Source organism: Ciconia boyciana, chromosome 9 (assembly GCF_034638445.1).
Source record: "Ciconia boyciana chromosome 9, ASM3463844v1, whole genome shotgun sequence".
NCBI lineage: Eukaryota > Metazoa > Chordata > Aves > Ciconiiformes > Ciconiidae > Ciconia > Ciconia boyciana.
In genome coordinates, this window is record NC_132942.1 from 10071728 (window position 1) to 10215906 (window position 144179).

Below are 144179 nucleotides of genomic sequence, written 5' to 3' on the forward strand. Positions count from 1 at the left end.
TATGTTAAAGAATTCCCAGTTGCCTGTAGCACTCACTTTCTCCACACCGCCTGGGTCTGGTCTCTGGACCAACGCCACCGCACTCCACCGACTGCAGCAGAGCTGCTCCTGCATGCATACCGGTGTCATGCCGGTTATGAGGCCGGAGCGTGTTCATGTGGAAAGCTGAGTTTGTCCTTAGCATGGCAAACTGAGCTGGAGGACACTCCACAGCCTGCCACAGGGGAGTCCTCGGTGGGCTGGCCGGCACTCGGTGCTTAACTGTTTTGCTGCAGAGGGAAACTCAGACACATTGCAGCAAGGCTTCTCTGCAAGCCCGAGTTGAATGCTCTCAAACGTACAATGTAGAATAAAACACACACAGACTTGCAGGCTGCGATTTGCTCCCAGGGGTGAGTAAACGCTTTGCTCCCAAAGCGAGAGACACACGCAAGGTTGAGCTGTGGATTTTACCACAGCAACGCAAACCCCTAAGCTGCAACTTTGCAGCGCAGGCAAGAGCGGCTTACAAAGAGGACCGGGACCTGGTCGCAGTGTCCCCAGTCATGACGGATATCAGGGATGGGGCAATGCTTGGATCCAAATGCCAGTGGAAGGGAAAGGAAGAGGAAAGGGCTGGTCCTAGCTTGCTTGTCCTATATAGGAGAAAACAGGGCTCCTGGGGAACAATTGGTTTTGAGGCTTTTGAACAAGGGGGCCATGGAAGGAGGCTTCACTCCAGAGGACAAACACAAGCCCTACGAGGCTGGAGACAGAGGTCCCGGAGCGCAGGAGTCTCCTGCATGGCGAAAGGCCCTTCCCTGAGGCGGTTTCCAAGTGGGCCCAAGGCCCCTCTCACCTCTGACCTGGAGTTTTTCCAGGACAACTCCCTCCTCCTGCCTCCAGTCCCCGCTCCCTCTGCCCCGGCTCCCAGCACAGGGGGCACAGTCAGACCCCGCTTCCCTCTGCCCAGACCCTGAGGGAGGGAAGAAGTGGTTGGAAATGGGAATTTCTGAGAGAAAAGCCTTCTGCTCCCTCCTCCCTGACCTTTGCAGCTGGATGAGGCACCCCCAAAGGGACCGTGGTCCTTCCTGCCCTTCTCAGAAGAAGGCAGATGAACAACGGACTTGTGCTGATGGGGGGAAAGGGAAAAGCAGCCTCTCCTCAAGGTGGGACTGAAAGCAGAGCACTCGGGGTCTGAACACATACCTGCACTTTCTGCTGATGCAGAGGTGGAAGGGGCTTGAGGGTTTGGGAACAGTTCACTCATACCCTCCCCAGCAAAGACACTTTTCATAAGTATTTTCCTTATGGCCAACAGGCTCCTGTTTTGATCCAAAGACTTTCCATCCACAGATAAATCCAACCTCTGCCCTGGCAGGTGATGACACTGTTCAGCTACTTGGGGTGTTTTATTCCTCCTACCTGGCTTGCTCCTGGGGAGAAGAAGAAGAGGATAAAAAGACTCAGAGGACTGAGGACTGGAAGATGATGCTCTGCTTGCCCTGTTCAGGAGGAAGGAGCCTCTGGGACCAGAGGGTCTGTCCACAGCACAGTAATGACAGGACCCCATTTTTACCCAACAGCCATGAAGAAGCAGCAGCAGGCGACGTTTCATCCAGGGGCTTTCCTCCTCCTGTCTTCCCTGCCCCTTGGGGACTGGGGACCCCCGGGCTGTCCTCCGACGGGACGGGGCAGTGGGGCTGTCCCTCCTGGGCAGGGGGAGGCTGCTGGCCCTGGGGCAGGGTTAACCCCTGCGGTTCGGAAGCAGCAGGGCATTGAGGGAAACATTTGGAAAATGCCTGGCCTGCAAGGGGCGGGGGGGAAGGGGAGGACACACCTCGGGGTGCCTGGGGGCGGGGGGGTGCGGGACCCCGGGACAGGGGGGCTTGTCAGGCGGCAGCGAGAGTCCGGCAGAGCGGACCCTCTCCCGGCGGCTCGTCGGAAGGAGAAGGACAGGACGGAGGGATACGGGGCGTCCCCCCCCGAGCTCAGCTCCCCCCGCTGCCGCGCTCACCCCGTTACCGCCCGGGGCAGGAGCCCCCGCCGGCGGCTCTCCGGCGGGGGGGGGCGAGCAGAACTGTGGAATTACGTCGGGGCGAGCCCCGCACGGTGCTGCACGGCGGGGGAGAGGGGGAGACACCCCCACCTCCGCTCTCATGGGCCGGGGGAGGCGAGCCCCGCCCCGGTGTCCCCCCCGGCGGAGCCGAGCGCTGCCGGTGCCGCCGCGGGGGAGGGGGGCGGTGCCGGGGGCCGCCGCGCCGCGTGGCCACGGCGCCACCTGGCGGCCGCGCGGGGGAGCCGCTCCCGCCGGCACCGCGGCTGCGGGGACGCGCAGCACGGGGCGGGGGGGGGGGGGCAGCAGCCGTGGGGTGTGGGGGGGCAGCTGCCACCGCCCTCCCGACACCCCAACACCCGCCTGCCCCGTGGGGTTCCCGGGGGACCCGCGTGCCCACATATGACAGCAGATGGAATTCTGAGCACGCACGGTGCAGAGCAGAGTCACTCGCCTGGGTTTGGGGGGCTGGGTGCTGTGGGTCACCCCAAGTATCCGGGGTGCTCGCACAGCCTGTAGCACCTTCGTTCACGGGCAAGGGCACGGGGTCTTGTCCAGCCGTGAATTCAGCCGTCGGAGTGTTACTGCTATCCCGCGGTAAATACGGCTGCAGGTGTAGCTGCACCGCAGCTCTGCCTAGACCAGGGCTGTGATGGCTCTGTCCAGAGAACCTCCCAGCTCTAACGCAGCGTGGGACCCTCCTGGCAGCCCTACTCATGCCAAAAGGGCAAACCGTCCCTACAAAGGGCAAACACCCTCCGCTTTCACTGGTAAGAGCAGATGAAATCTGTTTCTCCAGTACATCAGTGGAAATGGCACTGTGTTATAGGCAGCTGCAGACTTTCATTCCCTACAGTACTTGCACAAGCTTGCAATACGTTTAAGGTTAGCTTGTATTTATTTGTTTATTTTGGCAGCCACCGGACAGATTATGGTTATTTTATCACACAAAATCTTGCTATGATTTTTACATTGTCAGTTCAGCACAGCATGTAAACATATAATCAATTGCTGTTGGCTTCAGGGAGATGTACATGTCTCCCATTTAAGAGGGAAGGGAGAAACCCAGAGGCATACGCTCCCTCCCTCTGAGAGGATGAGTTTAAGCATATTACACAGAATGGATTTAAACATCTACTAAAGTTGTCACATGCTTTGCTGAATCAAGACTGAATATTATCGGAAGTATTTAAGTGACTCAGGAATATATATCTCTGTTTAAACACTTACATAAACTCTGAGGACTTTGCATCTTGGGATTTTGACTTTAAAGGTGCACAAGCTCTTTTGAAGGGTGTACCCCAAAATCTCAGGCTCTTCCTTCAAACAAGGGAGTGATGAGAGACACACATAACTTGCTGGCTCAGCAAGCGTTAAATTCTCTATGTCTAGGACCTGATTGCTCAGGATTTGGCTGCTCTTTTTGTGCTGACCATTTTGAAACCTATTTTCTCTGGCATTCATGTTAACATCAGAAGGTCTTACGATTTCAGCAGAAGCAGAACTAAGTTCATCATATGGGCTCAGACATTTTGCCTGGAGCCAGAGGCATACCTTTGACCAGTGAGATTTTGCCAGAGCATAGCACAGAAGTGTTATGGTTGCAAGGAAGCTTAAGATATGAAGGGATACTCACTTTTATATGTACTTTCCAGAGCTTTGGATGACTCAAAGTTCAAGTCCCTGCTTTGTGTGATCCAGAACAGGGGATTTCTTTGTTTTTATCTTCATCCAGGATCTCTGCAACTTGAGGGAGACCAAGAACATCCACCTGGACTTCTCACATCCCTTCTTAGGACCTTTTCTCAAAAATATTCAACCTGTGAGAATAAGTTATAAAAGTTCTGGTAAAGAGACAACTGGGCAGTTGCCATTACATGGGAAGGAGGCATCACCCTCATTAGGAACTCTGGGTTATCCCATGTTAGCTATAAAGTCTGTACCTGTTTTAAAGTCTGCATTTCAGCAGAGCTAAAGTGTGCTTAAACACTCTCCTGAATAGAAATATTTTGGAAGGTGCTGTTCACTGCTTAGCATTTGTGCAGGGAACAAGAAATCTTGGTCCTTACTCAAGCACAGCTCCCACTAACTTCCATAGGAAAAGGGTAGCCTGTCTGAGCAGGCATCTGTGCTTGTTCCATATGCACACACATTCATTATGGATGATATACAAATGCTGCTCATGCTTCCTGAGCAGATTGTTATGGTAAGGCTCACATCCCACTGATCTCACTGCAGGGCTTAGGAAGCTTTCAGAAGTCTCCCAGAATGCGTTACAAACGATATATGGAGAAATTTCTTCCTCCAGCGCTGAAACAGAGTCATTGTCATGGTGTGATGAAGGAACTGTTAAACAGACACAGCAACAGCACCAGAGCTGGATTCTAGCCAGGGTATTTCAAGCAACTTGTAAAAAGTTCACTGATTCTTTAATGACTCCACCTGGTTAGAGCAGGACCTCTGTTTTATGTGCCTTCCAGAAGATATGTTGCAAGAGAAGTGTGTCTTAGATGATATGAATCAACCCGGTTCCTCTAACATCATGTTGGTCTGGAATAGCTGTTGACCTGATGGAGTGTTAATGGGAACATTTATTTGTTTCTTTATCACTACAAAGATGTCATATATACTTACTCTGCTGCTGCCACTGTTCCCAAAGGGCTGTCAGCACAAGAGCCATTATAACATGACTGCCGGAGGTAATTTTTTTTCCCCTCACACATTATTTCTTCAAATGATTCTGTAAAGGGAGAAAGAACTTGGATACAAAAATTGCTGGTAAAAGAACAGTGCAGTGTGACGTGAGCCAAAGAAGCTTTTCTAAACGCCTGTCACTCTCCGCTGTTACTGCTTACAGAGAGCAACACACACAGCCTGGATCCGTCTTGGCACGGGGTGCGTGTGCTGCACCTGGCACGGTGAGGATGGGATTTGCCTCCGGGACTCTCCAGCACTCTCCCCGTTCACAGAAACAAACGGGCGAAGTTTGCGTGGCACTGCCGGACCACGCGACTGCCGTGTGCGGAGGGGCTGCATTTGGGTGATATACCCTATCTTTGTGTTTCTTCATATTTCTGGCTTACATGAGAGCACAAAGACTTTAACACAGAGTGTTTTGGTAATACAGTCATTAGTAAATAAAAATTAGGCAGAAATCCACTGCCTTTATCTGTGGGAAAAAAAAAAATCCCATCGCATTTCATTTGTGTTGTGCACCAACTTGACAGTTTAAGGAAATTGCTAATGGGACCTTTTACTGCTAGGTCACTAGTTCAAACCTGGCTCTGTCAGTAATGACCAAGAGTATCTGATGAATGTTTGATGACGTGAGATTAAAATATGGGTCTCAATCCATTTATCAGTAGAAAAACCCTTCAACAACTTGAGCCCCTTAAAGCTAATCCTGATAGAAAAGCCTGCAAGGCTGGAGCGTGAACAAGCCCTCCACAGCCCTACAGTAGATCAAGGTCAGGATGGGGGCAAACAGATGGAAAAGCTTACGGTACCGATGTCTGGGCAGAACCTTTCTGTGCATAAACAAATCTACTAGTTAATGCACTAAAATACTCTAGTAACAGTACAGTACGAGAGTGCCAAATCCGGTATTGTTCTCAAAGGGAAAATGATCCTGGTGTAGGGGGGAAGATGCAAACATTAGGAAATCCAGGATCACGAACTGATTTATACTGGTGCCAAAACTGAGAAATTCACAATTTTGCAAGCTGAAAAGTTCTGTTTGAATTTCTCAATATTATAACACTACCATAAAGTGGAAACTCAGATGTCAAGGTAAGGGGTAAGGAGTTAGTAAATGTCCTTTCTTATTTTTTTTGAGATCAACAGGAAAATAAGTTATTGCCTAATTCAGAAATTCCCAAATCGTCCTTTGCTCGCAAAAAGTGTAAAGCATTGCTGGCAGAATTTGGCAGCTGCTGACAGGCAGAGACCAAGGGCTGATGTCTGAGCAAGAAACAGCCGCTTGCCCTTCGGAGCCCAGCCTGCCTCCAAATTAGCGCCAGGGCCAGGTGCACATGCTAGACATGGTCTGTAACACACATGTGCATAGGTCCAGTTTAGCAACGTTTCCAGGACCTGCTCTGCACCCTCCTGAAGTCCCTCAGTGCTTCACCTTCAGGACTCGACCTACAGACCCAGGAAAACAGGGGGACCACCGAGAAAGGTGTGAGGGGGTCTGCCATGGGTGTTGGCACCATTCAGGAGTCCATGCTGCACGGTCCCAAAATAAAGTGACAGGAAAGACTTGCATCCCTTGTAAATTCACCAAGTGCTTGCAGAGCGTTTACCAGCCGTTTAGAGTAAAATTAAAAAAGCGTGAGGGCCATCTGGCGGGAGCGGGGAGGGGGTTTGACTTTACACCTCATTGTTCTCCGCATTTTTGCTGTGGGCTAAATCCAGCTGCGGAGACCGCTGGCCGGATGCTGAGAAATTGGGGAACGCCGGAGGGGCCATGCTGGCATTGCTTACCTCAGTAACACGCCTTGCGCCTCAAAACATCCTTTTTAAGGGAATTACGTCTATGACAACTATGTCACCGCCAAAACTCAACATGCTTCTGCCAAGTGCTTCCGTGTAAACGATGGAGGCAGCTGCTGGGGCCAGGGGCTGGTGCGCAGGGGTGCACCGTACCTGCAAACACACATGAGCACTGACTGCAGCACGAACCAGGGATGGAAAGTCTGGTGCTGCAGCCAGGGAAAGGCTCCTCTGCACAATTTACAGGGCAGGAGCAGGGCTTTTTCTCCCCAGTAAAGCTCAGCATGGACTCACTGAAATCAGCAGCATTTACCCGACCACTGGAAATCCTGAAGAACTGGGACTCAGCCTACCTCTGCCCATCATTTCAGCAGGTACAGTGTGTGCTAGATGGGAGTGCCAGAGTTACGGATCCCAAACTGCAGCCTGCAAACACTGCCCCAACAAGCGTGTTCTCTGACAAATGAAAACAGAACTGACAGTCACCTTTTTCAGGGTGCGCAGAAGTGATATGCCCCTCTTGCTTGCATTTAGTTTTGATATCTGGAAATTAAAATTTTATTCATCACACTTAAGTATCATTTCTCAGAGAAAACAAACTTACTGCCTCAGAGGAATCCGGAGCATTAACCACCACCTGACATCAACTTGCAAAGTAAAAAGTATCAGTGCCCCCCAGGAATAATGTGAACTGCTACCAGTAGCCCTGATCCTGCTCCGTGTGTGCTAGTGCTCACTTCATGCACTGTGCAGTCTTCTCGGGCCTCGGACTCTGCAAACAGTGAAGCCTGTGCTTCACTCCATGCCAGAACAAGGGTTCATACTTTAATATTTGGAGTAGTCACTTTTTTTAACTCAATACCTTCCAGGTGGAAAAATTAAAAATTAAGGCAAAACCATTTTTTTCATTATTCCAGGATTCTCAGACATGCTAGGAAAGTGCTGGACAAACAGCCACTAGCCATGCAAAAGGCAGCGGGGTGCTGTACAGCATCTGGCAGACCTACAGCATCTGTATTGCACAAATAGCTAGCACACACGCAGAAAACATCTTATCGTATACAATACTCCTGTTGAGCTCTGCAAGGTGCACTCACCCAAACCCCATCCCACCAGTTTCCCAGTTACAGCTTCAGAAAGAATCGAAACCCAGAGTTAAAAAGGCTGTTATGACCCTCCAACTACACCACTTTGCTTCAGCAGTCTCCAAGGCTTTGGAGTTGCAAGTATAGAGCATTATATTCTAATTTTAATTTAACATTTTCCCCCAGCTACATAACGTTTTATACAGAAGACTCTGTTCCTGTGCATCTTTACACTTTCTGGGATTTGATCCATATTGATCCGCACGCGCTTCTTCTAGGATCTTTTAAGGCTGCAGAAATGACAATTTCCACACTAGTTACAAAATAATTACCCATAATAATTTAATAATGAGCTTTCCCTTTAAATTATTAACATAGGTAGCCAAGAAAATTGTCAGTTTTAACAAGTTTAAATTCAAATGATAAATGCCAAATCTGTGTTAAATGAGACCAGCAAATTAGCAATTAAAATATTTATGCAAGAAGGCAAAAGATATTGTACTCCAGGAGCCGAAGAGCAGTCTCCCATTGGAGTGTTTGACAATGGCCTGTGTTTGCACATCTCAGCTTTAAAACCCTGTGCAAAGGGAAGAGGAAAAAATACCTGAACCCATAATTGAAGCTGGACAGTGTTGACGGGCACCCAGTGGGATTTCACCAGAATCCAAGCCATTCTCAGGATACCCTTGGGTTATATTGAGCAGAAATCCTGACCCCAATCAAATTATTTGTATCATAAATTCATCTGTGGGAAGCCCCCCAAAAAGGAATTGTTTCGTGGCACCCAATGGCTTTGTCGCTGAGAACGGAGTCGACTACGCTGTCTGGTTTTGAAGAAAGGGGGGGGGGAAACGTCTTCCAAGCTGAAAGAAAAACACCGGTGTCAGAGCAGATCTCTGATGCCCTGTAAGTGTAAATCCCGTTTTTCCCAGCAAACTTTGCAGACATGAACCGTTAGCAGAGCATCGGCATCGCGCAGAACGCGCTAGAGCACAGCTTCACTCGGGCTTTAGTTGGTGAATTCAAACGTGGAATGTTTTTATTATTTGTTCCCTGTAAGACTCCCCGGGTACTGTTTAAATTTGCAAAACCCCAACGACAGGCAGCCCCCGGTGCCTTGCCCCCCCCCCCCCGCCGGCTCCGGTCCGCGGAGCGGCACTGCCCCGCCGTGGCCACCGCGGGGGCTGCCCGCGCCTGCCGGCACCCGACCGCTGCTTCTCCCCGGGCTTTCACCCCCTTCCCAACCTCCTCCTGCCTCCATCCTCTTCATCTGTAATGGCAAAGGAGAAAAGTGAACCCTCTGGAAAGCAACCCCGAGCTTTTGGGAAGTTTGGAGTCCCGTTGCACGGGACCCTGAGGGGCGAAGTCTAAGCACGGGGCTTAATTTCATCCAGATGTTTATGCAAGGGTCTGAACGTCTTTAGGACATGTGTTAAAGGGTTGGATTCTCAGGAGTGAAGCACAGGTTTAGTGCCAGTTTTCTGCTCAGGGAAAAGTTTGATCCCACAGTCTGAGAGCGCAGCATCAGAGGAGCATGAATCTACCACAGCCATCACTGCCTGCTCCCCCATAAAAACACAGCACAAATAGATACAGAGCCCACTTGTGTCTGAAACCAAAGGGGACAATTCAGGACCCATCAGTGCACAGACAGACCCAGATAATAAAACCCCACGAGGGTAAGACCTGTATTTTCTGTTGCAAACAAGCCTATGGAGAAAATTACGGCAGCTCACCAGCAGCGCATCACCCCAGAGCTAACGCCTGCCTCCAGGGTCAGGCAGTTTTCAGAACTCAGCTTATATTCCTCATCCACACAAAGGGAAAAGGTGACCCTGCAGCTTCCTTTAATTATTCTCTCCAGCTCCACACCTTTAGAAAAAAATGGGGACCTGGAAGTTACCAGATCCACCTTACATGCAACTGTAACTCTGGTGAGAAATGGCTGCCCGGGCCTAGTTTTTGTGAAAATGCCTCTACCCAGTTCAGCCAATCCTCACTGCCATGTATCACAGCTGGACACAGGAACCCGCATAGACCAGAACCCCCCAACTGCACCCATCAAGCTCAACAAGGAGCTGACACACTTGGTTGCATCTTCTGCAGTACTTAAGATTAATACTTAAGCACATCAAAGTACAATGAAGAATTCTAGTAATATGCAACAGTTGGGTTTGAGTTTCTCCCACTGATTGTTTCCTACCACCTGTGCAGATGACGATCATTACCAGCCTTTTTTCCAGCAAGATGACCAGATCAGCTATACCCAAAACCCAACCACATGCATGCAAAGATTTTTATCTTGAAAACTAGAGGTATCTTAGCAGGTTACAATTTTTCATTTTTCTTTACTTATTAACACACACTTTCTAACATGGAGGGCTTTTGAGAAATTAATTTCCATCTGAAAACAAACAAGGGCTGAAACAGTTTACAAAGGAACCCATCTTTCAAGGACACTTCCTTTTAAATTGCACAATGTGGCTCTTAGCAAGGAAAATAAATAAAACTTAATCCCTCTGCATTCCAGCTGGCATTTTTTCCCCAAGCTAGAAGCAAACAATCAATTTAAAGAAAACTCAGACTATGGTCAATTAAGGAACTGTATATCATTTCATTTATAAATACCAGATACCTATTCAATTGATTATTTTTATCCAATTAAGTCAGTCTTACATTTTAAATTCCTAAGAATTAAGTCATTTATCCACATCGCAGTCCTGGGCTTTTCACATCTGTTGCTGCAAAATTCTGCAGATTGTCTGGTCTTTGGCTGTTGTATTAGCCGAGAGAGTTTCAGCTACCAGATTTATTTAAGGATGTGGATTATAAACCTCCAGGAAATGGCAACCACTGGGAAAATTTGTGTCTAATTACTTGTAACACATAGAAATCTTTTGTCTTTTTTTTTTAATTTGAGTTGGTTTCTTATGCATATAAATTGTGTTTCTTTTACATCTTATCTCTTTAACCAGGACAGTCATCTTTAGGTTTATGTGTGTGCCAGATATGCTCTCTCAGCATTGTTTACTACACTCCAAGTTGCAGAGAGCTCACCAAGTTTTGCAGGCCACCTTTCTCTCTAAAAGACAGTGTTTGTTTTCAAGAGAATAATCAATAACTTAGAGCCACAGAATACATTTGCTGAGTGGTTTATCAGCTGAATCATAATTCCTCTATGAAAACAGATGGAATTTCCCTGGCCAGAGTCTCCACCTCTGCTCTAGGCGTTCCCAGGCACAGCTGTCCAGTGCTGCAGGGCTAAACTGCACCAAGGAGAGAAGTCACCACACCTCTAGCCTTGGACTCTAGCAGGGCGCTAACAAGTAAAATAGCCATAGTTAAAAGAAATAGGCATTGTCAAAAAGAAAACTGATCTCTTCAAGGTGTGGAGAAGTGAACTGTGATCTTCAATGTGACTGAACATACCTATCACAAAAATGGGGACCAATTCATTTCTAAACTCAGTATTGTAACCCTAAGAAAAATTGAGTTTAAAGTTGCATTTACTGACACCTTTATAAGTGCGAGCAAAGCCAAAGAGATTAGTAGGGCAATGTATTTGTCAATCTTTCCCACAAATGTTTTTGTGGGGTGACATCACAGGCAAGACTTAGAATAAGCAATCCTTACAGGACAGACTTAGCTAATATGCAACAGCTCCAGACACTGCAGAGACCGAAAAGTAGTGCTGGAAAATTATTTAAAGGTCTTTTCATACAAATTTAACATGCAGGAGGAAAAAAGACAGCACCAATCCACTAGTTGCCTTCACAGCCCTCCTCAGAGCAGCAGAAAACAGCAGTGGTCCATGGACCGTTCCCTCTTGAGAACCTCCAACCCAGCGATTACCGCGCCAAGCTGTGACAGACTGCCTGCTTCAAACCAAGCGGGCTTCCTGCCGTTTGCTCTCCTGACCCAAACAAAATCCAGCAACATCAGTTTCACTCTAATTTGGTTACTTTCATTCAGATGCAGCTGGCTTCCCAACAACACAACATGCTTCGAGCAGCCAGTTCTCCTTCCCAAGCATGGGGTTTGTTTTTTTTTTTTTTAGACATTGATATCAACTTTCTTGTATTTTATATCTTATTTGCTAGAGATAATTTGAATTTTGAACCAACTGAAATCAAACTCCTCAACTGTCCCTGCCAGTTAGGAAAAATGTTACAAGTTTGTTCTCAAACATTCAGATAGTTTAAGCCCAAACTCTGGTCTATTTTAGGAAAAGAATTGAGGTAACTTAGAAATTGAATTTAAAATAATCAGGAAAGAAGGGGGCTCAGAATGAAGAGGTTTTCCCACGCTGGAAAACCTTGTGCATTTACAGAACTCTCTGCCTTGGCATGAAATGAAGTGCTTCACTAGGAACAAGGAAGGAAATAGACTCTGCTGCTGCAAAACAGCCAAAAGCCAAGGGAGCTGAGAGCAATGCAATTCAAACTAAGGCTTTCAAATCAAATTCCTAGCCACAGACTTGTTTGCTCTTCTCATGGAGTCATCTCACCTTGTGTAAATACATTTCCCTATGCCCAGAGCAATGGACTCCATAAATCAGCATCACTGGGATACTCGATAGGACTGACTAGACACACACCATCACACCATGTGATCAGTGCTCCCATTTCCAACAAAAAACCAACCAGCCATAAAATTCCCAACTGTTCCCATTATATCACCTAGCTGGAAGCATCTTTTTGAGTCCAAATGTTCGTCAATCACACCACCATCAGGAGTCCACATGAAAATGATTTCAAGCCTCAGCTTACAGTTATACCCTGATCATAAACACTCAAAAAGCATTTTTCTCCCATTTACTCATGCACAGCTGCAGAGAAAAGGAAAATCAACTCAAAGCAAGCAGTGTCCAAGAGGGAGTTCTGCACCAGACAAAGCTCAGAGGTCAGAGGCATTCACCCAGATGGTCTACAGAGCATAGAGACAGAAGGTTCATTTCATTCCTTACCTCCCTCTGCTCCCCCATAGCAGCCTTCCCCCTTTTTCTCCTGTTCCCCTTCAAGTTACGGCTTATTTCTTCTGCAAGATCTAACTTGGCATGAGTTTTGGCAGTTCTCACTTCATCCCTGAACTTCCTGGCCCATAAGATACAGCCTGCTTGGCTTATCAGTATTTATTTCCCACCCACCCCCATTCCTTGCAGGCTTATTTTTAAGTTCCTTCTAGAGCTAGCTGTCCCTAGTTTTTCAGAAAATGGTGTCAGCATTTTTAAGTTGGAAAAAACAAAACCAAAAATGAACACACACAGATCCCTCCTTGAACCTTCTAGTCCAGCAGATTTTACTAACCAGTTAGCTCTGCCTCATGAACCCTGCAGTAATGTACACACTCCACCTTGGCTTGCTCTTACAAACAACTCTTTGTAATGGTGTTGGCACCTAACGAAGGTAACTTCCATCTTTCAAGGAAAGCCCTGTTCCTATGAACTCTCCAAGCTAGCAGCCTCCCCCTCCTTTCTCTCCTCTCCCTCTTGAAAATACCCTTCTTACAGTTAAAAACAGTGCATCAGAGATGTTTTCATCTCATCATGCCCCTCTTGCCAGGATGCAGGACTCTAAGATTGCCTGAGCCCCCACATCTTTAAGCACCTTCTCCAGCACAGAACAGCTGCTTTTGGTTCACTCCAGTGGGAGCCTTGCAGCATCATTTCTCCTAAAAGACAGCACGTACCTTCCTCGTCCTTCAGGCTTCCTTCCAGTGCCACATCCACATTTCTGATCCGCAGTCTTGGCAGACAGTGCATTTGTTGAATGTGCTGTGGGCCTGTTGATTCTTAATTGAGCAGTCTCCAGGCACACTTACCTCTTACCGATGCTGGTGTAAATCCATAGTCCTTTCCTCTAGCTTTTGCATTACCAATTAGCTATGAATAGTTTAGGGTAGAAATTAAAAGGTTCATTGCCAAAAGATCACTCAGGCTGAGAAAGTTTCTCAGCATAAACAGTGAAGGCAAACTTTTTTTTTTTTGTTAATTTTTCAACACCACTTCCTAAATTTATGAAAGTGATGATGTGACATACTGTGTGGGATAGCAACGAACTAGAGTTGATGATCCCCGTGATTCCCTTCTGCCCTACTGACCTCACGTGAATACTGTAGATGAGCACAAGTTCCTCTCCTCCCTTCCTTGCATTCACCCTGAGGTATCTGTATAGCAGCCACAACCCCTCCAGCCTCCACTTCACAAGACTGACCAAGCCTTGCTCTTCTCATCTCCTGTTCCCAATCACTCGGGGTACCACTTGCTCCCTAACATGGAAGTGAGGTGATCTTACACAAAGGGGAAACTTCCCGTCACTGGTGTGAGGAACTTCGGGGGTCATCTTTCCGCACCCAGGGACAGCAAGCAGGGTTTAAGAGAGTATGCTTCAAGAACATACTCTCTGAATTGAGGGAAAGTCTTTGTTTCACAATACTAAAGAGTATCCCATAACAGTGCTGCCCAGAAATTCACCATTTCCTGCCTCCACAGACTTTTAAGTTTGGCTAGAATGGGAACAGTCTAAATTATGTAGGTTAAAAGCTTGAAAACATACAAAATGACTTTTTGAGAAAGATTCAATTCCACAGAAATGCAGGCATGGGAGAGCAGGACCCAGACCACTGATTAACAGGAGTGAAAAAGAAAAGTTCAAGAAAAAAATTCTCACAATTTTTTTTTCCCCCCAAACACACCCAGCTGTTAATAAAAGCTTTGCAATGATCAGTAAAGCACATGGTAAACCTACATTTCTGATCAACATGCAAGAAACAAAACTGAGATACAGAATCAAAGGATGGTGCAACTGATATTCCCATCCTGTCAGGTGAGAAGGGAACAGGTTTGGGTTTTGCTTGGGGCTCAGTAGCAGCAAGCAGCCCGCGCAGCCTCCAGGAGCAAACATTTTCTGCTATTGTTCTGTCTGTATCAGCAAAGATCAGGTGGCAAGGACCAGAGGAGGCGAGGAGGTACCACCACGACACACAGCACTGAAATGGAAATGGGGGAGAGCCGTGCATCAGAAGTTCCACTGATCTCCAAGGGGAACAGAGAGCTACTACTACAGAACAGCCTCTCAACACATACTTAATTAGTGGAATTTCAGTACAAGAATCACATAACGAGGTGTAAAAATCTTCAAATGTAATTTATTAAGACATTCAGCTATGTCTGTCAGTCTACATCCAAATTTACTACTAAAAATAAAATAGTATCACATTTCACATTAGGAATACCAACTTTGAAAAACACTTGAGTCAAGCCTATCGTATAAATAAGTGACTAATTTCTCTTCATATCAAAATTCACATAAAAAAATTGCCTGCCCCCTACTCCCACCTATTTCCCCACCCCAGTCCCTAGTTCTACTTGAAGCCATGATGCATGTAAAAATTTAAGTATGGACATGTCCTTGTCAAAGAAAAAAGGTGCAAACCTATTAACAGCTTTAAAAGTGGCATTTGCGGAGTCTGATCATACACAATAATGTACTCATTCCCAAAGTGCAAATATCGCCAGAGTTTAATACTGTTTTAATTCAGCTGCAAGAATTAAACATTACACAGCACAGTACTGCAAGGCCTCTATCTGTGCCCTAAAACTCATCCCACTTCCCTTCTGCACATGGTAGCAGAGGTCAAAGTGTTCATTAGAGCTTTAGTTTACTTCATGCAGCCCAGACTGTGCCCATTATTAGCAAAAGTTTCATATACATCAAAATATTGAAGACTCCATCATAAAAGTCAAGAGTCACTATAGATTACATGAATTCAAATGCAATTGCCCCACCAAGAACACCCAAAGCATACACATGACGTATTAAGAGTGCTTCCATCTTCTAGTACAATCACTGCTGTTGTATCTTTGATTTTTGCCTACGTGCCATAAAAAATTTGTCAGCAACCAAAGCTGCACCTCAATCAGAGACTAGCAACTCACTGCGTTTAATGCCCCTCAGGTACCCTGGGACATGGCTGTATGCGATACCCTCTTCCTGACCAAAACAAAAGCTAGCATTCTGTCCGTCTGTCTACAGCCTCTCACAGACCTCGTTCCTCTTATCCCTCATCTACGTCTTGAAAACACTCTTTCACTGCAATTTATTTCCAGACATCTTTCCTATGCCCACAGTTCAGAGAGCTTCTGGAGTCATTTCTACTACATCTCACTGGAGTTACCACTACCAAGCAGCCCACAAAAATCAGCATGGGAGATTACATTTTGACCAGCATTAATAGCTGAACTTCTTTCACAGCTGTGGAAGGATAGGTTTTCTTCTGAGTCAAACTTGGATCTCTGAAATGTGTTTGTTCCCGCGTCACCCTTTGTCACCTTAGAGCTGGACACAAACCCCCGGGTCTTGAGCGGGGCACCCCTCTGGGGCTGCAATTAGTTCTGCAGCACAAGCTGCTCCCTGGCTGGCTTCGCATGGGCTTGTGTCACTGTCCATGCTCTGAGATCCCTCCATCTCAGCAGAGGCCTCCAGGCTGTCCTGTCCATCAGCAACCTGTCCATCGCTCTTGCTAGGGCTGTCTTTCATATTTGGCCCATTGTCATGTTCAGCACCAGGGGGCTCAGCTGCATCTCCAGGTCTGGTATTTTGCTCTGCACTAGGATTTGGCTGTTGAACTGGCTCTGGTCCCAGTCCCGGTAGCTGCGAAGGGCTCTTAAGCTGGCAGTGGCACAGAGGGCAGGTTTCTTGCACATACAGCCATTTCTTAAGACAACCCGCATGAAAAAAATGGCTACATGGCGTGATTACAGCCGTTTTCATATCCTGAAAGACACAAAAAAAGAAAGATCATATTATTTGTAATCCCATTCTTCTCCTTTCCCCTCATACATCTAATGGGTCCAGTAGCCACAGAGGAGACAGAAGCAGTCCATGGGCAAGTAAGAAAATGTTCCTTCCTTCATACCAACAAGCCTCCGCATTCAAATACACACACAATTCAAACACAGGCCAGGTCTGGCTTTTTATATTACAGGGATTAGAAATTTGGCAAAAAGCTTTGTTTATAAGGTATTATTACACTTAATAAAAGCTTTTGTAGGATGAGAGTCACAGGATTAGTTGGCTTAAGAAACAATTGTGCAAGTCAAGAACAGCACACTTACAGATACAACATATAACAACAACAAACCAGAAATGAAGTAACACCCTAACTCTGTCAGCTAAGACCCACATATTACTAGGCTGATGTTTCAAACACTGCCATTCAACCTGGCACCAGTAGTTTTACTCTTCAGAGAATTTATATCAAGTTTGCAGTCAATCCAATCGCACTCGGAACTGCACACCACTAATCTTAGGGTGGTTCTTTCACTGTCATACATTACAATTTCTATCCAAGAGAAAGAGACTTTGGAGCTAGAGGTGTGATAAAGATACTACTTTTAGCATTAATTTCTAAGGTCCTTACATCTGCTGGCTTACATTAGAAAGACTCTTAACCTTGTGATAATTAGGTTTCTGTTACAAAACTGACATTGCACATGAAGTGGAAGTAGCGATGTCTGTAGAAACTGAGCTGCTTCTATGGAATAATAACAAATCAGCTACTGAGTACACATTGCCTTTCCGCAACAGAATCTTCCACTAATGAAGAAAGGGCACATTTGCTGTTACTATTGCAACCAGCTCAACCCAAACACAAAAGGCTTCAAAGAAGCTCAAGGACACAGTTTGTTGTGTAACTGGAGAAAAAAGAATGAAAGGTTAAACACATCCAAACTATCTCTTTATTCACTGGGGGGGGACACCACCAACCAAAACCACAAACACCTATCTCAGTGGCAGCACTCCAAATCAATTTACACAAAGCAAAAAAATGGGTAATTCAAGTAACTTATTGAGTCCAATATTACTCATTAAACATAATCAAGTAACTTATTTTACTAGTTGCAGACTGAACTTGACAGTCTAGAGGTATTTCAATTCAAGTCAATCTTTTGACACTTCCATTCTTACCTGGTAGCAGATGGCACAGATATCATTGTGTTGTTCCAACTGCTCTTTTGTGGCAACGGGCAGCGATTTTATCTTATTCACAGCGTCTCTGCGAAGAAGGAAACTTTTCCACCCCAGTTGGGCCCGCAACCACACATTGTAATAGGAGTGAATGAAGATGATCACAGAACCCATCACAGTCCATTCACCAAAGATCGTTTCCGAGACACCATATGCCACCACACAGAGAGCAACGAGGAATTCCAGCAGTCGGTACGTGCCATTTACATAATAAATCACATCATCCATATTTTCTACTGGTTCTTTCCTGAACTCCTCCACCATAAACAAAACATAAATGAAGAGTGTCCCAAGCACCTGTAACACAGTGCAAGACCATGAGCTCAGCATTCAATTCTGAACTGGAGCTCGAGTCATTCAGCATTGTTCATCGAGCTCCGTACACACCACGCTCCCAAATCAGATCGAGGGCAGGCAAGCCCCAAAGCAGTAAAATTGTTGCTGAACTTCAAGTCAAATAAAAGTCACTCCTTCCTGAAAAGCATTTAAGCTTGTTCCCAAGTACTTCCCCTTCTGTACTTTTAGAAACACACTTTTCTGTTCTGTCCAGAACATAGCCAAGTTGATTAAACAAAAGTGTTGAGCATCATGAGGGGCAATTTTATAAATTTAATAATAAAAAAAACAAGTTATAACAAATAGTACAAAACATTTCCTGTATTTACACTACTGTGTTCTGAACATCAAATGGCTTTCAAAGAACCACAGCTAAGTAACAATACATAAATGAGTACTCGAGGGGGGGGGGAAACACACCAACAAAAAACCCCCTTTTTACTATGATAGTTATGCCCTCAAAAGCCTGCTGGCTTTACAATTTGAAATAGACTTCCATTCACCTATGTTCTCAGCCCGCCCCTAGGAGCTCCTTAGCCTCAGATACAGGATAAAGAAAGAGATTTTATATATCTTGTACTTCTGCCCTTCTATCATCCCTGTTCTTTTCTCATCATGTATTTCCCCCCCAGAGTAATAGGATCACAGTCAATGCAGGGCTTCACAGTTACTACGGGGCTAACATTCTTACCTGAAGAGAGGTTAGAATACTGCTGGAGATAATGATCAGCAGCCAGAAATCCATGTGGAAAAATTGACAAATCATGTAGGCCATGTACGCGGGGAACACGAGTAAGAACAAACAGAGGCTGACTGCTCGGAAGTGCTTCCACAGACTCCTGCAAACAACATAATAGGTTTGTTTTTTTTTTAAAGTCAGATTTGAGTGTCAGAATAAGAATAGGCTGACTGCTGCATGTAGGCACGTTAGATGTTTGCTCAAGGCTTTAACTTGTTGAAAGGAGTTTCTATTTTACTCGGGCACAGACTCATTCCCAGCACGCATGCCTACAACACATACAATATGAAAAGTTCCTTCTCATCTGACCTTTGCTGTTTTCAATACAAAGACAAAGATTATGGGCAAAAATTCACCCACAGTAATTGTCATAATGGGTCAAGCTAGTGGTTAGACAAATTAAGTACCTGAATGTTTCAGATGAAAGTCCATTAAAATAAAGAAAAATATTAAATATGCATGTAACTGTTTGTACACTTTCCTATATAAACAGAGTTCTCCCAGATTATATACTTATTACAACTCTTGTATGTCTTTTTGCTAATATGCATGGGGCAAAGGTATTTCCTTTCATCACCAGATTTAACCCTGCTGCCTTTAGAAGTACATTCCCCAGTTCAGGGGTCACAAAAGAAGAAAGTTAGTGGGACTTAACATTCACCTCTGCCAGTCCTTACTCTGCTCCTATCATTTACTTCTTCCTAGTCTCCTCTCCAGCCTAAACACACCATCAATCTTTTTACACCTACTCATTTGTGAAGGCTTTCAGAGTATCTCCAGTTATTTACTATACTACCTCTGCATGTTCCTCAAGTTGTATTTTAATCTCATTTAGCTCTGGAAATGAGGTACAGAAAAAGTGAAAGTATTGGGGGGACAGGACAGCAGCAGAAACTATCTAATTTAATACAGTCTGAAGAAACATCAGAACGCTACTGTAAGGTCTGCAATTCTCTGTCTGTAGGTGAGGGAGAAAGGGAGAGCTGAAGTGGAATTTATCCTGATCCTAGTTGATTTAGAACTGCCTGGGAGATTTGGCAGAAGAGAGTTAAAACCTGCTATCACCACAGGCTGCTTGTTTAAGCTGGGCAGATGCTCGTATCCTGGCTCTACTCCCTTTCCCTCTGTTACTATATTTGAAGTTAACATTGCTGCAGGCAGAACACACTGGCTACAAGTAGCCTCTAAGCTAAACAAACTCTCTACACATAAATAAACCTTCTCTTATTTCTTCACTTACTGGTTACAGAAAGGGAAAAGACACAAGCAATTAACAAAGATACAAACAGATTAATACAAGAACACCAGACACCAATACAGCTCTTAAAAACACAAATTAAACTTAAGAACAATCCCACATGATCAGGACATCTGGTACACTAAGACAAGCCTTCCACCTTTTATTTTCTGCCAGTAAACCCTATCATTTTGTGATCACAGCCTCGCAAAAAAATAGGTTTTACAATATCTAACACAAGGTCACTCCTAGAAACTTCCCATCTTCAATAGCTGCCTGGGACCCCTGCATTAAAGGGAAACATACCCAACTGCAGAGGAGGTTAAGCAAAACCATTCTCCAAATCCACACAATAGAGTGTGGGTGGGGAAAGCACAGGCACTGGAGTCCTGGATTTGCTTAACTGAGACCACAGTGCACTGACACTCTTGCTAGGGAGAATAATCACTGAACAGTGTAATACTTGAAAGTGGGCAGCCAGCAGCTGCAGAACACCACAGTCTTGCACAGGTTGGATGGACACAGTCCTGAGCAGGAGCAGGTGACCAAAGTCACCCCTGTTTACCAGCATACAGCATGGTGAAAAGTATTACTGTGTGCTCTTGGGGGAGTAGAATAGAGAAGGAAAAATGAGATAATTTAGACTAGAAAAGAAATCTGCATACAGAAAAGACAGGGTAACTTTACAAGACACTAAAAATCCGAATCAGGCCATCAATTACTAGTTTATCACCTCCTAAAACAGCATAGAGTAACTTTCAGTTTAGGAAACCAGTCTCTTACTTGTCCCTTGAGGCTCCCAATGCCAAGACAATGGGATCAGCAATTTCCAGCATGGACTGAAGTATGGATGCCACCACAATGAAAAGAATAATACTGAGCAGGAATGCCCGATGCACAACTTGGAGCTCAATCAAGCCTGTCTGCACAGCCAGGATCAGGAGTGTGACTCCTTCAGTCATTCCCCTGCAGATCAACACAGTCAAAAGAACAAACAATCACATCTTTCTGTGTGTCAATGTTGGTTCAAAAATACATCTAGAAATACCAGGAAATAAGCTGTCTGTTTCTGCCACCACCCTTCAAACGTCACTGGTTTTAGCTTTTACTGATGCCCCTGCTAAGGCTTTAACCAGAGAGGAATGTTTTCAGAAATGCTGAAATATTGGGGGTTAGGAACTAGCACATTTCAGAACCCTGCTACTGACTAGCAGCTACATCCAGCCCAGCAGACACCACCCAATGACAGAGTCCCCCCCAGCACAAAGCATTTTAAGGACTGTGTTATTAACCTTAATGCATTTTAAGCATTTAAGGTTGTGTCTTAAGAGGAGGAACCCACCAGCCTCAGTGTTGCCTACACTGCACTACACAGCATTGCTATGTCTACACCTGGGCACCAGTCAGCCTCATTCCGAGATCACCATGAAGACCCTCTCCACCTGTTATGTTTCCCCATCACCACCGTCCTGTCTGTCCTTTGGCCCTGGGGAAACATCCTTGACTCAACACCCCACCCAGTGCTCAGTTTAGGCAAATCAGCAATTTAGCCATTTTTCAGTTTATTCTCTCTGTACCTATACCAAATACAGCTGTCGACTTCTTTTTGGCCTGGAACCTCAGACTGAATTTAATACCACAATTTAGTATCACTATTTGACACAGTTAAAGTACAGCTCACCCAGAACTGCATGCTCCCCCAAAAGATGCTTTCATGTAGACTACTCCTAAGCAACCCCAATTTACACCATTTTTGCTTCCACATCTCGGAATCCAAAATGTGAAACATTCTTTTGCATATGGTCTGAACTTTCTATAGAGTTAAGGACTGGAATAACTGAGAAAGGTAGTGTCACACCTAGGATCCCAATTTCATATTAGACAAGTTGGGACAAGCATTAAGAAAAGGCAGTTTCTATATTTTGGCTATTTCCCATAGTAATTTACAGGCAATTCATGTAATGCTGTGTTTTAAGCCTCATAGATTAGTAATGTTTCACACATAACTACAGGGTAAATGAGGAAATGGAAATATGAAGTGTTTATATTATCCAAGCATGTGAAAATTTTCCAGTGACTCATGAAAATGAAAGCACTAAGACAATCAAACTGTGCAATTATAAATCCCAACGAACAGCCCTGAATTTGTTACAGAAATGAACCATCTCCCAAGAAGACTGTGACAAGCTGTATTTTCACCTCAAATCCTTCCAATACACACATAATAGACCGGTACACAAAAAGCCTGTCAAGGACACCCAAGAGTTCGTAAGTTAAAAAACTGCAATGCAGCCCGTGTATTTCTACATAAACCCCTTTTTGTCTGCTTCTTTTTAGAGCCTAGGCACAACGAGGCACTTACCTGTTCATAGCAGGATCATTCATGAATGCTCGGTAACCCTGCAAGTAAAACTTGCAGAGAGTCAGAACTCCCAAAGCAACAAAAGAGACTGTGAAGACCAAGCCCAGCAGTGAGTATGGAGTGCTACAGCATTCGGCAATACTGGGAGGAGAGAGGGGAAAAGAAACAAAAAGAAAAGGTCCATCAATTAAAAGCAATGTGATGAGCTCTACCCTTGCCCTGTTAACTGTGCAAGCTGGTTTTAAAGCAAAACTGGATCGGTTTAATGAAAATATTAAAAGCTCTACACTACCATGAAATCCTCCTATAAAAAGAAAAAGATGAGAGGTATTCTATTACTTCTTTCCAAGACGCAACTTCACCTCAGCTCCCTAGCTAATGCTGCCGTCAGGCTGGAGCTAGGGCTGTGCTATGGTATTTCTCCAGTCCCTCCCCAGCGCTGTGCCACACGGTGGCACTGTCCTGCTGGCGTAGGGTTTTCATAGCCAAAAGTCAGTTTGACAGCCACAATGCACCCAGGTTACTTGCTGAAATTTCAGCCAGAAACACAGTTAAAGCAGATGGATTCACTAAGGCACTTTCCACTCAGATCCACAATAGTGCAAATAAACATCAAACTGATAAATACTATTGGGAGACTGGGGGCTTTTTGGTAGTGTTCACATCAGGTTCAGGTAGGCAACACCTCTTTCAAACGGCTGAGCCAGAAGCAGCAAAATAAGACGGTGAAGAATATTTTCCCTCAGCAGGCTTCCTCCTCTGTTTTGCTACAGCAGTGAAGTCCCAAAGACTGACACCCCAGAATACATTCGATGATGCTGAGACCAGCTGCGTTACTTCAGCTCCTTCACGTTAAGGCTGCTCTTGTGCTGATCCTGGCACTGCAATATTTGGAGCAGCCTAAGCCTCAGAGCACACTTTGGCTTCTGAGACACGATGCTGCCAGAGCAAGGGGAGTACAGTGCAGTGCACCGCATGCCCCAAAACTAGGTAAAGAACCAGCTGTCAGCCAGGGATTACACATCTGGAAATCCTCACATACATAATCCAAGGTAATACCTTGACACCCCCATTCATTTAAAAAAAAGAAAAAAAAAATCTTCACTTGTTCACCAGGATAGTAGTCTTGTGAGAAACTATGGTGGTCAAAAACATGCATGCTCATTAACTGACTGAAGAATGAACTAGTCCAGTGCTTTGACAAGACAAAAGAGTTTTGAGGAAGCATATGCTTCAAAGATAAACAAAGCTTGTCCAAGAGACATTTACTTTGTCTCTTTTAACGACTACTTTAACCAGAAATCTCCTTTGAAAGCAATTCACAGCAGAAAATGCTGATGTGTTTACATATACTATTTGCAGTGCTTCTGGTAAGCCTTCAAATTCTGCCTGTTTACGAAGCCAAGCAGGGCAGAAAAGGCTTTTACATGTTCATGCCGGTCAAGGTAGTGAGAAACACAGTATTTAAAGCAGCTATTTCTGTATGATATTTGAGGAACTCCAAGTTTTGCTTCAAAATAAACTACCAGAAATCAAGAACCCTGGCTTTTCTGCCTGATGCCCAACCCTTTTCTGTCAGAATAATTTTAGTACCGTTCTTAAACTTATTTCCAGATGATCTGCTATGCAAGGGTCCCAGGGGAGCTTAAGAGCTCAAAGAGAAGCCTCGGGAGCTTTCAGTGTTATGTTTACGTGTCAAGCACAAGTCTATAAATTGTCCCAAAGAGCTGAACTCTTCAAGGCTTCTCAAAATTACATATCCATGGAAAAGATTCTGAGTAACAAGGACAATGAAAGGTACAGAACAGCTTTTAAACAGCAAACATGCAAGCAAGAGCTTTCCAGTCTGGGAAGAACAGACCTCTGCTACTCTCAATTTTAAAGAAAGAACTGTTTCGTCTCCCCTCCCCCCACCCCACCCCCATTAATTGAGGGGCACTGAATGAAACTATATGGATTTGAACACTCAAAATGGATTCTTCACCATACAGACCAAGTTGAGCTGTGAAACTCCTTGCCTCAGGATCCTTCAAATGACACAAGTGTACATGGGTTCAAGGGCAGAAAGTGCAAACTGATGGAAGAGAAGTCTTTTCAGGGTTACTGAATACATATTAACCATTATCCATAACCAATGCAGCCTGACAGCTGAAGTTGGATGCGGGACTGGAAGAGTACTAGGAAGCGTCCTGTTTGTCATATTATGGGTGGGTGTCTTTCCAGGTACCCATGTACAGCCACTTCTGGAAACTGGATCTTAGGCTAGATCAGTACTCGGTCTGACCCAATACAGTCACTCTGACATTCTTATTAAAATCGGACACAGCTGTTCTGCACACCCCAATTGCTCTCACCTGAATTCCAGCTACACTATTTTAAGTGATCATTACACTGAAAGGGCGCAGATGCAGAATTCACTCACTTTCATGGAAGAGCACATCTGTTCTTCCATTTTGTTAAACAGCCAGCACTACATTATTAACTGGCCTGACAAGGTATTTCAGCTCCCTCCTAAGAGGTAAGAGGCTGTTAGTGGTACTACCTGAGTTTGTGTTTCTAAGATGAATAAGCGTTTATAATTTTTCTACTGTGACAGAAATGAGAACACTGAGACCATTTGCATAGTTTTTCTGTATTCTTCCAATTGCAGGGAGAACTTCACAGAGATCAACTGGTATTCATTCACACATAGATCATGCCAATGCAAGTCTGCAATGTAAGTTCCCTGTTTTACCATGAATAGAAGTCTAACAATTTGGTGTAGGAATAAACTCAACTTATCTACAAGGAAAAGGATCGCTTCTCCCACCTCTGCTAACTGCTAAATGCAGTACTCTATTGTAACAAAACTAAAATTGCAGCAGAGATGAACAGGAGGAAAAACTTCAGACACCAATGGTTTAGTTAACAACCAGGTAACACAGTCAGTGCTTTTACATAATGCAGTGTGACACCGTAAGCAATTTTAATACTACATGCAATAAAATCCCTGGCGTTTCTCCTTAATGATAATGAATTTTGACAGCTTACATTATGGCACCATAGATAGATACACATACACACAGAGGCAAGAAAAAGCTAAGTAATTGGAAAGTCTGATTGGAAAACTGTAGTGATGAGCAAGTTCATCAAACAAGTTGCTACCCAAACAGCAGAACTAATGATGTATGGTCTCTGAAGAATGTGGCCTATGTTACCTGTGTGTTTGGACAACTATTCTCTTTTCTCCCCATCCCAGTATTAATTAGGCAAATAATCTAATTTGCCTAACCCATCTTCTGCAACACACCCAGTTCCTCTCTGCCCTACACTCCTGCTCCTTTTTGTATGTTGTGATTTCTAGTTAAACAGTAGCCAGCAAAGGCACATAGGTTCCAGTCAGAAGAATACCTGAAATGCTGCCTTTCTCTCAGTAACAGCACTAACACAGGCCTCTCTCCTTTATCTTACAAGCAGTTTTTACAAAGCTTTTAGGAATTTGGTATCTTTAAGATCTTTACACCTCTGCCAAACTAACCACTGAGCTCAAAAGTTACTTTGGGAGTTGGGTACTTCGGCTGCTTGGATGAACTCAAGAATGTGTCCCACACCAGAATGAGGAAACAAGACATACAGGGCTCAGAAAGCAACACCATCACAAATAAGGTATCAGCTGGACTGAACTTCAGCTGAAATATCTCAGACTTGAAACCAATTTGTATACTGAAAACAACATCTGGACCAAAGCTCTAATTATAGCTATTCCCTCATCAAGGAATATTTTGCTTTCTTTGGGAACTCTACCATGGTTCTACTAATGCTGTCTGTGCTGAATGGGATCCATGCCTCTGAAGGGCAAGCTTAACAGGGTTTACATACATGGTCCCTGCAATAAGGACAACTATTTGTTAGGTATCCAAATGCAATAAAGCCAATCTACATATCTAGTCTCTAAAAGAGCACAAACATTCATTTCAGAAAATAGTCAAAACCAAAAACTGACTATTTGCAGACTAGTTAATTACCTTGTCAAGAAGAGGAAAAGGAGTCTCTCTCTTGAGGCAGGCTGGTCCCGTGTACTGAAATAGGAATAGATCTGAAGAGCAAATAAGACAAGCCAAAACACCATGAAAAGAACTGGGACAACCAGCTGGTTCCAGAGAGACATCCCCAAAGCCAGGAGACCATAGACCTCTACCACCTGGGAAAGACAGAAAAATACAGTTTGTTATTGGTTCACAGCACCTGTGATTTGATAACATAAGGATAGTCAACAATAGAGCCATAAGGAAGCTAAGGATAATTCACATGGCATTAGCCATCCCAAAGGAAAAGAGGAGGTACATCAAACTACAGTTTGACAAAGGGAGAGCCCAGGTTCAGTAGTGACATATTACCACTGTGTGTCTTGAAGTAGGGAGAAGTACCTGACTATGCAGCAAACCATCAGACCAGCTGAATGCCTCTTCCTACGAATAACTTGCTCAGAGCTGCTAACTGCAGCCTGTTCATAGCCAGAGGGGCGAGGACACTTGCTTCCAGTTCATGCACAACCTCCTCAGAGCTTTTTGCCCAGCTTAAGTCACAGCAATGTTGTTTTCGCTGTAGCTACTGCCAAGTCACTGCACACACTAGATACTGAAATATGAGCCACATCACTTCAGCACAGTAAATCTGCTTTGCTGACCTGTTTTTAAGGAAAAACTTAACACCTCAGACATTTTATGTTTAAGTATCTCAAAAAATAACATGTACCAGACTTCTGACTGCTCCTAATCCACCAAGTGTTTTAAAATTCATGCTTAAGAGTTATTTCAGAAGACTCTGAAGCTCAAATTACTTCTGTTGTATTGCAAAGACAAAGTTACAATGCAGTCATTTCCAAGAGGCTGGAACTTCATGTAGCTGGACTTAATACAAAAGGTCAAAGGGAAATCACTTATAACTACTCTTTCTTTATCATCTGCTTCCCACAATGGCGTATAATCCATAATGGCTAGCAAATTTTAGCAAATGCTAAAAAAATGCTGCCTACTTAGTCTTTCATGACAAGCATGAGGGATGTTACATTCATGGGACCTGCTGCAGTACGTACTGTGGCTGATCAACAAGCAATACGCTGCTGGTGGGGACACAGTACCAAGCTCCTGCTTTTAGCTTTGCACACAGACTTGTGGAGGAAGTGCATCTGCCCTCAGGAGACTCCCTTGGCCTGGGACCAATGCAAGCAATCCTATGCAGCTCCTGGCAGAGTACTCCACCACATCGGAAAAGGGTCATGCTACGCTCATAATGTAGCTTCATAACCGTGAGGTATTTCTGGCATCTTCTGCCGCAAGTAGCCAGCCAAGGTTCTAGACCTGCTTTTGAATTATACCATTAGCCACAGTCTGAAATACACACAAAGCTGCCTCGGCCCACCTGTTAGGGTTGTCTCCCTATGGTGCTGCATTCAGGAAACACTCCTGGTGTTCAACATCCCAATATTCACCAAGTTTTGCCATTGATATCAAAACAGCAATTAAATCTACTAAAATAGTTAACTCACAAACACCAGGATGAAGGCATCATCGAAAACTAACAACTGCACAAAGTTATAGCGATGGAAATACAAGTAGGAAAATATTCAAGACAAAATGGCAATATCCTCCTCTGGAATAAGCATACTAAGCTTGATTTGTAGTGGAGTTGCAACCAGTTATACCAACATGCTATGAGCAAATGTTTTTTTCTGTTCTGTTTCAGGAACACAGGCAAAGAGCAGCAAGCTCTTTAAAAACAAAAATCCTGTTTTCTCATATTGTCAATACAATGCAAAAACCACTCACACACAACTTTTCATTCCAACCCACTCTCTACTACATGCATTTAGAAAAGCAGCATACAACACTATTATAAATCCAGCGCCACATTATAAAGTTTCTGCCATTTTCTCTGTATTCCCAAGGAAAAAAAACTTTATGCCCTCTGCATAAGAAGTCAGGAAAAAGAGTATGATCAGTGTCCAAAGGCCATGTACAAGGAGTACTTCTTCCTTCTGATTACAGCACTGTAATACAGCCTGGCATGCAAGGATTTGAAATGGGGAGGGGGGGGGCAGGGGGCGGCACAAGACAAACAATCCTAGAGATGAGGAGACCTGTGTAACAGTTATATTTAGAATACAATTCTGACCAAAAAAAAAAAAAATATCAAGAAACAACTATTTCCCCCCCTCACCCCGGAATGTATTTACAATTAAAACATTCATAAGATGAAGTGTTTTAAACATAAGTGTCTAATAAAAAAAAAGAAAGATACATGACTCTCAAATCCGAATCTGATCTGAATTTGACTTCAGGAAGCTGAACTCTGCATCTGTTCATGCACATGGAAAACGGAAACCTGTTGCAAGTCTTTGAGCTGTACGAAGACGTGCAACTGTTTTATACCAAACGTAACCACCCTAAGTAAACGGTAAGCATGATTTTCCTATTCTTACTGGAAAACAAGGATATTGAAGCTTTGCCAGTTAGCTCCTGAATTAGTTTTTAATCAGCAAATCTACAAGCTAGTTATGGATGAGATCAGACCATGCTAGGTGCTGTACAAATACAGAAGGATAATCCTGCTCCAAAGACCAATTACATACAAAATACATGATCAGACAGTAACAATCAACATGACAGGCAGAGACCTTGGCACACCAGACAGCTATAGCTGCCAAGTTTTTGTTTGTGTATGACAGATATGACAGCAAAGAGGAGCTTTAAAGAGGGCTTTGAGAGAGCTTAACATGTTAGTTTTCAGACTGCTTCTGGACTGAAAAGCAGAAGGCAGAAAACCAGTGGCTTGGTTTGAAAAAATTCCATCAAGTGGTGAGAGCTGAAATAGCAGGTCAGTCAAAAGTCAAGCAAGCATCAATCTTTTTATATTGAAATATATAGAAGGATGCATATACACATTTTATTTTTATATAAAAAACGTGAGGTGTGATGTTTCTGTACCACTAACCAAGTGCCTTTTCAACTAAATATATATCAGATGTCAAAGCATTAACAAAATGGATACAGGTCACATCAGCCTTCTCTGTTTCTACTAACTCTTTTGTTAGAGGTCTCAGCAATGCTGCTGTTCTACAGAAAATACTACAGACCTTTCAAATAGCTGTCCGCAAGTTACAAATCACCAACTGCAAGTCAGTGACTATTACAGTCAAAATCAGCTTTAGTGTTACTCCCAATTTAACGCTACTATAATCACAAATGCTTTTCATACAAGAAGGCATTTCTTGCAATGAAGACCTACTACAATTAATGCATGGGGAATACCTTGCTCACTTAATGAGGCTGTAAATAAATTCCATTCTGCCAAAATCTTGTCTTTTAGCCTGGATTTGGGAAGGACTAAGCGAAGTCCAAGCAAAATGGACATGTTCAGCTGGCCAGCAGCATAATTTGGGCTAATGTCTTAGCTGCTCACCCATACTAATTATAAGCTACCATAAATTAAAGAAAGAAGATGCTATGGATAGGAACACATTTGGTTTGATAAGAAAGCATGCGTTAACACACACACATAGTTGCACAGAAGACAGATGAAGTATTTTTTTTATTTCTTTCCTGCAAAAAAGGTTCAGGCCAAGGAAAATAAAATTGTTACGTTTGCTGTCTTACCTGGACAAGCTCTCTGTATGCAGATTTCGCCAAGTTATAGGGCACCAGAAGATTTGATGCCAGAAAGTAGAGAACTTCCAAACCAGTGAAAATCATGGCAAATTTGTTGATGACGACAATGGTTTCCAAAGGGACCAGGCAAAGTCGTGCCAGCAGAGGGAGCATGTGAGCAGAGAAAAGCCAGATCTGTTTTGTTTTCATGACGCAGGAGCAGAGCGTACATACCACCAGCTGACCTGAAAACGCGACACAGTATTTTATAATCAAGCTGATTATCCCCTTCAGGAAAAGACGTATTTTAATACGTTATCTTTCTACAACACAGTTATCTACATCCAGCATATTATGACAGTTCTAACTAGGATGCATCTGTTATGAAACCAGGCTCCTCTGTGTCTTTTGCTGGGTCACAAAAGTTACCATTGTCAAACCACGCCAAGTGCATGCTTTCACTTTACAGATTAGCGAGATGTAAACGCAAAACACATGCAGAATAATACTTAGATTAATATGAAGTCCCAGGAATAAATCATGCAGAGGATAACCCAACAAGTCATCCCTCTTTTTCCTTAACATCCCCAGCTCAACTTAAATCCCATCAATATCTGTATACACAGCAGTAGCTTTTCTGAAGCCCTGCTATACTACTATTTCATCCCAATCTATGCAAAAAGTAATCAGAGGTCACAAATGGCTTTTAGAGCAACAATATTTATACTGTCAAGAGGAATTACTGGCCAAGAACAGCAACAGGAGAACAGCCAGGTCAGCAGCTGACACTTCAATAATTTCATAAAACCCTGAGGCAGTTGCTCAAAATTATCACTGAAGCTTGCAAGTGACAGATGATTAACAACTAAATTCTCTTTAACAGTTGGCGGGGACACAAGCACGAGCACATCTCTCCCACACACCCAGAGATTTGGAGGGTGGTGTTTCTAGAGCAGACCACTCCAGTATAACTGCTCCCATTAGTCACTAGAAGTTGTACCCTTTATCTCAGAGGAAACAGAATTGGGCGAAATGCACATTGCCTGAGTAAGAACAATTCTCACTCCTCATTTTGCAGTAAGGAAAAAAATTATTGCATATTATTTAAAAGCAGAACCTTGTTCACCATCTATGTTAGCTTACATGCGAAAGCCACAATACGTGGTACTAAAGCCAAGTGCTTATGCTGTGTTTTGGAGCTACCTCCACTAATTCCTGCATTTCACAACTCCCCCCGAAAACAGGAGTTAGCTTTAGCAAAACACAGAGTAACAAAATCAAGGCAGTTAACATCTCTAGGTCAGCGCTAACTCCAGGTGTCCACATAAGCTTACTGACTTTGTAAGCCCCTCTGGATGGGTTGGGAAGGGAAGCTGCGAGAGGAAAAATAGCAGTACTAGGGTTTTGCTATCTTTCTGCCTAGCTTCCTGACCTAGGAAAGGACGTCTGCTTTCAAAATAACTGCAACTGAGTTGAAAGCAATCTGTGATCTCTACTAATTAAGCATACAAAGTTCCCTCCTCCTTCACACTGTCCTCTTTCAAGTTTAAGTCCTACTGTCAATTTGCTAGATGTATTTTTGAATTAGCAGATGTCTTTTCAGAACAAGCACCCTTGCTCTCAGCAAGACATTAACAGCATACTGGGTCTTATAGCCTCAGAGAAAGTTACTCTACTCATCGTTTTAGAAGTTCAACAGCTTCCAGCTCCGAAGCAATTCTCCCTCTGTTTTGTTGTTCTCTGCCCACACACATGTTGCTACAACCCTATTTAAGATACCACCAGCACACTGCTGTGCTGTAATATTCAGGAGCCTGGCAGTCAGCTTGCGAGGATTTCTGCAACTCATGGTAACTAAGGCAACCCAGCTTCACACACAAAGGTATACAAATACCACCATCCAATATGTTCGTCAGGATTTAGTAAGAGTGTCGTCATCTGAAATAAAATATTGTGACAACATCACGTTAAACAATCCAGTGCTCTTTGGGATGACTCTGGAGCTGTCCAATCACAAAATAGGACCTTCCGAGTCCAATCTCATCTCATCCAACAGCAAAACCTGCTTTCCTCCAACAGTGATGTGCCGAGTATGCTGCTAATCCCTGCTAAACTCTCCGGCCCTCCCACCTTTTGGATCTAAACACTGATCAAAAGCTACTTGTCATGGGAAGGAGAGCTGTACACCAAAGGAAATACATGAGGCACTTCCTCTGGAGGCCCCAATCTCCTTCCTAAAGTCTGCACCTTGTCAATTCTCAAGCTCTTCAGGAAGGGCCTGAAAATGTCTCCAATGGAGCTTTTAGTGACTGGTACTTCCCATTTTGACCTGGGGTAGCAGCACCTTAGTTCAGGACAGACAATGACTCTCTGGAGTAAATCATAGTTTATGTCCAAGTGGGGCTGTACACTGTCAGTCATCACACATAACATAGCAAGATCAGTCAGAAGAAATTAGTTTGTACCTCATATCAAATCATAAAAAGATTTTAATGATCTAGCTATCTGCTAAGACTAGCAAACCCAGATGAATGTTTGCACTCTGTAAACTTAAATGCCATGGACTGGAAACTGCCAGACACAGCTAATGAACTCGACAGCTGGAATCCTCCTGCACGACACCAGGCTCCTCTGCTAGGGAGTGAGGCCATAAGGAAGAAATCCATTGCCTTAAGTTGCTGCCCATTCTTTTCCCTTCCCCAAACCTCCACAAATGCACTAAACATTGTTGACAGGTAGCCAAAGCCTCCCAGCTCATAAGCTAATGGAAAATGTGCAACAAGAAAGCCTATGCAGTACAGCTGCTGTTGAAGCCACTTGGAGTATGGAAGTGTCTTTGTTTCATTTCCAATTTTAAAAAGCTGATGTTAACAAATTCCCTGGCTACGTCATTAACTGTTATGCGAAAAACAGGATGTCTTAAAGTTAATATATAATCCCATTATTGTGCATTAAGAAAAAGCAAGTCTTCATGGTAGCATCACTTCCCAAACCACACAGCTTTGTAACATTCACAGCTGACATGCTCACAAAGTGGCACACTCATCCAAGGGGCAGTCTTCAAAGACATCCATTTCTTCCATCCAGCATATCAGTAACCCTAGTCAACAGTCATCAGACTGAATTAGATCCAGGGGAAGAAATGACTATGAGAGCCCATTCAAAAAGCACTAATGAATAGAAGCATTAACAAAGATTAAATTTGTGAACCAGCTGGTGTACTGTACATCATCCCCTTAATTCTGCCCAGAACTTTTAGGAACCAGAGCTGTATTAGTAGCACGATTATTCCCTCATGCACCTGCCTCAGTGCCTTTGTCGACAGTGCTGCAGCACACCACTCTGGCAGAACACGCAAGAAAAAGATGGAGCAAAGCACCTGTATATTCATTTTGCTGTGAAGATGACACAGTTCAGTGCAGTACACTCCTGCGACATGGCAGATTGCACTGGATAAATACCTTTGTATGTAACAAATTTGAGAAAGTATTTCATATTTATACAAAACAGTCAAGCCTCGTAGCCCACTTTCACAGGTCTTCCCCAAAGACGACCGCTTGCCATCAAGACTAAAATTACACTTTCAAGTTGGCTTTAAAAGAACAGGGGAAATTAATAATGGGGATATTAAGTATATTAATGTACAAACATTTGCTAGTATAGTCAAGCACCCACTTCTGAAAAACAATTACAGTAAGGGGACACTTTAGTCTGACACCCAATACAACCCAAAACTGTACTGGATAAAAAAAAAAAATTATCTTTCTCTCACTTATTTTTAATCTATATTAAAACCTGGATGAAACATAATAGCTTTGACTCTAGGTTTAGCTTGTGTCTAAATGTTACTGAATGACACAATGCCTCCTGATCTCTTCCTGCCCAGGCCTGCCTGCCACTTTGTGAAGCTCTCTGAGGGATTCTGCTTTAGCATGGGACCCTGCATTGCACCTGAGAGGGATTCAAAAGACTAATTACAAACATTTTCTCATAGAAACACACTAAAGGCATTAGTTGTACTTTGGTGTCATTTGACAAGACAGCAAAATACAATATATCTAGAAATTCAGAAGAGAGAATAAATTATTATCTAAAGAGGATTTCCTTTCCTTGAAAAATACCAATGTTATTTCTATAAAAAATACTAAAAGCAAAGACAAATGCCACATATGAAAGTACGGGTGCAGACAAACAGGAGATGTATATGTTCTGGTAGACCTAACATACTGTAAAGAAGTAAACCCATTTAAATCTGCCAGGAGCAGCTGCAAGTAAACAGAAAGCAGCTGAGTTTTGCCAACAGTACATAGCTGACTAAATCTGTCGATAATCTGATGAAAACCAGAGATCTTAGTGAAAGGAATTAAGGAAGATTTTTCTTTCAAGCTTGTCTCAGGCTTAATTTTAAAATACACATAGTGTATGTGTGTATTCCGATATCCTCTCAGTAGAGCATATGGTATGGTGTAGCAACCTTAACGCTGAATTTATTCTCTTCCAGTCAAAGTTCAAAGGGTAAGGGAACAGTCTAGAAAGTCCAATTTTTCAGGATTTATTTGGGATTTTTAGGTAGAAGTCACCTCTGCCATTAATCAAACACAATTTAAATGTAGTTTTGACTTCTTACTCCTTAACTCTTTAATCAGAAATATCCCTGGGACTCCTTTAATAAAAAAGTAGCCTGTAGTCCCATGCACACACCCACAAATCTATTTCACTAGTTTTTTGTAAGAGAATGATAGTGTTCATTTATACGGCCAATGAAGAATACATACTTGTACAACACTTCCATTGACAAAAGCACAAGTACACGTTACTATTGAAATTTCTACAGTACTTTCCACCTAAAGATTATTACAGACAATCCAGTCCTTCTGAATCAGACTTGTGAGTCTGAGAAGAACACAGGGGTAGAGCATGACAAACAGACCTAGAAAATACTTCAAAGCTGCAAGTACGAGAGTATTGGTAAATCAGTGGCATAGAAAAAGCCAGGCAGGACACACTTAGCCTCCCATGCCTCTTGCATATTAATGAGAATCACAGCTACTAAAAGTGGTAAGAGAAATTTGAAACCAAGAGGTAAAACATGCATAAGTTTCAATGAAGAGAATTAGGCAGAGCTCTCTCCTGCATCACAAATATTTAAAGCACTTACCTACTAAAGCAGTCATGAAACGATTCATAGAGAGAGGTTCCAAGTACATTGGCCCTTCATATCCTGATTCCAATTCGCTCCTCACATAATCCCTAAAAAAATAAACCCACAAACTATTAAGATCCATCTGATCAGACAAGAAGCAATTTATTCATTCCACACATATGTAACTTTAGTGTATGTCACAGTCAATTAACTAAATTACAAAAAGCAATATTAACACTACTGTTACAGCAGCCTCCCTGATGTAAGGATCTAGCTGAGGCACGACTTAAGCGAGACAAGTATTATCTGTAATTAGACTCACTGGCATGGCTGTAAAAATCCTTTGGGACATCCAAGCTGTTCTTCAGAGCATGGTCTGAAACTGCTTATTGACAAAGCCTCTTAAGCACCATTCCGTTTTTAAGTATCCTTATTAAGTGTTCTTCTTCCTAATAATAATTTATTTTCCCACCAGCTCCATGTGAAATAAAATTTGCGAGCTTGACAGAGAGGTCTTCCAATTTAATGGTTATAGTATTATGCACCTAACAATCTCTGCACTGAATTTAAAAATAGGTATGAAGGAAAAGTGACGGTCATGAACTTAAGAGTCAGGAACAGAGCTGCTTCATAATCCTTTTATTCAACATAATTTAAAAGTTTAGCTCTATCCTGGGAAACTTGGGGGACCAACCACATACCCTCAAACTGACAGACTGCTATTGACAGATACAGTGAGATATAGCCTGAAAATCTGACAGGATATTTGTAATTCCTCTCAGAAAAAGTTGGCTAGGAGGGTGGGATCAGGCAACCAAAGAAAAAGGTAAGAACCTGAGAAGACTGGGCATTTTTCTGCTGCTGGTGATCATCCATCAGCTCTGCTTTCAAGCAGGCTAACATATGTAACAGCAATAGAACTGAAATATGAACTTCACACTAAAAGCAAGCATTTTGCATTTTCAGAAGGCAATCCTGGAACAGCAGAGCAGTAATTCTCCAGTGGCTCCTTAATCCCCTGCCACAAGACAGCAGGCGATACTCATGACCCGTTGCATCCAGATCTCCAGCCTCTTTTTCTGCCTTGCCCTGCAACCCTTCCTTCTCCACTCCCATGATGGCTCCTGCTCCACCCTTGTTACGACACTAACAACTCTGCCACCAGCAGCACAACTAAGCCTGTGCTCGTATCTGTGATCATACACTGTCCAGTCACTCATGTCTAGCTGCATCGCGTCCCAGGAATGCCAGACAAACACACTTGATCTGACCCCGCATGGAGCTAGCGGAGCCTGTTTGCTCGAGAGGCATGGCACTGCATTTATTATGTATTTATTTGTATCAGTGAGGCAAGCCACACTTGCTGGGAACAGATGCAGTCAAAGCAAGGCAAACAGTACCAGAAACCACAACCAATACAAGAATTGCTCTTTTTATTTCAGTGCAGAAAAATATGCAACTCAGTGCTACTGGAAGCGTTCACTTCTCCTCAGAAATGTGGAAATATACCCTTCTTCTAGTATTAGCTTGCTACCCCAAGCTAAGGTATTCACATTTTCATTTGCAAAAAATCTCTGGAATTAAAGACATAAATCTCAAAGTACTAAAACAAACACTTCAAAGCCTGTTCTTCATAGCTGACAACCCTGCCTACTCACTGCAGCTTTTCAAGTGTCATAGTATATGCGAGGTATGTTGAAATGGGTTCTTTAGACTGTAACCTACCATTAAAAACACATGAGGATTAAAAAGGCACCTAAAATGACTGATTCTAGATAGAACTTTCCCCCTTGTTATCAAGGTATAGGAAAGCACAAGGTTTTTTCCACCTTCCAACACCCATACGGATCTAATCTTTGTGACAAAGTTTGGTAATTTTTTTTATTTATTTCATATGAACCTGCAGAAAGCACTTTCTGAAAGCATTAGCAACACAAACAGGATAATCCATCAGAGTTACAAAGGGAGAAAAAAATAACACCATTTGCAACATGCTGTAGATGGCTTTTTGTATTAGCGGTATCATGCTCCATCCTCAAATTTAGGGTGAAAACACTGACTATTTCTAAACTGATATAAAGCAAGCAGTGAAGACATCAAGTTTCTTCTGTATCTGTTAGGAAACAGATTACAAAATCATCCAGGATACCAACTGTAGCAAGGTGACCTTACACAACTTACCTAAGACATACCAACAAAGCTGCACTTACAGTTGCGTCTTCAACACCAGGAACGCGCCTGGAGATGACCCAAATTCCTTCAAGCTACATTTCTTGCCATTGTCTATCTGATCCAGTCATCTGCACAGAGGTCTGTACTTGGCTTAATTCTTTAAGTAACTCTCATTAATTGAGTTTTAGGCCTACCAGCTTGGAGAAGCAATGTTTTAAGATCTCCTAATTTTTTTAAACAGTATTTGTAGATGATGTCTGAATAAGTAAAGTCAAAGCAATGATTCTCTGTTTACCAGTACAAACACAAGGATCTTTTGGCACAGACACCAATCAGAAGACGTCTCAAACAGCTGCAGTGCCATACAAGATGCTGAGAAGAGCAAGTGCCTGCACTCAATTTGATCAATTAAAGCTGTATTAAGCTGCAGCTTTTACATTTGAGAATTGTTCACTTTACTGCAGCAATGTAAGAAAACAAGAATGCTAAAATCATTATTTACTAGTTAATGAAATGACTGAAACTACATTATTACTTTAGAAAATTAGGATATAAGAATAAAGCTTAGATCAGATTGCCTACTGTTCATTCTGCAGATGCACTCCCAGCCTCATTTAATCAAACTGCTGGACTGTTAACATGTACTCACCGACAGCCGTGACTAACATTACTCTAAAAAGATAAAGAGATACAGTGCTTCCCACATGACCATTTTTTGTTCCTGAAAGTGCAGAAAGGTCTTCTGTTATTGAAAACGTGCTTTGTAATTGACTGACAAAAGGCACAGGGGTTATCTGACTGTCCTGGTTTCAGCTGCAATAGAGTTAATTTTCTTCCTAGTACCTGGTATAGTGCTGTGTTTTGGATTTTAGTATGAGAATAATACTGATAACACACTGATGTTTTAGTTGTTGCTAAGTAACATTTACACTAGTCAAGGACTTTTCAGCTTCCCATGCTCTGCCAGGCGCACAAGAAGCTGGGAGGGGGCACAGCCAAGACAGTTGATCCAAACTGGCCAAAGGGCTATTCCATACCATATGGCGTCATGCTTAGTATAGAAACTGGGGGGAGTTGGCCAGGGGGCAGCAACCGCTGCTGGGGGACTGGCTGGGCATCGGTCAGCGGGTGGTGAGCGGTTGTATCATTTTTTTTTTCCTGGGTTTTGTTCCTCTGTTGCTCTCTTGTTGTTTTCCTTCTCATTACAATTTATTACTATTATTTTGTTGTTGTTGTTCCGATTATTAAACTGTTCTTATCTAAACCCACAAGTTTTCTTACTTTTGCTCTTCCGATTCTCTCCCCATCCCACCGCGGGGGGAGGGTGAGCGAGCGGCTGTGCGGTACTTAATTGCCGACTGGGGCTAAACCACAACACTGACCTAATTGACTCATATTGCTGACATTTACCTTGGCTGATTAATCTATGCTGTCAGCATCAAACACACACCCTCATAGGTTTTAAATGTCTACAGACAACCTTAAAATTAAGTGTATTTTAAGATTATCCATAAGAAACAATTCAGTCTCTTGCTCCCCCCCTCATCTTCTCACTCTAAGCTCTGCAAGGCTCAACACCTGGAATACAATCATAACAAAACTGCAAAACATGAAATAAGATAATGATGTAGATTCATTTTTTATAGCATTAACAGTGTGTTTAATTGCATTGTTTCTTTTCTGCATAACTGCATCATTTATTTTCCCAAGTTTTATTGCTGGAAATGGGGAAAAGTAATGTGATCCTTTTAAGCAAGACATTTGTGCAGCTACATATAAAATAAAACCAGCATCCATTTTCCTTGTCAGGAGCAGCAGGACTTTGTTTCTTTAAAGCTGACTTCTCCTTTTTCCATAAACAGATGGTGTACTATCTCAACCCAAATTGCCAGGTTAACATGCTACATACAAATGTAGCATCTTCTTGGACTCTCCAAGTGTTCACAAACATTAGCTAATCGATCTTCACACAGTAAGGCAATTCTTAGTCTTGCAGATAAGGAAACAAACATTTAAGAAGTTAGGTGACTTGTCAAGGTCACATAGACCTGGAAATCTGAAGTCAGAGCTTAACTATAAAATTCAGATCTTATTCCCAGACTTGCAGCTGAACCGCAAGCTATTTCTGGGGTGGAAAAAAAGCACTGAAAGCCAAAGTCTTTCAACGGCTCAGAATTTCCAGGACACTGCAGAGTCACAAGTGCCAGCTGATTTTGGTCTTGTTCTATAATTTGCATTAACCAAACTGGCCTCAATATGAGACCTCTTCATCTGTCTTAAATAGCATCCCAACTGGTAGCGCATGCAAGCAATTCACTGGAAGTTCTCAGCTCTAAGCAAAAGTATTAACAAAAAACACTCAGGAACAGTTTGCACACGTGACTCTGTATGTCTTGTTATGATCAGTCTGCTAAATAGAAACATCAGTTGGAATTGGATAGCTTTGACAATAAAAGGAATAGCTCCACTAACATTATATTTGTGTGCTACACTTCACTATTTTCAAAATGAAAACTAATGGAATTCAAGAATTCTTTTGAAAAGCTAATGCAAGTGTCACTCCCCACATGATACAAAGGCTGCTGCTTGCACCCCTTGCACAGTGCTTTCTTCCAAACCAAGTCAGTCTTGTATCTAGGGAATGCATAAGCTCACTGAAAAGTGTTAGCAACTACATTTGCTTTGCAAAATAGCTAGGGAATACTGCTGGACTATTTGAATCCAAGACATCTTTTAATTAAATATATTTTTTTGTGCCAGTTGATGCAAGATTTAATTAAAGTCTTTATTAACTCACTCCAGAAGCATCAAATAGAGAAAGCTTAGTACGAATATGCTGAACAGTCCAAGCAATAGTTATCTAACACGTTTCAATGAAGCCTGTAAAGTTTCAAACCTCACAGAGCAACAGAAGTTACAATTCGCATTACATAGAAACACAAACAAAAAAAGTATTAAAATCAAACACAGTGCTATCCCTTAATGTATCAACCAAAATCCACACCATCTCCCTTTCTTTTAAAAAATTTAAAGATCCAGAATGGGATAAAGATCTCTAGCGGTAAATGTTCTGGACCAAGGCCCTGTATCTGATGAGTATTTGTTACTAGCTTTTTTGTTTCAATACCAGTTCTTAAATAATGTTTAGGTTGCTTTTTCTAATAAGTAAGCCTTCAACCCTATAAGAAACACCCACAAACTGTATCTATAAAAACTCAGGACTCCCCTGAGCATGATAAAAAACCCTCTTTCCTTCCTACCAAGGCAATAAGAGGCCCTAATTCCTCTCTTGCACTCCCATCCATTCAGGAAATCATTAACTGCAACTCTGACAGCCACAACGCTGACGTGTCAAATCACCACAAAACCTTCATTAACACTCCCCTGAACTGCAACATACTGAGTAAGAGATATTCCAGCAAATGCTTTACAACAACAATTTTGATGCAGAAATAACAAACCTATTACTTCACTTAAATCAATCAAAAGCACATTTTTAAATGTTTCCCATGAGCAGGCACCAAAATAAATCAGGCTGAAGTCCATATTTTCAGAATTTCCCATGTAAAGCCATTAATGTGATGGCATTCTCTTTGGTTCCAATTAAACTTCTTGTCGGTATGACAGTTTACATTGGCTTTCACCAGATTTAGCTGGAGCCAAACAAAGATTATCAACTCTGTCTTGTCCGACTCAAGAGTTCTTCAGCCTCTTGCTCTGCATTTTAGATCCAAAATGCCTTTTTGTATTCATTGTAAAATATATTACATAAACAAAGATTAATTTAAGAATAAAATCCACTGTTACTTTACTTTTACCTTCTTCTATATTTTTCCTCTCACCGTAAGTGACAGGAAACTAAAAGTAATGTCTTGTCTGCTTTGTAGAATGCTCCAGTGTTGAAAGCATGTTAGCTGAACCACTGAGTAACTCAGATTACTACATCAGAGGCCACATGTAGTCTTGTGGGAAGTGTTTGCTCCTCAGATTAATGGACATTACACTCTACAGAAATGTAGCTCAAAATTCCTTTTAAGTCAATGAAAATACACCAGAACTACCTGACTGCATACTTCATTCTGTAAACCTTTTCAAGACAAAGAACAGCAAGATATATTTAGGTGTCTGGCATAGAAAAAAAGGCCTCCACAAAACCAGACCTAACCCATTTATACAAGATATTAACAAAATATCAGTCATTCTTATAATTCACAAACCAAGCTAATGAAATTAATCCACTTATTCTTACCTGGAAATTTGGTGCCCAGCATAAAGCAGCAGTGCAGTCAAAAAGTACAGGTAAAGCTGAACCAGGTGTTGCCTTGGTAAAGTTAGGAGCACAACACTTAAGATGTAACCTGTAACAAAAGGCAGAAGTTGAAATTAAAAAAAACCACACTATCTAATCCCAAATTTCTTAATATGAACTAACACTCAAGTTATTCAGATCTCTAACCACCTTTGTTTTCATTTGGTTTTAAAATTCATGTACCTACGTTTTCCTCTCATCAAAACACCAAGCACACAACCTGCCACTTTTTTTCTTCCCCATGAACAGAAATAGCTCTACCAGCTTCCCTAAGATTACATCTAGACGTCAAGAAGTGGACTTGATCCACAGTATTTTAACAAGACTTAATTAACACAACCTATGTAACAAAGGGAAAACAGGCCTAGGTCTCCCTCTTCTTCCAAGTGAAAGCAAGTTTCAGCATCGCAGGAAAAAAAGCCTATCCATCCCACAAACTCAGTCAATTCATGTAAAAAATCATTTTCTTCAAGCAAAGGATAGACAGAACACCTTTCCACGCTGATTAGCATTACACATTTTAATTCTTCCACTATATCTTCATGGTTTAAAGACACTTTGCATGCCCATAATTTGAGATGGGGATACACAGGCTGTTCTCCATACTAGCAATATTAAAGCACATTCAAGCTATCAGTGTTGCATAAATCAAGGACAAGACTCGGCACAGCCCAGGATTTGTAAGCATATACACCAGCAGTTCCTTCACTTCTTGTTAGCATTTAGGAAGACTGTAGAAAAAGACCCAATGCAGATACAGTTTTACTCTTCAAGAACATAGCCTGGCTGCTCAGCAGCCTCTCCAACAAGCAGAACACTGATGCTTGGGAACACAGTATGTTCCAATATTTGAAAAAGGTACAATTTCAGAGTCAGTCGCTATTTATATAGAAGTATTTCAAGGTTACTTACTATCTGACACCCTCAGTAAGCTATCTCTGTAAAATTCTACCAATAGTTAGGTCTTCAAGAACGTAACTCGCAACATGCTCCTAGAAAAGTCATCAGACCCACAGTACGCCAAGCAAAGATCAATTCAGATACGATAGATGAGTGATGATAGACAACAAAGCCTATTTACATACCTTTTTAAAAATACAAATACACAATTTATGTATTTAACATTAAAGGTAATTTTTCAAGTACTTTCATAAAGTAAATGTGACAAGTTGCACATTTGTCTGAGGATGTGCCTTTTCAAAAGCTGAAATAATTGATAGTTTCTTTGATTAAAATGAAGTATCATATAGGTCACCATCACTAGTTCCTGTACAGTATCCATTTGATCATTTACAAAAGTGATCAGAGGGCTGGAACACCTCTCCTATGAGGGAAGGCTGAGAGAGTTGGGGTTCTTTAGCCTGGAGAAGAGAAGGCTCCAGGGAGAACTTATTGCTGCCTTTCAGTACTTAAAGGGGGCTTACAAGATAGGGACAGACTTTTTAGTAGGGCCGGTAGTGACAGGACAAGGGGTAATGGTTTTAAACTAAAAGAGGGTAGATTCAGACTAGATTTAAGTAAGAGATTTTTTATGATGAGGGTGATGAAACACTGGAACAGGTTGCCCAGAGAGGTGGTAGATGCCCCATCCCTGGAAACATTCAAGGTCAGGTTGGACGACTGAGCAACCTGATCTAGTTGAAGATGTCCCTGCTTATAGCAGGGGGATTGGACTAGGTGACCTTTAAAGGTCCCTTCCAACCCAAACCATTCTATTATTCTATAATTTTTATTTTGAGCTTTTTAAAGGGGTCTGAAACCCAGCACTACAACAGTTTCCTTCTAGCAACTGTTCTATACAGAATAACATGCTTCTAGTTAATACAACACAGCAGATGTTCTACATCATCAGTTTTCTTAGCAAACACCTGTACTTTATGGAATTCATCTTCTCTGTTCACCACCTTCCTTCTACCAAATACACAAATGACAAGAGCAAGAACTCCTCAGCAGAATCTCCATGAAGACATTTAACTAGTTTGCACCACAGCATCATGAGCCAGCTCCAGCAGCTCTCGCACCATCTGCAGACATTCTGAACACCTCTTCTCTGCTGTATTCACCACCTTCCCTTGATTGCTCAGTTAGGGACAAGTCTCTCTGCGGAACAACCCACATGGCGCCACCATGTATCATTCCAGCACTTGAGTAGAATCTCTCCAAACCCTTCCTTCTCACTGTAGCCCATGACTCACCTTCAGGTGGAGAACTAAATGGAGAACTAAACGGAGTTTAATATGCAGTCTTTTATTCCTCTATTACTCTATAAATAGTCTAAGAATACCTGTTTACTGTATCTGCATTTAAGCTCTGCCATCTTCTTTACCTTATTCTATCACATGAAAGTCTGCTCCTTGGCCACACGATGATGTACTTGAGCGGTGCTAGGATAATTTCTGTAAAAGGAAGACATTTTAGAGGGCAGTAACTGCGCTCCACAGCCATGTTACGTAGGAGTATTTTAGAAGCAACTGAAGTTCATTCTTCTCTACATGACCACAAATTTAACTAAAATATAGCATGATACATTGAAAGAGTGAAAAAAATGTCCAAATACAAATCAAAAGATGAGAAGATTACTATCACATCTATGCCTTTTAAACAGAGGACTTCCAAACAGCAGAGATACTTGTAACACTGCACAAGGAAGCAGCACAAGACAGCCAAGGTTACTGCAGAAGCTTGAGCTATGAACTCCACCGCTCACGAGCATGGGCTGGAATTTAAATGTTCACTTTGAAGCAGCCGTTTGCTCTAACTGTTAGATTTTGAAGAGGGAGAGAGCGAGAGTCATTTAAAATAGTTCCCTTTCACTCTTATTTACAATTCCCTCTTCTGACTTGATAGGGGAGAGATTTCAACACACTTCATACTGCAATATTTGCATTTTTGCTGCAGAGGCCCTATTCCCAAAGTGGTACCAAACCTCATTTTTATCAACAATGCCTCTGCCAAAAAAAAAAACCAAACCAAGTAAATAATTCATTACCAAACTGTCTCATTGCAGAAGAAAAGGAAGACAAGCTCAAATTCAGACATACTAGCAGCAATATTCTATTCCCTTTGTTCTCACCTGGTCAAATTATGTAATTAGCGTAAGGCATAAACAAGATTCTACTTCAAAACAAAGGACCAGGAAATGAAATTTCTCACAGCAGCTTTCTCATCTAAATCATTACATTCTGTTTTCATTTGCACCTCCTCTGTCAGAAGAAAACGTGATGCTGAGAATATACATCCCTTTGGAGAGATTCTCCACACACAAGGATTTACAGCTTCAGAAACAGTCATCTTACTGGGAAACCTTTAGACATGGGTTAACACTAACTAACGCCCACTTCCGCCCAAAGCTTTCTGAGCTCTGTGTCTGCAATGAGCGCTCCCCTCCTTGGTTTGGGCCATGCACGCTGTTGTCACTCTTGGGACTTGATGTCTTGTCCCTTTTAACTCACCAAGTACATTTCTGTTTAAGTGTAAGCAGCAGGGTCAGTGAAGCCCAATTCCTGCCCTGGTAAAAAAAAGTTCTAACACACATTAAGAAAAAAGATAAAGACGAGAGAATAAACTCTTTCCTGAACACAGTAGTAGTGCCCTAGTGCTAGGCCACCAAGCAGAATTGCACCCTTAGGCTTCCAGCTGTAAGGAGCACTGTAGAAGACGACCCACTCTGCCAACCTTACAAATACACAGACCCATCACTCAGTACCTATTCAGGAGCACAAGGAAGCAGAGAACTTCTACTGCCTCTCATGCAAGACACTACAGATTTAGGTCCCACTGGCAAAAATAAGCTGTGAAAACAATAATAAGCAGAAAAGCTAAGTTAAACATTGCTAGACATGTATTAACTAGCTTATGACCTCATTTACAACTTGTTGATTCAGCTAGATGAAAACCACTCGCTGTGCAATGCTCATTGTTACAGTAAGCAGCAGCTCACAGATTGCCTTTCAGCAATCTCTCTCTATTTGTGTACCACCAAGGTGTTTCCCAGCTTCTCTCACCCCGTATTACCTCTTTGCCAACTCAGGTGTCTGAGTTTTATTGACATGCTGCATACAATGGAGGTTTCTGGAACATGATCAAAGTTGCAACCCATCCTCTTTATGAAACATTTTAGTGCTCATTTGCATGATTACAGGTCCCTTGTGTCCACTTCACATTATTACTCAAAGTTTCCTGCAGGTTTAGTCTAAAAATGAGAACTTTGCACATGAAAAAGAGTTCATAACATTTCTTGATAAAACCACACCATCTCTTGGATACTGCTTCTGCAGAGGCTTGCCAAGGAAATGCTGCTCCTGAAAGAAAAGCAGCTGTTTATGCTAGATACTACAAAGTGAGGAATTCAAATCTTTAAGGGCCAGAAATTAATAGTGGAATTGCTTGGATTCTACCAGGAAATTAATTTGGAGGGCCCTAACTTCCCACTCCCCCATATCCTCTGAGGGTAAAGGGCTCATCTTACAATGACTTGCAAAGCAACTTGCTGTGAAGCAGCAAGTCATGGGCCACAGAATACCATCGAAACTCCTGTCTCTCCTTACACAATGTAGGATCAGTGCACTACTGAGTTAGTCATTTCATTTCAGCCTAACCCTTGACTGTCCTCATTCCGGTTTATTCAGAAGACTATCTGGCCACAACATAACAAGTACCAATACCACAGAACAGACTTCGGAAAGACTGTATTTGATATGGCAGAAGTAGCATAACAACAATTGGCACCTTTATTTTCCGTGTGTGTAATTCCCAGGATAACCAGTCACGAGACTGGTTACAGGACAATTTACATAGAGATTTAATAAACTGTCTATGTCTAAAGCATCTATCTCAAGAGTGGATGATTTTTAAGAGATATGCTTTAGAGCTCATAGTACTTAAAGGCATGATGCAGAAGTTACCAGGAGGATTCTGTGGCCTGTTCACTGGAGGCTTGCTTAAGCCCAGAAGGAACCCTAACAGCCACTTAAGTCACATAAAAGCAGAGACAAAAAGCTCTTGTACATCCTCAATTCATATTAAGCATCCTCTGAAGGGTAACTCAGCCAACTGGGGTCTTCTGAATTGACTGGGACAGCTACACTGTCCTTCCAAGAGCGAGACTAGTTCTTCATCTGCTCTGTTACAATAGGCAATGTCATACAGAACCTCTGCCACCAGGCAGAATGACCTCTCCTGCATCAGAGGTGGCTTCAACACACGGCTCATGCAAAATTCACTCCACTGAAATCAACCTAGAAGCCAAGCCATTCAGAGAGCACTTAATGCCAAAATCCCTATCAGTCTCAAGCAGCCACCGAGGCACCAGTACTAGCACCACAAAGGGTAGCTTTGATCTAGCCTGTCTCATCACTGCTAATCCAATACCTGTTCAAGGCTTCATAAGCACGGGGGGCTTTAACATGTATTGCATTTTTGGGGAGTGATGTTTTTGTATGACAATGCCAAAGCACACCTCTTCCTCACCCTCCCACTCAGACAGAGCTGCCCAAACAAATGTTACTCCAAGAAGTTTTGTACTTTGACCTAACATGGTAAATATTTTGCTCTTCGGGAAGTATGTTGAAAAATTAGTTCTAAACTGAGAAAGCACACATCTAAACATACTTGCACACAAGGAAATTAGTATTTACCCAGTCATGGCACAGTGCAACTATAAACAGAGATCAGAAATCCTGTTATCAACATCTGCACATCTCAGTGAAAATAATGCCAACAAAACAATTTACTCATTACTGTGGTACTGCCACCAGTTTCAACAGCTGTTTCTTAAATTTTTAAATGCATAACAGATTGGGCACTCTAAATATAAATAATCCAAGAACTGAGTTCCTTACAGAGATTTGCAGTATTGTCTGAACAAACCAAATGGACTTTTGATTCTAGTTCTGCTGTATGATTCAGAGGCTCTTTCTGTAATACAGCATACCTAATGATCAGAGTTCTGGGACTACTTACAATCATGGAGAACCTGAAGAGTAGTGGAAAACAACACAAAAGTGGAACTGTAAAAATATAAACAGTGACAATGTATTTAAATTATAAACACAAATTGCTATGTTGTCATGAGACTGGTACTCAGAGTCAAGCGAACCTCAAATTTTTAAGTGTCTCCTTTCAAGCAAGCTGCTATTGGCTTTTTTTTTTTCTTTAAATAAAAAGTGATTCAGGTTGCCAAAAAGAGATATCAGCTTTATACAGAAAAGTTACCTGAAAGTATTCATATGCTGACAAAGCTGCTTAGTAGAAGCCTATGATGCTATGGAAGCAGTACAGGAATCAGCAGTCTCTAGAGTTGGAATGAGAAAAAAGGGTATGCTATATTTTAAGCATGGAATACTCTGTCCTCTTCTGTGTCTACCAACTGCAGCATACACTGCATTTTATCTGAGAATATTAAAACATAGCAAGTAATTTTTTTAAGAAATAAAGATGAAGCCCAAGTCATAAAATAGCATTCAGTTAAAAATAGCTACAGTTTAAAATAGTAACACTCAGAAAATAGTTCTACTACCCATTTATCTAAATGCTGCTGGCAGGAGGGACACAGAAGACACGGGACAGCAAACCCAGAGATGCTGAATCTGAGCAGCACTTCGTCTTTGTATGCATGAAGTGCATTTACACATTTAGTCGTACATCCTCTTCTCACAATTTTGGGAAATTTGTTTCTGGAATGAACCAACTGCTCCTTTCTTCTCACACTGAAGCGTTTGTATCGGAGTACTGTGTCTTTTGTCTTAGGAGAAAAACCTCCACAAAAAAGCAATCCAAATAAAAGATCTCCTTATTAATGCACAAGAGCTTAAAGAAAAGTGAGCAGACCAAAGTAGAGTAATCAGTAAACACAGGATGACAGTAAGTTCAGAAGATTTCTCCTCCCTCAAGCCTTCTTTTTAAAGGCAGCATTCGTAACAAGTAGTTCACACCTAGCAAGTGATGTGACCAAGCGATTAAGGTAATAATTGCACAGTTCAAGAAACTGCGATTACAAATGGGGTTGTGAAAGATGACGCACCTTCCACCTATTCCAAGTATTTAAACATTTTCCTTACATTTTCCCCAATAATTTCTTTTTTTGTAATGACAAAGAATACAGTTTTAGAAAACTGTTATTGTTTTTATACTCAGGTAAGAAAACACTATGTATTTAGTGCAATTCTGTGCCTCTATTGTGACAGTGACTTAAATTCCAAGTCTGACTATGATTACAGGTTAAGCTCATGACTCTCCTCTTCCCATCTAGCTCAGAGTATTTACCAGTTAGCACGAATAGCATTGCTTTGCCCTTCATAGGAGGAAATTACGTGGTTTCAACTGTTTCCACCTTCTTCATCAAAAGAATGAAAAAAGAAGTGACTGTCTTCTCAGAGCTAGTCTAGTCTACGTAGAGGTTTGAGGTAGAAAGCCATTTTAGCTATCACAGATCTTTCCTGAAGGAGAGCTACTTTAAATTTATACAAAGCAATTGTAATGAAATCTTAATGAAGCCACATTATACCTCTAACAGTTGTGGACAAAAAAGTTGGTTTGCTTTCTAAGCTTCTTTCCCCCCAGATCCTTATACCTGGTAACAGACAGCATATCGACTGTCAGAATTATATCTGGTAATATAGCACACTGTACACAAGTTTATCACATGCTACTCTTCAGCCAGACTGTCTAGATGGGTTATAAAAAAAAAAAAAAAATTTAAATAGGATGACTTGGAGTATTTGGGAAAGAGTCCCGGGACAGTACTGCTTATTGACAAGGTACTCCTAAACACTCCAGAAAGAACTACAGAATGCACTTTCATTCACAGGCCACATTTGCAAATAAGGTTTATAATTAAGAATTTTTCAATACCCATAGAAGAAAAAAAGGAAATATATGTGTATATATATTTTATTGTATTTAAAAAGATGGCATGAAAGAGCCAGACTATAGAACCAAACCTTCCATAGGACTCCTTTCAGAGGACAAAAGAATTTTTACTATTTTTAATATAATTTCTTGTTGAATATCACTAGTACATGCATTTGAATTTGGGCTGCAACCCCATTTTATCTGATTCTTTTCTGTTTTTACAGATATCCAGTAGATATGGCAAACTAAAAAAAAATAAAAATCAAGTACACAGGTCAACTCCTTTTAATCCCAAGCATCTCTAGTAATTTTAAATTAAGTGTTGAATTAATTATCTGACAAATGTCCTGTAAGATGTACCAAAAATACTTCCAGAAAGATACTGGGTGAGATGAATCAAGTTTTAAGCTTGAGGAGATCCTGTGACGATTAAGTATGAATTTCCACACACACAGAACAAAAATTTTTCAGACAGAGACACTCCCAAATTGTTGCTTAACTAAGTTTGATGTATGTCTTTTGAAGCACACTTGACAAACCTAGGAAGTTTTCAGAAGTGAAAAACAGTTTTAGTGGTGATTCTAGAAGATAATTCATATGCAGGGAAACAGTATCATGAAATAAAGCAACATAACACAAACTTTATATACAAGAGCTAAAGTGCACGTTGAAGACTACTGCAGGCGATTCGCAGGCCTTTTACACCTGCCGAAACAGTAACCACAATGCCATTTGACAAATAAAGTTCATAAACACAATTACTTTGCAATTTTTCCTATATGAAATTAATCTGTTTACATTCAACAATTCTAACCAGAAATTTATCTCTGCTGTTTGCTTTGCTTTATACATATTCAGTTAAATTTCATGCAGTTGAACTTGCGGTTGGGTGGTTATCAGGGCTGAACATTTTCCTTCAATAAAGCAGATAAGGGCTGTTTCATGAAAAGATATGAAAGGACAAAGCTGTATCAAAGGACAAATTGCATCCTAGAGGCTTTTATTACATTCCCAGTACTGCTAACTGGAACATGAATCACACTGTAACATACATCACTTCACTTGATCAAAAACAATTGGCTTTTCAAACTTTAAGTCAAATGGATGGAAGAAAAAGAGTGCATTTAAACAGAAAAGCTATTCCTGGTAACTCCCAGTTCTGAGCAAATTTCCAACTTTGGATACTTAGTTCCAGGAAAACATTCACTATATCAAGATTGGTAAAGTTTATTGATTTTTATGGCTCTCTAATCAAATTGTTCCTTGAGCACCTGCCCAAGATAGATGCACCCAATTTCCTAAGAAGCGCTTCTAGCAGCTATGATACGGTATCTTACATGGCCTATATAAGAAATTCAGCCCATAGTTGATACTGCAAAGCTGCCACAGCATTTGCTGATACTGTGTTTCCTAACTGCAAGTACGAACAGTGGATTTTTTTTCCTAAATAAAACAGATTAGCATGTTGAAACATATCCATGGGAAGTTGTTATTTAAATTACACACTGCCAGTTAATTTCCCCCAACATATCTTCAAAGAAGCTTAATTTCCCAAACTGGTAGAAAAGTACTTTGTTTTCCTTACAAATCCAATTCATATATTTTGATATGTCATTTTAATTAAGGTTATACTGTAAACCGATGCAATTAAATCTATATAAAATCTTGTGTAGGCATGCAAATTGATTTAGCCCAGCCTCCCACTGACATAGCTTAAAAAAACCAACAACAACCAAGGAATTGAAACAAATCAACTTTATTAGCGAAGTTTTGTCACTGAAAACTGTCTGAAAATCTTTTAAAACAAGCAACTTGTTTGATGATTTATAAGCCCTTCTTGATCAGCAACTACCAGCTGGAGCAGTAAAAGTACAGACACTCAATACTGTAAAAGCAAAAAGTAAAAGAGCTGCTGAGTGCAGCCAGCTTACAAAAGCACCACTTGTATGAGGAGCACAAAGTCAGAATCCACTGCTTTAGTACTAAAATAGCATCCAGGTGAGAAATACTTTGGTAACAATACCTACCCTCTCTGTAGCACTTTTTATTGGTGTATCTCAATGTACTTAAGCAAGGACAAGGTTATCAAATGACTATAAAGAGGGCCTGTGTCACAGCTGGAAATTATCCACTGACATCTTGACAGCCTGCTGCACAACTTAGTTCTGTATTAGAAACCGATCTGATACACTAATTCCTAAAAGGTACTTGAGTGCATACAAGTGCATGAGAAAGCCAGCTGTAGTTACGTGCCACCACAGTCCTGTGTCACATTCACCAGCAACAAACAAGTACTCTCTCCCACAAATGTATGAAAAGGGCATGGAACTGTAGCACCAGCTTTTTGCACTAAAAGTACATTGCTACCCCAGCATGAGTATAGTGGAGCTGTAACAAAGAAAGCCACGTGTTTTTAATGGCAGTAAATCATTTCCAGAGAACAGACATTTAATAGATTAAAAAAGAAAAGTCACATGCCAACACTTCTGCAGTCAGGATTAAAAACCTGGACACGCTACTTAAAAAAAACCCACAGTCCTCTAACTACTTAACTAAAGGGTGTTTCCTTTAGCTGACTGCAGTACATCTTTATCCCCAAAGCCATCTACAAGGAAGAAACACTGCAGAGTGCAAAAATTACATGCTAGCCATTTCTCTCCAAGCTAGGCAGTACTCACACAGATCGTCATTGGCTATCAGCCTCAACAGCCTGGATCCAATCCCTAATTAACCCCATGTGCAGTCACTAGATGAATCACATACCCACCTGGAGAGCAGGTCCCAGAACATCAATCCTTTCACCTCCTAAAAACAGACATCTAGCATTCCAGAGCTAGACTTGCAGGCCAAGGTTCAAACCTCAGCTCCCTGAGCTGTGTTAGTAATTTTGTCCATTTATCTGCAACACAAGGACTTGTTACCTGCTCTAATCCACTCACAGTATACATATGGTTCATAAGGCTGTAAACTGAAGAGCCATATCCCTGCAGCAGTCAAAGATAACCTTCTCATGCTGTGGTCACAGTCCAAACTAGGCAACCTTTTCCCTTGTCTCTTGTTTAATGCCAATGATACAAGTTACAATACTTCTTGTCTGCACAGCATTTCACAGCAGCTTTCTCATCAGTCAGACACAGGCCAAAGTCACTGTGCTATTCTTTCAGAGCACCAATCGTGTTTCCAGACACCAGGCTTACTCTATTTACCTATCAAGGCTAAATAACAAAGTTCAGTAGAAGACCCTAGACAGGATTTCTTTACTGCCAACATAAACAGTCCCTTAAGCAGAACTGTAATGAATATATTACCATGCTATCTGTTGTAATCAATATATTATCATGCTATTACCAAATTCTTAAAATTCTTGTAGTAAGCAAAAAGGTATTAACTACAGTAGTGTTTTCTCTTGAATACATGTACACTTACCCACATAATGCATATTAAGGGCCAAGTACTTATACTGGAAGAGAGGGTTGTTGTGCAGGCTACTTCTTTGGATCTGCTGGAAGAATGAGCTGACATCCCATCTGTACAAGACATCCAACAGCATGATGCTTGGGACCCTTAGGGCCACATTTAATACTGCCTCCAACTTCTCCTTTGCAGCCATTCTCTTCCCTTTCTGTGAACTGGCAGCAAACTGTAAATAGCACAAGACAGAGAAGAGTAATCAGATCAATCTCACTGTACAAACAGCTATTAGGCTTTGTGATCATATGAATGGGGCTTCCTGTGTGGCCACAAATGACTGAATGAATCAACTGAGTCAAATTCAAATCCAGACAGGACAGCTTCTATTTTTGCTATATAAAGGTCAATTTGCTAGCAATTATTCCACAGTGATACTGTAAAATGGGGAAGGGCGGGGGCAGATTAATGGCATAAAAATGGTCAAAGGGTGTGCACTGAATAAACCTTCACTCTTATTTGCACTAATTCAGCATCCAAGACCCCAGCCAAAAGACCCCGATGTACTAGGTACTACATAAACATTAACACAATAAGCTTTAGAAAGCAAACACCAACAAAATTCAGACACTACCTCCACTTAGCTTAACACTATTTCTATGCCTCTCAAATGAAAAAACTACCAACTAAGAGAGTTCTTAAAACATTTTAGATTCACTTCCTCAGTGCAAATTGAAATAAATAATTTTCCAATACCTAAGCTTTAAAAAAAATCATGTATGGCATTCATTAACTTCCACGAATTCATATATTTATGGAATGTGAGGGCTGTGTGTTTTGAAGACTAGGACCAATAATGCAACTGTTCTACTCATTTTAATGTAATTCACCACAAGGAATCATACAAACAAAAGACCATATCCTCACTCCAGAGTACTAGAATGCAATTTAACTTCAGAGCTTGTGATCAGAGAGGATGGATGATGTAAGACAATGAAGGGTGCTCTTTTTTTGTTTGTTTGTTTTTAAACAGGAAAAAAATGATAGTCCACAACAGCATCTTGAAAGAGATCTAGTCACCAACAGGACCATTTTTAAAGAGCAAAAGGATCAGTTTCCACATACTGTCAGAGCACTGCCTTCAGCTGAGACTACCAGTTGTTCCTAAATGAAATGTGCTGGTTTTACCACATGCCACCTGCCCACCCTTGGAACAGCATTCACCCCAGGCTTTATTTGTGAGCCACCAATTCTATACACTGTATTAGAGAAGTGCAGTTGAAGTATTCATAGCCAAGGTAGGGATGATCCAGCAAGTTTTTGATCCACAAGCAGACATTCCAACAAGTAAAAACAATCACCTGCAGCATGATCAGTCCCCCGATGAGGTCAGATTTAAGAAAAGGTTCCCAATCCCAATTATTAGGGGGACAATTGGAAAGAACTGCATCCTGACCAAAGAAACAGAAAAATATGCTCTTGGAATGACACTTTAAACATAAAGTTTTACAGGACTTTATGCATATTGTCCTTGTGTAAGTTTTAGAAGTTTTTGCAGTTGTGCAAGTTTTATACTACCAAGCCAACATGGAAGTACAGCATGAAATGAAATCATGCTAATATACAGACACCAAAAAAAATCTTCCTTCTTGTACGAGGACACACACACACAATCCTCATGTGAAGTTTTATTTGTGTTGCCATGGCCAAGATGCTACCATAAACTGTTCATGTGCACACCTAAAGCCACACTGACACTTGTCAAGGCATGATGACATAAAATTAATTCACCTCAAGAAGTCAGGACAGATCAAAACTGAGATTTGGCTCAGTAAACCACAGGTTACATACAGGGCTGCTGCTTGTCACCATCTAGCCCACAGTCTAACTTTTCAAGTTATGTAAATGCAGGCAGTTTTTACAGAGCTCTTGCAACAGCTCTACAAACCTCAAAGACAGCACATCCTTCCCCTCGCACAGGAAGCGCCTCCCCGCTACAGCAGGCATCATACAATACCAGCATTTCACAATGCTTCCCAAAATGAATTAAAAGGTCAGCCAGAAGACTACAGATATTTAGAATGAACAACCAAAACCATTGCCCAAGAGCTACTACAGAATACTAGCATTCACCATTTAGTGTGAATAAAAGACGGAGTTTAAACGTATGGTATTGTACAAACAAAAGTTGGGAGCTGCACAGATTGCATACAGAGTTTTGCCAGGCTGCATATAGAGTTTTGCCAGGCTGCATATTGAAATACAAGCCTATGCTCGGCACACAGCTTAAATAATTCATATCAAAACATTTTAAGTGTCCTGGAATTTTCAAAAATCTTTGGTTTTGCCAAGTTCGCAAAATTAATTAAAACTTTGAAATTAAGCTGCCTCCTGTTTTTTCGCTAGGTTACTTTTCCAAGTAGATCAGGGCTTAGGGGTGGGCGGGAACTGACTTACAGGTTTTCACACTGTCATAAAAATACCCATGTAAAGTGACAACAAGCACCTGATTTCAAATGACATTCTCTTAACTGTCAAACCTTTTCCAGTCATCCAAACATGTAGGACAAGAAGGAAATTTTCACTTGAGTTTTCACTTTCTTTAATTACTCCAAATGCAGAATTCCATGGACTTCTCCTAATACTGAAAGTTAATTGAGGTTCAGCACATCCAAATTAAGCTGAAAAATTTTGCCTCCCAAATTCATACATGCATACATGAGAATGTAAGAGAACTGAAAAGTGCAGCATTTATATTACCTAAGAAAACAATCTACATTTCAAACCCTGTTAAAACAAAAGCAAAACAAACTTTGAAAACCACATTATGTTGCAACAGATAGGCTATGAGAAGCAGCCACTGCAACTCTGCAGCATATTCTGTCACTGACTGACAAAGCATCCAACACTAATAAGAAACCCTTTAAAATTAACTCCACTAGAAGTGCGGATGTGTTAAATAAAGCCTCAGTTGTAATTGCTGCCAAGTTCTAACAGAACGTAATACAGGCAAGCAACAAAGTCCATTGCTCTAAGCTCATTATATTGTAAAGAGCTCTCACAATACATTATTTTGATTGGTGTAAAAACAAACAAAAAACCACCACAACATTAAACCTCCAAAACCTTCAGATAAATTACGATGCCAAGAGTTGCTGGATGCTCAGACTTTTAAAAAAAAATAGGTCACTGTTGTACGTAGCCAAAAAGTGGACTTAAGAACAGGACTGGGAAGCCACTAGTTTGTGTTTCAAAAAAATTTTCCCATGATTTCAAACATGTCTCTGTTCCAAATCAGGGTAAGAGAAAGAACAGTCTTAGGAAGAACTTCAGACTTCACATCCTAAGTGAGTGCAAGCACACTTATGCTATTTGTCCAAAAGCACCTTTTAAAAATTTCCCCTCATAACTGATTAATGTTCATGGAAATGTTTTTGTTTTCTAACACAGTACTTCTCAAAAATCCTTCCCTCACCTGACATACCCATTTTGTCAAAAGTATATTCCTGGCTAGCTTTAAAGAAAACAGTAGAATTAGCAAAACATAATTTAAAAAAGAATAAAAAAATAAAAAAGACTATCACAAGTCTGTCCCAGCTCATTCCATTAGCAGAAAAATAAAAAAAAAACCAAAACCAAAAAAACCCTCAAAGATAACACACATTTTCCCTTTAATAGAAGTTTCTTTCTGAGGTTTTGTCATCACATAAAATTTTACCATTTCAACTGAAGCTGTGAATTTTGTCAGTTAAACCAGCATAACTGTTGTTTATGCACCAACTTAAATATAAATCTATCACATCACAGGCAGAAAATACTCACTGGTAAAGCAGTACAAGAGGCTGCACAAAATCTGCATCCATTTATCCAAGCAGGTGCAAAATTACATTAAGAGAGTAGAGTTTCTACATTTAGAAAGGCATTAAATATTAAGTTACTTAGTGGTTACAGAAATATACTGGAATATCTGCAAATTTAAGAGTTATTCTAATACTACTTCCACCAAAAATAACCATAGAAAGATACAGTAATTCCAGCTGGGATCAGAACTTCAAAACCAGACTTGATCCTGCAACATTCAGCCCAACATCTGTGAACAAGATGCTCATTCTCTTACAGGATTATAACCTAAAATACTTGGAAAGATTGACTAGAAACCAAAAGAGACAATTTCAACTTCTGTTCCTCACATCTGTGAAATTCTAGTTACTTTGGATATGTCCATTAACAAGCAGACTTTGATCTGTAGTCTAGTTTCCACTTTAAATTATTTTTCAGTGATACATTCTGAAACTAAAAACATCGCCAGGAAAAGCTGTTATTTTCCTATAGGGTAAACATTGCTAGATAGATCTTGAAGAGGGAAAAAGAAAAAAAAACCAAACCCAAAACAGAATATACAACTCCTATCTGTAACTATAGAAAAGTTCAGTGTCACAGTTCAAAAACTAAAATTAGACCCATCACCTGGGTTGCATTCGCGCACTCCCCAGAGCCCCTCCTTCTTGGCCTGTCCTTTCTTGGGAGCAAAAAGAAGGGAATTTGAAGTACGGAAGAATCCCATTCTTCAGAGACTTAGATCTTTATATCATCAGTTTGGGAGGGAGAAAACAAAGAAAAGAAAAGGGAAGGAACAGGACGAAAAGGTTTATCAGATATGCACTTGGAAAGTGTGTGTGAGTCTGTAGGAAAAAACCAAAACAAAAAAAACCCCACAAAAACTAGAACTCCGGAGAGCATGAGAGTCATGGATCCATCAAAACAGCTCTTTCCCATGCAGTCAGCAGCAAGAAAAGCAAAAGATGTCTTGCTCCCACACAATTTAAATTGGCTAACAAGGACAGCATTCAAAAATTTCTGCTGAGAAGGCCAGATACAGTGAGCATACCAAGTGTACTAATAAAGCAGTGAAACATTGCAGTCGTGTACGGTAACACTATTATTAGGATCCGGTCAGCATCTCCAGTAATACTCAGTTTTAGTAGTTCACTAGAGTAGTTCAGTAATTTCAAGTAATAACCAGAGAGTATTTAGCCTTCAATTTAAAGGTTTAGAGAGAGTCAGACAGCAATCAGACTACTCGATCTTGCTATGTAAGAAGTTAACGAGAATAAACGATTTTTATTCCTCCTTTTTTTCCCCATCTGGTCTAACAATATGGATTGCTATAGAGCTGCTGTGGTGGTGTGACTGGAGAACTGTTATTTCTACCTAGAAAACAAATGAATTCCTAAATTCCTACTCACCCAAGACTCATTCAGTTGTGAACTGAGGCACAGCTAAGATTAATCATTCCAAACAAATACATAACATACTTTGCGAAAAACAACTTTTACTGCACAACAAATTAGGTCAGCCTTTTATCTGTTCATAGGGACATAAGTGAACATGCATTCACAGTAAAGGCATATTAAAAATGGACAAAAACAACTAGAGACAGTTAACTGTATAGAAAAAAAATCTACATTTCCAACTTTCATTAATTCTAGCAAGTTTTATATGACGGAGAAGAAAATCAATTCAGGAAATGAGGATACATATCACAGAGCTGTGAAGTTAAAGTTTTCTTTAAAGATTTATTTCTCAAGTACATTGATACACTATAAGCAGTTCCAGTACACTCTCAATTATATAGCAAGTGTATTATTTATAGGCAGCCTGTAAAACATCCTGTGTCTTTTATTTTTCATAATAAGCAGGTAAGACCAGGGAACTGAATTCAGGGACTAACACATGTTAACAAAGGTTAACAAATCCACCAGGTATGCAGCAAAATTTTTCTGTGGATTCCTACAGGATCGGCACTCTGCCTGCATATGATCACAAGCAGATTTGACTGTGACTCAAATCCAGTCACACTAAGAGGGGCTGCTTGTTTTTTAGATCACAGATTTGATGAGTTCACTTGGGCACCTGAAAGACAGGAATCTAATTCATTAAAATAAAAATATAACTAATAATATCTTTAAATAAAATTTTCAGAAAAAAAATCTAGATTGAATCAACAAACTGAACTGCGCTGAGGTCCTTTTTAACTCTACAGTTTCTTGCCAGTCCAAGGTTTGGTTTATTAACTAGTTATTCAGCAATTTTTTTTGCTGTCACAGCCATGTTTGCAAGCCCACACTTACAAGCCTGCCCAACCACATTTGTATCAGCACATTCTGAGAAAATCTGGGCAGCAATCCCAAAGAGCCTCTGCAGAGGATAGCATACCCAGAGGACCTGCACACAGAGCATTAATGACAGCCCAAGATGATGCAGTCTGTGACAACCCACCTCAGAGAGCGGGATCACAGGAAGACCAGCCACTCAAGTAAAGCTGGCATACCCAATCAACCTCACAAAAAAAATTGCAACCCAAATGTGTTACCAGGATGAAGTTACCTGACAGGATGAAATATATTTCATCCTCCACAGTTGCTCATTTAGTTTTTAGCCATTTCAGATACAGACACAGCCTATGTTTAGAGCCTGCAATGCCAAGAACTAGTTACCTGACTGGTTAGAAGCTAAAATATAAAATAAGACTTTCAAGATCTCTCTAGGTCAATATTGATAGTTTCCATTGCTGCTGCTTCCTTAGCTATTTAAGTCCTGTAAATAAAGAGCATCAGTTTCCAGGCCTGTCAAATAGGCAGCTTAGCTTGCTGCAGTACCCAACTCGTGCAACAGAAACATCAAATGGTGAAAACACTTAGAAAAGTCCCTTTTAAAACATGTTCAAACTCAAGACATGCAACCAAAAAAATTTTCCAGAAAAACTCCACGAGATTAAGTACCCACTTCTGAATGTTCCTTTCAAGTACACAACTAATTACCAAGCAGCAGGGCTTCTCCAAAATGAAAGGAAATGTTATAAAAGTAAAGGCAGGGAAACTGGCACATGGCTGTCTGAATCATATTGAAGGCACTAGACATGAACATGCACTTAAAAAGCAAAACTACCGTGAACCGTCCACTTTATAACCACATCAAACATTGCCAGGTGCATTTGGAGCTAAAAATGGACTCAAGAGAGCAAATCATCACAGAAATATGAAGAGTTCCAGAGGACTGAAAGAGAAGCTATCCGCAAGTCTGTGTGAAGAGGAGGAAACCAACTCAAGTTTAGCAAACAGCTTAGAGAATGTTTTTGAGAGTGCAACATGAAACATTAAGCAGGCTTATACAGTTTTCCACAACACACTCATTCGTTCACATCTTATTGGCATGATGTGCCTTTCTGCATCTGCACCATGGACTCCAGCTGCTGAACTGGAGCGAGATACTAATCTCTTTCCATCATCTCCAAAGGACAGAACTCCCCAGTATTTCTTCCAACACACGTTGCTCAGTTCATATTTCCATCAGAATTCGGTTACTTTAACATCAGTAGTTCCTCCTAAGACTGATATAAACAAGGTGAATCCTGTGTTTTAGACAAGCAGCAGCTTTATGGTGCTCTCTATTTTGACGATCCTTCCACATAATGGTGGTCACAAAGACAACTATTTCCTAATGCTAATGAGTTTAGGGATGAATAAAATTAAATCCTTTCATGACATGGCTCAAAAAACAGCAGCTGATGACCATAGTTATTAAAACTAACTAGAAACAAAAAGGTACAGTTTCTCATGCACAGGCAGCTCATCATTTAAGATAACTGGAAAAATAAGCCAAGGTTGCAGATAAACCAAAGTTACAGGGTGCAATAGCTTAACAGTTCTCACCTTAAAAAAATATCTTTTTCAATGTTTAAATCTATCTTCACTGACCTACAAACAAAAGTGATCAAAGAAACTAATTAAAAATTATTTCCTTCTTCCCCTCCCAAGTTTGATCTCTGGGGCTACATTACACACACAAAAAAAAGACTAATACAAATATAACTAAAAGTATCCAAGACCCAAGTCCACAAAACAAGTTAAGAGAAACTCTTGTACTAAAAACTGCAGAAGAAACAAATACAGCAACACCTACAGACTTGAAAAAAAAGTGTTTTGAATGAGATCACAAATGGCTAATAGTTATGAGTCAACCGTTACAAAAATCTCCTTTTTCACTGACAAACAAAAGCCTTTTTTTTGCCTAACGTCTACTATTCTCCCAGGTTTACCGATACTTACGTGCATTAAACAAGAAAACCCACTTTTTTTCACTTTATTCCCCCAATCACATTATTTATGCAGCAGTCCCCCCAAAAAAGATAGTGCAACCAAAAGATAAGAATCCCTCTAAGAACGACCATCTGTCACAAGTGTACTTAGTACACGGAATCACTCTCAATCATAGAAAAAACCCTGAAAAATCTAATCACAAACCTTATTTTAAAAGGCTACAGAAGGTCTCAAAAAAATCGACTAACATGACATAAGTAGGAAAGAGAGAAAAAGCCCTGTTCTTCACGCTACGGAGAAACTGCTTCTTACATAAGCATTACCATATGCTTTAGGGCCCGTCTCCAGGAGGGAATAACCGGGCCTCCCCTCTTCCCACCTGACCGCCTGAATCCAGGCCCACGACAGAGCTCCGTGTCTCACCCGTGAAGGCGTGCGGCGTCTGGCCACCAGAAAAAGGGTTAAGGGATATTTACAGCCGGCTGCGGAAACCAGAAGGTAAAGCCAGACCCCAGAGAGGGAGGGGAGCACCGCAACCTCCACAGCGAAGCCAGCACCTCGGTCACGACTGCAGCACCGAGCAACTCATCCTCTGGGCCTGAGCCAAGCTCCACAGCCGGGCCGAGCACACGTACGCATGCATGCAGGCGTGCAAACTCTACGACCCCCCCCTCCACGCACACTCCTCAACCGGCGACTTATTTCCTGCCCGCCGCCTGCCAGGCGAAACTCTCGTATTCATCCCCGCCGCTGCAGAAAGCCCCTCGCATCCTTCCCCGGGCCCCGCGCAGCTCCGCCGCCTTTGAACTCTAGTAACCCCCTGCCAAGCTCGCTGCAAGCCAACGCAGGCGGAGGGAAGGGGGGGGGGGGAGGAAGAGGAAGGGGGGGGGAGGGGGGCGCTGCGCACAGGAAAGGTTGGGGAAACCCCGCCATACAAACGAGCACCCACGGACACGCACACGCGTGCAAGCAGCGGGGTGCGCGGAGGTGCGCCCCGGGCTCTGCCCACCCGCGCGCACAAGCGGCGGGGGCGGCGCGCGCCCCCGCACGCGCACGGGGGGGGGTGTGGGCGGGGGGCGCCTGGGCCCTCGCGACGCACTGAGGGGCGGGGGAGGGGCACGCGCATGTCTGAGGCGGCGGGTGGGGAATCACCTGGGCCGGCGGGGTCGTCGTCGTCGTCGTCGTCGTCGCCTCCTCCTCCTCCTCCTCCTCCTCGTCGCCTCCTCCTCCTCCTCCTCCTCCTCCCTCTCTTGCTCCCCGGTAGCGCGGCGGGGCTCCGCGCTTCACAGCGACGGCGGCGGCTCGGTGCCCGGCGGCGGCAGAGCGGCTCCTCGAGGCACCATGGCCGCGCCGCGCCGCCTCAGGGCGCCGACACCCCACGGCCCCACAGACGGGTGGCCATGGCCCCGCTGCCTGTGCGAGCGCGCCGCCCCGCTCCGCGCATGCGCCCGCCCCTCCCGCAGTACCGCCCCGCGCGCCCGCCGCCGTCCGCCCGCGCTGGAGCGGCGCAGCGCACCCGCGCAGCGGCTCCTCCGCTGCTGCGCTGCCCTCCGCTGCAAACGTGCCCGGGGACCGGGGGGGAGAGAGGAGAACGCGCTGTTGGGGTGGAAAGCAGAGCTTTGGGTGGAAAGCGCCGTGTTGAGCGTAGGAATTTGGCCGGGGAGGCTGCGCGCACTTGCGCGCCGCGGAGAGGGCTCCCTGCCAGCCAGCGGGGCTCTGCCCTTAACGCCGGGGCAGCTCGGCGCTAGCCGCCCTCTCGTCACGCTGTTACCCTTCGCCCCACCCCCGAAAAGGCAGAGGTTTGGGTTTAAATTCCGATGGGAGACCAGGGTTTTAGTTTTGGTTTGGTTTGGGGTCCTCCGGGACGTGAAGGGCTCCTCAGGGCAGCTGCGAGTCTGAAAGATGACTCACAAGAGTCAGCCAGCAAAATTTGAGGTAGTGTCTGGGCAGATGTCTGAAAAGGCGGCTCAGCTATTTTAATAATAGTCTGTACTGGCCTTGTGGAACACAAAATGCTGTATTAATTTAAAATACTAAAGTTGACTCGGGTTTTTCCAGTGGAGTACTGCAGAATCTATAGTCACCTTTGTTGTGAGACCAACCAGAAAAATAGCAGACTTCTTGTTCTGCATTGTCATATTTCAGATGGGGACCTGTGCTAGGGGCAGCTCCCTCACAGCACAGCCCCCTGTGCAGGAGCTCATGCTTCACAGTCTACACTCACAGCCCTCGCATGAAAAGTCTCACTAACATTACTCATTCTGTAAAGGTTGCAGGGCCAGGGCCTAGCATGCACTCTTCAGTGCTTAGGAAAAGATGTGACCCAAGAGAAGTCATGTTTTTTACCTTAATGTTTGAAAAATTACAAAGCCACGTTGTCTGGGACTTGAAAAAGCTTTGCTGCAGTGAGGAATGAGGGAATACACTGAACTGGAAAATCCTGTAGTTCACAAGGGTTGGGCTAGCCAACTTAATTGCTTTTTTCCTTCCATCTCTAATGAGGACTGGAGCATTCACAGATGTAGGTATTAACAATGCGTAGCCTCAATACAATGTCTTTATGAAGTAGAGATATTAAAATAAGGGGTTTGGGTGTCTGTCCACATTCTGCTTTGCAAAATTACCTTTGTCTCAGTACCCAAAGGTTTTCAAAATACCAGAAGAAAAAGGTAGTTTGAACACGTCTGTGTTAACTTCTATCAAAACTGGTAGGGCTCTGCCCTGCTGTATACTTGGGTGGTTGTATTTGGTGTTAATACTGGACCTGTCTTCTCCCAAACTCCGGTCAGCTCAGAATGCAGCAGAAAGGAGACCAAATGGTGCAACTGACTGTGGTCTCCCACACGGAAGCCTTTGCTCAGGCACCATAGAGGAGCTCAGCTTACTGATACAATTTTTCACAAGCTTCAGATTTTAACACTATTTTAAAAATAACAGGCTTTTTTTATTGTAAAGCTTTTAGTTTAAAGCTATCAGTTCATGCAAAGATTCCTAAACTCAGTAATTCTTCTCTTTAGAAAGAGCAAATAAGCATGTCCAGCCAAACTAAGGACACGCATATACATGTGATTATTACTCATAAGCACTTTGTGTTCTGGTCAGGCTTATAAGGATCATACAGACCCTTCTGCACAGGGCTTCTCTGAGCCACTGAGTTCTCTCCTAAGCCGTTAGTTTCCTCATTTGCCACTTAACAGGTCCCTGCGTGACAAGTGCTTGCAGCTCTCGTTTTATGCATCTTTTTATTAATCATGCCACTATCACCTAATTCTTTTGTTCTGTCTGGGGTACACACACTGCTCCAAACCCTGGACTCCTGCAGGGAACATGGGAAAACAATGGCTTCACTAGTCTCCAGCCACCCCATTGCTCTGCCTGGCTCAGCCTACTCACTACTGCGTCACTGCTCACTAATACTTGCCAGTACCCCACTTCTTATCACAAGGAGTATGAACCAGCTGTCATATAAGGCATAAGAATTTCAGCTTCATTTCTAGGGCCTGCTTGTCTTCTCATGCCGTACATGGAAAAAAAATCATGAGTCACTTCTTTTCTGTTCTTTGCAGGCTTGGTTCAACGCTGACTGAGGTCAGGGGCGATGGTGCGGGATCTCTAAGTCCTACCGCCTGTCTGCACTGCAGCTTCTGAGAAAAAAAGACAGCAAGCAGCAGAGAGAGACAAATACATATTCACAACTGTAGACAGCGACAGGTATTTACAGGAGATGGAGTGTAAATCTCTATTATTATTTTAGAAGTAATTATATCATGAAAGTATTGTAGCAAATCACCAAAGTTCTCGCTTCAGTTTGCAAGCAAACAATAGGAGCTGAACCCCACCTTTATTTCATTCTATCATCTCTGAGCATTTAATTGTGAAAATGTGTTACTTCACAAAAGCACAGCCCTTCTAATGGACAGATCAGGTATGTGGTGTTACCAGTGTCTGGTCAGGCATGTCTTTTTAAAAGCACCTCAACTTTCTGCTTCATTTATCTGGAATTTTAAAAGCCTTTCCTGCATTTGACACTGGATGGCTAAGAATTCAAATTCAATGATTGCTTATCTCTCATTATTAACAGAGGCATTTGGATTCCAAACTTTCAGTGATTAGCAACTGAGGACTAAAGGGGGCCACTATGGTGACATCTCATTAAAACTTTCAAAAGACCTTCTCAGAGTTCAGATAATGTGGAAGCTTGATTTGTCCATGTGGATGGACAAATGCCAGCACCCCAAACTGCTTACAATGAAAATCCCTCATAAGAATTCTCAAGAGGAGCAAAATAAGCTGACATGGAAAGACACTGCATGCCTAAGGTGGACAGTAACATGGGCAGTTTTATTTGAAGCATTTTACAAGCCATTGTTTCAAAAAATATTCATACACATATATGTATAAGCAAAAGAATGTCTTAACAAGTAGGTTATATTGCATAAAGTCAGACAAAAGTTAAATAACACAAAAATTAAGATTGCCTGGAAACCTAATTTTGGTGCTTTGTATATGCCTTACAATACTGATAGCAGCCAGCCCCAAAAGCCTGTTCTCTTCTTGCAATTTTATCCCATTCAGTAAATGAAGGAACAAATAAACTGTAATTCCTGCAGAAACACATACCCAGACATAGGAATTGGGAGCATTATTGGGTCCCACAACAGCAACAGAGCCAGTGCATCTCTTTCTCTGATTTACCTACTCTCACTCTGTAGTCCCATCTCAGAAATTCCCTGCTTTTCCCTATTTGTGACCCTATTTCGTAAATTTCTCCCCATCACTTAGCTTCTCATCGACCCTCGTTTTTCCTCTCATTCTCACTGCTTTCCAGAGCTGTTTCTAGCAATTCAGCTAGTTCCAGTTTCTCAATTTCGTATTTATTTTCACTCTCTTCAGGAAACCACTTCTGCAATATCTCTGATAATTACGTATCTTATATGATTACATATATTTTTACCACTTTCATAACACTGGAGAGCGCTGACTCCAAACAAATAAACAGCTGCTGTGATTTACAACTTACCTAAAGGAAAGCCATACCAATCTCTATGTTGAGAAGCTAGAGAGCTGGGTGGTGACGTAAGGAAAGTGATGAATCAGGTTTTGTTCGGCAAACAAAAGCATCACAGTTCTCTCCCAAGATCCCTTGCCAGTGGGGCATAATCTAGAATACAAAGAATCGAAGTAAATAAAATAAAAATAATTGGGCTGAATAGTGGCAGAAGAATAACAGTTGCATTCAGAAAGTGGAGAATCATATGGTATACTGGTACAAGCCTCTAGTATTTATAATGTCTCACAGTGCCAACATTAATTAAATAATCCTGAAAATCTCCTATAAGGAAACTATATAAATATTATTCTAACCTCCACTTTACTGATAAGGAAGCTGAGACAGAGACTTACTGTATTAGTGATAACTTGAAAATGTGTTTCATTTCAAACTTGAGACATTTCCATGTCTCCAGCAGAGCTGCCAGCTACTAAAGCACACCACATTATTGAACACTGGAAATTCAGCTCTCGGTGTTTTGCCCTGAGTCACACAGTGACTCAGAATCAGAGCTTGCATTCAAATGCTACATTTCTAGGGCACAGTGATGGCAGCATCCAGTAAACCACGCTGTCTGTTGTATTACATTTAAATGGTCACGAACCGCACAGAAGGCTTGCACACACATCTGCATTGGGCTGGAACCACTTGGATGGTATAGACTTGAAGAGTTCGACGTTCTCAGACATCATTGCTTTTACCACGTGCTTAGAACAAATTATAAAACAGAGAAAAAGGACTGGGGAAAAGCAGTAAATAAGAAAGTATTTTAGGAAATAGTAAAAAGAGTCGAGAGGGGAAACCAAAAAGCGTAAACCAGATTAAAATACACTGGTACCAAGCTGTATTTTAAGGATTCTTCTATTCCTAGTGCAGAATATGGGCTCTTCTCTAGATTTTTTCCTAACGTGGGTTCAATTTAGAAGTGGGGTAGAGAGACTGGTGCATATCCAAATGAGTTTTCTGAACCAAAAAGCAATCTGAAAAAAAAAAAAAAGTTGCAAAACCTTCAAATCTGGGATGTTGGCCCATTCATAGTCTGTGTCACATTAACATCTGCACTGACTCTCCCCCATTAAAGTCACTGAATATAACAAATATTTAGCATCTCTCAGCCCTGCAATATCATCACCTTTTGCTTTTCTAATTCCTTAGATCACAGAGATGTGATCTAATATTTTTCTTAATTCTCAAAGCAACCTTTTGAGCTTTCCACACGGTTTTCAGCTTTAAATGATGATTTTAAAGGATTCTTACCTAGCATCCCACAGAGTTGCTAGTGGGGATTTTGTACTCCTATATGCAGCACAAAGAGCAATTTAGGAGATGAGCTCCTAGGCTTCAGTAGTTATGCACGGGAGCGTATTCCTCAAAACACTCAGAAATGCTTGCTGTGAACATGAGGTACTGGAAGGGAGCCAGCAGGCATCAATTTGACATGCAGTCACTTTTTTTATTTCACCTTGAAGCATCCCAGGACGTAGTGCACATTAAGGTGAAAGGGAATGTGCATTTGCTTTAAAATTTCCCCACTGCTTTTCCTTCCTCCTTGCTCTGGTAGTTTACCACATTGTAAACCCACGGCGTACCACCACAAAACAAACTCCTCAGTACAAAGAAACGATTATGCTGTTTGGGCTCTGAATTGTAATTATATGGTCTTAGTCAAATTACTTTACCACTTTGCACTTATTAATGTTAGGATTGAGCACCACCATGCGTTTTCACAGCTAAGTAAAAGGACGTATTTATCTGTGCCACATGAATGTTGACAGGATCAGAGCATTTTTCAACAGTGCCTAGTGCCTAGTCATAGCTTGGGATACTAAAACACCAGTATCATACCAGAAATGAAATATGCAGAAATACTTATACTTTTTCATATTACTCCTCAAACAGAAAAAAAAAACCCCAAACAAAACCAAAACCCTACTACCTCCTCTTCAAGAGAGCTTTTTAAAAGCCAACCAGAAAATAATAAAAAATATTTTAGAAGATTACAAATAGAGAGGTGATCACATGATATATCATTTTTGTAGCCTGAATTTTTAAACAGGCCTGAAGGGTGCATAGTTTTATGACAGGGTGTGACTTTAATTACTAGTTGCGGCTTTGGAAGTTTTCCGGCACTACTGTAGTGTGCTGCCTCTGTGCGGAGGACAACTGTGTGTTGTTAAAGGAAAAAGCAAACCCTTCGTGACTGGGATACATACATAACAACTGGTTTTACGTGGATTTATGTGCAGTCAGAAGCTAAACTTGTCATGAATGGTCACTAGAGTACTCTCCCATTTGTACCACTCTTTTGGAAACCAAAGTGCTTTTATGCTAAAACCTGAATAGAGAACAGAACTCAAAATACATATCCAGGCAGGAAATACATTAAATTCATATCCACTCAGGAAAGAAATCAGGCTTCTATGTGTTTTTTTTTTATACTGCACTTCTTCACTGAGATTTACTTACACTAGGAACGGCTCTTAAAAGTTACAGCAACCATTCTGAAGAAACTTGTACTTGGTGCGCAGCTGCTTACCTCTGCTCTTTTGTTACCTTCCCTATTTATCACCAAACGAGAAAGAGAGAGAAAAGTTATCTAACCTCTCTACAGAGCAAGACCTAAGATGAGGAAGGACTGAAACTTTCACTTCCTCCCTCAAATTTAACAGCGTCTCTGCTGATGCCAAGGGGAACTGCAGTCCGTACCATCTCCACTTGATTTCACGTATGTAGGAAACCAGACTTTACCGCAGAACAATTTTTTTTCCTTTAAACTATTTCTGCAAAGCAGAATACCTGAGTGCAAAGGGCCATCTTTGTGCAAAATACACTTTTTCTTCTACATCCGTTGTCCATGCACAAAACCACTGCAGCCGAAGCCAGTTCCCGAGAACCCCAACAGCAGCTGAGAAGTGACCCTTGATTCAACAGACACAAAAAGATAATATGCTTGTAAAGAGTCAGCTCAGAAACTAATTAAGTTTTGAGTCAGGATCCCTGGCTGCAGAGCAATCTCCTTTCAGGGTTAATAACGAAAAAGAGACACTGGTGGCAATAGCTGCACACGGACGTGGCCTCTACCGGCCTCCCTGGGGCCCAAGCTGAGCTCTGGTGGGGCTCCGGTGCAGTTCAGCCTCACAGCCGGCGATGAGGGGAGTGCGGGGATCCGGGCAGGACCCTCGCTCCGCGGCTGCCGTGGATGTTACCTCACAAAACCGCGATTTCCTGCGTGAACCCGACGGGAGCAGCCCCGAGCTCTCCTCAGGTAGGCGTGCGAGGAAAGCTGTGCTTCTCGTTAAAGAAGGTGAAACCTCTCCCTCGCCTCACAGCCTGACCGGTACAAGAACAGGCAGGATCACCCCGCCCTCCCCATCACCGCTCGGTCAGCGGTGACCGGGCCCGCCGGGGCGAGCAGCGGCCGCACGGGCGGCTCCCACGGCGGGCCGCCCGAGCCCTGCTCGGGGATGACCGTTCCGGCAGGAAGCCACGGCCCGGCCGAGAGCCCGAGCCTGGCCCGCTGGCTCCGGCCGCCCCGCGCTGCCATGGCGACGCTGCCGCCCGCCGAGCGGGAAACCCGCGCACATCCGGGCGGCTGCGGGCGCCGCGCGCTGCCTCCCCCCTCCCGCTTCCGGTGGGCGCCAGTTCCGCTTCCGGTGCGGCGGATCGCGGGACGGTGCCGGTTCCGTTGCCAGGGTGAGGGGCCGCATCGCGCTGCCGAGGGGCGGGGGGCGGATCGGCGGCGGCACTGTGACCCGGTGGGCTGCGGGCAGCGCCGCCGTTCCCCGATCGCCGGGGCAGCCCGGTGGGTCTGGGCCCGAGCCCGCCCGTGTGCGGCGGAGGCCGGGCTTTACCGGGCCGGGGTGAGGCAGGGCCGGTCGCGGGAGGGGCCCGAGGGCGGGCGCTTGTCTCGGCCGGGTCGGTGCCCCCGTAACGTCTGCGGGGCGGGAGGGGCTCCCCAGGCCCCGGGGCCGGCAGCAGCGTGTGGGCTCTCCCCGCTCGCCTCGCCCCGGGTCGCTGCTGGGACAGCCCCGAGGGGAGACGGGGGGGAAGCGAACCTCGGCTTGTGCTCCTGCGGCTGCTGTCCAGAGACGTGTTTGCGGTAGGGGCTGACGCAGAGCATCTTCTGATTTGAAACCCCGTCCTCCACCTGTTGCGGTGTAGTAGAAAGGGCTGCGGTCCCGTCTGGACAGTATTGCACTTTCTGTGTTTTGGGGGTTTTATGTTTATGTTTTACGTTGCTTAGTGAAACTTAAAGATGTGTATGTCTCGCTTCCAAATCTTCCAAGACAAGTGGCGTAATGCGACAATTTAATTATAACAACGCAACTTTAACGCTTTCTCTGTCCCAATGACCTTCCAACCTGAAGGCTCTTGCTGGTCCAAGGGGCTTGTGAAGGCTCTGAAAATGTAATTAACCAAAGCAGGCTTCATTTCAGTAAGCTTCAGTTTCACATGGTGTCCAGCCCTGATGGTAGAAACTTTGAAAATCCCTGTGACTTTCTCTGCTCCTAATCTCTTTTCCTGTAATCATTGATTCTAGTGACCACACTCAGTCTCCTTAGGGATTTGGCATTGAATAAAGGTGTCTTTCTTCTGTTTGGCATTTCTGATAACACCCATCTTGACAGGAGTGTAATTCAGTAAGGATAGACGGTTGGTCAAGTGCTCAACTTTGAAGGGAAGATCCTTCCAATTTAGCCCTGGACAGAGACTTGAGAAGTTTTCTTACAGTTCTTGCCCTATGCATTTTCTTGCAGAATTATTTGAGGTGTATGGTACAGGTGTATGGTACAGACAATATCCTCTTCTTTCTGTAAACTTAGTCTAAGAAATATGGACAGGGATAATTTATGATAATGACCCTATCTATCAACATTACTTGACGCTGTGCAGCCTTAACCTCAGTTGAATTTCTTGGTGCTTCTAAGACCCCTTTTTCATGAGTCTTTTTCACAGGATAATACTAGGTCCCTATCTGATTTGGGGATATTGGGGGGGGGGGGAAGGAAAATTCATTTTTCTGTGATACCAGTTTTCCTCTTCAATTTGTTTTCAGGGCTCTTAGAGGGAATAGTGTGGAGGTGTGGCTTGTAGTGTTCTCAACAAGCAGGTTGTATCTAGCCCTCTATTTCTTATCTGGTCTGAGCTTGGTGGGTATGCCTGAGTAATTACTTGTTCGTTCCTAATAGGCTATACTGTATAAATGAGAAGTATTTTGTCTGAGAGCAGGTAACCTCTGAGAATACAATGCTAGAGAGGAAGAGGGATCAGATTTTTGGATTATGAGATTTTTCAGAATTGCCAGACCTGTATTTCTTGGTGTAATGCATTTCCTGAAAGTGGATAGCCTCAATTTTTTTCACAGGTCTGCTCTCTCTTCTTTTTGAATATCAGTCTTTCGAGGACAATCTCACCATTAGTGGTGCAGAGGCCTCCTCTGCATCTCCTGGCAGTCTGTAACAGCCTTTTCATACCTTTCTATCTCCTTGATTCTCTGTTTCCAAGCTTTAACAGAAAAAACGTGTTCTTCCTTCCACAAAAAGCTAAAAATCTTGTTTTTCTGCTGTGTTTCATGTAGGACTAAATTGTTACATACAATTTGTATAAGTGATGCTGTGTAAATTAAAGATAGTATAATTGTTTGTTTTGTCAGCACTGCAATGAAAGTGCAGTTCTTACACTGTAATTGCGTTGTGTAGGTGTGTATTTTGGCTTTGTTTTCAAACTCTTACTTTGATATTGCTACAGTGAGACGTGACCTGGGGTGTGTATTACTGCAGGTATTACACAGATCTTAGTGAAAGTGAATAGAGAAATCCAATGCTAAAAGTGAATTGTTGGGTTCAGAACTATTTTTATGGTTTTATATATTTTAGGTATTTCATATTAGCTGTTTTGTTGTTACATATGTAAAGATATCCGTGGCTGGTTTGGTTGTGTAATTATTGCAGAGGACATTTCTGAGATTTGAAATTACTTTTATGACACTGCAGTACTCTGCTTGGGTGCCGGTTGTGCAGTGAACAGGCTGTACCTGCACAGAACACACAGCAAGTGAGCATATGCTGGAGCAAACGGTGAATGTGACATTGCTAAATACATTGAAGTGGAACTCGGAGCCCCAGTTTTAGTGCTGTTCTTTCTCCCTTAGTTTCAACATTTTATCAACATGTTTATCATCTGTTCGTGCAAAACAAACAGCTCTTTGATGTACAATATAATAAAAAATCAAAAATACTTTAAACAGACTGTATGGTTTGTCTCTGAAAAGAGTAATTATCCTATTTCTTCCTTACATGATCATTGTATTTTCCTCCTGCAGCAGATTTTTCAGAAAATAATACTGAACATATGCTTCAAGGATGTCTCTGTCTCTCATAATAAAATGGGGTGGACAGGAGTATACGATAACCTCGCTATCAGAAGAAGACACAGTGTTGGATCTGAAGCAGTCTCTTAAAGGCCTTACTGGAGTGCTACCAGAGCGTCAAAAACTACTTGGACTTAAAATGAAGGGTAATTATTTATGTTTATGATTTGTTGTGGATGTGCCCAAGATATTTATGGACTAACATCCTCTAAACCTAGCCAGGATGCGTCTACTAACAGGGCATCTACATCCCAGATGTAGCTTTTGAATGAACATAGGAATTTTATACATCACTGGATATAGTTTATTATTGCTACATCTACCTGGTCATTTTTTAATGGCTGACATGGAAGTGTGGCAAACACACATTAAAAAAAGTTAAATTGCTGCTAGCCAGACAAGCAATGTATCTGTATATGGAGGAGGACGATAATACAGCTTGGGGTATTCTGGTGTTTGATGGGTAGCTTATTTCAACTAAGCATGAAATGTATTGACAGTTTTCTAAAATCTCTCTACCCCAGTAAAAAAAATTATTTGCTCGCATTATAGGCAAACCTGCAGATGATGATGTTAAACTTGGAGCTCTCAAGTTGAAACCAAATACTAAAATTATGATGATGGGCACTCGTGAAGAGAGTTTGGTAAATACTTTACTTGTTTATTAGCTTAAACAGGAAAAGATGCTTTTATATATGTCTCCTCGTTACAATTTTAAATTTTGAATATTCCAGTAGTCATGTGAAAAATAGTAGTACAGTAGACTTCTGTTGGTGTTTATTTTTCTATGTAAAGTGAGCTTTTCTGCAGAACTCTGATAGCAGTGTATTCATTAAACTCCTGTATTGTTCTGGACTTAAAGTACAAACCTATTATTATGATATTCACTGACTTCTCAAATCTGAAAAATTAACAGTATACTTTAGTAATTCTTTCCACTAGTAAAGTGAAATAATTTTGGTTAAATAGTAATTTTTTTCCTGTAGTGTGCAGGAACAGAAACTTCTTATCCGTTGTTATTTTCCTTCAGTGATCGTAGTTATCTTTTATTATTATTCCTTTAGGAAGATGTCCTTGGGCCACCTCCTGATAATGATGATGTCATCAATGACTTTGATATTGAAGAGGAAGTTGTGGAAGTAGAAAATAGGTTAGGAGTTTTAGCTGTTAAAAAACAGTCCTGTTATAGAATGTACAGTATGCATTTTAATTAACTGTAAGTTTTTGCACTGTTATATTAGGGAAGAAAATCTACTAAAAATTTCCCGCAGAGTTAAAGAATACAAAGTGGAAATTCTGAATCCTCCTAGAGAAGGAAAAAAGCTGCTGGTGCTAGATGTTGATTATACACTATTTGGTGAGATTTTATGCAACTTGTGGTTTTTGTTTGTTTAAGAGATCAGTTTATTTGCTAGTTCACATTTCTTGATTTTTGCTTTACAAATCTTCTTCAGTAACTTTGGTATGTGTGGTACTATATAACTTCTGCTTTGTAATATTGTGGGGTCTTATTTTAAAAAGCATTTGGCTTTGTAAGTGTTGCATATTGTTGATTTTAGTGCAGCAACTATTTACTTTCTGCAAGAAGACATTAAAAAGTATTAATTTAGTATTTTATCCAAATAATCTTTCTCTTGATCAACTTGCATCTTGGCCATCACGGTGGCAGGGAAAGATATTGTAACACAACCATCTCAGTCTGTACCTGATTGACTCCATTTTTGGGGGGCGTGGGAGAATAGCTTCAAATTTTATTTCCAGATTGTTACTAAACATGCACAAAAACATGTTTTACTTGAAAATTCTGTCAGACTGGTTTTTTTGGAAGCCAGAGTTTTCCTTCTGACTCAATTTTCTGGGATGTAGGTGTGTCATGGCAGCTTGACTATAAGCAGTAAATAATAGCTTGCTTTATTCCTTTTCCTTAGCTTTCCTTTTTGATAAAATTTGTTTACAATCTCAAATAAAAATTCAACCTATTACTGAGTTTAAAATTTTTATTTAGAGGTCTTCTGCTAGCAGAATTTGACAGCAGTTTTCTAATTGGAACAGGCAACGTTTGCAAGTCTGAAATAAGCTTGATATATGTTCACAAAATTAACTGGACTACGTTTGAAGGAATCTGTTTCATATCTGGGCTATTACAAATTTGCTAAGGTGCACAGATGAACTATTTGGCCTTACTCTTCAAAGATATTCAGACCCACAGATCTCTGATTTAATTATTACCTAAGCCCTCAAATACCTGTAAGGATCAACAGATAAATATCCCCTCTGCTTCTTCTCTCCACCTTTAAAATGGGAATGGTAGTTTGCTATGAATTCATTCATGATTTTAAAGTGCCCCAGTGCTTCCCTCATGAAACTCTTCAGGTCTCTGGATAGATAGGAAAGTCAGACTGAACTTTAATAACTTAACTTAAACTTTAATAATAAATTGTTTCTCTCTTATATTCTTTTTAGACCACAGATCATGTGCTGAAACTGGGGTAGAACTGATGAGGCCATACCTTCATGAATTCCTGACATCTGCGTATGAGGATTATGATATTGTAATTTGGTGTAAGTTTTATACTCAATACCTAAGACTTTATTGTAAATTGTCATTCAGAGCAGAGACTCCAGGTGGGAGGTTTTTATATTGTTTTTTAGTGTGAATCACAAGATCTAAACCAATACGTGAATGCTTAGCTGTAATACATTCAGCAGGAATGTTCACACAGCTATTAGAGCTGTTTTAGAAAAATAGTAATTCTTATGTGAAAAAGCACCACATATTGCTAACGTGAATTGATCTAATTATAGTATAAAGCTCAAGATCACTTTACTGAGTGTTACTTTGTACAAACAAACAAGTGCTTGAAGTAACAGAATTGTATAATCAACATTCACCCACTGTTTGATAGCTATCTTTACAAATAATCTCAAGCCAGACAATAAGTAGTGAACTGCCAAATGAACCAAATTCTCCTGTCTACGGGGATTGTTGATCATTTGCCTTTGCATGCTGTTTCACTTCCTGTCCAACAGCTGGAGAACAGACTTCAGACAGTGCAGAGTTTAAACCATATTAAAATTGTATTATAGAATTTAGTTTTCATAGTCTGGAACAATGTTTCCACATATTCTTAGATCAGTGAGCAATGTTGACACGTTGTCCTTTCCAGGCCTTATGTATTCTTATCATTGCTTCCAGGAGAAAATCCTGCACAGGCAGTATTGTTCCTGAAACCAGGTGTAGCCCACTTCTTATGGTCCTGCAGACTGTAGTTCAGTAACAGCTGATCTAGAAAATGGTTTAAACGCATGCAGTGCTTCATCTAGTTGTTAATTTGAAAAGTAAGCTTTTCCAAATAAAAATAAACTTCCATGAAGCAAGACTGTCTTCAAGGCAGTGAACCCTAAAAGCTGTAACAAGGATGTATCTTTCTGAAATTAAATTTTGTGTAAAAATTTGATACGTTAAGTGAACAGTTTCTTGGCTTGTTTCGTTTTTGCCTGTCACTGACTTATTTTGATAAACTATTCTTTCTGTTTTCTCTCTTTTGTTTCAGCTGCTACTAATATGAAGTGGATTGAAGCTAAAATGAAAGTAAGTTCTGAAAATGTGTAATTTGTTTCTAGTCTGGCTAGCTGTTCATATAGGTGGACTCATGCTCAGCGTTATAGAGTGGGTTAGCAAGTGGGGAGGTTGTATGAATCAAAACCCAAGTTTTTTAAATCTTCATAGTCACTTCAAATTATCTTTGTCACAAAACTAGATTCAATCTAATTTTAGAATCCCACACAAACTATCAGCAGTAGATGCTAAATTTAGCAGAACTAAACACAAGTCAGTACCTGCTGAAACTTAGTCACGCAGCCGTGACAGTTGCTTTCATCTTACCTCTAATTATAGTCTTTAAGTGTAATATCATTTTTTTTAAAGGAGCAGACAGTTGTGGCATACCAGAGTAGGTTATCAAGAGGAAACTCTTTTCATATTTATCTTGTACCTCTTGCAGCTGTGTGGTTCTGTTGCTTCCTCTGCCTTATTAAACATCCGTAAGAGCTCTTGTTTTAATCCTAGTTTCTTCCGTACCTAAATCAGGCAACTAGCCAGTTTTGCACAGCTGACCTAGTGGTAAACATATTTACAGTCAGGCTTAGCTGTAAATCTAATGAGCTTTCTCAGAATTGCTGTATGTTTGGTTGGTGGGTTGGGGTTTTTTATGCTTATAAATCAAAGCTTGTTTCCATTTCAGGGAAAACTTCCAAATTTAAGCTTTTGTATCTCCACTCTTTGTTATAGGCTAACCATTTTTTTCAGGTTTTAACAAAGTAAAGCACCAGTGTTCTCCTCCTCAAAATAATGAATTGCTGCTATTTTTCTAAACAAACAAAAATGCCTGAGAGTGATCTCAGAAATGAGAACCTTTAGTCAGAACTATGAAGTAGAGTTAGCGTGAGTAAAAAAAAAAAAGTCTTGCAAACATTGCACTTCTTGTGGCAGTGTTACATCTCTGTTTATGTTGTGTCTGTCAGTATAGTGCTAGGATTCAATCTTGTGGAAAACCATTGTTCAAAACTGGGCTGTTTCCCATGCTTTGGTCACCCTTCTACCTTTCTAGGTCACCTTTCCAGCCCTTTTATATGTTACTGAATCGCAACCTCTCTATGCCTACTCCTGGATCTTGATCAGTTGAGATTCCTACTACTAGATGCCAACTGCTGTTTCTCTTTAAACTGATAGCACCAGGGGTGCTTACCTCTAAAAGTTTCACTTTTTGTCAGGGAACAATGATCGCAGCAATACTTGGCATTAAAGTTTTTGGTTTAAACTACAAAGCAGGAGCAGCATTAAAAAGAAGGGAGTATCAGATAACCAAGTTTAATCTCTCATTTACCATCTATTTATGCCTGGAATTCAGACAGTCTAGAACAGCTAGTTTTTTCAGTATAACAGGATGCTGACCCAGGTAGGTAGTGCTTTTTATTTGCAAGATTCACTTTTTCATGTAAAAGAAATCAGTTAAGTGTGGCTGGATATCTGCAAGAGAGCTGCTGCAGTGGATGTTTCCTCCTTGTTGTGTAGCTTTGCACGTTACTGCTGTTGCATGCACCAGAAATTTAAGTCAGCAACATCTGCGTTATAACATCAGCAGATTTTACTATTACTTTTCAACTTTGTAAAGGATTTGAAATTGAAGTGATGCTCTCTCATCTAGTCAAAGTTTTGGTTTTGGGTTTTTTTTTTTTTTTTCTAAAATGGGTAAGTTTTCCTTAGAGTCTTTATTTCAGGAGTTATCAAATCTTTAAAGTGCAAACTGACAGATGTCTGGCTAACATTGGTGATCTTGGACATGTGTAGGAGGAAAGGGTAACAATGAACTGTTACTGTGTATTTCATCTTTGATTGGGCTGTGATTTGTTGCAACTTACTGGAAGGAACAAATACCAGGCAGCACACGGTTGCTACCCTTGCAATAGATATTCAGTAAAGTTGAGGCATGTAGAACTTGTGAAAGGCTATGCATGAAGGTATGAGCAAGACCTCTCTCTATTTTACCTTTTCTGCAAAGTTGCTTTGATTTTATGCTGACATCAGTTGATAAGTTTCTGATAGTAAACACTGCAAAAATAAATCCCCGTCAGCTTTTTTTCTCTTGGTAGAATGATGTACTTTTATGATTCTTACTGGATAAAAAAAAAATCTAAAGCCCCCCAGATACCTATTTTTAGTGTGTCTCTGGTAATCCTCAGCAGCTCACCCTTTCAGAAACAATGTATTACAATCGTGGTTTCAGTTGTACAGCAGTAAAACTGTCATAACTAGAAGCTTTAATAATAAATCTTTGTGATGCAGGAGCTTGGAGTGAGTACCAATGCAAACTACAAGATAACTTTCATGTTGGACAGTGCTGCCATGATAACAGTGCACACTCCTAGAAGAGGACTAATAGATGTGAGTACCTATTTTTTCCTGATCTTTTTCTACATTCAACTGATGTGTTATCATACCCCTTTGAAATATTCAACAATAAAATTGTGCTGGAGTTTTCATGCAAGAAAACTGTAAGAATCTTGGAAGCGTATATTATTTTTTTTTCTACTGAAATTCTGTGTTCATGTGTTATTTCGAGTAGTACATTTGGATGACACTGGCTTCAAATCAGATAATAGAGAATTGTTGTAAGAAAATTTAGTACCAACAGAAAGGTTTTCTTTAGTATGGGGGGTATTTAGTATGTTATACTATTTCACATCTCTTCCCTTATTAAAGTCCAACTACCCGCTAATTTTTCAGCAAAAGAATACAACCATTTGAGTTTGGACTCAAGTTCCTATAGACTGGTATTTTCATCTCCTGCATGTGATCTGATTTACCTCAGGTACCCTGTATGTGTTGGTTTTGCAGGTGAAGCCTCTTGGTGTTATCTGGGGAAAATTTTCAGAATATTACAGCAAAAAAAATACTATTATGTTTGATGATATTGGCCGAAACTTCCTAATGAATCCACAAAATGGACTCAAGGTAATTTTAACTGGAATTTTCATTTATTACTACTTCTTCTTATACTTCAAGTAGTACTTTCTCATAGTTCTTTGCTGTATCATAAAGAAAGGCTATTCTTAACTAGCAAAGATGCATATTTTATTATGTTTTTTCATTTAGATTGCCATTTGTCTGGACTAATACTTCCCTAATAGTAATATTAAATAAGCTTTGTTTCACTATTAAGTGAGCTTTTAAGAGACTACCAAAGTCAATGAAGTTATGATTTCTGCTTAAATTATACCTGTGAGCCATAATCAAGCTGGGCATTGCTGACAGGCACCGTTGAAATATGTGATGTTCAATCTCAAGAGTGGTTATATTCAGAAAATAAATTAAATAACAAGTGGCTGTACTTCATGGTGGTATGCCAATGTAATAGCAAGCGTTCTGTTCTGGGAAGTAATTAATACCTCGAGCCATTTTGACTGCAGAACAGCAAATATTTCATTTTATAAAGTTGTCAACCAGTTTGTGCTCCATTATCAGTGCTGGTTCTAAATAAGAAGAATGCAACTTAAATTTCTGCTTATATATGATGATACTGCAGTATGGTACTAAAAGAACCCTCATAAATTTCTTTTAAAAAAAGATTTTTCAAATGCAGAAATCCAAGATGGTGTTTCTTTGAAAGTATCCATGATGTGAAGAGGATAGCAATTGATGAGATCTAGCAAGATTATGTTAATTGGAGTTGTACAGTGTTAGGAGAATCAGGAATAGCAAAGATCTTGCTGGGAGAGGATTATCCAGAGAGCTCCCTCTAGCTCAGATTTGAAAGACATCTGTCAAAATGTTAACAGAGCTGCAGACAAGAACGTTTAATCACTAAAACAAGGCACAGGTATAATGTATTCCAAGTTTAAAGCAGTTGTCAGATAAGCTTCATTTCTCACATCTCTTTTCACAGAAGTTATGATTGTAATCAAATGCTTTTTGTTGAAAAAAAGCATCTGGTTCCAGTGATGCCACACAACTCATAAAGCAGAGCTGAAAACCCCTCATGTCTCCTGCAAAAATATCTATGAAATCATATTAGAAAATGTGGCAGTCCATTCCAGATCATTTTATTATTCTGTCTGAGTGGGAGGGGAAGGCCTGAAGAAGTGCAAGAAAAAACAAATTTCTTCCTGGTGGGCATGCAAGGCAAAAACCCTACAGTACAGTTTGCATGAATAACAAGGCAAATTGGATGTGGCCACTAATGGAAAAGGTTTTTCTTCCTCTTACCTAAGAGAAGTTATAACTTGGCATAGTACTGAAAATATATTTTAACTAGGTGGTAAATGATAGAGAATCGGAAGAATTTTTCTTAGTTTGAGCAAATGGTTATACCCCGTTTATTTATTTTGTATAGATAAGGCCTTTTATGAAAGCACATTTAAATCGGGATAAAGACAAGGAGCTACTAAAGCTCACTCAATACCTCAAAGAAATAGCAAAATTAGATGACTTTTTGGAGCTGAATCACAAACATTGGGAAAGGTAAGAACAAAGTCAAAATTCTTTCTTCCTTCTGTCCCTGACCCCACTGTGTTTGCTTGAGGTTGTCTATACAAAGACTGGAAACAACTGAGCTGATGAACTTTGACATCACTTACAGTTATTGAAGATCCTTTTAGTTTGAGTAGAATTTTAATATGGCTATAGTGTTTGGCCTGCTTCACTAAAATGATAAGATTTTGACAGAATGGACCTTTTTTTTCATACTTCTCCACTATTCAGGACCACCAACTGTTTTCAATGAAGCAATTATGCTTCCTAAAGGGAAAAGAATTTTTGAAGGAACCTGGTCCCTGGAAATCTCTCTCTTTCCACCCCTACAAAGTTAGGCTGTCAGTTCAGATCTCAGGTCTGTGTTACGAGGCAACTTTTCTGGCTGTTACTTCAGAGGTTTGGGGTGTTACAATGTGGTTCTCAGGCACTATCCAAGTTGTGTGGTATTACGGTATTCATCAGCTCTGAAATGTAAGTTACTGTGTTATGAACAAGTGTTTTCCAAATGCTTAGGGCACCAGTTAGCATCCTAATTCTTGCTAGAGAATGATTAGCTGAAGTGTTTGGGCAAAATTCTTCTTAATGGTTTTATGCAACAGCCTGAAGTTTCAATACATGTGAAAAAATTTGTGTGCCATATGCTATTCGAAAAACACTCATTTAGTGCTGAAAAGAACAGCCTTGCAAACTTGATACAATTTTCTTTCTTGTTTCTGATTAGAACAGGAAGTCAAATGTTAAAGCAGTGAAATTCACTGGATGTTTCACACTGTCAGTTAAATTGGTTGGATTTTTTTTCCTAGAGTATTTGCAAAGACTTCAGTGTTACCACATAGCCAGATTGCTCCAGCTGTAGTGGTAAGAGATCAGAAAACAAGCATTTTGGAGTAACTCAGATTCTCTAAAGCAGCTAGTAGAGGGCTGTTCTTTTCAGGTTATGCTGGATGACTGTTCATTAAAGTCTCAAATTTATTTGAAGGAGTGCCATATCTAATGGGCCTTTTTATCTTAGAGGATATAATAGCTACTTTTCCAACTGATGTAATTTTCAACCTCTTAGAATAAAACATGTTTCCATTTCCTTCCTCCCTTTTGTTTAAAAAACCTAATGGAGTAACTAAAAACATGACTTTGAATTACTGTAACATAACCTATCATAGAAGTGAAAGAATGTTGAAATCAAATAAAATCATAAGTAGTATTGATCACATTTCTAATTTTTGGTTATCAATAGGGGGATTGCTAGTGAGAAAAGAAAGCAGATTCATACTTTGAGTTTATAAAACGTACTAGATATATTTGTACCTACCTCTTATTTTGTGAAAAACTGTACTTTTGTTTCTTTCAGGTATCTTTCAAAGAAGCAAGGACAATAACGCTAATAAAATTGTGTGGCACTGAATTGAAGGGAACATAACTAAGATCATTGGACTTTTTCTTGCTTTTATGCTAGAGTATAATAGTGCTGGACACTGGATCCAATGCCAGAATGACTGCTATACTTGGTCTTCCAGGTGGTTGGTTGTGGGGTTTTTTTTTTTAAAAGATCACAGCAATAAGCTCAAAGTGGGAGAAACAAGTCAGTTACTTTTTCTTGCATTCAGTTCTGGTGTTACTACTTAAAATACTTTCCTCTCCTTTGCTGCCGAAGTACAACCATAACCATTAAAGACCAAAACCATTCTGAAACTAGAAAAAAAATATTTAGACCAAAAAAGTTGAGTAAGGAGCCAACCTTGGCAGTGTATGAATTGTATAAGCCCTCTATTCCCTCCATCTTTAGAAACAGTCTCCCTCTCCCATTCCAGTATTTAAGTCTATAAATTACAAGTTGTCTAAGTTTGGTATGTATTAGTATGTCAGTGTTTCTCTGTGCAAGACAGTAAGATGGGAAAGTACCACCTCTGTGGCAAATTTACCCCAGTGTGTGAACATGTACTATAAAGCAGTGTTTACTGGAAAACAAAAGCTTGAAGTTTGAGGGAGAGAAACCCACTCTTATTTGGTAAGTGAAAAGCAGTCTGCCTGAAAAATTCTCGTATGTCAGATAAAGGGTTTAAACCTCAGATGGGAAAGTCACATTCCTAACAAAGCATGAACAAAACCCTTGTTCTCTTCTAGCTAAATCTTGTCAAAGTGCGAACACTGTGTTTAAATACAATATTCAGCCATACTGTTCTTGAAATATCATTTACTTGCGCTGCTTATGCCTGCACTATAGAAGTGTGATGTGACTGCTCTTTGGCATTATCAACACTTGTGCATTATGCAGTTCATGTATTTGAAAGAAGACTGACCCTTTCAAATAAATATGGTATATATTGTTCTTAAGGAACTATAGCAGTTGTGTAAATAATAAATACCTTTTTTCATAATTTGTGTCCTGTGCTGTCTTAAAATATCTAGTTTGCACAACAGAGAAGCCATTGATAATCTTGATTCTGTTTTGGGGGGGGGTTTCTTTGGATTCCAGAGACATCGATTGTGCATCAGTAGTTAAGTAAGAGACGGGTATGTGCCGCTGCAGATTAGGGCAGTGGTGTTGAATAGTAAAGCGCCTAGCTGCCTGGGAAAGGAACCTTGACAGCAAATGTCAGAGTGTCAGGACAGCAGACACAAATGAGCTGTTAAGATGAACATGTTAGGCTCCGGCTCAGTGACCTGTCAGAAAATATACAGTTTCTTATCTGCTGCTCTTCATGGTTTAGTGCCAACCCAAGCTGTGTTTTAAACTAGTAAACCAGAAACCTGATGCATAAAATCTTTGGTTTAGGTAATATGGAGGGTGAATTTCTGAAGTTTTCTCTCCTAGAGCTGATTTCTGAACTAGAAGGCTGACTGAGGGCATACAGCACAGATACAATCCCTGAGGTTAGAACAGTGATCCTTTACCTAGGAAGGCTACAGTAGCATAGATACTGGAATATAGGACTGGTATACAGGTACTGGAATACCTTTCAGTTTAAAGAGTTGAAAGAAGTCAAGGCCTTGCACTTGAGTCACCTATAGAGTTTGTTATGCTAGCCAGACAGAGAAAATGGAACCAAGGGAATGTATTTAAATATGCGCCCATACGTTTTTCCTCAAAGTTGGTGTACAAACAGAAGTTTTGCAGTGAACAAGCGATATTCATTTCTTTTGCTTTATACAAGGAACATTTAAAAAAACAAAAAAACAAACAAAAAAAAACTTTATTTTTTTAATTTCAGTGACACTGGGATTTCATCCCAGAATTTCAAAGTATTTGCTGATCTGAAGTAGATGTACACTCCCCTTTCAAGTATTTTATAAGCTGCAATGGAACATGTGAGAGTATGATCTCGATGTGATGGTAGGACATTGCTGCTGCTGACAAGTATCCTGGTTTCAGCTGGGATAGAGTTAAATTTCTTTCCAGTAGCTGGTATAGTGCTGCGTTTTGGATTTAGGATGAGAATAATATTGATAACACACCGATGTTTTAGTTGTTGCTAAGCAGTGCTTACACTAGTCAAGGACTTTTCAGCTTCCCATGCTCTGCCAGGCGCACAAGAAGCTGGGAGGGGGCACAGCCAAGACAGTTGATCCAAACTGGCCAAAGGGCTATTCCATACCATATGGCGTCATGCTCAGTATAGAAACTGGGGGGAGTTGGCCAGGGGGCAGCAACCGCTGCTCGGGGACTGGTTGGACATCAGTCAGCAGGTGGTGTGCGGTTGCATCACTTGCTTTGTTTCCCCTGGGTTTTGTTCCTCTCTCTTTCTTGTTGTTTTCCTTTTCATTACAATTTTTTTTTTTCTTTTTCCCAATTATTAAACTGTTCTTATCTCAACCCATGAGTTTTCTTACTTTTGCTCTTACGATTCTCTCCCCCATCCCACTGGGAGGGAGTGAGCGAGTGGCTGTGTGGTGCTTGGTTGCTGACTGAAGCTAAACCACAACCAGTCATTGTGTCTCATGACTAATGTTGTTTCCCTTATCATATTTAATGTTTGAAGGCTAGTCTTGCAATTTGGATTCCCCCCCCCCCAAAAAAAAGAAGCCTGTGTATTTTACTGGCTGTCTTCTAAAAATGCTGCAGTGATTTACTTGGCTGAGACAGGACTGGGATTTATAAAATCGTGAAGCTGTGGATAAGGCAAGTGCAAAACTGATGTTCACCAGATCCCACAATACTAGAATGAGGGGTCACTCATACAAATAAGACAGTGGGTTAAAATTAAGAGCAGCAGGTAGCAATCTCCTGGAATTTGTTGCCACAGTTTGTTGTGGAGACAGGTGGCATCAGCAGGTTCAGAAAGGAGTTAGACAACCTCATGAGCAAGTCCATAGTCAGATGCTAAAGGGAATAGGCTAGGAAGGTCTAATATCCTTAATACAAGAATTGCAGGTGCTCAGGAAGATGAGCAGGTCACACATAGTGGCCAAGCCTGCATGCTCCCCTTTAACCACTGCTGGGGGGGAACTTTGGCCAAAGCAGTGCAGCTCTCGTGTTTGTACTACGTGACTTCCCGGCTATGCATACAATACGATTCTGTGGCAAACTATCAGAATTTAGTAAAACTGCAAGGATAAATGGCTACCTTTCTGCTTAGCCCCCAAATAATGTATTGATTGCTCATAAGTTCAGAGGAAAACACCTCTGCTGACTTTTTGTTTCTCCTTTTTAATAGGGAAGGCAGTTTTGCCCTACTTGTATTTCCAAAGTATAGTTGAGCCTTGGGAATAACTATCAACAGCAAAGTTTAAAGCCTAGTTCCCTGTTAACATTTAGTTTCCTATTAGGTTATATTGAGGTCCCCAAGAAGTATTTGATCAATGGCTTTCACAATCTCTGTTAAAAGAAGTAAGATGAAAGCATGATCAAAGAGAGGGAGCGTGTGGCTTAATTATAGAGCTCATAATTTACTGTTCTGCAAAACTTTGGAGAAGCATTAAATGGAGTCTGAAATATTCCAAATATTTTCATGCGTCAGAGACAGTACTGGGAGCCCAGTACACGTCAAGTATTTTGTATGTTGTTCTGTCTGATTATTCGTACCAAAAGAGACAGTCCATTTAAAAATGAAGTTATTTCTGTAAGCTCTGGATATCTGACAACTCTAATGCCTCTCTGTGGCATGAATGCTCATCACTGGAGGTACATGGAATGACAGCTGAAGCTACAAACTGAACTGCAAATTCAGCTCAACAAATCCTGCTGCATGACTGTGAAATCTACAGCTAGTTGCCAATTTTTATTCCTGACTTGACATGCGACTGGCAGCAAGTGGATGCCAAAGGGTTTAAGACAATTTTCCACTCTGTCTGTTCAGGATGTATTTAAGACTGATGTGAGAAGTGCTGAATACTTTCTACCAATAAGGTGAAGCCTAGGTAAAAATTGTGTTTCAGAAGGTAAAGTAAACTGTTCTCCTGATTCATTAAAGCTGTTTGAAACCAGAAATGCTGGATGAAGAGGTGTTAGAGGGCAGAACCCTCCGATGTTTCATTATTGACATGGCAGCAGTCATGGCAGGTGCTAGCTGGTATTAGTGTGGACAACCACTGCACCCAGTGTAGGGTGGCTGATGAAGTGCTTTGGCTGGGGGATTGATGGAGAAAGATTTCCGTGAAAAAGAAATGTTGAGGGAGAGAATAACAGGACTAAAAGAAAAATACTGATCTATCCTGGAGAAGACAAGGTACATCTTTCAAATTTTATGAGTTTCTTGTGTAAGTAATACTAGCAATATCTTGTGACAGCCATAAGTTACCAGAGTACCATACTGACATCTGTGCTTTGAAAGGGCTCTTCACTAATCAGGACATGTTTTAGGTATAAGCAACTCAAAAGATTCACGGTCTGGAAAAACTGCCTCATGGCGAGAGATGAACAATTTCAGTTTGGTTAGGTTTTCCTAGAGAATGGTGAAAAAAGTCTATGATGCTTTACAGTGCTAAGTGTGACTCTCCTGACTCCTGGCTTTATCTGCTGGATGACACTGTCTATCTTAGACCTTTATTTCCCAGCCCAGCTGTATTATCCACTCCAGATCCTCTACACTGCAGCTCCCCATTATCTTTTAGATCCTCGATAATCACACAAGGCCTCAACTGCACCATTCATGCATCAGCCCTTTTCTGATGGTGTTTTATAACAGAAGATTTCAAAATTAACTATTTGTACACTGATGAGCTCTCATACATCCCTGAGCTTCCTTGTTTATGCTTATTTATGAAGTTTGCTCATCTCTGATGCTGCTTTGATACTGTGAGCACTTGAATACTCATTTAGTTCTCAGGAGTCAGTGCAGAGCTTGGCAAGTTCCTTGCCACACACAGATGCATACAATGCCATGCCATTAATTTCTGTGTCTCTCCTAGCAAATAGTTTTTCCACCAATTTATTTTCTGTGAAGAAATAATGGGTACAAGTCAAAGGGAGCTTGTTCTCAAATTGCAGAATGCTCTTAGCATTAGGGGTGGGGTGGTGGGCACAGCAGAGAAGTACATCATTAGCACTTGATTGAAAGTTGGTTTTTTTCTTTCAATTGTCTAGTTGGACTTGCACATCCACTCTGCTCACACAACACCATTTTTCAAGGCATTTTATATCAGAAAAGAGCAGCTCTTATTTTCACCATGGCAGTGGCCAGGGTTGGCTGCAGCTCCCGTGTGCAAGGGGACTGGGTGACCTGGAGCAGAGCCTGCATGGTCACTGTTGCTGAGCGATGTCCCCTCCTTCCCTTGCAACAGCCCAGAAGATTTTGACTTTAGCATTATGAAACACTAAGGTTATTGCATCAGATTTTTAGTGAATAAATATCTTTGCCTGTGGTGTTAAAGCATTTGGAATTTGACAACAAGAGCCTTGTTCTTCACTATTTATGCTACTCTTGAGAGGCCAGCAAGTCAGACTCTGGATCAGAGCATCAGTCAAAGAAGTCCTAGTTCAATATAAATGCTCAAGCCAAACACCTCAGCCTTCAGATTTGGTTGGAATTTTCACCTCCAGCAGTCTGAGCTAATACTTCATTCTACTTGCTGCAAGATCAACCCCCGGATTTTGAGCTGGAACTGCCATGCTTCTTCCTGAAGACAGACAGAGCCAGACAGCTGGGCATGAGTGGCTGATTCACAGGCTGTTCAGAAAAGTTGTTTAAATTGTTTCATATTGGAAGGAAATGTCCACAAATGAATAAAAAATTTGAACAAGCTCAACTTTGATACCCAGAGTTATGTTTCTGAGCATGTTCTCATAGTAATAGTGTAGTTAAAAAACCTCCTTGTCTTTGTTTTTTTCCAGTGATCTAGAATTTTTCCCTCTATTTCTTAAAAGCTTCTTGGTGGGGATGTATATCATGTGTCTCAGTTTGTGCTTTATTGGCACAGTGGACTCCAAATGCTCCATAGGAGGCAGTGTGCTGTGGTATTGCAATGACTGAGTTCTTTGATGAGCTTTGTACATTATTGATGTGTTACAAGCCAAGAGCTCCACTGGTAAGCATCAAACTTTCTTCCTCAGGTGTTTTCCCCTAGTTTGAGTCATACTGGAAGAACAAATAGTGGCACAGGAAGAATATTAATAATTTAACAAATTCTAGCGAAGCTTTCCAAGATACCCTGCTTCCCAGGGCAAGCTGAGATGGCTCTAGAATTGTATTTTGGAAGGCTTACTGATTCCTTACCCTGCTTTCTATATTCAGTCCACATTTTATGCCATACATGGGTATGCAACATTTGAGAGTAGTGAAAACTGCAAGCACCAGTTTAGTAGGTGAGCATGAGCAGAATTTCAAGCACATGCTTAAAGAGCAACTGATGCTGGTGTAACCTTTGGGTCCCCCTGCTGTCCTAATGATGGATATTCCTTGAATCAAGACCAAAATGAGCACATTTTTGGAAAAGTTTCATCAGAGATGAAAATGATAGTGATGTGTTTTTTTAAAAATCTGATTAGTCCCTTACAGTTGTGTCTAGACATAACAGGTATGCTGTAAAGCCTTTTCCTATAAGAAATGGTAACAAGTCAAAAACTAAATAATTTGTGTCTAACACTCAAAAAGAAAGAAATTCTTAGCTTCAGATACAGGTGGGTTTGTAATTACATCTCAGCAATATCTCCACCCCCAAAAATAGTAAATTAGTCAAGTAACACATTCAGAAGCTATTAAACTACTTTGTTTTGAATTTACTGAGTAGCTGCAGCTGGAAGAAAGCAGGCAAATAATTGAAAATTCTGACTTCTTTAAACAGAATCAAAATATTGCATTTTGTATATGCATTTCTGCTTTCAAGTAGTCCTAAATTTTAAGAATTTAAGTAACCTAAAGTGATTTTTTTTCCTTAATCTGATATGATGGTTTGGTTGGTTCAATGAAAAAATCTCAAAACCCCCTGAAAAAATATTTACTTTAGATAGACCAAAACTGAGTAAATTTAGGTACGTTTAGTTCTGCAACTAGTAAACTATACAGCATAGTTTTATGGAACTGAAATGCACCCATACAGCATTGAGATGGTATTGTTGTCACTGATAAAACTGAATTCATGGCTTGTCACTCACTCATTACAGCAATCCCTGACCAAGTTATATGACAGTTTGTCTGGTTTTAACCTTAGAGATGCTGTAGAACAATTGTCCAGTTAAATGTATGTCACTGATGCAGAACCATTCGTTACTCCGATGTGTCAAAAGATGTGTTGAAGCACACACGCCGAGAGCCCCACAGCTCGGTGCTGGTCCAGAAGCCTCAGCTGGGCGCTGGGAGCCCGACTGCACAGCTGGGTGTCAGAGTTAAGGGTGAGTTAGGGAGAGACCAGCAGAGAGAGACGCTTGTCCTTATCTCTGCTCGCCCTGCAGTTAACCCAGCATATTGCATGCAGAGGTTACAGGCAGCCAACAAGATGAAAACATCAAAATGAGCAGTAGATCTTGTGAGATTAACATGTAAAATACCTTAATCGATATGTAGGCAACACAGGTAATTACAGACCCACAGAGTATGACTCAGTCAAGTACAGGGCACAATTCCAGAAACTATGAAAGGAAAAAAGTCACAGTATTACCTCCAAAGAAACTTGAATCAAGCCAGAGAACAGCAACAGCACTAAGTCTTCAGACTATTTAGGCAGTAAGCAGGGCAAACAGAGACTTATGGGCAAAGTTTCCAGCACTGGTCAATCTTTCACAAGGATCAGATGAACTTTACAACCCTCTCCTGCCTTGCCTTTCCAGAGGGTTGAGCAGAAGCCTTGGGCCAGGCATGGGACAAGCACTGTAGCAAAGTGCTAAAGGCTGTGAAGAAAACCAGACAGGAGCTTTTGAGCTAAAGCTTCTGCCACAGCCAATTAACATGCAATGGCTGGATTGCACCAGCTTTACAGGAGCAGATGTCAGAGTGACCTTATCTTGCCTAGCAGACACAGCACTGGGCAGGGTGTTCATGCAGCTAAAGTGTCAGTCTCTCCAGCCCTACAACAAGGGCCTAACAGCAAGCATATTTGCCCAAACCGTTCCTTGACCCATGGATCAGTGCTGTTTCTCCTGTTCTTAAGTTGCAAGAAAACACAGGCACAACAGGACTTTCTCAAGGCAACACAGATGTGCCCTGAAAGCAAGGCTGGAGGTGTATCCACAGGTCCCTGCTGTCCTACCTCCCTTAAGCCCCTGCTCATGCTGCAGAGATACAATAGCTGGGCAGAGCAGTCCATACCCACAGTCATGTCCTAAAGCAGAGTGCCATGGACACCCATCTCCTCATAACCATCATGTCTGCTTTCATCCCCATGTCTAGTGTCTGAGACCTTCTCCTATTGCTAGAGAAAGGCCACAGCCTCAAAACACCTAGGGCTGATCTTCAGGAAGGCTTCTGCTCTTTTTGATTCCCCGCCTCAGTGTTGGGTGCAGCCACTCACCCTTTACCTACAACACAGAAAATCCAGCAAAACCCTTTGGGGCCACCACTACTTGGGAGGGCATAGAGACCCTCTGACTGCCCCAAGAAGCCCAGCTTTCCTGCTTGCTGGCACAGTGCTTTACCCCAAGGCTGCTCCTCTATCCCAGACAACCTCTCATTGACCCCATACCGGCCCCTAAACCCCACACTCCCTCTTTTTAAACAAAGCCCCATGGTCTTCTCTGGTTCTCATATTTCCATCATCTTTCCAGCAGCAGTGACAGAGCCATGGCACAGCAGGGAAGCTCAAGTGCTTTTCACTTCATTCTTATTAACAAAGCACCATCACGAAAGACTATTAGTTTGCTAAGAGCAGGGCTAAAGGCTCATCTCTAATTACACCTTGTCATGCCTCCTGTCTCAACAACATGGATCTGCCATCAAGGGGAGGTGAGGTTTGGCTGGTCAAAGCTGAGTGTTTCAACTGCATATAAGTTGGCTCAGCTAAACTTCACTGCCCCACAAGAGACTCAGCATACTGAATTTAACTTTATGCAAGAAGTATCAAGGTTCCCCAATCTATTTGGGGATAGAAATGCTTCACATTTTCTGTAGCATGAAGGTATGTGCAGCTGTGCCAGTGCTTTCCTCTCCAGGTTTAGCTGATAAAACAGCTTTTCCACCCCAAGGGCTGTCTGTACACCCACATAAGTAGCTCTCCCCACCATGGTATGTGTGGCTTTATCTGGTCCTTACATTCTCCTTTATCCCTGTCCTATGTTGACTTCCATTTTCCAGAAAGGGGAAGGAAATTAATACTTCCTCCATAATACATTTTCCCACAAGATCATAATAAAAATCAAATTAACAAGCAGGACATGGACTGCATATTACAGGACAGTAACCATTATCATCTTTGCTATAGAGGCTCCCTGCCACCCCCTCAACCCCCCCAGCCTATTCCGTGATAGCAATAGCAGCACAGCTCCCCAGGAGCCATCCCAGCTGTGCTGCTGTTTCTCTGCCAAGGGAGCTCCTCAGTGTCTGCTGCAGGGGCCTGCAGCAAAGTCCTAGTTTTAAAAACCTATCAGATACAGCTATTGTTATAGTGATCAGATACAGCTATTGTTATAGTGAAGTCAATGGTAAAACCCTGGCATTACAAGCCCAAGCCCTGGTGTCACCAGCCGTGACTAGTACAGTCCTAGGTAAAGAGCAGGGTCACCCCGCTGCTCCTCACAGCTGGACTGCGCAGCCTGCTCACAAGGGCTGGAAAGCTCCCTGGTCTTCAGCACTGCTAAAGTACCAACTGTTCCTGCTGACATTCGTTCAATACCTCCTCACATACCCAGGGACAGAGTTCTGTACCCAGACAGAAGGAACAGGAGCTACCTTCTCTCACTGACTCTTGAGATAGCTACTTTATTGCCTGCTGTCAGGTTTCCAAATAAACATGACTGACTCCCCTACAGCTCCAGGATGAGCTCCCCAGACACGCACAGTCCCCTTACAAAAAGAGTGACTGCGGTCTCTGTGGATGGGACATGAATGGTTTCTTCTGCCACCACCCAAGTCTCCCTGCCCTTCTCTGTACATGCCCGTCTGATGCCTTGTGCTGCATACTCTGGAACGGAGACCGTTCCCTAGAGTGCAGCACTGGGGCTGGCAATCAGTTACCACAACAGACACATTTTTTTGAACAGTGAGCAGATATCCATGCACCTGAAATTTCTTGTTAAAAAGAGGCTGTGAGTAGTTACCTGCCCCAGGAGTGCCAGCAGGGATGGCAGAGCTCAGCAAAACAGGGAGGAACAGGCACATGCACCTGCAAAAGCCCCTGGTTTAATTTGTGAGGTTTTTCCCCACACACAAAAAGCCAAAGAGGAGATACAGAACCTGTTACATCTAAGACCCCTAAGCTCCCTGTCGGGGTGCAGGGCTGCCTCTCAAGGCAGGGCTGATGCCAACAGGAGGGCTGCAACAGTGGCCCAACTGGAGCAACTGGAGGAGGGGAGCCCTGCCGAGGCAGGAATAAGGGCCCTTATCAGAGCTTGGCCAGAGGATCACATTTTTGTCTCAGCACCTGTGACATCTGTCATGCTCCTGGAGCTACCAGGTGAATGTTTGCATGTCATGACCCAGGGCTAATCAGACTTGCAAACAAAACAGGGACTGGGATTTAGTCCACTGGAAATGTTTGTCCCCTGCAATGAACATCAGGCTGATTTTTCAAACAAGTTTGTTCTTCTACCTTTGAGTTCTCAAGCCTTCTCCTTGAATCATGATTTGACCTCGTATTAGAGGGGCTTAAACTATACATATATATCTTTTTAGGAAGGTAGAAGTTTAGGTCTCACTTAATGACCACACTCCAGGAGCTGGGGCTTTACAAAAAACCCCATAGCAAGAATCGCAACCTGGTGGCCAGAAGCTCAAAGCTGAACTGTGCTGAAGAGACATGGCACCACCGGTAAAACCATCCGGTCTGTGGCAGCATCCAGTGTCCATCCTTGGTACTGCACTCTCCCACCTTCCACCGCTCTGCAATTTGCTCACAAGAGGAGGCACATCATCATCCTGCCAGGCCTTGGAGAGACAACACCAAGGCCTAGACCATCCCAGAGGGTTAGCAGGTGCTGCACAGGCCACCAAGACACAATAGCAAACAGCAGAGCACCCTCAGCAGCAGAAGGTCCTCCAAGACCCTGTTAGGGTAGAGGGGGCTTGCACCAACTCTGCAGCTGTGCCATAGCTGCTCAAGGGTATATATGTATAGCTGCTCAAGGGTATATATGTATCTGTGCCATAGCTGCTCAGATACAAGGGTAAGCAATGGCTTTCTCCTTTGTCACAGCATTAACAGAGGGAAAGAGCTTCACAGAGGCAGAGCCCAGGCTTCAGCTGGGTTCAGTGAAAAGTTGAGCAAGTGGTCACACCTGGAGTCCCACCACTGATGCTAAATCTCAGTATTTGCATCCAGCAACAGCATAACTGGAAAGCTCTCCCCAGATCCTAGAGGTACAAATCCCAGCTCATCTCAGCTGCTCTTCTCTGCCCCCAGACTTCTTCCTCCAGTGTCTGCAGGAGCAGTGAGCAATGCCCTGGGGAAGACAGCAGTCTGAGCAGTCTCAGGCCAAGGAAGTCATTGATTAGAGCTACTTTTTATCTATTATATCAAGAGGACATTCTGAGACTGCGCCCTGTGCCTGAGCTCTTTGATGAGAGGTGATGGGCCCTGCAGGAGCACAGGAAACTTGTTCAGAGCACCCTGGCCCAACAGTGTTCTCGGGAGAGGGGGAGAATCGCTGCCACGAGGGAGAGCCCAGGCACAAGTAACAAACAGAAACAATTTACTAGGACAGCTCACAGTGCCAGTGCCTCCCTGACCTGCCTGCATGGATCTCTGTCAGTGTAATGCATTGCAAGAACAGCTGTTGGGCTCAGCAAAAATAGGCTAATACAGATACCCATCCTGAAAAGAGGATGGGTGCTGCGGTCTCAGGAAGTTGAGTCTCTGGGGGTGAATAACTTTACTGCAGTTAGTGCACGGCTCTGCTGTCAGCACCTCTAATTTTAAGCAAGACTTCAACCAGTAGAATCAGCTCTGTGGCTGGGTCATGCCCCTGCAGAGCAGCAGGGCCACAAGATGGCATTTTGCTCATTTTAGCAGAGCTGGCTTGCTCCCAAAGGTTGGCACAAAGAGGACATTAGGGCCCCTCTCCGACAAGACCAGCGCAGCATCCCCAGCCGGAGCCGGTCCAGCTCCCCCGGGCACCCGCGCCTCTCCCGGCCTGTGCCCAGCGGTCACAAGAGGGAGCCCGATGCCCGGGAACGAGCAGCAGCGGCGCAGCGGCACCCGCTCCTCCGGGCAGGGATGCGGTGGGCAGCAGTGTCCCCGCCTGGGACAGGGGAGCAGCGCCGGTGACCTTCTGCGGCCCCTCCTAGCTGCTTTTTAATGGGTCGTCATCATCAGACAAAATTGGAGCATCCGCTTGCGGGTTGTAACTGTGAATAAGGATTAAGGGTATGTCTAGAAACGGAAGATGACAGGAGGATGCATTTACAGGGCAGGGCCCGGGCAGCTGATGGTTTTATCACCGGTGACTCCACAAAATCACCATCTCAAAGAAAGGCATGACATTCTTTGGGAAGAAGGCCAGAAGTATCACAGCCAGCCCTTGCCACAATACCGACATTTTGGTTCGCTCCCAATTAATTGAGCAATTTTAGCTCAGGAAGAGAAGCACTGCACCACCACTTTTCTCACATCCCTGGAAAACCTCTACTCCACAAGCTGGGTACTAGGCCCAACCCTGCTACAAGCACTGAAGCTGTTGCTTGGGGCCAGCCTCGGGTTGGTCAGGGCATCCCTCCAGGCCCAGCAGAAGCTCAGTTTTGACCTCATCTTTCAAGTCCTGATTAAGGCTCTGCCAAAGCCCTGCTTACTCGAGAGACCGGAGGAGCTGACCTTATTGAAGCTCTTGCCCCTCACTGCCCCATGGGCATCAAGGCCAAAGAGGTCCCTTGGAGCACGATCTCATCCCTGGAACTTTAAAACAAACAACTCCATGTGGTACCTGCCTTTCTATATGGATATATCTCATGCCTCCCTTATTCCCCCTTTATGTATTGTGGCAACCTTTGTCTCCCACAGGCATTTTATAAGCCTTCCCCAGCATTTTTAGAGCAGCCTTACAAGACCAGCCACAATTACTACAGCTACTCCTATGAGAAGCTCCTAAACCACACTACTTATTTCAGGGGGAAAATAAATAAACCAAAACACCAAACAATCACCAAAACTCACACCACAAAGCAAACCCCTCACCTTTTCTTCACTCTGGAATCAGTAAAAACAGCCAAATGCTTCTCCTGGGCTCCTATTTAAGTCCTTCAACTGTGATGGGAATGGGAGGAACTGTCAGCTGATTCCCAGCATCTGGGAGCTGTTTCACCCCAGAGCAGGCTCAGCTGCTCTCTAATCCTTGAAGGACCCAACACACACTGACACCCTCCTGGCTGCTCCCTGCAACTGTCATCATCTACATCTTTTCAGTCCCCTGCAATACTCCTACAGTTCTCCCACCTACTCCCCAAACAATCCTTTCCCTTGTTCTTGTAGCTCAGCCTTCCCTTCTGTGTTCAGTTTTGGGCCCCACACTCCAATACAGAAAGGCATTGAAAAACTGGAGAAAGTTCAGTGAAGAGCCACCAAGAGAGTTGGGGGCTGGAGCATTTGCCCTGTGAGAAGAGGTGGCGGGAGGTGGGCTTGTTCAGCCTGGTGAGAAGAAGGCTTCAGGGGGACATAAGAGCAGCCTGCTAGTTAACAAGCAGGTTACTGAGCAGACGGAGCTAGGCTCCTCATGGTGGTGCATGGCTTGGAGATGAGGCAGTTGAAAGAAAAGAGGTTGAAACAAGATCCAAGGAAAAATTTCTTTGCCATGATGACAGCCAAACCCTGGAACAGGTAGTCCAGGGAGATCATACATTCTCCACCCTTGGAGGTTTTCAGTGCTAGACTGGATAAAGCTCTGAGCAATGTGATATGGCCTCAGAACTGACCCTGCCATGAGCAGGAGGTTGGGCCAAAGTCCCTTCCAACCTGATCCAGCCTGCCTTCTCTTAGGGTAAAGAGGGTGAACCGAAATCAAGGAATCATAGAATGGTTTGGATTGGAAGGGACCTTAAAGATCATCTGGTTCCAACCCCTCTGCCATGGGCAGGGACACTTTCTGCTAGACCAAGTTGCCCAAAGCGCCATCCAACCTGGCCTTGAACACTTCCAGGGATGGAGCATCCACAACTTCTCTGGGCAACCTGTTCCAGTGCCTCACCACCCTCATAGTGAAGAATTTCTTCCTTATATCTAATCTAAATCTATCCTCTTTCAGTTTAAAACCATTACCCCTTGTCCTATCACTACATGCCCTTGTAAAAAGTCCCTCTCCAGCTTTCTTGTAGGCTCCCTTTAGGTACCAGGAAGCTGCTATCAGGTCTCCCTGCAGCTTCTCCAGGCTGAACAACCCCAACTGTCTCAGCCTGTCTTCATAGGAGAGGTGCTCCAGCCCTCTGATTATCCTCATGGCCCTCCTCTGGACTTGCTCCAACAGGTCCATGTCTTTCCTGTACTGAGGGTTCCAGAGCTGAACGCAGTACCCCAGGTGGGGTCTCACGAGAGAGGAGTAGAGGGGGACAATCACCTCCCTCAACCTGCTGGTCACTCTTCTTTTGATGTAGCTGAGGATACGGTTGGCTTTCTGGGCTGCAAGCGCACATTGCTGGGTCACATTGAGCTTCTCATCAACCAACACCCCCAAATCCTTCTCCTCAGGGCTGCTCTCAATCCATTCTCTGCCCAGCCTGTATTTGTGCTTGGGATTGCCCCAGCCCATGTGCAGGACCTTGCACTTGGCCTTGTTGAACCTCATGATGTTCGCACGGGCCCACCTCTCAAGCCTGTCAAGGTCCCTCTGGATGGCATCCCTTCTCTCCAGCGTGTCGACCACACCACACAGCTTGGTGTCATCAGCAAACTTGCTGAGGGCGCACTCAATCCCACTGTCCATGTCGCCAACAAAGATATTAAACAGTGCTGGTCCCAATACTGACCCCTGAGGAATGCCACTCGTCACTAGGCTCCACTTGGACATCGAGCCATTGACCGCAACTCCTTGAGTGTGACCATCCAGCCAATTCCTTATCCACCAAGTGGTCCATCCATCAAACCCATGCCTCTCCAATTTAGAGACAAGGATGTCGTGCAGAACAGTGTCAAATGCTTTGCACAAGACCGGGTAGATGATGTCAGTTGCTCTTCCCTTATCCACCAACGCTGTAACCCCATCGTAGAAGGCCACCAAATTTGTCAGGCGTGATTTGCCCTTAGTGAAGCCATGATGGCTGTCACCAATCATCACCTTATTTTCCATGTGCCTTAGCATAATTTCCAGGAGGATCTGCCTCATGGTCTTGCCGGGCACAGAAGTGAGACTGACTGGCCTGTAGTTCCCCGGGTCTTCCTTTTTTCCCTTTATAAAAATGGGGGTTATGTTTCCCGTTTTCCAGTCAGCTGGAACTTCACCAGACTGCCATGACTTCTCAAATGTGACGGATAGTGGCTTAGCAACTTCATCCACCAGTTCCCTCAGGACCTGCAGATGCATCTCATCAGGTCCCATGGACTTGTGCACCTTCAGGTTCCTTAGATGGTCTCGAACCTGGTCCTCTCCTACAGTGCGTGATTCTTCATTCTCCCAGTCCCTGCCTTTGCCTTCTGCGACTTGGGCAGTGTGGCTTGAGCGCTTGCCAGTGAAGACTGAGGCAAAAAAGTAATTGAGTACCACAGCCTTCTCCATATCCCAGGTAACCAAGTCTCCTGTTTCCTTCTGGAGAGGGCCCACATTTTGCCTAGTCTTCCTTTTATCACCGAAGTACCTATAGAAGCTTTTCTTGTTGCCCTTGATGTCCCTGGCCAGATTTAATTCTATCAGGGCTTTAGCTTTCCTAACCAGATCCCTGGCTGCTCAGACAATTTCTCTGTATTCTTGCCAGGCTACCTGCCCTTGCTTCCACCCTCTGTAGGCTTCCTTTTTGTGTTCAAGTTTGTCCAGGAGCTCCTTGTTCATCCATGCAGGCCTCCTGGCGTTTTTGCCTGACTTCCTCCTTGTTGGGATGCATCGCTCCTGAACTTGGAGGAGGTGATCCCTGAATGTTAACCAGCTTCCTTGGGCCCCTCTTCCCTCCAGGGCCTTATCCCATGGTACTTTACCAAGCAGATCCCTGAAGAGGCCAAAGTCTGCTCTCCTGAAGTCCAGGGCAGTGAGCTTGCTGTGCACCCCCCTTGGTACTTTAAGGATCTTGAACTCCACCATTTCACGGTCACTGCAGCCAAGGCTGCCCCTGAGCTTCACATTCCCCACCAGCCCCTCCTTGTTGGTGAGAACAAGGTCCAGCATAGCACCTCTCCTTGTTGGCTCCTCTATCACTTGGAGAAAGAAGTTATCATCAATGCATTCCAGGAGCCTCCCGGATTGCTTATGCCCTGCTGTCTTGTCCCTCCAACAGATATCAGGGTGGTTGAAGTCCCCTGTGAGGACCAGGGCTTGTGAACTTGAGGCTGCTCTTATCTGTCTGTACAGGGCCTCATCCCCCCGATCTTCCTGGTCGCGTGGCCTGTAGCAGACCCTTACTATAATGTCACCTGTCCCTGCCCTCCCTTTAATCCTGACCCATAAGCTCTCCATGCACCCATAAGTGCTCCATGCACTCCAGCTGGTCATTGACATAATAACATAATAACATAACAACATAATAACATTGAAATGATAACCAAGTCCCGAGCTTCCTCCCCAGCCAGGCTGTGGGAACCCTGCAGTCAGCACCACCACCCTAGGATCATCCCATGGCAGCTAGAAAAGCCTTGTCAAACGCTGTGAATGTCAAGGGAAAAAAGTAGGACAAAGGATTCAACTGAGTTGCGACAGTGACACGTGCCCGTGCTGGGGGAGGAGGAGGAAGCGGTGGAGCACACAAATTAAATGGGCCAAGAGCCTGGACACAATAATCTATCAGCTGCATCACCAGCAGAGTGAAGCTGTGAGATGGAAATACATCCTTCCCCTCTGCCATGTGCATAGCCCGGTCACAGGAGGGTGCTCAGCTGTGAGCAACAGCTTCCTTTCAGTAAGAGCAACCATGCACAAATTTAATTCGCCCATTATTTTAACTGCTGAGGGGGACTGAGTGAGATGCAGGGAGCACAGGGCCCTCATTCTGCTGCAAGGGGCAGGTCTTGGCAGCAGCCGAGATGCTGGGGCAGCTCCCACCCCAGCCTCTGCCCTGCAGCTAAGGACCCTTCCTCCCCAGGGAGAGAAAAAGCTGTGAAGATGCTCATCTTATCTAACAGAAGAGAGATCTCAAATGTATCATGACTCACTCACCTTTCAAAGCTGTCAAAAAAAAAATCCCCAAAACCCAACACATCTTAAAAGGTGGAGGAAGGAAATCAAAGGAAAAGTAGTGGCTGAAGGTTTGGTTTCTGGTTTGGTACGTGTGCAGGAAGGCAGCCAGACACAGACGGGAGCTCAGTCTGGACAGGCTGTGGCCACAGCCCACTCCTACCCTGTTCCTGGTATCCATCCATCAGCCCTGCTGGGAAGGCAAGCACAGCACTCTGAAACCAAGAGTGAATGGACCCGGCACCAGCAAAGCATCACTGCCATCTCGGTTAGCCGGGGTGATGTGCCCGCTCAGCCGGAAGGATGGACTGCGACAGAAGCCATTCGCTTGGGGTAGTGCTGCCTCTCTTGGCCTCTCCTGGGGAGGAAGTTTTGGGAAGTTTCCCCAACTGGGGGAAATCATCTCCTCAAAGGAGATGACTCCCATTCTCCATTCCCCTGGCACAGGTGGAGGAGATGGTAGTTGGGTCTGTATAGCTAGAGAGGTGTTTCTATTTGCTGTTTGCACAGAAAGTTTCTGTTCTCTTGTGATCTGTCCTTGTTATCTCATCCTCCAGATTAGAAAGGATTAGATACTGGAATATGCTGTGAGATTTTTGGAGTCACTGAGGGCCATCTCAGGTGTGAAGATGTCCCTGTCTCATTAAAAAGTCGCTTTCCATCTTAAAAATGGGGTCTTTTTGCTCCTGTGCTCTGAATATGGTGCTGGTCCAGAGCCACACAATGTAATAGGATCATCACAGGATAACTCAGGTAGGGGAGGAGGAGAGGACATGTGGAGGTCATCCTGCTCCAAGCAGGAGGATTGATGAGGAAGGTCCTCCCACTTTCCCAACATGTCCTTCGTGACCACTTGTCTTTGTGCAGGACGTGCTTCTTGCTCCCCTCAATCTTATCCATGTTCTGGATGTCTTGTTGTTGAGTTTACTAATGTAACATCTGAATTTCAAACCAAATAAGTGCACTTTCCCAGGCTGTACAACCTGGGACACAGAGAGCGTTAGTCTACTTCGAAGAAGAGGTGGCAGATTTTGCAAGACTCCAGTAAATTGGGATGGGAAAAATATCAGGATCAAAGACAGCTGGTCCGAGAGAAGCTCCAAACCAGCCAATGCGGGTTTTGCCTGTGTGGTTCAACCGCTGGCTGGCTGCCGCCTGTACACTGCCTGTAAAGTTACCAAATGACAAAGGATTTGCCAGAACTGGCATCGCAAATGTGAATTACCAGAAGAGAAACCAGCTTTAGGTGTGCTGAGCACATTGCTAAGTCCTCTCTGTTTAGACATTGCGCCCCAATTGAGTTCAAAGCGTGGATTGTGGCAATGATAGGCAAACACTCAAGCTCTGTCCAAACAAGGTCCAGAGGTTTAGATGCTCAGCATTTAGGTGCTTGCAAAATATGTTGACCCCTGAGGCTCATGATAAAATCTAAAGCTCTCTTTGAAAGTTAAGTGTTTAACATGAAGGAGCTGGTGTCCCATTGATCTGCTGCCAGTGTTTTAACAAGGGGATGCCACAAGTATTTCCCTGTGTGAATTTTGCACAGTGAATGGGGAGAGACTATAGAATTCATTTTCTCATGTTTGCACAAAGAAGGATTTTCCAGTCAGCATCAAGAAGAGAGAGGGCAGCAGTGTGAAAAGTAAAGAAAAGAATAATGTCTATGTGCATTAAAAATTGTAAATAAATGCAAATCCTTGTGCCTATAAAATCAAGGTCTGTGTATGATTCAGGGAGAGTTTATCCTAGAAGTGGGGAGAGGAAGCCCACAGCTCTTCTCCTCCAGGGAATATTTTTTTTTATTATTGACACTTTAGACAATCTGGTGCTCTTCTAAATATAATTTTATTAGCATGAGAAGCCACTTGGCAGCAGGAAACTAATGCTGGTGAGTTCACAGTTTTCAAGACAAAGCGTTCTCTCAGAACAAAGAGACTGATTTGGAAAGAAGAGCCTCGCAGCTTCTGCCTAAAACCAGCCTCCACCTGCCATCTTCTTGTTGCAGGCTTAAATGGAGCAATATTCCCTAGCCTCAGCTTGTTTGTCTCTGGTTTCCAAAGGAGATGAGGCATATGCAGTCACGCTGTTCACCAGCTCTCCTGTCACCCTCCCACAATAACCTCCGAGAGAGGAAGGAACATGTCTATGGAGGCTGGGTAAAGAATAAGGCACCCGCTGTCACCCACCCCCTGGGATGGGGAAAATTGGGCAGGAGCCCACAAGAGGTTGTGCTGCTTGGCTGCCTGGCAGGCATGGATCAATTTGTCAGGCAGGACGGGGACTGAAGAGCTGTGGCTGCTGGGGACAGGAGGACACAGCCCACAGGAGCTGTGGGAATCACCGCTCCAGCGCAGGGAGCGCCTTGCTTCCCGGGAGGAGGGTGATGTAATAGCACAGTATAGCGAAGCCACGCGTTAGGCTCTAGCACGGCTGTATCAAAGCGCTTTTCTGGGTATTATGGAAAAAGGAATCCAGCCAAAGAATCGTGCTGAGTTTTATTTTATTGAGCAGAGACGACAGAGTTGAGGACAAGCTGCTCCAGTGTCCATGCACAGGCGTCTGCGGCCATTGCTGACGGGGGCTCAGCTGTTGCTGCTTGGTGACAGTGAGGATTCAGCATTTCCCCAGGTGCTTCAATCTTATTTTCCCTCCACTTCTCCTGCAAAAGGAGCAAGACAGACTTAGACAAAGCAGTGTATGACAGACACACCAGTGTGGGACAAGGAGCTCATCCGTCCAAACGGGACCATTTGCCTGATGCATGCTAGTGTACCCTGGTGCCTCACAGGGAATATCAAGCCATTTTATCCTCTCCTTGCTCTTCTCTGATTTCCCCTAGGGTAAGGCAGTCTTGAGTGTGCACCAAATGTTAAGGACTGCTAAGGAAAACCCGATGGTTTGCAAACACATTCAGTCCAGGGGTGCTGGCTCCTATTGCATCTCCTTTAAAAGGTGGCAGAGCTCAGGAAAAGGAGAAACTCAGGTTCTTCCTCTGGGATTTTGTCTTATTCCACAAAGTCTATTCAGACTTTTCAGGAATAATTTGGCACGGCTGAGCTCCTGCATTCCTCCAGACACTTCTCAGTATCCAGAAGTGTGGGCAGTGAGAGTTGCAGCCTGTGGCATATAGTGGGAAATGTGCATCAATTTAGTGTGTGCAGAAGGTACAGGCAGGATGCAATTGCCTCCCAGGCCCCGTGCTGCCTCTCGGTGTGGCAACCAGCAGCATGCAAGGCCTAGAAATAAATTAAAATTAACTTGCTCACACAGCTCTGTTCCAAGGAGGAAATATTCGACTTGGCACAATTCAGGGGCTGGTCCGTACAAGAGGAGCAGCCTGGATGCAGGGCCTCCCCTCCATGAAGAACATCGGTACATATGTGGAAGTGGAGCCAACTCTCTGTGTTATTTCAAACCCCTCTACTTTTACTTACAGCACTGCCTTGCAGAAGGCACACTTGTTTCCGTACGTGATGCCATCCGTGCCGCAGTGAGGGTTGGACTCCCTCGTGCAGTACACACTTCTGTTTACAAACTCCCTACAAATCTGCAAAAGGAATAAAAAAAACAACCTTTCAGGACTCCCATACTCTTTCTTTCACTTTCCAAATTGGAATCAAGGTCACTAATATAATGTTTTTTCTGACAAGAGGACTAAAGCGGCAGTGATGACACTGCCTATTCACTGAAAGAAAAAGCCCTGTCAGAAATGAGCAGAAGCAGTGTTTCAGGGGAATTTCTGCTCCATGTTTGAGGAGGAAAATTGTAGTCACCTGGGAGAAGTCTTGATCTCCCGAAGACACGGGTGGATTAGCCTAGGCATGTAGGAGAAGAGTCAGCACTGATGTTCTTTCAGGCATTTGGCGCCAAGTTAGCTCACTGTTGCATGGCTTCATGCATCTTGCGAAACTGTACACTCGGTTTGGTGCTTGCTGAGCTTTCTGCCTTCCCAGTGGAAGGAGGAGAACCCCATAGTCTATGGGGAATTAAAAATGGTGTCCAGGAAATGTACATCTCTGGACAAGTCCCAGTGATGGACCTTGTTTGGGGGAATAAAACACTCTGAATAGTCTATTTGTTTCATGAGAAGATTGGATAGTGGAGCAAAGTGGACAAAAGTGGTGCTGCGTACAAACACAACCCTGTGCAAGCACCCTGGACCTAATCACGGGAAGCATTTGCTAAACCAACCATCCATTTCCCTGGTCTACTTGCTAATGTGGCCACACTACAATGTGATCCCCTGTACAATGGAGAACTCCCCAAAGTGTTGGGATATCTTGGAAGGACCCACCTGCTCCCAGCAGACATTAAAAACTGTTTACCATGCACCAAGATCTTGGTTACAAAACCATTCCTCTAGAAAATGCAGATTCAGTAAGAAGAAACAGCTGCACTAACCTCTTCAATGTCTTGACCTGCTACATCTGGAATAAAATAAAAAAAACAACAAAAAACCAGAGATTTTACACATCAGCATTATTTTCTGATAGAGGCTGAGCTAAAGTCACAAACCCTTTATGCAAACCACAGTGAAACATACACCAGGTTTTTCCTACTCTGTCATACTGTGCGGCGGAGGAGGGGGCAGGAAATACATTATCTGAATTGCTTTTTAGTATTTTGCTTTTTTGAAAAATGTTACTAAAATACCATGTAATCAGTCATTCAGCTGCTAACTGCACCTCAGACACATAACCCAATCTCCTGGAAGGCAGCCACTCCCGGGGAAGCGAGCTGCCATATCGGATCTGGAGCCACGTTCAACAGAGATTTTAAAGCTGTATTGACTTTTAAGGCTTTTAGGCTCCTGCACCTCTGAACAGTGAAAATGGCTGGTACCGCTAACAAGAGTGTACTGTGGAGAAGGAGAAGGAGACCCCATGGTCAGCTTTATAGCCATCCTCAGCACGGCACAGCCCAGAGACTCTCCCAGAACAACTTCATCCTGGGCGAGATACAAAGAGACATCATGGAGTGATACAGAGCAGAACAGGCAGCGCCAGTCAGTAAGAGCGCAAAAATACCCACTGAAACCACAGGCTCTGGGCTTGAAGGTAATCAGTCCATCCTCTTTATATTTCTTCACTGCAAAGACTGCAGTCAGGCGCGTAGGTTGAGTCATAGCTGCGGGACAGGGCAACCCTGCGATGTCTCTAAGGGGGAGCCTGACACTCAAGGGTGGATTGAATGCAGATTTGCAGAATCTGGGTCACAACACTGTAGGACAAATACCCAGCATCTCGCATGGCAGTGGGGCAGCAGAGGTTCAGATGCGAGGCTGTACCTGCTGGGTCGGAGGGGTCACTGCCAGCTGTGATGCTGCTCAGGTGGCTCTGAGGAGGAGGGAACGTGGGGCAGGAGATGGGAGGACCTTGTCCCACACTTGGGCCCCCACACATTGGAAATTCCACCCAACCCTCAGTCAGCTAGACCATCATCCATCAACCCACCCTACTTCTTCTGCCAATTATATTGCCCTTCAGTGTTTTATCCCTGGCGCTGGTGTGTTTATCATGTCCTCAGGTTAGGCTAGGCTGCCTTAATTGTAAAGTCATTGTTATGGCTATCTGCATATTATTTACAAAATAGCTCATTAGGTAGTTTTTATAAATGTTACATGCAGCTATGCAAGACTTTGTGATGATGTCTCTTGACATTTGTTTATTTTATAGGAGATCACAGAGTTTGCTGCTATTCTGCCTGGCCTTGCAAGGAAGCTTCAGCACTCTGATGGAACCCAGTCCCAATTAAGACTCAATTAGAGACAGATGAATATTTCATAATGAATAATGTGTACAGAGTAATTCACCTCTTTTCTCCATGCACAGCTTGCAATTTCCTCAAGTGAATTCTTTATTCAAATTATTCACAGAAAAACAAGTATAAATAATTCTTGTTCTGCACATTCCTCAATAACTGTCACCACAAACCTTCCAGAGCTGGGTCAGCTGGACACAAGCTATTGATAACACTGACATGACCTATATGTTCAAAAATCATCACTCAGCTTCCCTAGATCATCGGAGAGATGTGTAAATCTCCAGATAAATAAATGCTGGATCCTTTTAATTTGCCCTCTTTGTTCTGACTCCTTGAGGACATTTGAATTTAATTTTCAAGCTTTTCTCTGCAACATAAACGAAAGCCAAAACTTTCATCTAATTACGTTTCCACATCTCCAAGGAGAACACCAAATACCAAGATGCTTAGGATCAAAACAAGAGCTGATGACCCTGAGGAGAGTGAGTTTCTTCTCTAACTGGTTCAGCAAAACTCTCCAGCGAACATTTGTACCAAAAATTCCTAATTACACTCTGTACACTTTGGTATGTTTGCTGAAGGAGCCACTTAGAATTTGCTCGCTCTGCCTCCCAGTGACACCTCCGCTGCGTTATTCACTGCAGAGGCACATGAGGAGTGGAAATATGTTACACGAGTGAGCAAGTCCTGCAGACATTTTCTACTTGCTCAGCTTTATCTTCAAGCCTGTCATCTGGCGATCAAGGCTCTCCAAAGTTTGCTGTTGTCAGGAAAGGTTTTGGTTGTTTTTTTTTCCTAGGCTAGGGAAAAGATCACTTACCCGAGAAGAAAGAGAGCAGCAGCAGGCTGAGAAGCACTAGGGCACCTGTTGCCTTCATGCTGCAGGTAGCTCTAGTCCAAGCCAAGCGATCTGTGCGGGAGGTGTTGTCTCAGCACCGGAGCCCACAGTATGCACACAGACCTGCCTTTCTGTGTATTTATGTGCCCATCCGTAGCTGTCCTCGTTCCCCACCTTAATTGTGAGAACTTCTCCACTTCATTTCTAAAGCCATTATTGGTCCTGGCCGTGTTTATGGTGCTTTAGGAATGCTGCCCTGTCCACATCAAACCTAGAAAGGACTAATTATATGAGTGATAGACTCAGGCTTGTAATATCTTTTTTTTTTTTCTAAATAGTCACAGGATTCTCACAAGGGTGAATTTTCAAAGCGGTGATTCATCGGGGAAGCTGGTAATTTTCATTCTCTGGGCCCTCGCTGAATGCCAGCTCCAAGGCTTTGAGTGTGGCGTTATGACACTCACTAGACGTTACAAAATAAATCACAGCATGAGAATGTGTTGTCTGTGAAACCAATTATACGTTGTTCCCTGGCTATTTTTGAGGATGGTTCTAAATTTGTTGGGTTGGGGTGGAGAAGCGCTCTGATGTGACATGCTCTCATAGCTGTGTGCACAGTCCCAGATAGGACTGCTGACTCTCCTCCCTGAACTTTTTAAACTCTAGCTGTCAATGTTTGCCAGTTTTTCACATTCACAAACATATGTTAGGGCTCCGCTCCCACAGCAAGTGGCAATGAAGGGAATTCGATGGGGAATTGGGAGACTTAAGCTCTGTTTCCAGCTGAGTCTGTGCAAGGGTTTGTGTTCAGCTGCACCATTTGCAAAATATCTGTTCAGATAAGAATACCTTAAAATTTTAGTATGCCTTCCTAAGGAGACAAGGGTTAGGAGAGCAATGTGTATAGATATATCTGTTTATTAGTTCCCCCAGTAAATTTTGAATCTGCAACTAGTTCCAACCAAATTTGACATAGGAGTGAAAAAAAAATAAATAAATACAGTTTTATATATTTTTCTGGCAACAGAGGAAAGATGCTACTAACGTCCTCAGCCAGCAAGGTAGAGAGTTTCTGCAGGAGAGCAATGTTATGAATGCCCTACATCTGGGGAAGCATTAGAGTTTGCAGCTTGCTAGACATCTTAAAATCCACACAGCAGAGAAACCATGACTGACAGGTGAATTCTCAGACATCTATTAAGGGTGAGCTCACGACGCAGCCTCTCATATAATTTAGTTATCAAGTCAGTCAGCCGCAGCGCCGTTCAAAATCATGCTTAGTTCTGCCACTCGCAGCACTACTTGTTTGCCTTTTCTGGTTTCATTCGTCACTGCTCACAACCACAGCCTTAATGCCTCAGTCCTCTACCCAAACATTTCGGTTGCTGCAGCATAACTGACTGGCTAAAGCCTTAGCAAATATACCGCAGGGACCAATCCCTTCTGGGCTGAGGAGAGGAAGAGACTAAATTACCAACCAGGTGATTATCATTATTACCTGTTTCCACTTCTTTATAACATCTGAAACAGGCCACTTGCTGGCATAGGTGAGGGAAGTCTTCTGTCCTTCTGACTTCGCTGAAAATCAGGGATAGAAGAAGGACACCTGGACCTTGCTTTGCAGTCTAAGGGGTGTAGCTGGGCAGAGTCTTGCTGGTGTCAAGCCGAGTACTTACCTGTGCTGGGCCAGTCTTTAGTCTTATGTGATGCAAACCTTTCCATCTTCTAAAGAGTTCTTGCTTAGAGGCTCACGAGGCATCTAGGATACAGCCATATACCCAATATTTGCCATTTGCCCTTCCTTTCCCTGTAGGTGAGCAGCCCTTCTTTGGGCTTTTCCAAAGCCTTCTGAGCTCCTAAGCAAGTATCTAGCTTCCTCAGGCAGAAACTACCACTGCAGAGGAGGTTCACCATAGGATCTTGCTGTTGAAGACAATTTCCTGCTATGGCCAAAACTCCATTAGTCTGTGGCCACTCTATAAACCTCTTGGCCAACAAGAAATTACAGCAGAGCTCTGTCCTGTGCTGACAGGTCTCTGTTCACATCCACTAGCTACTTAGACTGTTCCTTAGTCATTTTTCACACACATACAAGCAGGTAAGCAGTGGGGACTCTCATGAGTCTCCAGTTTGCCTTTTCTTAAGAGCAGGCACAAAGGCATGATGTGTTTTATATTGCCTGTACTAACAGCAAAAACCCTGAAAATACGAAGTTCCATCCCTCTTCCTAGGACAGAGCACTACTCTGTGCTAGTACTAGGGGAAGGACAAGCCTCATCGTCTGGTGGGAAGCACCTACAAAATTCCTGGTCAAGATATGGTCTACATCAGGAAACAAGACCCAAAGAAAAGGCTTGGAAGTCACAGACTTTGTCCTAAATATGAGCCTTAGCAGCAGATATTCTTGCTACATAACAAGAGAATGGGAGGTGGAGAAAGGAAGAGGGAGTGTGTGAGCGGTGGCACTAGGGACTTTTTGTCAGTGCTTTTTGTATATTAACTCCTTGACTCACCCAAAAAGATAGCACATCATCATCATGAACATTCATATACATCATTGCTCCTCCAGTGCACTCTTTAGGCTCCCACAAAGATGTTATCTCCATACCTTTTTTCCCAAGACAGAAAGCATCTTGGAGCTACCAGCACATCTTCTGGCCTTTCTTTACTAGGGTTAGAAAATCCAAGACCTTTTCCTGAAGGGTCCCCTGTCCTACCTCTGCCTCAGATACCCCAAGTAGAACTTTTCAGATCTCTTCTCCAAGAAGCTGAAAGCCCGAGCCCAGTCTAATTTCTCCTCGGGTTCTCATTAGGCTCATTACAGCCTTGCCTAGCTTGCTGCAATTTTCTGCTGATCAACACAGTCTCAGTGGACACACCCTTCAAGGAAGTAGCAGTTCCTAATTTTCTTCCGTATGAGATAGCCTCCTCCCTTTGCCATAAGCCTCCTTTTTATAATGCACGGCCAGACCTGCCCCTTGCCCAGGTAGGGCTGACCACAGCCACCTTTCTTTTTCACATTTCCCAGGGCCATGCCCCCATGCCAGGGCCCCTAGAAGCACCAGTTCCTCTAAGACTCAGTGCTGTTACAAAGGCAAATCCCTTTACTCTCTATAAGACACCGAAATTAGGAAAGTGGCAGTATTTTATAGCAGCTTGGTTTCTCTTCTGATGGTTTGGTATGAAGTGACGTACTCTTGTGAGGGCTTGGGCTGGTGTGTGATGGGTGTTACGCTTTGCTCTTTATTGTGGTTTATTTCACAACTTCTCCTGCCTGACAGATAAGTACCTAAAAGCCTGAAGACCATTACCCCTGCTCTGAAGAAAAGAAAACAAAAACCAGTCCATGGCAAAGAGAGTGGCTGCGTTTAATTTATTGATCAATCAAAGCAGAGACCAATGCGCAACAGTCGAGGGAGCAGGGAAGAGCGTGTTTGATTGCAGGATTTTAAAGGGAAAAATCAGGGCAAAGGGTATGGCTCCAGCACTCAGCATTTACCACGGTGTTTGAGGAACAGAGTTCCCCGGCTCAGCCTGAAGAGAAAGAGGGAGACCAAAATTATGGACATGAATCTCAGCTTTATAGTCTAACTTTACCCAAATAAGCCAATGCTTTTGCACTCTCCAAGTTATAAAGTACTTCACTTAATGTTTCACCTCTTTCCTGATCCTCCAGGTTACACAATTTCTCATGTGAAAGAGATTTGGGACAAACCCCATAATTTTGGACACCTCCTATGGTCACAGTTTAAATCACTCTGGCAGGGAGGGAGTCAGCAATGCTATGAGCCTGCAAACAGGGATCTGGATTTAATTGCAAGGGAAGGAGAAGAATCACCCGGGCTTAAGATCTTCCGTGCCTGGGGGGTGACAGAGGAGTGAGTGTCAGGAGAGGGACACGGAGCAGCGATGGATTTACTGAGGGGCTAACGGGAGCTCCGGGGCTTCTACACCAGCTGCAGCCGATGTGTGTGTGCTCCAGCTCCTCTGGTTTCATGGCTACACGGTGAGCTCCATACTTACAAAACTGCATTGCAGAACTGGCACTTGTTTCCATAAGTTTTGCCATCAGAGCCGCAAAGGGGGTCATAGTTGGCGGTGCAGATGACATTGCTACCCTTCTGTTCGCTGCAGTCAATCTTCTAATAATGGAACAACAATAGGTTTTAAAGCTTTTGTTCCCCGTATTTTCCTACTTGAGTGCTTTATTTAATGCTTATGATAGGGCAAAGCATAAAAGCACATTTCAGGTGCAGGGCTCTGTTGTTCTAGTGACCCTGCAAACTCAAAGGCAGAGAAAGTGCTTGCCTGGAGCAGCCTGAAGTGGGAAGAAAGCGGTGGGAAAAAAAAAAATCTGATAAATACTATGATAAATAGTGAAATGACCATTCTGATATTTCCAGGCTGGCCCTGCCACTGGTTGCTCTGCTCTGGTTCAGCAGGCTAACAGAGGCAAGCATACAGAAAGTCGATGGTCGCAAGCCACGCTGCAGAAAGTGCTCCCACCTGAGGAATCACTGCTACTAATAGTGCTGGTAGTATATGACCCTCCTGCTCTCCTGCAGAAGGGATGAGGCAGCATCTCTTGCTCAGCCCCTTTCCCAGTGAATGAATGTCTCAGCACCCGCTGGCTGCTGTGTTCCCAGGTCAGAGGGTGGACTGCATATCTGAGTCACGGAATGGGTTCAATACCCTTTGACCCTGGCATACTTTAACTATTTTCCTCAAATCCTATTTCCAAGCCAAATGCAGCAGGACAGTGTTTCTATTATTTAGTTATGAATTGGTGAATTTGTGTTGTAAAACGTATTGTAACAGCAGTTAAGAGTGCAGGTTTCTGCGCTTTACCTGGAAGCATTCTCCAACATTGCGCAGGTTTATGTCCAGTCCATTCCTTTGGGAAGAAAGTGAGTTGAGAATGAATGAGCACAGCGCAGTCGCTTCACAAGTCAAACTACCTCGTTACGCTCTACATACCAACACGAGCACCTACTGATCCAGAAACCCCTCCGATGACCCAGCCCCTTCGCTTACGCCACAGCACTGCAGAAGTTGCACTTGTTTCTGTAGGTAATCCCGTTGGTGCCGCAGACAGGCATGTACTCCAGGGTGCAGGGGATCACACGACCACTGCTTGATCTCATGTAGCCAGTACAGTTGAGCTGAAACAGTGGCAGAACAACATTTTAATCTCTGCTCACCTTTGCATCAGTCCTGTGTAATGGAGCGTGATGCAAGAGACATCTCCCCCTCTCCCCAGAGCTGCAAGGAGAGAGGAGCTTCCAGCCCCAGCGTGGTGGAGTTGGAGGAGCACGAACAGTTGAAATCCTGCACATGGGTACAGCACGATCCTGGAGTATCTGTTTTTTTCCTGTCCTGAAATGGGTTTCATTCCTGTCATCTTGGGAATTCTCACCGTGAACGCCACCATGAAGGATCTTTGCCTAAAATGCCTTATGTGGCAGCAACTTTTGCTGCAAAATGTCAATGCCACTTGAAAATGGAGTTTACGCTCACTTTGGTGTTTCTGCAATTACTTTGAGTGTACTGAAATGGAAGTCATCGTATTATGTTAAATTGCCCAGCCAGAGTGTTTCTTTACTTTCTCTCTCTAAACTAAAAATAGAGATACTTCTCCACTTCACGGTAGCTCCATATATTGATAAACAAACTTTATGATAAACATTCTGATAGAATCATTTTTTATGTTACAAAATTATGATTTAGTAAAAAACCAAACTTCCTCTGGGAATTTCTTAGCTTCAACAGGCTTCTAAGTCTAAGTCTAAAGAGAAGTGTTTCGATAATGCTGAAGCATTATTGAAATCAAAAGTTTCCATTCTTACGTCTGGTGGTATACACAAGATAATATTTTAAAACCCACTGATTTTAACTGTTCAAACAAAATTTAAAATAAATTCTTGCAAATCTGGAATTCATAATTTTCATTCCATTTCTGACAGTTTTAAATTGTGTGGTTTTAATACAGAATTAATCCTAGGTGAGGTTTCTGTCTAGCTGTCTGCCATCATTTCGCCCACCACTGCTCAGTGCAGCAGGAGAAGGAACCGATCTCAGACCTTACCTGAACACACCTTCCATCGTGCTTCTTGTCGATGGCTCGGTTACGGCTAGAGGGGGAGAGAGAGAAGGAAGGGAAGGATTAATCTGTTCATACCATGTAGTCATCTCACTCATTTAGTATCTCCACTCGGAAAGCCCCGGTAATTAATCAGATTCAGGAGCTTTGACACAGAAGATCGCGGGCATTAGGGAAGACAGAAACTTATGAAAAATCTAGTCCACCCCACGATTAGTCACAACCCCAAAGGCTATTGTCTGCTGCTTGAACTGGCATTGTAGGTAATCAGGAGACCTTATACTCACAAGATTTCTTTGCAGAGGGAGCACTCGTTGGGGTAGGTCATGCTGTTGGTCCCACAGACGGGTTCGTAGTTGCGGGGACAGGCAAGCTGCATTTTTCCAGACAACCGGTACACACCACAGGAGGCCTGTTAAAGAGGACTTGTAATGTCTCCAAGTGGAGAGAAGGGTGTGCTTGTGTTAATCATATTTTTGCTGCGTTGGGAGACTACTGTTGGTAATTTTTTTTCTCTATCATTCCTCCATGATGAAGAAGAGAGGGAAAAAAATGTACTGTGTTTCTTACAGCATGCAAAAGTACCTTTTCGCTATTAAGACTTTCAGTACTTTCGGCAAGAATTGTGGGCAAAAATGATCATTCCTTGGGGAATCAAGAAAGGAAAGATATTTAGGCAGTTATTCAATAGTTGTATGGATTTTCTGCTGGCACTCTGTGATGTGCTGACTCTCACTGTACATTATTAATTGCTGTCTTTTTTATCATCGACATGGTAAGTGATCTTTCTCTGACAAAGATATTTTCTTATTTTGGGGAAAAGAGGTGGTATAATACTTAGGGGCACTTTTCCTTCTTCCTTTCTCACTCACTCTCTTTCTTTTTCTCCCTCAAGCCTTCCCTGGGTTACAGTGTGAGTATGAATTATTCATCTAGACTTAGAAATCACAAATAAATGACGAAGAAGATCTACTACTCACCCGTTGTTGAGCAATAACAATATCTACAATAAAAACAGATATTATAAAATATAAAAATTGTACAACGTCCTTGACTAAAATTCCTTTGAAATCATCAATTTCCCAACAGAGTAACCAAATACACTTTCTTATTATTGAGAAGTTATTGTTTTCCCAAATGTTTTATCTACTTCAAGTAAACAAGAAGTTGTATGCTAAGATTTAAAAAATCAATTATTTGTGAATCCAGAAATTTTGACTCACTAAAGAAGAAATAGGACATAAACTTTTCTCCTTTTGCAGCACTATTATCCCCACTAAGTCGCATAAGTTTAAATCAGACAAATGCATCCTACCGATCTCTAGTATTTATCTGCACAAGGATGAAGTTCATTAAAAGAGAGCTAATGTATTGCTAAATTGTCACTTCTCCAAAAGGCTAAACTCTCCTTTAAGATGTATATATAAAGGCAAAGGTGCAGGAGGACTAGAGATACTCGCATAGACTGTAACAAAAACAACTTACCGGAAAGGCAGCTGAGAAGCACAAGCCCAAGAAGGACAAAACTTCTTGTTGTCTTCATAGTGGAGATGGTTGTGTAGTCTGTTACTTGCAAATCCGTCGCTGTTGGGTTCAGTAGATGGTTCTCAGCCTTCTCCCTCTGCATTATATATATATACATCTCCCTGACCTTGTGAAGTCATCCCATAAAGTAATATAATAATTTGCTCTATAAACTAAGAAAATTGTATTGATTATTGAGTTGAGCTCTAAAGAATACTTGTTTGTTAGAGATGCTCAGAAGAATTAAACAAAAATGTGAGCTACACCCAGCTTGTTAACAAAGGCGCCCTGCTGTACAATGAGTGATTTGTACTTTCCAAACAAGAGCACTGTCTCAATAGTAGATGTTGTGAAATTACGTATGGAAGTTGGTAAAGCAAAAAAAGCCCATTTCTTGAAAGTGTTTGAACTTGTGCACACCATATTACATACACTAGATGGTATTTGGGCTCCAGGAGAGTTGCATGGTACACCAGAGTGGGGGGACAGCAGCAAGGGACACTCAGCTTTTACAGACATAAAATCTGGGGTTTGGCAGGCATCAGTGTACTTTAAAGATGCTGAGGGCTCAGTGAATCTCTCCGTATTCTCTCCTGTAGTTTCCTGGTACACTGGATTTCTCACCAACAGGAAGGAAACAGTCATCACAACAGGAAAGCATTACCTAAAACTTCAGAAGTTTATAAAGACATGTCTATGTAGGAGTAGGAGCAAGAGTTATTCATCCATTAGCAATGGGCATGAGTCTGATTAAGAAATTATGAGAATAAGTATCCTTAAATCTGGACTGGGATAATGTTTCTTCTTAATGGCAAGCAAGTAGTGTTCTGTGCAGATGACAAGGGCTTCTTAACACCAAAGACATTCAAGAAAAATTTGCAGCAGCTGCAAACAGAAGGTGAGTCCTTAGGCTCCCCCCTTCCCCCTTCTATTATACAGCATCAAATTTAGAGTGTCAGCTGAAAATCGTGTTTTAGGGAAGATAAGTGAAGAACAGTGTGCTAGGCTCTGTTAAGTGATTCAACTCTATCACAAGTGTATGGAAAAACAAATAAGGAATATTGCATAAAGCAATAAATTTTTTATTTAAGGTAGTCACGGAAAGAAGTGAGGGATGGAATATGTTTGTGCTTTAGAAGAAGCTTGATTCATACATGTGGCTTAAAGGCAGCCTGAGTTTTAAATAGAAAATCAGAATTGTTTTCTTACTATCCTGGGATATTTTCAAGTCTTGGCATGGGCTTAAAGTTATGAATGCTTAAAAATGTAGCTGAAAGTGTAAGGGAACTGTTGTCACAGAATAGAGCTTGCGGGATTTGGCCTATTCATATCAATGAAATTGTTTTCCTGAAAAATAAATGAGTAATGCTATTTGGATCTCATTCACAAATATCAGAAGTTGAAGGGTTCCTTTGAAAGCTGTTTCTGTTGTATTCTTAGCATCCTGAGTGACTTGAGTTTCAGATTCCTTGAACTGATTGTGAGCATATTTGGAAGGGAAGTTGTAATCACAGAAGCATTAGTATTGATTATTCTCTAGGGGCAAGAATGCCGAAGCCTGAAAACAAGGCTTCCTCAGAACTTGCACCAGCCGCCGGTGGAGAGGGCACTTGCTGGCTCTGTGGTGGTTAGTGAGGCTACAGGAATGTAGTCTGTCTCCTCTCCAGCCCTGTGACCTGTGCTTCTCCATATCCACCTCCAGATCTGAGATCCCCAGTTACCAGAAACTGTGCTGCTTCTCCGGTTTCCTCTCCTGCCAAGCTGAAATCACCCTGGTCGCTCAGGAGCTGTTGTGAATGGCAGGGTATCTGCTAGGGAGCGGCATCACTCTTGTGTTTGGCCAACACCTGCCCTTTTATTAATTAGATCCGTTGTGGAGATTCCCCTCTGATCCACATGCTGCTTCTGAGGGTCAGGGTAGTCAACCAGGGCTGCTCTAAAAGTAGCTCTTTTCCTCCAGTAATCCCTGCCACTTCACAGGGCAGCAGGGGGAAAAAGAGAAGCAAGGAAAGAGTCTTGCTGTAGGGTCTATGAGAAAGGATGGGAGATAATTGGCAGCAGTCAAGGGCAGGGCAGCAACAGCTGCTGGGCTAGGTGTGACGTGGGATTGCACAAGGAGCTCCATTAATAAGAAACAGAGGGAATGGGCCAGAAGTAATTGCGTGGCAGCAGATGCGTTGAAAACAGGCATTAGGAGCAGTCAAAAACAACTATGTCCATGCATTTGGAAGAGTGAGCTTTAGGAAATGTCATACACAGGTTGCAAATGGGAAGGGCAAATGAACCCACCTGCCAAAACCCCTCTGTGATATTCAAGAGTCGCATGATGGTGGGCTCAGTAAAGTGACTTTGGCCACAGGATTATTTTATCCTTTCCACAGATATGAGAACCACAGAAAAGTTTAAATAAAACTCTTCCTGCTGTTTCAAGTTCTTGGAGGGCAAACTTTGAAGAAGGTTATGGCCACATGAGTCGGATAAACATTGGTAGTCATATGACAGATCCTCTTGTATTAAGGTAAATCTCCAATAACTCTGGAAATTCTACCCAGTTTCTAACCCAGCATTATTTCTTCCCGCAACAGTGATATTTTCCTGGAAATCTTTTCTTCTGGTCTTGGGATTCCCTATCTCAAACAAGTCCATAATCTACTACGACCTAAAAAATTCTTCATTTATTTTCCCTGTTTTAGTTTAAAACTTGTCACAGGTTTCATCTGGCTACAAAGAGAAATTATACGTTTCAATTTTTTTGGAAAATAAAAAAGGTGGATGTGTGCATGCAAGACCATGTGTTGTTATTCCAGCGGTGGTATCATTGTCCTTGCTCCTGTATCCTGCTGTCACACATCACACTATAATCAAGAATAAAGTGGTACTGTTCTCCAGCCTATGCTACTGTAGAGGCAAATGCAAAATGCATTTCTCTGCCTTTGACTAGCGTTATGGCACACTGCAAGAGCTCACAAAACAGGTTGCTGTTCCCAGACCTCTGCACAAGGGGGCAGAACTGGATCTTCTATGCGAACATGAATTAAATTTACAGCAAGCAAAGCTCCTGCTCTAAGCTGCACTCATGTAGTATTTCTCCTTGCAGTTCAGCTATATGACTGCTGCCTGCATATCTCCAGTCGTTTAAGCATAGATGATATCACAGGCAAGGGTGTCTGGCATAATTTGACTGTCTGGGAGCCGCATGCTAACAGCAAAAGCCTGAGGATCTGGCCCCGCACATCCCAATCCCTCAGCGAGTCTCAGCTCTGCCTCGCTGCAATAACTCTGACACAGCCAGCCCCCAAAAAAGACGTCTCCAAGTAATTTTCTTTTAAACCATCATTTTGTTTTTCTCCGCATGAGGAAAGAACATAGTACCAAACTGTTTATCCTGAATGAAGCCTCAGAGAGAAACTGCAGTAACAGAAAGGTCTAGACTGGCCTGAGGTAAATTTTGGCCAGCAACAAGTAGAACAATACACTAAAACAGAAGCATTGATATAAAATAGAGCAGAACAAAATAACTACATGCAATGTGTTAATCAGGTTGTGGGGTAATTGAATGGCATTTCCTAAATTCACAAACATCAGATAATGACATAAAGTGCCGAGGTACTGCTTAAAGGATTGTACCATAAAATACCTCAACAGGCAGACAATGTTTCCTGCCTTGAATTTCCTGGAGGGAGAGTTAGATTAGTAATGGTGAGAGGATTTTGTGTTGTTGTGGCAGGATTTTATTGAGCAGCAACAAAAAAATTATTTCCAATGAGGTGCCCATAAAAGAGGACTGTCTTCCTCTCCATCCTAAGGAGCTGCCCCCCTGGGGCAGGGGCTCTGGGGTGCGCTGGGGTCCTGCTCTGCCCTTGGTTACTCCTGAGTAATACTGCGTAACTCTGCATCAGGGTGGAGGATTTGTCCCCATTCCTTTCTACTCACAGCTTCTCCTCAATTGCCTGGTGGATTTTCCTGTTTAGCAGGCATGGCCCCTGGAAGATGCCCTCTGAGGACCACTGGGATCTTGAGCACGATCGGGAACTCCATTTGTCTCCAAGGCATCATGGCTCCTGGGGGCCATCCTCATCATCTCCACTGCTCCACAGGAAAGGAAATAAGTGCTGGAGCCTGTGCCACCCCCGGCTCCCTCGCGCAGTGGAGGGGGACAAGAAGGAGCGTGAAGCCCCTGAGCCACACACCCACGGCACTACCTCCCAGAGCCTCTATTTGTCTTGGTCCTAAGAAATTGCATCTGACACTGAAATGCCTTCCTGCACACAGACCTCCCTCTCACAGGAGGGACATTCCAGCCCCGGAGAGGGACTTGGCTCTAAATGGTTGCAGAGAGTCATGTCTTTTGGAAATAAATTGTCTTCCTTCATAAAGCTGCTCTCTCCAGTCTCTGGAAAATGACACATTGTCACTTAAGATCATTAACTATTTGACTGTGAGACTGCTGCCTGTACAGCACGCCACACTGTCAGCGCTTCACTATTAATGAATAATAAATTAACGCTATGACTCTGAGCCCTTCCTTTCATCAGCCAAGATTTCCAGAGGCCGAAGAATCTCAAAGGATCCTCTACAAGCGACAGTCGATGTAATTACCTACAAGCAGCAGCTAAGTGGTGGGTGAGGTGCAGAAACGGGCTGCGGTAGTGATTGCTAGCAGTCCTCTGAACATCAGGTCTGTTAGGACTGACTGCCCATTGGTTTTCTGCAGTACCCTGCACCGATGAACATTGCAAACACGAATGTGGGCAGCCAGGTATCTTCCTGCCCAGAGAAAACACCCTGTCCTATTGCTTTGGGAGGCAGAGTGGATTGCAAAAGGGCTTCTCTCACCTAAAGGTGTGTTTCCAACCCTGCTTTCAAGGGGAAAGAGATGTGGCTGGGAACTGCCCTTCTTCACCACTTCTCTTGTGGGCATAAGAAATTGGGGCTAACCCTGGAAACTGAAACAGAGATGAGCAGCTCCTGGTGCCAGCAAGACCCTCTGTGCCTCCATGGCTTTTGCAGAGCGGTCACAAACACCACACACACCCTCCCCCTCGCAACAGTTTTGGGACTGTGTCTAATTATATGTATGTTCAGGTTTGTTTGGCGGGGGGGAGCTCTTCATGCTGCCAAAGTCTACCATACAGTAATGCGGGAGTCAGGCAGCAGGTATTTGACAGCAGCAGTTAGGGAGGCAGCCAGTTCCTCTCACCCAAGCAGAGAGTGTCTGTCCGAGATGCCCTTAGTGGACTAAATCGATTGGAGCATTGCACCAGGATGCATCTCCAGCCCTGGTTTTCTTTTGGGAAGCTGGATGAAGGCAGATGCCCTCAAGATCTGCCCATTGCCTTTGCAGTTGGGGTTGATTTCTTTGTAGATCAGAACAATGTATTCCATCTCCCTGTAATTTGCCCGTTAATACCCGATTGTTGCAGTGATGTAATCATGCAACATCTTGGGTAAAAATAGAATGAGACACATTATCAAAGCAAGACATAAATGCTGATGGCTTTTTTTATTAAACAGAGGTTTCAAGATTCATCAGGAGCTTTCAAGGTTCAGGACAAGGCTTTAGGGGAGCATCTGCCATGGGGAACATCACCAGGGAGGATTCTTCTTTCTGAGCTGAAGCCTGTCGAGAAGTTAACACTCTCCAAGATATCTCAAGTGAAGTGTCCCCTGCCCTTGCCTGTGGAGAAAGAAATCAGTACCTCAGAGACAGAACATATGGGCTTTTACCATTTGTCTCTCCCTCTAGTGAAGGATATATCATAGAGAAACTTAAAACAGAAAAATTCTGAATACTATTCCAGCTATTTCCTTTTATTATCAACATTCAAAGACAAGATAAAGACTTAATTTAAAGGAAGAACAAATAGTCTGTAGGAAATAGGCTTTGTTTGCTGGAAGAAAGCTCTTCAGCAAATTACTTAAGAGGGAAATGAAGAACTCTACTAAATGTTACGTCTTTATACCTGAAAGAAAGGAATTCCTGGCAAATTCTCCCAATAAAAAACTGACCCTTGCTAGTAAGACAACAGGTAAACACAAAATAAAAGAACTTTACTTCCCTAACCAGTCTCCAAGACTGATTAGTTAGTTTAAGCTAAGTTAGTTCACAATTTAGTTAGTGAAGAGATTTATTTTCATACATACAGGAATGCATTGCAGAAAAAGCATTTATTGCCATATGTTACACCATTGGACCCGCAGTGTGGATTGTACTCCAGGGTACAGACAGGACGGGGTACCACGTAGTCTCTGCAGTAGCCCTGCAGATAGATGCAATCTATGTTCACAAAAAAGCTCTCAACAACAGATGTGTAAGAAAGGTATCATTAGGAGACCCCACACACACCTTGACCTCCCCCCAGTACTGGCCAGAAGTAGATGCTGAGAAAAAGCCCAGGGACAGGGCAGGAGTACAGCGGTACATTGCCTCCAGCAACGTAGAGCCTGTGTAACCATCATAAAAGCTGCTGCAGTAACTTTGACAGTAACTTGGACACGAACTGTATACTGCACTACTTGTTGAAATGATCATCAGATGAAAATGGCAATTTCACCCAATAATATCTATGGCAAATATTGTTCAGACAGCTGGATGACTCGATTTTCAAATGCTCGATCACAATGTGATTAGTAAGGATTTATACAGAAACTGCTTTAAGGAAAGAAATGATGGAAAATGGAAAGATCTGTCCCTTACCTGCACTGCATCAATAGCTGGAAAAAAGAAAAAAAGAAAGAAATATGATACAAATGCAATTCATGGGTTCTATTAGAGTTAAAATCTGTGAATGTGTGCCCCGAATACACAACTTTCAATTCACTGTTTGTTAGCAAATCACTTCTTAGACAAAAGGAATTTCAGTCAAAATTTTGTGCCGTATTGTATGTTTACAACACTGATTCTGTACTATAATTTTTTTAATGAGGGTTACAGCCAAGATGGAAAAGGGTGTACAAAATGAAAGAAGAGAAAGGCATTTTCCATGGTTCAAAGGATGGAGCAGGACATGTACTCAAATCTAAGCAAGTTATTGAGGCAAATGGGGTCATAAAGCTGGCTAGTACACAGAGGCAGCATCTTACATGCATTGCCACAATAGTTCTTAAATAAGAGGAGTACTTAGTGAGATGTAACTTTTATAAAGCTTCTACAACTGTTCAGGCTCTCAAATTGCATCTCAGTTCAGGATGACTACAGGAAATGTTTGCTTTCATTCAGTAAAATAATTCGTGTTTCTGCAACATTTCAGAGGTTAAATACTGGATGTCTGAGTCTCGGGGTTGTACCACATACATGTCACTTCTTTCATTATGCATAAACTAGAGCTGAGAGCAGAGCTGTTCCCACAGTTGTTCTTACCCACTCAGTTCTGTTGCTAAAATATTACCCCATAAGTGATAGTCTTTGATGTCAAGTCTTTTCAACACTATCTTTCTAGGAGTAAATAAGTCCTTGTAGAATGAAGCTCTTTCCAGTCTGAGGATGTTTTTGTGGTTTTAAAGACAGCCAGCACTTACTCAAAGCCAGAGCAGGAGGCAGTAAAGCTACTCACCTGGGATGCAGCAAAAGGCTAGAGCAAACAGCAGCAACACGCCTGCCATCTTCATGGTGGCTGAAGCGTCTGCGTGCAGCGGAGCCTGTGTTTTGCTCAGTAAATGTAGCCTTAATTCTGCCCTCAGGTGGTAACCATGCTTATATATACACACGCATGTTTGTGTGTGTGTGTGTGTGCGCGCGCATGTGTTTGTGTGCATTCATATTTGGTTTATCCACCCTTATTCTGAAGTAACATTCCTGGTCTTTTGTTGGGGTGGCAATCTCAACAGGCATAAGCCGTGCTGTAAGCCACTGTGCTGGTTTTGGCTGGGGTAGAGTTAATTTTCTTCACAGTAGCTAGTATGGGGCTATGTTTTGGATTTGTGCCGAAAACAGTGTTGATAATTCAGGAATGTTTTCATTACTGCTGAGCAGTGCTCACATAGCATCAAGGCCTTTTCTGCCTCTCACCCCACCCCACCAGCGAGCAGGCTGGGGGTGCACAAGAAGTTGGGAGGGGACACGGCTGGGACAGCTGACCCCAACTGACCAAAGGGATGTTCCATACCATATGGTGTCATGCTTAGCATATAAACTGGGGGAAGAAAGAAGGCGGGGACATTCGGAGCGATGGCGTTTGTCTTCCCAAGTAACTGTTACATGTGATGGAGCCCTGCTTTCCTGGAGATGGCTGAACACCTGCCTGCCCATGGGAAGTAGTGAATTCCTTGTTTTGCTTTGTTTGCGTGCACGGCTTTTGTTTCACTTATTAAACTGTCTTTATCTCAACCCATGAATTTTCTCACTTTTACTCTTCCGATTCTCTCCCCCATCCCACCGGGGGGGAGTGAGGGGCTGTGTGGTGCTTAGTTGCCGGCTGGGGTTAAACCATGACAGCCAGGAAGAATGTTTCTTCATCAACAGGAGTCACAAGAAGTTTAGATACGTTAGATACCTGCCCTGTGTCGTTATTTCAAGTGAACTATGTGACAGGTTCCTTCTGAAGGACGGTAGAAAATTCCTGTCAGCAAAAGAGCAACTGTACAAACCTAAGCAGCAACTGCTGTCAGGTTTTCTCTGTATGCACCTATCAGTGCCTATTTACATGCCATGCTTTTTCATGAGCAAAACTTTGAATGAACCGCTTCTAGAGTGGAAAGTCTCTACTTTTATTTTCATGCTTCATCCCAGTAAAGCATCATTAAGTTGTAGTGAAAGCAGTGAACCGGGAAGGCAAGCAAGAGCGTATCCCAGACTCTGAAGGGAGTCCTTGGACTGGACAAGAGATGGGGCAACTTTTATAGGCTTATGCAAAGAATTTACAATTGTTATTTCCCCTAAAATCCATTAGCATTATGGGTTAGATTTGCAGTAATGGACTGATAGTCTGATGATAACAGAATGATGTGAGATCCTAGCCTGGGTCCTAGAAAAGTTGAACCCAATCTGGAAATCCCTGTTTCATCCATCTGCCCATCTCAACATAAATCCTTTGTTTTACCACCAAAGCATGGCTTTTTTGAATGACCTCATTCCATCAAGTAAAACAAGCACTCCCCTCCCTTTGGCTCCCAGAAGAAATGCATATGGGAGATATTACTTTTTAGAAGGGATATGCCCAATTTTTTTATGTTTCTCTTGTGTAGATCAAAAAATCACCAATTCAATACTCCAGCTGAGGACAAAAGCAAAATAAATTTCATGGACAATACACCAATGACAGGTGACACTCTCAAAAAACAGAAGGATACTTTGTCCTTGGATTGTGAAACACTGCTGAAATACTCCTTGGGCTGGCGAAGAGTATTATGTTATTAAAGACTAAGGCAGAAGACAAGTAGGCAGGAGTAGAAACCATCCCTAGGAGAGCATTTGTCTTAAAACACTTGGAGGTTGTTAAAGAATGATTTCAAGATGAGAAAAAGCTAGAAATACGTCAGCTAGACAAATAGGCAGGGCCTACTCACGTGTCTGAAAAATATGGGCTTTGCTAACAGACTGCCCTTGCAGAGTGCTACACTTCAGGTGAGGACTGTGCTCAGGAGGCCAGGGATCAGCTCTTGGTGCAGACACCATCACAGTCTGAATGGGTTTTGCTGATGATGCCTGCACAGGGAAAGTGGTTGCACAGATACCTGCTCCAGAAATACCTTGGGAGAGATCATCTAGCGTCATCGCTTCGGAGCGGTATTTCAGCCCTTTACAATGTCAAATGTCTAAAAGGGTCTGAACACTAATGTAGGCTGACTATAATTTATGTGCAAAGTCACACAGCTCTGAGGTTTATGCATCTGTATTTAATTTTCTGCCTTTTATGAGAGGGAGGGGAGCAAGACATTGTTCTTGTTATATCTCAGAGCTATGAGCACATAACCTGGCATTCAGCCTGGCATCATCATTCAACAAATCAGAAGAAAATGTTTTATGAGACAACACATGAAACAAGACAAAGAAATGTTGCTGATTTAGTTTATTGAGAAAGAAAATCAGGAGTGAGCTGAGTTCCCCAGAGGGCAAGACGAACTGAGGTGAGATCTTTAGCTGGGATTTGCCAGTGGGGATCCTGTGGTGAATTCTCTCAGCATCAATACTCAGCATTTTCCAAAATGGCTTAAAGTGAGAGTCCCATTGCTGTCCCTGAAAGCCAGGAGAGGAAAAAAATGGATTAGACACAGAGTCCTGTCTGCTTAATATGTCCTTTTGCTTGGCTCCTAGAGAGGGCATCAGATAGGATCCTGCCCCAGAGCCAAAGAACATGCAGACTCAGAGTCCCATCAGCTATTTGATTATTAAGAAATGAGTGAAATGATTTAACCCATTCTTAAGACTGAAAGTATTTTTGGGAACTAGAATGAAACTTCAAATTTAATTTTCTTTGCAACATGCAAGAAAAACTCCATTAAGTTTAATGGTCTTCAAACCATTCACACTAACAAACCAGACATTGCTTTTTGTATGCTCTAATGAGAAAAAATGAATGGTTGGCATGATGGCTGGTATTCTCTCCTGCCCCAAATCCCTGATCAACACTGGTCAGCAAACAAGAAAGTGGCAACTGCGCAAACTTGTGCCTGGAGGAGGCAACTGATAACACAAATGTGATCCATGTTTGTACATACACGACTGCATTGCAGAAGTCACACTTATTGCTGTATGTTTTGCTGTCAGAGCCACAAAGAGGCATGTACTCAAGTGAGCAGACAGGTTTCGGGTAGTCACTGCAGTCAACCTGCAAAAACAAAAAGTCTAATGTGAAGGATATGAAGGAGTCAATAGCAGAAGGGCTTGAACCCCTAGCTACAGCTGCAGTGCTAATGATAATGATCTAACTAAAAGTAATTAACTTCCTTGCACAATCTGATATAAACTGAGGTGTCAGTTTCTCCTATGCCAGAAGAATTTAATAATATAAAAATAGATCATAATTTCCTGTTTGAAGGGATATATATCATAACCTGACCACAGCATCTCTAAGCAGCAGCAGTTCCGTCGGTGAGTGTGCCATGCTTGTGATCACATTGCATCGTGTTCCCAACCTGGCCAGGAAATTAAATGGAAAAACACTGGTGTCTGGAGAAGTGTAGGTGCTGATGCCTGTATAAGGGTCCAGTATCTGTCCCATAGTTTTAAAACAGGAAGATCAGCACTTAGCTAGATACCGTGAGAGTGGGATTTTGTTTCTTTGTGCAATGGGTGCTACACTTGGTGAGAGGTATCATAGTGCAAAAAATGTATATGGGTCCAGAAAGAGGCTGAGGAATTTCATGGAGGAGAAATCCATCAAGGCTTACTGACTACACAGAAATTGCACCTAGCTGAAGTCCATCACCTGAAAATAGCTGGAGGCTGGAAGAGTAGAAGTCCCATACATACTCACTCTACTCTTACTGTCTCCTATGCAATCCTTACAACCCCTGCTAAGAGCAGGCTCTGCATCAAGCCATCATGGGCTTGATGGACCATTGGTCTGACCCCAAAAGCCATTCTCTGTTCTTATTCTCAGTTCTGCCCTAATAGATTATTTCTGCTACTACTCTTTTACTAATCCCTTCCTGTGAAGTCACCCACTTCCTTTTCTGATGTTAGTGCAGATAATACATATTACGTGTGGAGAAAGCAAAATCTTCCCTGTGCTGGAGCACAGCAGCAGTTACGCTCCTGTAGGATGCTGCTGGTCTGGGGGCTGCTGCAGACACTGGCAGTGCTTCCCCTGACATCAGTGGGACTGAAACCCCCATCCCTCATCAAGCAGTTCACTTACTGTAGCAATTTCCTTCTTACATTCACCGTCATACTTCTTGCCAACGCTGGTTCCAGGCTCTCTGGGAAGGGAAGACACCCGCGTTAGGGAGCTCCGTGAGCAACCTGCTCTGCTGACCCTCACGTCCCAGCAATGTTGATCAGCCTCAGGTACAACGTACAGGATACAGGAGACGTCCAGCTTAGGCTGTGTCCACATGGCTCCAGATACCAGCTCAGGTGGTGCCACAGCCTGCTGGAGTGCTGTTTAATAGCATGATGCTAAGGACAAGGGAGGGTCCAGGGTGTTATGGTGCACTAGGAGCTAGGTTGTGTGACAAGGCAGATTCACCTTAGGTTAGTTGCTGTCCTCTGCAAGGCAGCATCTGCCACATAGACCCTTTCAACTTAGGTAAGAGAAGCATTCTGTCCTGTATTAGACGCCCACCCAGCCCTCCACCTCTCTCTCTAGATCAAAGGCACAGTTTTCCTTCTAATAACAAAGGAAAACAGGGTCTAGTTACCAGGGAAAGAGGAGGGTCAAAGTCCAAGCGCCTTACAGAAAAGGCCTTGGTAGAAGTCCTGACATTCAAAAGAGCAGCTGCCAGGAGTGCTAAGCACTCGCTGTCCCTCACAGGAGAGCTCTGCACAGGCAGTACTCACAGGTTACGGGCACACAGCAGGCACTCGTTGTCGTAGGTGACCCCATCAGAACTGCAGACAGGGCTGAGGTCTTTGTTGCAGAGCAATGCCACTTTGCCTTCCTCATTTGTCGCGTTGGGATATCTACTGCAGTCCACCTGTTGAGGGAACACACAACAAAGAACTGGTGAAGGCTTACTTATAGGAAGAAAGTAGATCTGGTGAGTGTGTCTGTTTGGCCAACTAGGTTACCACCACAGCAGGAAAACTGCTTTTTTGTGTGTGTGAACTGATAACAGTTCACTTGAAGATGACGAATGCAAGATTCTGACATCTAATGTGTCCTCTTATTTAGTGTTTGAATTATTTATTGGGGGAGTCAATAAGCAGCTTTGGCCACTCAGAAGCAGGACATGCCCCTTGTTTTGCCCGTGGTTTCACTTACAGGGACAACTTCCTTGCATTCTCCATCGTGGTCTTTGCTGACATTGGTTCCATATTCTCTGGAGAGGGAAAGACAAATGTTAGGAAGTTCTGCAAAGATGTCTTGCCACATCCTAGGTGCTGGAAATAGTAACTAATACAAGGGAAAGCTGACTCTTTGTCAGGCAGGCTTATATATATTTTTTGAGAAGGTAGTGCCATCCTCCCTGACCAGCTAGCACTGAGTGGCTGGCAGAGATGCAAAGACCCTGAGAGCTTTAGGACCATTTTAGGCAGTTCAGAGCAGAGCATCTCTCCATCCTTTTGCTCTGCTTTGCTGTGATGAGATGTGCCCTAGGGGCTGTCATCTGGCTGATTCTTAAGCTGGAGAAGAAAAATGTGAATAAATTACACCAGCAAAAGAGAGACACAGTGACTAAAATGATGTCTAGGCAACGGAGTGCCACGCAATGATATCCATGCTCATTTTGAAGGAATTGACACAAGTGACATATGACAGATCACTGTTTGTCGAAAAGTGGTGCTGCCAGGAGTCCTAAGCATTGCTGCCTGAGATCTCCTACACAGTACGTACATGTTGTAGGCACAGAGCAGGCACTCATTGCTGTAGGTGACTCCATCAGTACCGCAGATGGGGCTGAGGATCTTGGTGCAGACCAACACCTCTTTGCCTTCCTCATTTGTAGTGTTGGGATACGTACTGCAGTCCACCTGCCAAAGGGACATACAGCAACAGGGTGGAGAAGACATTTTATGTTCACAACTCTCAATTTGCATGAGACAGTGACCAGATACAACCTGCAGTAGGTTTTTCAGTACCACAGCACAAACTTGTGCTGGTGGGTCAATCTGGTAACAGGTGAATCCTTCCTGCAGAGACCTCCCCACACAGCAGGAGAGGAGGAGAAGGAGATGGCTATAGCCATACAGCCCCCCAGATGGGATAAATGAGCGGTGGTCTCATGCTCACATGGCATGATTTTACAAAGGCTATCCATTGGTCCCTCATTCTTATATTCTTGTGGCCCCTCCAGTGCACTTCTGTTATTACTCTTTCATTCTCAACACACTGATCATGTTTTTTCAGAGCAAGACTGATGACCTGGTGTGTGGAAGCTGGAGTATCTTATAGTATTTTATTCTTTCAGTAGGTTGCCTTTGGGTAGGTTCTGATACCACAGTCTATTGCTGTCAGTTTAGAGCCAATCATATATGACCAGCTTAAAGCTTAGACCAGTTTAATGTTGTCGAAAAATGAATTAATCCAAAAGTTTTGTATCATTACTACTACTACATTATTAACATACAGCATAAATGTAGAGCCAAGAACAGTATAATTTAATGTTTTACATTATAGAATCTGATTACAATGACACTGATTTCAAGCTAGGTGAAAAACAGCTAAGCATCTACAGGCCTGAGGTTTTTCCCATTCCTTTGGTTATGTCTTTACCAGGCCACATACCTGAGAAAAGTGACAGAAAGAAATCTTGCACTCACCTCAATCCCAAAGGCAGCATCTGGAAGAGAAAAGAGGCAGAAAGTGTGAAACAAAGCCAATATGCCAAGACCTCAGTTAAAGCTGGAAATCTGGTTGTAAATTTCCTATATGTAGGACCAAACTGAGTGATTTCCAGTGACTGGTTTCCTGAACTAAATAAACTATGTAAGAATTTTTTTTCTCTGTTGATAAGTATAATAGCATTGCTTATTGCTGGCTGTGATGAAACATATTTTTTAATAGCTTTGTTCTTTTTTATTTTGAGATAGGTAGACTTATTAATTGAAAACAGAATAGCTTTTCCTTCCTTATCTTTTTACACATCCATTTTGACCCTAAAGAGCTGCTGTTACGTACCTGAAAAGAAACCTGAGTCAATACAGATAAATGCAAACAGTCACCTACAGGATAAGCAAATACATAAAGCATCTGTTGTCAGGAATATGCATTTTAAAGAAGCTGAGTGTGAAAAAAAAATTGTCTTTGACTTTGTAATTTCATCAGATGTAAATATGCAGTGAGAACATCAGACTCTGGCTTGTTTTCATCTCTTGTTTCCTCATTAGCAGCAAAAGTATTGCAGGGAAGTTGCCAGGCTCCTGCAAAGAACTTGCTTGTGCTATTACAGTATTTTCATGACTAGTTACTGGAGGTCTGACCACCTCGTTACAGCCTTGTTTTAAGTATTTACCCATTTGCTGTAATTGTACAACAGGAAGCATAAGCAGAGTAACAGTGTTAAAACAACAGTGTAAAAAGGGTAACAGCACTAGTTACCAGCACTCCACTTGCAGTTATTTGTATTTACAACAGACTACCAGCTACAACAGTGATCCATTTGAAACTGTCCTGAAATCTGCTCCTGCATCCTATGCGATGCCAATATACAGAGGAGCCTAGCTCTTTGTAGAAGATTTTCTCTCCTTGAAGCCACTATCTTACCCTTTTAAAGACAGACAGGACCCAGACATGAAGCTGCTGGGGCACCTTGACAGTTACTCACCTGGGAAGCAGCAAAGCGCAAAGGAGAGGAGCACAAAAGCACCTGCCGTGGTCATGGTGGAAGTATTTCTTGAGTCTGCAGGCTGCCTGCTCCTGCTCTGCTCGTGAGATGGTCCCTCCAAGGCTGACTGCAAATATATACAAATGCAGTGTCTAAACTGTTCAACTGTAACATAAAACAACCAGTAGAATCTGTCACCAGTACAATGAGGCTGGTAATATTTATTGAGGTCTTGACTTTCAGGTAATGGTCTGCATCTGCTAGGCAATTGATTTTGGCTGCACATCTGGTTAATAGCTTGAGACAAGTATCACATGTTCTCAGTGGTCAAAACCAAACAAACAGCCTTTTAGACAAAAGAAACCTCTTTAGGATTCTAGTAGAAATGGAAGGAGCACAAAATACTGAGGGGAGTAAATAGCAGGTCCTTCATTCATCTCTGCAGAGCAACATCTCCCATCAGGGAGCAGCTTAGGCAGAGCATGCAACACTACCCTGTCTGCAGATCAGACTAAGAGTCTCTGCTTTCCTTTCTGGTTTTGGGTGGGGTTTTTTTCTGTATTCCCCGATATTGACCACTAGGTATGAACACAGGTCAGGTGTGGCTTTGCCATCAGCAGAACTGGTTAAACTTTGTCAGGTGATTCTGGCAGGACTGTGTCTAACCTGTAAAGCTAATGGTATTTAGCACTGGTTTGACAAAAGAAAGGGCTTCTTGACAGTTCACTGCCTGGGTATAGAAGAGCTCAGTATAAAACCTGAAAGCAGGTTAAATTCTGTCAAATGCCACTTGAACCTTATCAGCAGGGAGCACTTATTTACAGACCTAGTCACAGTTAAACATACCAACCGATTCACAGTGTTCTGCCAAGCCATCTTAAGAACAAAAGACACTGAAGGTTAGGGAACCTATTTACATAGCACCAGCTACGCTTGAAAGTACAGTAGGTCCTTTCCCCCTACAGATATTTTAGAAAATGATACTTAGAACATAGACCCTGTCCCAATTTTCCTGTCTTGCACCTCCAGCCTTCGTACCATCTCCAGATTGCTCCTTCCTAGGAGGAGGTCTGGACCTCTGCTGTTTTAGTACATGTAATTTTGCAGAAGTGGGTTCTGCCTTTAACCTAGTTTTCTCACCATGATCCCTTTCACAGGTCTGAAATGGCAAGCATACCTGGGTTTTTTTGGTCATTGTGCTTAGGATAGACTTCAGCACCATGGAAGCTGCAGAGGAAAAGATGCTTTACAGGTGGTCCCTTGAACAAACAAGGCATCACCCATTAATCGAATGAAATTCAGCTGAAATAATTGGAAGTTAGCCCAAGCAACTGTGTTGGTGTCTGATATATCACAGTGATCTAAAGGGTATCCTTTGATCCTTAAATGTATAAATTATATAGTGCATGGAATCCTGGGCACTGGCATGTTATGAAGGCTGCAGCACGGCTGCGTGGATATATAGGTTATATTTTTGCCTAAAAGAGATGGGTTTCTTCACAGGGAGAAGCATTAAAGTAATTATGCTGCTGGGTTCATTTCTATAAATTACAGGGAGCATGCATTAATATTTTAGACAGATTTGGCACATCTTCAAGATGTACTGCCCTAATGTGCCTTGTGGATGGCGTCTCTGGAAGCCACATACTTTTCCCTGAGCACGTACAGGAGCACGCTGAGGCTGCTGTCACATGCCACGCTTGTTGCCTCCATCAGTTCACACATACAGTCTCTGCACAGTTGGAGGGAGATGCATCTTTCTGGGTCAAATTTGAACTTTGCCACTGCCTTCTCAAGCCAGGCAGTGAGATCTCTGCAAATCATCCTCACCAGCCTTCCCAGCCCCGACCTGGCAGCTTTTGACAGGTTGCCTCCTGCCTGGTGCCCGCACGCTGCTGCTCCAGGCTGCTCCCTGCCCTGGACGGTGCTGTCCTCTAGGCAGGACTGCCCTCTCTCCTGATGGGTGGAGAGCACCTTCCTGCCAAAGGCTGGCCTGTGTTGCCTGTATACACCAGAGAAAAATTTTCCACTGCAACTGCTGGGTTCAGCGCTGGGTCTGGCACTTACTGGCCCCAAGCAACAGAGATTTCCTTCGACCATCACAACACCCGTCTGATGTTCAGCAGATCCATTCCTTCATTGTCTCACCTGCAGACACTCTAGGGAGGCTCAAGTCTGTGACAATTAAGTGCTGACTGGGGAACACCAGTCTCCCCTGAGCTGCTCAGATAGCCGCTCCAGGCAAGCCACAAAAATGACATCCAGAGATCACCAGGTTTCAGACTCATGCACAGCCTTCAGCCAGCCAACGTCCATAGTGTCCCCACCTGGAGTTTGTGCTGGTTTTGGCTGGGGTAGAGTTAATTTTCTTCACAGTAGCTAGTATGGGGCTATGTTTTGGATTTGTGCTGGAAACAGTGTTGATAATAGAGGGATGTTTTCGTTACTGCTGAGCAGTGCTTAAACAGAGTCAAGGCCTTTTCTGCCTCTCACCCCACCCCACCAGCGAGCAGGCTGGGGGTGCACAAGAAGCTGGGAGGGGACACGGCTGGGACAGCTGGCCCCAACTGACCAAAGGGATGTTCCATACCATATGGCGTCATGCTCAGCATATAAACTGGGGGAAGAAGGAGGAAGGGGGGGATGTTCGGAGTGATGGCATTTGTCTTCCCAAGTAACCGTTACATGTGATGGAGCCCTGCTTTCCTGGAGATGGCTGAACACCTGCCTGCCCATGGGAAGTAGTGAATTCCTTGTTTTGCTTTGCTTGTGTACACGGCTTTTGCTTCACTTATTAAACTGTTCTTATCTCAACCCATGAGTTTTCTCACTTTTACCCTTCCGATTCTCTCCCCCATCCCACTGCGGGGGAGTGAGCAAGCAGCTGTGTGGTGCTTAGTTGCTGGCCGGTGTTAAACCACAACAGGTTACAGCTCCAGATTATCCTGCCTGTGATAACAGCATGGAAAAATCCCACCGCTGGCTAAGCTCATGCTGTAGGACAGGTTGCTCAGTTCTTAGCTACTCCTGGAAGAACAGTTAGAAAGAGGATTTGCAGGTCTGCAATCCTGCCACTGTGCTGTAATCCACTTCATTACGGTCTTCTAATCCTCAAAGTCAGATGCAGCATATGGCTAATGACCATTTGGCTAAAGGAAAATCCTTGTGTGTGCAGAAGCCAGTACGAGGGCAGAGATCTGCAAGTAGGCAAAGGCAGTGCCACATCTTGGGGTACCACATGTTATGGTCCTGAGCACCAGGGGGTCTGCGGGCTGACACCATGGCAGGATTTGGCCATTATACAACATCCTCTCTCACTTACCCAAGGAATTTCTTGTTTTACATTTCCCATTACAGTTTTTGCCAGTATCAATTTAATATTCTCTGGAAGAATCAAAACTGGTGTTGGGAAATTTTCTTAGCAGATATGCGTTTTCTCAGTGTAAGTAATACACTAATAAATGAACGACAAATTATTTAATACGCTTTTCCAAACATTCCTGGGTTTTGTCACATTATTTAATTAACAAATAGCTGTTGTAAAAGTGGGAAATAACAATAATTAGTTGTGGCTGTTTCATGAGATTGCCTCTAATCACTCCAAAATGCCTGCTAAATACAATTCAGACTGCAGTTTCCATCTTTGTCCGCAGTGTGGCCAATAACTATTTGTACTTAGCCATGCACTTGGAGAAACTAATACAGAAAAAATGGAAGATCTGCCTCTCACCTAGTGCCCGAAGGCACTGTTTGAACTAAGCAATAAAGCAAACAAAGTCACTGATATGATTAAAACATATTGATATGAAAACATATCCATGTGTTTATAAACTTATTAAATAGAGCTTGGTTCAGGTAATGCCAGTGAATGTTTTCCTGAACTAATAAGACCACGTGCAGAACTTCGTACCCTGCAGGTGAAGGCTAATGTGGTTTCACATTTCTTATGCAATGAATTAAACGTACTTGGCCCCAATGCAAGGACAGCTGTTGACACATGGGAACGAGTCCAGCAGAGGCCACCAGGCTGGTCAGGGCCTGGAGCACAGGGCTTTGGGGGTAAGCTGAAGGACCTGGGCTTCTTCAGCCTGGAGAAGAGATGGCTACAGGGGATCACATTGCTGCCTGCAGCTCCCTGATGGGGTTATAGAGAAGACAGATCCAGAGTCTTCTCAGAGCTGCACAGCAAAAAGATTAAAGTCTGAACAAATATGACGAAATACTCTTCGCCATAAGGGTGATCAAGCACTGGCACAGGAACCAGAAGGGTCATGCATGTCCTTCCTCAGTGATACTGAAAACCCAGCTGAACAAGAAAGGCCTTGAGCACCCTGAGCTGACTTTGACTTTGACCTTGCTTTGAGCAGGGGTTGGGCTAGAGACCTCTAGAGAGCTCATCCAACCTGAATTATTTTATGTATATGGTACTTGCATAATGGTCTCTCCTGTGGACAGTTTTTTATTAATGAAGGAACATAATACTTCTCCATGAGCCAGGAGAGCAGACTCAGAGTTTTTCTACGACCTTTGCTAAAGGGCCACAGGTAAATGGTACAAAGAGCTCCCAGCACATTTTTACGGGGGATGACCAGTAACATGTACAACAAAAAGAATAGCTTGTAATCATTGTTAAAAAAAAAACCACAACACTCTAAACTATTCAAATTTGAGAACATTATTAGCTCTCAATGATTTCAAAGTCTCTCCACTTCTGCAACAGGCCAGGGCCACTGCCATCACAACACTTCCCCAGAAGAGCATCAGCATTAGAACCTACAGCAAAGTTATCTGCACCACAGAAAGTCAGCTGCCAAAATAGCAGCCACTTCACTGCTGTGCTGCAGCCTGGACCAGACGCAGGTCTCAGCAGCATCAGCTCTGAGGACATACCTTCACTTCTTGCCTCACCAGCTCGTGCTGTGCTTCAACTCTGGGCAGTTTCTGGATGATGAGGATGTCAGGTCAGGACTCCATTGCACAGGGCAAGAGTTACTTATGTGAAAGCAGGAAAATGCTAGAATGAGCAGCAGAAAAAGGACACACTAAACAGAAGAACATTTGGCTGGACAACAGCCCAGGCTACTGCTCTTTGAAGTGAACATACTGCAGGGAAGGTGGTTTGGAGGTAGTGCAGGAGATAGTATCCTGCAGCTGGTCAGAGGAAGAGGAAATAATTGGTTTAACCAGTTTTCCTGACACTTCAGTGATCTCCGCTGTGCATCACTGAGTGCTCGTCTCGTCTTTGCCACAGCCCAAGCAGGAACAATGAGGAGGTGGCTGTGGGGAAGTAGCAGCCGACCTGGGATTGACAGCATTCATGGCTGCCTGGCAGGAGAAAGTCAATCTGGCAACTTCACTGCTAAGGCTGGGAAAGTCTCCTTCAGGAGCTGGGGTCAAGAGAAAATCTTCCAAAGCAGAAAAAAAAATTTTTTTCAATAGATTCTTATCTGCAAGGAGACATTATTTATAGCTCAATGCACAGTTAAAATAGAATGAATAGGCATGTTCTGCCATGAAAGCAGATTGCTTTGAGGTTATATAAACCAGGGGAATAGTAGAACACATCTCCAAAGGACAGCAGATGAGGCATTTTCAAGCTACCAGTCATCTAGCAGCACGCATGTCATCAGAATAGCACACGGCAGGGGGATCGTGGCTGTGTCCCTTGGATTTTAGACAGCTACGCAAGCCACCAAAGAGTGTGATTGCCAAGAGAGGCTTATAGGCAGAAGTAAGATATTTTAATTGACTAACTAGCAGGGCTGGGAAGAGTAATTCAGTCTGGTTGGGATGAACAATTGCTGCACGCTACTGAGCAGCAAAGAGGAATACGAAGGTCTCAAGGAAGATCGTTTGATCCCTGGACTGCTGTATTTGAGAGCTTGTTTACAGAGGTATAAACATCCCGGATGCAACTACAGTACAAAGGCTATGGCAAGGCTGGCTGGGGAGACAGGTTACAGTCTCCCATGAAGCACAGGGATCAACACTTCACAGTGAGCTGCCAAGTCTCATTAATTTATCATAGGAACATGCCTTCAGTGCTCACTCCCTTCAGTTCTGTTTCGTAAGACTGACAGACATGGCTATAGACCACAAAGCGTTCTTGACAAGAGGGTAATTAATCTTCAATGTTTACATCTCCCTCCTCTTGGTAACACACCAAGTTTGTACATTTTGAGGAGGACTGGCTGTAAACGAGTGATAGTTTCCTTTTATGCTCTTGATCAGAGGTCAGGAGGACTGGCATAACGATTTTTCTGACCTCTATCTGGAGTAGTAGGTAAATGAGGAAGAGTTTCCTTGAGTAAATGGCCAAAGCCTTGGACTCAGGGCTTTCGGACCAGCCCCAGGTCTGTGAGTGAGACCCCCATCAGCCTGTGGCTCCACAGCCCTTTCGGCCAGGATCTGGGACCTGCTTCATGCAAGCTCAGGACAGGGTGAGCTGAGGCTCTGCCCTCCCTTGAGGGAGCTACCGGTGCAGAAGTTTATACACAGATAATGACATGTATGAGAGAGAAAGCAGCTGTTCCTGGAGGTGCCAGTCCATCACTGCCACAGTAGCCTGGAGGCATCGCTCTGCCCATTAACTGCCCCAAGAAACATCAGTGTATCACATCCCCAGGCAAAGTTTTCTTTCCATGTGAGCTGACAGGATGAGGCAATGCAGAACAGGAGCAAGCAGAGCATCAGACAAAAACACATTCCCGGATGTCACCTTAGCAGCCAAAAAAACCTAGCAAAAATTCATATGAGAAACAATGTTTGGAAAAGACAAATGAAGGTGCTTGCTTTCACTTATGGGAAGAAAACCAGGAACCTCTGGGATTTGGGATGAGTGGTGGTTTGCTTTTTAAGGAAGATCTTGTAAATAAAGCAGCAACAAGGGATTTTCTTTCTGAGGGATGGGGTGCAATAGGCTAAGAAGGAAAATCCGCTACTCTCCCTGGTGGGAAAGAGAGGGAGAATAGGGCAAGATACTGGATGCATCATGGCGCTATAATTTGAACATTTGGCTGGAATAGGAGGAACTGGATGGAAAGAGTTTCTATAACTGAAGGACTATTACCATGATAACCACTGAACATTTCTTCCTTCATTATTAACATCAAAAGAAAGGGGAACAATTTAATTTATGCTACAACATTGAGCTTCAATGAGACCACTGGCTGATTCTTTGCAGCTGGACATGGGTGAAGCACCATTGGTGCTGACAGAAAGCAGCATGCTGCTGAATTACAGGATTTTACTATTTCACAGACAGTGAGGTAGATAGCAGGACTTCTACCATCTCTAAACTATTGCACTAGCAAAGTAATGCAGTTATTTACTTAATACATTAGTTAAATGCATGTCAACTGCTATGTTGCACATGATCATATGGCCCCTACGTCCCCTGGCTTGGGCACTGTGCCCCATTTGCAACCTGACAAAAATTCTTGTCTCGGGAGAGCTGAATGCACTGATATCTGCACAAAGGTTTTGTGTGTCTCCTTTTTTGGTCTTGAAATGGGTTATGCTGCACTTTCCTGATGCTGTCAATGAAGGTTGTTTGTGCATGCTTGCATAGCAAAGAAATATTTCTGCTGCTTGTCTCATATTTTGAATCTTTTTGCCATCCTTCTTTTCATATATTTGAATGCAGCCTGTGGAGAATAGCAATATTAGGAAGCTAGCGTTAAATCGCTGCCAAATAAAATATCAACAGAAGGTATATGCATCACTTATGTCCAATCATACGCGGCCTGCTCAGCATCCATATGACATTATTTGGGATGCTGCCACAGAGAGCAATGGGAGTTCAGGCTGCTTCTTGGTTCGCCTTCCTTCTTAATCACTGGATGACTGCTATTCCCAAGTCCCTGGGTGTCCCATGTTCTCTGAAGAAGGGAAAGTCTGCCATTAGAGACTCGGTATGACCATTTTCCCAAAGGGGGACGGATGCTGGGAATGTAAATAAAACTCCCAAATGATGCAAGTGAAGGAGAGTTCATCTGAGTTAACCACCAACAATGAAGTGGTTTTACCATCTCTGAGTATTATAATCCTATCAGTCAACAAATCTATGCCATCTGTGCTGGTTTTGGCTGGGGTAGAGTTAATTTTCTTCACAGTAGCTAGTATGGGGCTATGTTTTGGATTTGTGCTGGAAACAGTGTTGATAATACAGAGATGTTTTCATTACTGCTGAGCAGTGCTCACACAGCGTCAAGGCCTTTTCTGCCTCTCACCCCACCCCACCAGCGAGCAGGCTGGGGGTGCACAAGAAGCTGGGAGGGGACACGGCTGGGACAGCTGACCCCAACTGACCAAAGGGATGTTCCATACCATATGGCGTCATGCTCAGCATATAAAGCTGGGGGAAGAAGAAGGAAGGCGGGGACATTCAGGGTGATGGCATTTGTCTTCCCAAGTAAACGTTACAGGTGATGCAGCCCTGCTTTCCTGGAGATGGCTGCCGCTGGGAAGCAGTGAATGAAATCCTTGTTTTGCTTTGCTTGTGTACACGGCTTTTGCTTCACTTATTAAACTGTCTTTATCTCAGCCCATGAGTTTTCTCACTTTTACTCTTCTGATTGTCTGCCCCATCCCACCGGGGGGGAGTGAGCAAGCAGTGTAGTGCTTAGTTGCTGGCTGGGGTTAAACCACCACACCATCTGAATATGCTACATCATTTGGATTTCCTCTCCAGCTATTTTCTTCATCTGTTTTCTTTTCTCTGCTAAATCTTCACTATTTCCCTCCAAGCACAAACAGCAAGTGGAGAGGGAGAAAAGGAGGATAAATTGTAAAAGCACAGGGAGAGGCCAGGGGCTAGGGGACTGTCACTCGGAAAACATGTTCTTTCCATTGGACTGACACATTATAGGCACGGATCCCACATTCATTGGTGCAAGTGAAACCATCTGTGCCACAGATCTGGTCCGGTGCTTGGCCAGGGGGCCCTGACTGGCTGTCCTCAGCGATGCCCCAGGGGCATGTGCTACAGCTAAGCCTTGAAAGGACCAGAGAAAAAACAGAGCTTAAAGCAATAAATTTCCACAGTCCTCATTCTTCAGGGGGCTTGAATGAAATTAAGGTTTTGCTTCTATGAATGAAAAATAGGCAGGAAGCGATATACTATGTGCACGCTCTTTGTTTGCAAATTCACAGTATGTTTAAACTTATGGGGCTGCACCTCAGCTGGTGAAAATCTGGAAAACCCTCCTAGGCTGAGTGGATGTCTGCCAGCTGGATACAGGCTCCCTTCCGCTACTGCTTTCTGCTTTTTTCATATCTACTCGTTGATCAGCAGAGAGCACACAACCAGAGCCCAGAGCATGGCAAAGAATCAAATAAAATTGTATCAAACATTAAATTACAACAAGAGAATGAGCATTTCTAAGTGTGAAGATACTGATGGATAAAATGGGAGGATGCCAGGATTATACTCCTTTAAATGTAGAGGTCTGAGGAAATTTTTTCAGCTCCCAAACTATTTCCTTTGCTAACAGCCAGTTAAATAGAACTGTGCGACCGATGCAATGAGTTTGTATAATTATTTCTGGATTTCTTTTTTTTGAGGAACATATAGATAGAACGTTGTAAAAAAATAATTTAAATATTCTTCTGAAAAGAGAACAGTTTTAAAAAATCAGTAGGATGAGCCTTGTCATTCTTGAGCACCCCTCAAGAGAGTGACAGAGTATCTCGGCCCATCCACATGCCTCTCTAGCAAATGCAGCATATGAAAAAAAACTAAAACAAGGCAAATTATCAGCAGACATAATTTTCAAAGGTATAGATTTTTTGGTAAAGTGTTTGAGTGAAGTTTAGGTACAGACAGTGTCAAGGAAAAGTTGTGATTTTTTTTCAAGTCACAGATGGGTGAGTGCTGATATATACCATGTTGATAAAAGGTGGGAAAAAAAAATCTTTCATCTCAATATAAAAAGACTAAGTATTGTTTTCTAAATCCCACTCATCAATCAAGAATTCACCTCATTCTTCCTCCTCTTTGTGTTGTAAGAAAAATGACTGTAGACTCGGAAAACATTGATAAGGCTATAAAGATAAGTTAGACAAACAAGGAAGGAGAGAGGACATTGATATTTCTAAAATATTGCTTCTGTGATACGTACCCATGCACTTACAAGTCACGAATCCTGAGGCTGGACTGTCAGCAGTGTGAAATACGTAGAAGTTTGTCAGCCCTTGGCACTGCTCAGGAGCTCAGTCCCTGCTCTCCAGAGCCAGAGGGCTGCAGTAGTGGCTGCAATGCAGCGTGCGGAGCTGGACCAGCTGTGTTTCAGCAGTGAATTTTAGATACCTGATGTTGCAGTCATAGCAGGCACTGGAAAGTCAGTTTTTTCTTCACGGCATCTTTGACTGAGGGTATAAGGCTGCACCACCTGCAACTACTTCTGTTCATGGCAAGAGTGCAAATATGATAGTCCACTGAAGTAGGACTAAATCTGGGTTTGTATCTGATCCTTTTAGTGCTTCTTTCCAAGTTAAAAAACAGGCTTTCGTAGCATGACAGTTGAATGGTCTTTGAGAGTGACCTGACCACTTTGAAGCTGCTCATGCTTTGCCCAAGATGAATAATAAAGCCAGCCTTGGGGCTCTGCAGCATTATGCACCTAAGAAGCGGTAGACCAGCAGGCTGAACAGCACCAAAGCATCTGTCACCCTCACGGTGGAGACAGTTACTGAATATATTTGCAGTCAGATAAGCACTGAGCTCATGAGATGATCTCGGTGCTCTCCAGCACAGGAATCTCTATCCATCTATCCCTCTGTCTGTGGCCAAGCAGGCATCCAGCTCCGTCAGCCGTACCTTAAGACCACCTTTCAAGTCTCTTGGTGACACTTTAAACTTGGTATTGTTCTACCTCTCTGCTAAGCCACAAAAATTCAATGCTTCTTCTTGAATCTGCTCGTCTTCACCTGACCATTGCTAACTCATCAACACGAAGCAGAAAGAAATGGTCTAATTAACACACGCTCAGCAAGTTACCTTGGAACAGCTGAAAAACAACTCTGAGGCACAGAAAACAACTCTGTCCCTGAGAAGAAGGCTGCCCTACTTTTATAGAGTTATATTGCTTCATAAAAACACCCCTGAGCCTGGGAGATATTTAAACCCCAATGTAAGGCTTTTCCCATTTTCTGGCCCAGTTTTAGTGATTTATTCCATCATGTACTTTTACATGAAACCTGCTGGTGAATACTGCATGGAAACCTGCATCTAATGACCACTTTGGCTTCTTCCCTGGATTGCTCTGATTTATTCTCAACTTTGTACCTCCTTGAGTTCATGTTTGCCTTTGGTGTCATCAGACAATGAGCTCCACAGAGGAGGCTTTGGCACAGCTGTGCCCAGCTAATGCCATTCAGTTAGATCTTGACAGCTTTACTGCAAAGGCTTGCAAAAGCCAGCGGTCAGAGTTAAGCCAAGTGAAAGTCTGCCAAAGTCCACAAAAAAAATTATTCAGGTCTTATCCTCGAGGATAACCTAGTAACACTTAAAGTAGACTAAAGCAGCATGTTCTGCCAAAACACCTTAACAGAAAAAGGCAAAAAGGTTATATAAACCAAAGGAACATTTACATTAGGACACAGACCCGAGAAAAGTACAATACGCCATTGTTAGTTACAAATCGTCTTGAAAAGTGCATGCCAGCCATGGACTCTAATAGCACGGAGGTACTATGGCCTCATTCCCTGGTACAATACCCACAGTATCTCCAAGTCAGGAACATTTGCCTTCAGCCTATTCATCTAGCCCAACAATTCAAAGAGTGACTTTCCAAACCAATCCAAATAGTTGTGTTGTACTCTGGTAAACTACAAAGGGACATTGAATCAGGGAGGCACTAGCTGTAGCCCAGAAGAAATCCTTTAACCCTGAAATATTGGACTTGCAATAGCTTTGGTTACCTGGTGTGGAGCTAGTGGTAGTGGCTGTACCTATGTTGCCAACAGATGAAGGGCAGCCCCCAGGTCCCCCTACCTCCCTGCCATCCGTACGGACACTGAAATGACAGCAATTGTATCACCAGGTCCTGAGCTCTTTGGCCTCAAAAAAACATGACTATCAGGCAGAACTGCTTTCCTATGACTTCTATCTATTCAGTTAAAACCGGTCACAAGTGAACCTCTGCATCCTTTTCCTTCCCAAATGGCTTTAGAAGGCAGGTGGCTGCAGTGATGGCTGTACCGGGGCTGTCCCCCACCCCAGGGGTGATTTCTGCCCACGGGGCTCGGAGATATTCTGTTCCATTAATGAATCAAGATATATCGTGAGTGGGCACTTCTGCTGTCTGTGACCCTGAAGGGAGCTTGATATTCCCATCCTGTAGATTATATCCTATCACAGCACATGGCACTGAGGTCGATTCAGTGGAGACAGGCTGGGATCACCTTTCCTGACAGCAGCTGCTGCCTCTTCCGTGGGACAGGCTGCACAGGCAGTGGCAACCAGGACAGGGGCACCTCTCGGCTAGGCAGCAAGTTTCCCTTTCTAGCCCACAGCAAGAAAGTGCTCTTCTTGAGAGCATACCACCACCCACATCCTAGACATTGCCTTATGGAGGAGGTGGACCATGCCCTTGAGGTGAATGTCTCCTTGTGCTGACTATAAAGATGGAGTCTGTGATCAGGTCATGCAGAGATATTAATGGTTAGATGAGACTAATACTGACAAGGAGACTCTGAGGAGTAAGGACGTGCTTGGGAGCTCCAAGGGGAGGCCAGGCCCTCATCAGAACAGGGATGGCACTGACACATGGCAGGAAAATATTTACCTACGTTGTTTGGTAGAGCAGAATATCAATAGAAAAACACATATGCACCACTAGAAGTACTGTGTCAGGGAGGAGAAGGGGCAAAAGGGATGAGACATGGCATTAAGACAGAGAAACTTTGCCAAGTGAGTTTATTGAACAAGTGTTTCAGGAGCTAAGGAAATGAGACAAACTGAAGGAAAGTTGCTGGGGGAGATCAGCCCATGGGAAGTCACGTGCAAGGGAGGTTGTCTTCCTGGGCTGGACTGCAGCACAGACTTAACATTCAGTCATACTCGTGAGTTTGAGAGTCCTATTGCTTTCCCTGGTGAGAAAAGGAGAGAGAAGGATGAGACACAGAGTATATTCAGTGCTGAAGCCCTGTTCCTCACTTCACCAGCCCAAGTGTTGGCTTAGTGTTGACTGGAGATAAAGGACAGCCTCAAAAGCCCAAATACTCCCTTTCATTATTATCATTAAAGGAAAGATGAAAGGTTTCACACATTTGATACAATCCAGTTGGTTTGGTGAAGTACTTTCTATATGCCCTGATGAGCTTGTGGGACAGATTATGTGCTGGTGAAAATGAGCAAAATATCTTTAAATTAGAAACAGGAGGCCACATTCAGATCATAGAAATGGGCCCTTCCCATTTTCCCTTAAAGTGCAAAATACCCATCTTCTTGCACAAGTCATGGTGCACCAGAAATGTCCAGTATACGTCCATAAGCAGTTAGTCAAAAACGCATTATGAAAACAGCCCTGCATTCGTAGTAGGTACAGAAATTGATCATGAAAGTAAGGGGTTTGCTTTTGTACGTACAGGTAGGCATTGCAGAAACTACATCTGTTGCTGTATGTTTTGCCATCAGAGCCGCAGTGGGCCATATATTCCATGGTGCAGACAGGAGAGACTTCCTGTAAGTCCTTGCAATACTCCTGCACACAGAAGATAGACATGAGTCTCTCTGCCTGAGAGCAAACCGTGGTCCCCCCAGCATAAGGAATGGCAGCCCACTGAGAAACCAAACTGTCTGTAACATCATAACCAACTCAAAGTTTCCTCCTGGTGGCAGATGTGATCTCATACTATTTCTGCTCACTGTCACATCTTTTCCTGCACAGTTACAGAGCAATGGGATGGACGTCGGCTGTTTTATGACCAGTGTGAAATTCCCAAGGGATGTCCTCAGGTCTGCACACCACCACTCCCCCAGTTTGTAACCCAGAGCAGAGGACAGTCCCCCATGAGTGTAACAACCACTGGACCTCACTCTTTGTTCCCATCCTTTCCCACTCACTTTTGTAATATCCTCTTCACAACGTCCATTCTTGCTTTTGCCAACATTGCTCCTATGCTCCCTGGAGGAAGAAGACAGTCGTTAGCTGCAAACTTCCCTATTACAACCACAGTGCAAGAACATGACCTCGTTCCCACGTGGTGCACAGGAGATTTTCAGATGAATTAGCTTAGCATTGCCTGCACAGCACTAGCAAGAACGTGCCCTTATGGACCAGGCACGTGTCTTTTGGAATAACGCTCTCCCCAGCTGATGCATCCCCCTTTGTGGGGCTCTGGGGTTGAAAGCCCATGTCAAACACCAACCAGAAAAATGGGGGTAGACAGACAGGACCCATCCAGCACAGGGTTTCAGAGAGAGCCCTTGCACATTACTTGGCACCCAAAGACAGATCCAAGCACCACCACTGTGAATCCCCCAGGGAGAAGGACAAGTACTCACAGGTTGTGGGCACACAGTGTACACTCGCTGGCGTAAGTGACACCATCAGTACCACAGATGGGATTGTAGATCATGGTGCAGGCTATCAGCTGTCTGCCGTCCTCCAGCGTGGAAGCTGGGTACTGGCTGCAGTCGAGCTGGGGAACAAAGATGGCAAAAGCTCCGGCACAGGCTCTGCTCTGTGCAAGGGTGCCCAGACACAACCCCCGCTGCTTATGCCTCTGCCTTTTAGGATCTGCCATAGGATGAATTATGGTTATATATTAACTCATTGTTCATGGAAAACTAGCAATTTCCTTTCATAGCCTTATGCTGGAGAAGACTGAATCAAGGCTTGAAGGTAGACATCACTCATTCAGCTTTGTATTTATCATGATGCCCCTATACATTGCTGAACCTACCGCGGTATTACAAAATGCAGCTCAAAAATAATCTGCAAATCAAAATGGCATGATTTACGCACTTCCTACGAGAGAGCTGACTGTGACCAAGGAGTTTTTCACAGCCCACAAGAATGGAGGGGAGATGTGCTGACAGGCCTTTTGTTGCAACAGGATGGCTCTGAGTGTTGAAATCTGCCAGCAGGACTGACAGCAATTGAAGCTGTTTTACACCAGTTGAAGAACTGGCCTTGCATTTTAGCACTCCCAGTTTCTCCAGTGTGAGCTCTTCCTCCCTGATTTATGTATCTCACCCAGTCTGAGCACAGAGCGTACTCAGGAAACAAAGGAATGACATTTCATAGTTTGTTTGTATAGAAATGAAAAATCTGACTCGGGATGTTGACTCTTTCAAACACATGCTAATGAGATGGCTTTATTCTTCTATTCCCCAGTGAGTGTAAATAGTTTAGAGCTGGCCAAATATAGTTAATGTGGTATTTTTAC

At 43.0% G+C, this 144179-nt stretch overlaps 6 protein-coding genes across 18 annotated transcripts in view; 1 reads left to right on the forward strand and 5 right to left on the reverse strand.

The window, feature by feature from the left end:
* Positions 1-14765: 14765 nt before the first annotated feature.
* Positions 14766-69427, reverse strand: RNF145 (ring finger protein 145). 11 transcript variants are annotated; one of them, XM_072873575.1, is made up of 13 exons: positions 69180-69427; positions 68770-68891; positions 65944-66953; positions 52843-53056; positions 41506-41614; positions 35100-35191; positions 29951-30186; positions 26321-26496; positions 22317-22457; positions 20738-20920; positions 18670-18817; positions 17583-17939; positions 14766-16388 (listed from the first exon to the last, which is right to left on the reverse strand). In XM_072873575.1, exons 4-13 carry the CDS (start codon positions 53024-53026, stop codon positions 15945-15947), a joined length of 2070 nt encoding a protein of 689 aa, XP_072729676.1. In that variant the 5' UTR covers positions 53027-53056; positions 65944-66953; positions 68770-68891; positions 69180-69427; the 3' UTR covers positions 14766-15944. The 11 variants fall into 11 exon arrangements, with proteins under 11 accessions (XP_072729676.1, XP_072729678.1, XP_072729677.1 ...); XM_072873577.1 differs by having other exon boundaries at positions 65944-66084; positions 66812-66953; positions 68770-69427; XM_072873576.1 differs by having other exon boundaries at positions 65944-66084; positions 66578-66953; positions 68770-69427.
* A 136-nt stretch (positions 69428-69563) lies between these two features.
* UBLCP1 (ubiquitin like domain containing CTD phosphatase 1) lies at positions 69564-82750 on the forward strand. 2 transcript variants are annotated; one of them, XM_072873585.1, is made up of 11 exons: positions 69564-69666; positions 72296-72489; positions 72896-72987; positions 73408-73493; positions 73585-73700; positions 74807-74905; positions 75898-75935; positions 78189-78287; positions 78741-78857; positions 80236-80363; positions 81724-82750. In XM_072873585.1, exons 2-11 carry the CDS (start codon positions 72336-72338, stop codon positions 81749-81751), a joined length of 957 nt encoding a protein of 318 aa, XP_072729686.1. In that variant the 5' UTR covers positions 69564-69666; positions 72296-72335; the 3' UTR covers positions 81752-82750. The 2 variants fall into 2 exon arrangements, with proteins under 2 accessions (XP_072729686.1, XP_072729687.1); XM_072873586.1 differs by having other exon boundaries at positions 69593-69666; positions 72299-72489.
* Positions 82751-101805: 19055 nt separating this feature from the next.
* Positions 101806-105876, reverse strand: LOC140657105 (serine protease inhibitor Kazal-type 6-like). The gene is made up of 4 exons (XM_072873645.1): positions 105776-105876; positions 103594-103619; positions 102627-102739; positions 101806-101851 (listed from the first exon to the last, which is right to left on the reverse strand). Exons 1-4 carry the CDS (start codon positions 105831-105833, stop codon positions 101806-101808), a joined length of 243 nt encoding a protein of 80 aa, XP_072729746.1. The 5' UTR covers positions 105834-105876.
* A 3405-nt stretch (positions 105877-109281) lies between these two features.
* On the reverse strand, positions 109282-113436 carry LOC140656848 (double-headed protease inhibitor, submandibular gland-like). The gene is given in 8 exon segments (XM_072873038.1): positions 109282-109327; positions 109817-109940; positions 110632-110687; positions 110828-110955; positions 111879-111924; positions 112181-112305; positions 112874-112896; positions 113379-113436. Coding segments are annotated over 8 exon segments (606 nt in total).
* Positions 113437-123545: 10109 nt separating this feature from the next.
* Positions 123546-128838, reverse strand: LOC140656694 (ovomucoid). Of its 2 annotated transcripts, none has more exons than XM_072872716.1 (8): positions 128784-128838; positions 127780-127799; positions 126854-126990; positions 126281-126338; positions 125857-125993; positions 125216-125276; positions 124074-124183; positions 123546-123591 (listed from the first exon to the last, which is right to left on the reverse strand). In XM_072872716.1, exons 1-8 carry the CDS (start codon positions 128836-128838, stop codon positions 123546-123548), a joined length of 624 nt encoding a protein of 207 aa, XP_072728817.1. The 2 variants fall into 2 exon arrangements, with proteins under 2 accessions (XP_072728817.1, XP_072728816.1); XM_072872715.1 differs by having other exon boundaries at positions 124074-124200; positions 125212-125276.
* Positions 128839-141829: 12991 nt separating this feature from the next.
* Positions 141830-144179, reverse strand: part of SPINK5 (serine peptidase inhibitor Kazal type 5) — a 10737-nt gene continuing 8387 nt past the window's right edge. Inside the window, exons 13-16 of the mRNA XM_072872714.1 lie at positions 143293-143429; positions 142852-142912; positions 142374-142489; positions 141830-141875 (exon numbers count right to left, since the gene is read on the reverse strand). Coding sequence (XP_072728815.1) covers positions 141830-141875; positions 142374-142489; positions 142852-142912; positions 143293-143429 — 360 coding nt within the window. The remainder of the gene's footprint in view (positions 141876-142373; positions 142490-142851; positions 142913-143292; positions 143430-144179) is intronic.

Bases quoted from the DNA above. Each gene is read 5' to 3' on its own strand.
- LOC140657105 (XM_072873645.1), bottom strand. From the start codon at position 105,833: ATGAAGGCAACAGGTGCCCTAGTGCTTCTCAGCCTGCTGCTGCTCTCT. The intron at 102,740-103,593 runs GTTAGTGCAGCT...TTCCTTTTGCAG, and splicing joins CAGGTCAAGACATTGAAGAG to ATTTGTAGGGAGTTTGTAAA. The intron at 101,852-102,626 runs GTAAGTAAAAGT...CTCCTTTTGCAG, and splicing joins GCCTTCTGCAAGGCAGTGCT to GAGAAGTGGAGGGAAAATAA.
- UBLCP1 (XM_072873585.1), top strand. From the start codon at position 72,336: ATGTCTCTGTCTCTCATAATAAAATGGGGTGGACAGGAGTATACGATA. The intron at 72,490-72,895 runs GTAATTATTTAT...CTCGCATTATAG, and splicing joins ACTTGGACTTAAAATGAAGG to GCAAACCTGCAGATGATGAT. The intron at 73,701-74,806 runs GTGAGATTTTAT...TATTCTTTTTAG, and splicing joins TGTTGATTATACACTATTTG to ACCACAGATCATGTGCTGAA.
- LOC140656694 (XM_072872715.1), bottom strand. From the start codon at position 128,838: ATGACCACGGCAGGTGCTTTTGTGCTCCTCTCCTTTGCGCTTTGCTGC. The intron at 127,800-128,783 runs GTGAGTAACTGT...TTTCTCTTCCAG, and splicing joins TGCGCTTTGCTGCTTCCCAG to ATGCTGCCTTTGGGATTGAG. The intron at 123,592-124,073 runs GTATGTACAAAC...CCTGGCTTTCAG, and splicing joins GACTTCTGCAATGCAGTCGT to GGACAGCAATGGGACTCTCA.
- RNF145 (XM_072873572.1), bottom strand. The intron at 41,615-52,842 runs GTAAGTGTACAT...CTTTTGTTACAG, and splicing joins CCTTAATATGCATTATGTGG to GTTACATCTTAAGTGTTGTG. The intron at 22,458-26,320 runs GTAATTAACTAG...CTCTCCTCCCAG, and splicing joins CTTTTCCTCTTCTTGACAAG to TATTGCCGAATGCTGTAGCA.